Source organism: Gossypium arboreum, chromosome 8 (assembly GCF_025698485.1).
Source record: "Gossypium arboreum isolate Shixiya-1 chromosome 8, ASM2569848v2, whole genome shotgun sequence".
Lineage (NCBI taxonomy): Eukaryota > Viridiplantae > Streptophyta > Magnoliopsida > Malvales > Malvaceae > Gossypium > Gossypium arboreum.
Genome location: NC_069077.1, coordinates 5,065,482 through 5,183,251, shown reverse-complemented (window position 1 = coordinate 5,183,251; position 117,770 = coordinate 5,065,482). Strand labels below are relative to the sequence as shown.

Genomic DNA, 117,770 nt, shown 5'->3' with positions numbered 1-117,770 from the left:
TTTTCATTTATGTAATTTTAATTAATTTGTATTTTATAATTTTTTATAATAGTTTGTAGATCGGGTGTTACAATGTTATATTCGTAACATGTCTGGTCCGCTATCACTATTGATAGAAAATTACTTGAGGGAAGCGGGTTTTTGGCACGCGGCCACTATAGGCTGGGGGTGCAAGTTGGACCCGAAACTCATCAGCGCGTTAATAGAGAGGTGGAGACCGGAGACGCACACATTCCATCTTCCATGCGAAGAGTGTACTATCACTTTGGAGGACGTCCAATTACAATTAGGATTGCCGGTGGATGGGGCCGCACTCACCGAGTCTGTTCAATTTGCTGATTGGGGAGCCATATGCTACGATCTTTTAGGTGTCATTCCGAATAATATTTACGGAGGTCGGATCGAGATGGGCTGGTTACGAGACACATTCCCAGAGCCGAGGAATGATTCGACTGGATTAGAAAGAATACAATATGCTCGGACATACATCCTTGAGATGATTAGAGGTTATTTGATGCCAGACTTGTAACGAAACCTCGTACATCTGATGTGGCTGCTGAAACTCGTTGATTTTAGAGCAGTTGGCGAACTTAGTTGGGGGTCTGCTATGTTGGAAACATTGTACCGGGAGATATGCAGGACGACGCCTCCAAATAAAGCAAAAATTAGAGGTTGCCTATCCTATTACAATTATGGGCTCGATTTTTTTTTCTATTTTTACGTCCTCGAGTGAACCACCCATATACATTCTCACTCATAACAAGGTAAAATTTTTATTTGATTTTACAATTATTCTATAGATTTAAAATAAAATTGTATGCTTAAAATTTATATAATTAGGTGGAACCATCCGATGAGTTATGTTGGAATATCTACCGCTCTTGAAGATATATGGCTTCTATTAGACCAACAATTGGAAGCGCAAGTAAGTATTGAATAATATATATACATAAAATAGTCGTTTCATATTTAATATTTAGTATTTAGTATTATGTATATAACTAATATTTTTATCTTGTTCATATAGTTTCAATGGACACCATAAGAGGATCCGGCAATACGGGCAGTGATTCCGGAAGAATTCTTTCAAAATTTGAACATTTGGATGTTAAGGTCCCATTGGTAAATTATTCTATTGTCGATATGCACCAGACAGATAGAATGTTGCGACAATTTGGATTTCGACAACCAATTCCTGAGGAACCTGAGGTGCTCGATGAGTAGCACAAAATAGACTTACGGCTAACGAATACAAATTGGTCGTTATTCTGGTCGGAATATATCGAAATTTGGAAAAATTGGTACTATCATATACCTGATCGCAAACCGATCATCGTCCCAGAGTTAGCGTGCACCCCAAATTACATGCCATAATTTAGGATCCATGGTAAGCCATATTTGCTTGCGGAAGAGCAAAGACGTCGGCAAATCCGTGTGGAAAAGGAACGACAGGGTCCTTTAAATCCAAGGAGAATAAATGACGACATGGGCCCATCAACAGTACCTACACAATCATCTGGCTCATCAACAGTACCCACCAATCATCGGGCCCAATGCGTCAACCTACAACACCAACATCACAGCCCCTTTAGATTTTGTTAAGTGCGTATCCTAGCCCTTATATGTATCCTAATCTATTTTCTTTTTTTCAGTCCTAAGCCAAGTTAGAATACATGGCCCGATGTATCTTCTTTCCTGATGACTCTGACTTAACCAATGATATATAGACCATCATCACCAGAGAGGTCGCACGAGGCACCGTCGGGGAACTCATCTCATTACCATTCCCCATCGCCTTATTGGATTCAAACATCTCTGTCATGGGTGATCCAAACACCTCGACATTCTTTATTCTACCAAGGTGGGTCATCCTCTCAACACCCACAATCGGAGCAACTACAACTCCCGCCTTAGCAATTACAACCTCTATCAGAACAACTACAACCCCCGCCGAAGTAACCAAGGAGGAATCCAGCGCGTAATCATCGTCCACCCTTATGTGACACTGATTCCGACTGGCATATACATTGATTTGTTTTTAATATATTTGTAAAAGTTTTTTCTATATTGTTTCATTTAATAAAAAAGTTGTTTTTTTATATTTTAATAGTAAATTATTTTTTTATTTTATAATTTTAATAAAATATAAGTTCTTTTGAATACGCGGAATAGAAATAATGCAACATCGTTTCATTACAACAATTATCAACATTTCGGTTTGGACATGATCGAATTGTATGACCTGGGTTTCTACACCATCTACACCATCTACACAACTTCTGTTGGTTCGTTCTTTCCCGAATATCTATATTATTATGTATTCTACTCGAGCAAGGTTGACATTTTAGTTTGCGACACAATTCTCTATCCGGTAAAAACTTAAACGGAGCAAGTGATACAGACGGCCACTTACATTCATCTAGGACCAGTGGGAATACGTGTCTCCACATATTTTACATGTTTTCTATTTTGTACACTTCGTCGACATATCTCATTGGATCCAAACAGAGATTCTGACAAGCTGTAATTGCATGAGCGCATGAAGAACGAAGTGCGTCAAACGTCCCACAGTTGCAAGTACTATTTATCATGTGTACACGATATTACCAGCTAGTAATACATTAGCTCGATCTGTCAAACTCCGTCACACAAAACCATAGGTTGTCGCGATCGTGACACACAATATGCATCGTGTTGCCTCACGTCTTGGCCTTGTTAATTTCTTGCAATACCTTCTGTAACCATACATGGCCTCCCTGCATTTGGCCTTTATAACTTGCTGCTCGCTTTGGGAATAGTGCCGCCAAATGAAAATATGCCTCTCACACAATTGAGGTTATCAACAAATGATGCGTTTCTTTTAGAGCAAAATTTATGCATTAAGCTAGTTTTGTGGTCATATGACCATATCGTAAGCCGCCGTCGTATGCTTATGTCCACTGTTCGAAGGGTATGTTAAAAAGGTAGTCCGCTATTTGATCATGAACTGAACGCAAAATCCCCAACATCTCATAAAAACAGTCCTTATTGATCTCGTACCTTGCCAATATAAGTTGATAGTAAAAATTACATACCAAGATTCCATTCAGAATAAATTAAATATTACAACCGATAGTATATTAATAGAGATTAAATACCCATGTTAGTCACTTACTTTCGTTCAGTCGTAGAGCGATATTACCCGTAGTAGTTGGACACAACGTGCCTTTGACAATATCAATAGTGTGTGCGATCCCATAGGCTTCTATGTCGCTCAATTGTAGCTAGTATTCTAATGCCCCGATCTGATATAACGCAGATATCAGGTTGGGGGCATACATGCCTCCTTGTCCTAGAAAGAAAGAAATCTCAGTCATCAAGTGACTCCCCCAATGTTATTGCAAATGCAATTGGAAGAATTCTCCCACCGTCTCTCTGTGCCACAGCTAGCAATAACAGATGGGTATATCTACCAGACATAAATGTACCGTCAATTTGTACCAATGGCTTGTAGTACACAAATGCGTTCCGACATTGTTTAAAGCTCCAAAAAAGACGTTTGAACACTTGGCATCCACGGAGCAATCGGTTATTGTAGTACGGAGGGACCATTTAAAGGTCTGTTATGCAACCTGGGACGTACCTCTTCAGCACCTGACACCACTGTCAAACCTCATTATATAAAGCATCCCACCCACTATACATCTTTTCCTACGTTTTTTCTTTGCTATCCAAACATTGCGGTAAGAGGGCGTGTACCTCTTTTGGCTACGAATATTGGCAATTATGCATGACATAGAAGTTCCGAGATCTGCCTTCAAAATCAGTAGTATTAAGCTAGCTATCATGCCTAAATCCATCTTGGGATGATCTTATGAAACACCTTTTAGTGAAGTACGTTAAACAATGCAACATTAAGTAATAACATTATGATTCAAAACTCTAAACACTCAGTGATACTATACCAGCAACACAGATATGTGGACCTTTGTACTCTTTTATCTCTCACAAGTCTGTATTTTTCCTTAAAGAATCTATTATTTTCCATGAACATGTACCGTCTTGCACTGTACACTTGGCCTCGAACTTCTCGGGTTTGGATTTAACCACGTTGTAGTTAACCTCGTGATTGATGCTATGTTGTTTCAAAGTACCAAAAAAACTATCATTATTGGAAAACTCCTTACCGACTTCCAAATCACCCGAATCCAATGTCGAACTTGTATGGTCACGCGTTCTGTGTGGTAGATCTGGAAACTCCAACACATTATCTGTTGCTATATCGACATTATGCATGTGGGCTGGAGGTGAGTACGACCTGAATTGTGGATCTCCTTTTTCTTCATCTGAACCCCCTTCAACGTCTTCAGGTTCGGATAGAACAGACTCCGGTTCAGAAAATAATGCAACTTCTGCACCATTGGGACCGGGCTCTCGAAGTGGATCCACATCGAACTCATCATCCAACCCACCATCATCTGCAACATATGAGGTCCTCTCGCCGATGGACGTCGTAGGGAGTACATCATCCTTTCTTGTAGATGTTTCATAACATCCCCAATCATATATGGAAAACCAACCACTAAAAGTTGATGTCGTTCCTCAATATGTATTTTCAACATTGAATATCGACTTACCGATCTGCACGTCCCATCCACTAATCGAGTGTCACGCAGGAGTTATGTTTTTCATACTGCCACCAAACATGGGCACTTCCGTGTTCTGCCTCTCACTAACAGAGTGTCGGCTAGGGGTCGTGTATTCCTCTCGAACAGCAGTTGATATTGAAGTCGCAAATGTTTCATTTGGCGATGAAAATTGAACATATAACTCAAGATAGGGTGATCTACTAGTGATATGAGTCTGTACAATCGCCTCAAAGCTATGAACACTTTTGATATCAAATGAGTCATATGTCACGAGATCAATCGAAGCACAAAATCGATACTTAATAGAAGAAACTCTATTTGGCGTCATTCCGAAGAATTTGCGCGTAATTCTTTTACAAAATTCTGTAAATCTATACTCTGGTTAAAAGCCATTTGCGTTGTGTTCTCTGATAAAAAAACAACGTCGTTCTCGGTGTCATAGACCTCACCATCATAGTAAATAATAGCACTAGTACGTTCACTCATCTTCAATTTATATTCTGCTTAGCCTCTCTAATTTTTCTTACCGAAACTTATGCAACCTAAGAATGATATTTGCCTCGTTTATAGTAGAAAAAGAGCATTCACGTGGGAGCTTTTTTCATAAATTTTGTTGACATTGCATCCTGCTTGAAGCGTTTTTGACACTATTTGTTCAGAAATGTCTTCTCAAAATTATTTTTTCAAGAACTACTGTAGAAAAAGAACGTCCACATGGGAGCTTTTTTCATAAATTTTGCTGACATTGTATCCTGTTTGAAGCGTTTTTGACACTATTTATTCAGAAACGTCTTCTCAAAATTATTTTTTCAGAAACTATTGTAGCAAAAGAGCGTCCACGTGGGAGCTTTTTTCTGTATTTTTGCTGACATTGCATCCTGCTTGAAGCATTTTTGACACTATTTGTTCAGAAACGCTTCTTAAAATTATTTTTTCACGGTAAAAATAGTCAATTTTCTCAAAAAAACACAATGTTATTTTTTAAAAAACTAAACCCTAATTGAATTACTCTATTTAAAAAACATAAACCCTAATTTAATAAACCTTAAACCCTAATTTAGTTTATTTTAAATCTTAACTTAATTTATTTAAAACCCTAGAACCCTAATTTACTTAATCTATTTAAAAACATAAGCCCTAATTCCTAAACCCAAATCTTTAATTTAATTTATTTAAAACCGAACTTAATTTATTTAAAACCCTAGAACCCTAATTTACTTAATCTATTTAAAAACATAAACCCTAATTTAATAAACCCTAAACCTTAATTTAATTTATTTTAAACACTAAATTTATTTAAAATCCTAGAACCCTAATTTACTTAATCTATTTAAAACCTAAGCCCTAATTTATTTAAAACCCTAACTTAATTTATTTAAAAATAATTAACCCTAATTTAAATAATTTTTATAAAATAACACTAAATCTGATTTATTTTTAAAAGCTACTAAAACTCTAAAACCGTAATTTGTTTTAACAAAACCTAAATACTAAACCCTAACTTGTTTTACCAAAACCCTAACCTTAAAAACCCTAAAAAACCATAGGGACTAAACATGCAAATATCCTTAACATAAAAACAAGGAGCAAACCGCTCCCTTGAGGAAGCGTTTTTCGCCATGTCAGCAAAACGCTTCCACGTAAGCGCGTTTTTGGATGATGTGGCGAAAAACGGTTCCTCAAGGAGCAATTTCCTGGCTTTTCCCCTTAAAACGCGGTCACATAGGCGCGTTTTGTAAAAATCAGCCATTTCCGGTAAATAATGGTGTAATTGGCCCATTTCCTTAAATATGCATGAAAAATGGCCTTTTTAGGTAATTTAGTCTTAATTTTCATTAAGGGTTTGTTTGGATAGCACAAACTAATTGAATGAAAGTGTTGCAATTTTCTAGATGTGTTTGGCTGATATAGTGTAATTACATCGTAATTATGTCATGTGTGGTAGTACAAATTGTAATTATATAGTTACATTATTCATATTTTTATAAATACATTAATTACTATAAAATTATTAGTATGATCAAAATCATTTCTAAACAAGTAGCAATAATTAAAATTGAATCATCTTATGCTTTATGTTAATCTAAAAAGTAGCTAATAACATGATTAATAGTAAAATAGCTAGAAAAATAAGCCTCATTTACAATTTTATCTAATTGTTCATTGCATATTTATTGGTTATTTCCTCTTTAATATTTAACATATACTCTTTATAATCATTTGTTGATCTTTGACTGAGTTCATCATCACCATACGAATTTGAATATGCATAATTAAGATTATCAAAATCTCCTTCTTAATGTACTCTATAGAGTATGGATAATCTCTATTCCACCTATGATTAAAGTGTTGAAATATGTAACATGCTAGTAAGATCCAACATTGTTTTGTTATGCTTTACTAAGGTGGTAGTGTTAACATGAGAAATATATTTTGGAACAACATATGTTTTTCCAACCATATTTCGAAGCCTTGAATGTCTCAAATTAAAAAATTCGTAAACTATCTATTGTGCTTGTATTTGGTATCATTCTCTCAAATGGTATCATATCCCACAAAATAGTGCAAGAAAACTTTTTATATTTGCATGCATCAACTTTATAATATTTGAGTTCACAATCCAAATAGTTTGTAGCTTTAACCATATAAACTTAATTGAAAAATAAGTAAAAAAAATATAAAACCTATATAAAAAATTGTATATATTGCCCAAAACTTTCATAACACTTTTTATAAATAATATATTTTTTGTCAAAATTATTTTTATAAATAAGTTATAATAAAAAACCTATACCATTTTTTATAAATAAGTAAATTATTTTTATTATATATAGGCATTGACACATAAATAATTTATATCCATATTTGGCCATTTGGCCATAACTTTTATAAATAGATGTATTATAACATTTTATAGCAGGTAAATTGTTTTTATAATAATTTTTTTTCATTATTTTAGAACTTTTTTAAGATTTAAATAATATAATTTTTAATATTTATAATATTTTTTTTGCTGTAATCATCTTAAGCACTCGTGACGCATTCATGTTTATAATATAACTTTTATAAAATAATTTTTAAAATTAGATTTGGGTGTAATTACCTATGTAATTATTTCAATTTTCACATTCTTCCTAAAAATTGAGTGTAAGTGGGTGCTCCAAATTTAGGGCTGTAAATAAACTGAACTTGAATGAACAAATCTCCGTTCATGTTCGTTTATTTATTTTTAAGCTTGTTTGTGTTCAATTTGTATTAGTTAAGAATTTCAAATTTTTGTTCATGTTCGTTTATTTAAAATTATGTGTTTTCATGTTCGTTTGTTTAATGTTCACGACCATCTTCATTTAATTTAATCGAACATGTTCACAAACAATGTTAATAAATAATAAACAAACAAATAATAAATAAATACATACACACATATATTGTTTAGATATAAAACAGTCAAATATAAATATTAATAATCATATTATAAATGAAAAAATACAAATCAAGATAATTTTATTAATATATTCTAATAGAATTTTTATAAGAAAATATTATTAATAAATAAATGAATCATATACGAGTTAATAAACGAGCTTGTTTATTTATTAAACGAACATAAAATTTTGTTCATACTTGTTTATTTAGCTTAATAAACGAACATAAACAAATATTATACGAACGGTTCATCAAATGTTCTGTTCATTTACATTCCTAGCTCCATTTACACCCAATTTAATGAAACTCACCAATTATAATGATTACCTAAATAGGTCATCATTTTTTAATTATAAACAATTAGATCCAAATTCAATTTAAGTTCAGAATTTTTTTTATTTTTCTCTTCGTTTTTATTTTTTATTTTTATTTTTTTGAAATTTTTTCTCTTCGATTTTAATCACTGGTAACAGCCAACATAGCTCTAATAACAAGGTAACGTGTGAGTAATAAATTACTATGATCCAAGATCCTCCAACAATCCTAAATAGCTTATACAACCACATGTCCAAAGTTTAATAAATTCAAACCTCTCTTTTTAGGTATATTGATTGATTTAGTTTTCAACGTTTTTATTTTATATTTATTTTAATTAAATTTATTATTAATATTTTAAAAAATCAAATTACTTTTCTTTAACAAAATATTAATTAAAATATTTATTTTTTTAATATTACTAGCGTGACAACCTAGATGACAATTCATATAAACTTTATGTTTGCATGACACTATTTATCTTATATGTCACATTAATAAATAATTTAAAATTATAAAAAATAATTATAAATTTAAAAATCATAAACGTTAATATCTTTATATTAAATCCGAATATCTATTCTTTATAATAGTCATCTAATCCACTAAGTTAAATATTTATGAGATTTTAAAATAAATAATTTTTTAATAATATATTTACTATTGTAAAAATTACAACTTAATTTCTGCCTCTCCTACTTTTTTTTTTTTTTGGCTTCATCCCTAAATTGAAGCACTTGACGTGTGAAGCTTTTCGCATTTCCCCAAACATTGCTTCGATGATAGAGGTAGCCCCATTCCAAATTCGAACTGGGGTTCCTTCTAACTAATTTGCATCAATTGATTGTTGAAAAATATACTAATAATTGTCACAGGTTCGTCATAGTGATGATTAGATGAAGAAGAAGATAAGAGTAGTGAAGTGCAGGAGATATGGAAATAATTGGCTTCCGTAGTTGGGATGAAGCAGAAGCTGAAGTTGTTGCTTATTTGCTTAAAAATACAGCTATGCTGAAACCGATTCGTATAGATACTAGTCGTATAGTTTTAGCAAGAGGGACCTGGAGGGAGTCTACGAATAGAATGGCCAGTTGTATCTTAAACTTATGGTGTCAATAATCATGGTTCTCCATCAGAGTTTTGGTCAGCATCCACTTTTTCGACTGTGCCGAACATAGCTACACAAGTTGCGGCAACTTGCATCCATTGTTACAAAGTCAGCTGCACTCGACGCCTCACTAGCAATCAAGAAGGCTCTGAGGTTCAAGGTGGATGCTGGTGGTTGTTCATCAATGTTTTCATATAGCTATGGAACTTTCGTAGTGAATAGGTTGTATGAATATAAACTGATACATTTAAACCGTATAGTAGAAGTTGCCAATGTTCCTTCTAAAACATGATAATATTGTCAAGAATAGGATGTTTTGAATCATCAAGTATCAAAAGCATTAAGAAGATTACATATAAATACATTTATACACTAAAATTCCTTCAGGAACCCACAATGGCTTATGGAAAAACTATGGTTTCCATAACAAACCTACAGTTACTATACAGAAATTCAGGCACAAGTTATTTGACTTCGCTTCACAACCTCCAGATTCTCCGATACTGCTGCGGTTAAATTAGGATCTTCAAATCCAAGCTCAGCACCCAATCTGCAACAGGGGCAGGGATTAGAAAGAATGGATTCAGCAGAAGAGAAAAGCAACTTCAAAGGGAAAATGAAAAAGTAATGGGTCGGAGAAGCAGTTTTACAGAGGGTAAGCTCTAGAATGGCCTATACTTTCGCAAGACCAAATTCCTAACTGAACATGCAATTGCATCTAAATTATCAAAATGAACAAAATGAAATGTTTACATAAAGACCAAGATAAGTTAAAATTTTACTTACTTTGGATCCAGCACCAATTTCTGGACCTCTTTAATGGCCGAACTAGCTGCATATAACGAGATCTTCCCAACCTGATTGAACATGATGGTAAAGTTGGTAAACTCACTGGGACAAAAAGGTCTAACATACATAACTCATGATTTAAAAAGAGTCTAGGAACTTGACAAACACGTGATAAAGAAAGCACTGAACACTTTTCGGGATAATTTTATTAGCCTGACCTCCAAAATTTGAAGTTTTCCATCATGGTCATTTGGAAGACAGCGGATATCTTCAGCCAATCTTACAGCCTCCCCCACACTTTCTGGAAATAAGAAGTCAAGTCCTAACTGAACATTGGACTGAAAGTTCAACAAGAAGGAAATAAGTTATTAATTTCCATGCTGACGAACATCATTTATTGAACAAGGTAAAAGATTATCATATCGGACATACTCAATGACATCAAAGATCACCTTCTCAGCAGGATTTGCAACAAATATCGAAACATGGAAGGTTATTTATCAGAGAGACCTACCTGGAGATTCCTCACTTGGAAAGGGCAACCAGCAGGGAGAAAGACAGCTTGCCCCAAATTCTGTTCGAATGACCATGGCACCACTCCTGTAAACGAAATGAACGACAATCAACACTTGATCATCTACTATATTAATTATTCTATTATAGCAATAAAAGGAAAATATTGAACTTTTTACTGGATTAAAAATTAGAATAAGATTTTCCAGGAGAATTTGTTTTGAACCAAAATCCAATTTCATCTACTATAAAATCGGTTTGTAAACTTTTTATAGACAGGTTGTTTATCTTATCTTACCAAATTCTTGCCTTAATTTTCTCTTATGATGCTCATTCAAGTACACCACTTCGTCATACAGAGGACGCATCACCTAATAATGAAAATAGAAAATCATCAACATGCACTTTTACGCAATGTGTTAAAAAGTATATTCTACAACTAAGAGCATAAACTTACAGAATCACTTACCGCACTTTCAGGCTTCCTGAAATCCCTCCAATGCTTTTGCAAATACTCAGTTAACTTCGGAACATCCTGTCGACGAAAGACATCCCAACACGCTCCTGCTTTAGGATTTCCTATCACGTCCCTGCTATCCCCATTTAACTGTTCAAAATCTGCAGATTTCTCTGCAATCATGGTAGTTTCAGTTTCTTGATCCTCATGTACATCAGATGTGCTCTCAGATTCGTCATCAATATCAGGTCCATCAATAGATAAATCAGGCAATCTTTTCTCATCTGACCTTGTTTCAGAATCCCTCAAGGACTCATTTACCTCAGATTTCCCATTGGATTTGAGTATGTCCTTTTTTGTCCTCTGACCATTTACCTTTACTTCACATGTATGCACCAACAGATACACCTGGAAAACAACTCAGCTTTCAATTCATACGCTTCACCACAAAGATTCATATTTACTTTTAATTATTACAAGAAAGCCTTGACGGTTATACAGATTTTGTTAGTGACTTAATTCAGTGTCCCTTTTATATTAAAAGGTTTGAGCTAGTATAAGACAAAACAAGGCCTTGACCTCACATGTATAATAGACTAAAAATTGCAAAACAAGATGCACTGAATGAAAGCCTAAATCTTATTCAAGCATTAGATTCCAGTATAAGATACAGAGATCAAGTCATAAAAGTAATATAAACATAGAAGACTTCAGTTTCATAGTGTCCTTGTAATAATTAATCAAAAATGAATTTCCTTGATTAGTCAAGGAGAGGGGAAATGCAACTTACCATATCTCGCATTTTGAAATGGAGATTGGTTACCGAATTCCCTCTATCAAGTTCTTCATAGGTCCCATAAGATAAATAAATCTTAGGTCCAGCATCATTTTGCAAAGAATAATGGGGCAATTTTGCAGCGACATTTAGGAGACCCAACCTGGAATGAATGTACTCAAGTAAGGGAAGTTTACTGATGAACTCAGGTCTCTGGAACATCAAAAACTCTTCCGAAGCACCGGGAGAAGGCCAATCTTTCAACTTCAACATTGCTGGCGGTCCATTTTCATGTGTCCGCCCCTCTGTGTATCCTTTAATGAATTGATCAAGTTCAATATCAACCTGACATCATATCAAACCCAACATGCATCTATAAGAGAGTGACACATAATATCGATTAAATTACAGAGATATGAAGATCACGCACATATAAGCAGGAGCATAGAGCCTACCTCTGACCAGTCTAAGCAATCTAGGGCCTTCACCATTCTGGTCTCATCTTTTATTTTCTCATCAGCCGTCTCCTGAATTCCTCTCCAAATAGCCAGGGGATCCCAACTTGAAATGGATGAGCTATCAAATACCTCTTTAACAATCACAGGTTCACCCTTGCTCCAATGCCTTCTAAAATCAGCAATCCCTTCTGCTTTAATATCATGAGATGAAGGGCAGTACAAAAGACTATCATCACTACCTTCTCTGTCAGCAAACTGACAAAGTCTGGGATCATTCAATTCAATCTTTTCCGAACTTTCAACATCATAAACCTTACAGCCACTAACCATTTCCTCTACATTCTTAACCAGCTTTGCAACCCAATTCATCTTAAAAATACGATTTAGGTTTAATGAGTGATGACCGCAACCACCATACTCCTTTGGAGGACATGGTATACTGCCATCACTGTTGGCTTTCCAGCCAGAGAACTTATCCAAGAAATTCAGTTTCAATTTGGATACTTGTCCCATAGAAGTTTCTTTGTCTGGAGTTCTCTCACCAGTCTCATTTCCTATATCTTCAACACCGACAGAAGATGCACCCCGAAGATCTTGACAGCAACGGAGACACAGATCATATGAGCAATTTGGACAATGCCGATGATAATCAACAATTGGTATCCTACAAAAGTTGCTGCAAAAAGACATGAACTATATGTCCTTAGCACAATAAATATGAGAATGTGTTAACCATACTTTTGTAAATCTAATTAATAAACCTCACCAAATGGACAGAAAATTAACCTATTAAACTAACCACACTAAGCGAGATGATTTTAAAATAGCTAGTAAATGTTATTAGGTACCAGCACATCTGCTCATCTGCATTCACCTTTGCCCTAAAAAGGTCTATTTCAGTTCCTGAAAAACATATTTATTAATGGTTAGATAAGGACATTAAACTCAGTAGGAACCTGAGCTCAAACCATTTAATCAACAAGCATCTTACTACGAAGTTTTCTTTCCAATTCCACTTCAGAACACTGTTCCTGATGGATCTTCTTAATAACAGGAAGCACTGAAGATAAAAGACAGTAGTGATACTGTAGCTTGTCCAGGACAGGTATTTCCCGTATCCTTACCTGCACTCGGTGAAAAGTAAATTATTCCTCAAGAAATTATACAATTAAACTGTCAAAAAATCTATTAATTAGACATGCAAACCCTTTGAAAGGGAGGGAAATACCTTTATCATGTTATCACCTCGTAAGCATGCCTTGCAATTACAGGAACCACGACATGCAGGACAAGCCTTCTCAATTTCTTCCAATGGGGTGTTCGAGTACCTAATAAGAAAAGCATAAATAATTGCTAGAAAACGGAAATGTGGGCATTTTTAACTAAACGTTCAACTTACCATGAAGAGATACAGCTATCACAATATCCTCTCTTTTCACATTTGAGGCATGAAGTAACTCTCTCTCTATCATTCCGCCGGCATTGATGGCAAGTTTGCCCGACAAAAACTTCTTCGGAGTCATCCTCGGAGTCATCCTGAAAACCACCACATTAATATCTGTATCAGCAACATAAAATAGTAAAAAGAAAAAAGAGAAATAATCATCATAGAGCATGAAAGGAACCCTGCAAATCAGCAATATCTTGGAGAAAACAATCATAAAAAAATCTGATTATAAATTAACTATAAACTTTCAACTCATTTTACCCATTCATTTGCTATGAAACCTAATAAGATGGTAACCTATTCTCTCCATTTTTTTCTAATTGATACTATTATCACGATCAACAATAGGACCGCCACAATGTCTTATATGGGCAAGATTCCTCCTCATGAAGAATCACCCTTACTAAAAGTCGAGAGTATTCAATACATGTTATATTCTTTAAGATCAAACAATACTAATGCTACCAGAACCACCATGTTGTAAGTTAACTCACCGCCGCCATAGCAACATCATCATTGCTTCTCTGTGATCTGTTCCTGGATGAATCTGCAGCAGAAAAAGACGGTGTCTTGTATGACCTCCAACTCTCTTCAAAAGGAGAGCCATCTCTTTGATAATCATCTTCCACCTTTGCAGAATTTCGTGCCGAGAGATTCCTCATAGGAGGTGTCTCGGGTGAATACTGAATTTGATTCTTAGAAACCTTCTCTTTATGTTTCTTCCCAGAAACTGGAGGAGGATAGTCCTCCACTTTCCTACTAACAGGCGGCACATCAAAGTCATCACTCTTAGTGTCTCCCCCATACATCTCAGTATCACCACCCAACTTCCTCTTTTTCTTAAGGCTAGCTCTTAACGCAGAATTGGCAGCCCTCCTTTTAGCCTGGATATAATGTTTTTCACAAACAGTTTTATCTGGCATAGACATGGCAGTACACCTCCATTGCTTCCCATCTGACCTTTTGCATCGCAAATCATCAGGTATCCCAACATTATCCTCACCATTCCCAGAACCTGATCTTGGATGCTCCATTCCACTTCTTTGCAATTCAAATCCACTAGCAGTAAAGCATCCCCAAATTCAACCTAAAAAACAGTAAAAAAAAAAGTTCCTAAATTCACCTACTAAACCAGTAAAAAGAATATCACCAAAAACAATCAACCAAAAAAAAATCCAAAAAAATAACTACAAACCCTTTATTGGAAATTCAAAAAATTGAACCAAAATCATAAACATAAACAAGATTGGCAAGACAGAAGAACAAAACCCAGATCATTAAACAAAGAATCAATCACTTAATTTTCAAAGAGAACCCCAGACTCTTAAACCCAGAAGTAACTTTTAAAAAAAAAAGCAATGTAAAAACAAAACCAAAACCCCCAATAAATTGAGGGGGGGGAAAGAAAGAAAGAAGAAGAATGAAAGAACCTGAAGGTAGGGCTTTGATAGAGAGTATGAGACGGAGAAAAAAGGATATATATGGGGCGACCCAGAGTTTTGTAAAGCCAAATAAACAGTGGTTGGATCGAACTGTTACTTGACTTCACGGTTTTTCGCTTCGACTGTGGGTTCCTTTTTTCTTTTTTTTGTTCTTTTTTTGGTTGCTGGTTATTTCAGACATGTCTTTGTGAAAGTTCGTAATAACTAAAGTACTGAACAGCTGTTAACTTCTGCCGTACCATAAAATCCCCAACATCATCAGCCCAAAACAGGAAACTCAAAATTTTGAATTTGCATAAATCGTCCCACACATTTTACATTTATTTATTCCTCTAATTTAATTAACTTTGGATTTACATTTTAAATTTAGATATGTTTAATTCTCGATTTAATTTTTACATAACGAAAGTGTTTTTAAGGTTTAATGATATAATGATGACATGATTCATTAATACCTCTATCATTTTAGGCTTCAAAATTAATGTGGATAAATTTTATTATTAGTTATTTATTTATGAGTAAGTTTTATTTTAATCATCTAATTAAAAAATTACGATTTGATCATTAATATATTCGAATAGAACTTTTTAATCATTATAATAATAATTTTATTCTTCAAATTTTACATTCTTTTTTTTTAATTTTTATGTTCTTTTTAGAACTTTTAGAATTTTCTAACTTTTTAAAAAGAATTTCAATTTTTTTTATTTTATTTGGAATTAGGGTTAAAGTGACATAAAGTATAAAAGTTTAGAATTAAAATTGTTATTATACCGATTAAAAAATGGCATCATTAGTCACTTCACCGTAGGATCATAAGAAAAATATTTTGAAAACATTACAAATTAAATTGTAATTTTTTAGTTAAATAGTCAAAATGAAAACTTACCTATAACTTGACTGATTAATAAATCTAACTAAACCCCAAAGCTAATAAATCAAATTCATCAATTCTTTAATATGTTTTTCAACTAATTTTTTTGTTTATTTTGAAAAATTCTTATTCTTTACAAGAATTTTTATTTATATTTCTAATTTCAAATTTAAATTTATATAAATTATTCTTTATTTTATGTTTAATTATTTTAATACATATATAATAAATAAGCTTTTTTATAATGTTATAACACTAGTAACCAACTGACGCATTAGTCTGTTATATTACATTTGCATATTACATTCTATATGCATTAACAAATTTACCATTTTTTTATCATTTTGATCAATTTTCTTTTAACCGTATACATATAGTGTTTTAATAATAATAATAATTCTATTTTTCTTCTTTCTTTCTTCAATCACTTTGATTAAAAAAAAAAAGTCTTAACTACTTATATCACCTATGCAATTTCAGTTTATTTATTCGAGAAAGGAGATGAAATTAATTTACTACAGAAATACATAAAATAAAATATTATAAGTTTCAAACTTTGTGTAGTAAAATAAATTAATAAAATGTGTTTTAGATAATCCTAAATTTTGTTAATAGAAAAAAAATGAAAGGTAGCGTAACATATTAATAACTTCAAATAATTTTACATTCTATTGTAATCTTATTATCAAAAATAATCATTCAATTAACTAAATACTTCTAATAAAATATTAGAAATAATAAGTGTAACTTTTATGTGTATTTTCAAATTTTATCAATTTAATTATAGAATTTTTATATCTCAAAATTAAATATCAATAAAACATTGATTGGCAAATAACTTTATTAAAAATCATATAAATAGGTCTATTTTTTTTTGGTAAATAAAAACAAAATTTAGAGAATTAAACTACATTGATTAGTTCGAACAAGCCTTTAGCCTTATCATTATTAAGGTCTTCGGTTAAATTAAAAGGAGTTTCTACTAATATGTTGATACCTTCTAAATCACTTTGTACCATCTTGACAATCCGATCTTCAATGTAATTAATCTCCCTAACAACATTTATAGGTATGAAGGTCTATTGTATCAAGCTCTATTGTTTAAGTACTTTATTATTCATCTAATCATTGTTAATATCTCTTAATATATGTATGAAATTTATATTTAAAATTTTGACACGTTTAATAATCAATGTTAGATTTACATCGTACAATTAATTTTAGAATAATTAATACACATGCATACTTTTGCGAATTAAGTTCTCTTTTATTTCCTTTTGAGCCAAAATGATTTTCACTAGAGTTATTTATGGACTAGATCGGGTCAAGTAAAAATTTTAGGTATAGGCTTAATCCAGCTCGAAAAATAGGCTTAAATTTTTGTTGAAGTCCGGCCCTAATAAAAATGATAAACTCGAGTCTAGACCGTCCGTATTAATTTTTTTATATTATTTTTATATAAAAATAAATTTAAAAATATAATATATCAAATACACTAAAACATTAAAATAACATTAAAATAGTGCAACTTCTAATATCTAAAGTCCATCCACAATAAAAGTTAAGCACAAAAGTGAAGAATGAAATCACGGCAATACGATATGAACAAATTGATTTACATTCACAAATGTTAGTCTTTACACTATCTGTGAAACATTTCAGGTCAAGATTGATTTATTAGATCGTAAGATAAGATCTAGAAATAAGGTGGAAGTTGATATATTTGCAAAAAAAGCCCTTACTCACCATTTTTGTAAGAAGTTGGGTTGCCTTCGAGGTATTGCTGTTTTGAAGAAATCCCTGGATCATTATATTATAACAGAAGCTATCAGGTAAACAATCATTGTCTCTCATGCTCCTAAACAACTGGTATACTTCATCAAGGAATCCCTCTCTACAGAACCCATTAATCAATATAGAGTATGTATAAACATCTGAGAGCTCATGAAATAATTCCTTTCCAGTTTCAGTATTCTTAGCTTTGCACAAGCCATCAATTAAGATATTATAAAGGACAATATTAGGTTCAAACCTACTGACCGCATTGCTCGAAAAAGTTTCAATGCCTCTTCAAGCTTACCACTTTTGCATAAACCATCCAACAAAATCCAACATGTCACTAGATTTGAAACTTGTCCAGAAGCACACATCTTGACCAGAAGTTCGAATGCAGTAGAAACTCTCCCTAATTGACACATACTTTGCATAAGAGTGTTGTATGTCACTATATCACGAATTGGCCCGTTTTGAGTTATTTCATCAAAGAGTTCCATTGCTTTATCCAACCTCTTAGCTTTGCAATATCCGTTGATAATGATGTTGTGACTACGTCTATCAAGTGCACAACCTTTTTCAACTGAAACTCTTTTAGCTTTACCCATTTGGTTTTGCAAGCAATGCCCATCTATTAACGCACCATAGGTAACAATATCAGGCTCAATGTCTTGCATTATCATTGTGTCAACAATATATTTAGCTTGAGAAAGCATCCCTTCTTTGAAAGCAATTTCTACAGCTTTACCCATTTGGTTTTGCAAGCAATGCCCGTCTATTAACGCACTATAGGTAACAACATCAGGCTCAATGCCACTATAGGTAACAACATCAGGCTCAATGCCATGCTTTCTCCTTGTGTCAACAATTTCTACAGCTTCCGAAATCATACCCTCCTTGCAATGTGCATCACTCAATGTATTATACGTGACGATATTAAGTGAAATATTGTTATCCATCATCTCATTCAAAAGCCTTGTTGTCTCCTTCTGCTGGACTGAATTACTCATAGCGTGAATTAAGCAAGTGTAAGTAAAGATATCTGGTCTAATGCCCTTCACCTTCACTTCGGAGAAGAGATTGAGAGCCTCATTTAGTAACCCGTTTTTACAAAGACAGTCAATGACACTATTATATGCTATAATATCGGGTTCAAAACCCCTTTCTTCCATCTTGCACAGCCCATTTAGTATTGTACTGTAAACAATTGAATTAGGTCGATACCCATGTCCAATCATTTTATCAAACAAACTCACAGGCTTACAGATCTTACTTTGATTACAAAATCCATTAATCAAAGTGGATAAAGTTACAACATCGGGTCCAACACCTAACTTCAGCATTTTCCCCAAAACAGAAAATCGCACGATCAATTTGACCCGAGTGGCAGAAACAATTAATCAAGATGTTCAGAGTACAAACATCAGGGGAAACTCCGAAGAATTCCATCTGCTTACACATAGAAACAGCAACGGCATAACGTTTCATTCGAACAATGGCTCATAATAATTTGGTAAATTCCACGACAGAAGGCATTGGGTACTTGTGAATCATCTTATTAAACAAAAACAAAGCATCATCAACATTATCCAAACTATCATACTTTTTTGGCTTTCCACTTGCAGGCATGGAATTCTTACTTAAAGCATTGATATGGGTAGCAATAGAGTTAGAAGAAGAAGAGTGGGAATTAGAAAGATTACTTCCACCATTAACAATTGAACGGAAAATTAAAGAAGAATAAAGCTTACCCATATCTGGCAATGAAGCAAAATGGAAAAGCAGGAACTGAACTAGAAATGAAAGCAGAAATGGCGACGGCACTACCAGTACCAGAACAGGTTACTATGTCCTCAGTGTTCGAAAAGTGATACTCCTTATGGGCCTAATAACTGTGGTTGGTGATTGCCACTAGAAGATCACACCGAAGGAAACCAACTTTTTTTTTCCCTTCAGTTTGGACTTTGATTTTCAAAACTATTGGCTTTATGAGGTTTAAGAATACAAGAATCTGTAAGATAAATTTTTATGATTATTTCATCGATCACACTTATTTTTAATAATATAAATAGATAAATTTTTAATAAAATGATTAAATTATATTTTAATATGATGTACGATGAATAATTTATTTATTTTAAATAAAAAACAAAAAAAATTAACTCTTTATACAACATCTATGGTACTTTTATTTTTTAAAACCGTAAAATTTAACCATCTATTGCTAACAAAAATTGCTCTTAGATTTCAAATTCTATTAACAGTGAATATTTTAGATTTTATTTTAATTTAGATTTAAATATATTTTTAATTTTCACTCTCTTGTATTTTATGATGAATTTGTACTCCAAAACTCCCAAAATATTTACTTTGCTGTTTTCACTTATGATTGTAGAAATGACATAAGTTGGAAAAGAAATAATCATAAAATTTGATGATTAATTATAGGGAATCCAGTGTTGAGAGCATATTATGAGAGTCTCTTCTTTTCCTCCAACCAGCAGACCAGAATTACTTAAACACTTATATAAGGCAAGAGAGGGGCCAACACCCATTTTAATCATAATTATTTTTTTACATTATGCTTCATGATAGCCCACACCATTTCCTTCAAGTTTTGTCAACTAAATGTTTTATATACATGGTTTAATATTTAATTTAGGATTCAATTTGATTTATATTTTTTAATATAATTTTTTTAATACGATATTCAAATTTGACAAATAATTTTTGATATTTAAAGTTAATGTTATTATTTGTGATCACATGTCAATATTTAAAAAATGAATGATACAGTGATACATAACATATCTATTGCATGCAATAAATAATTGTATGAAACGAAGCGCCATATTATTACATATCTTTTACCATATTATTTAATGTTATTTCAACATATTTTTTCATGACACATTATTTTGGTATTTTTTAACTTGAACTAAAACCTTAAACCCTATACCCTAGACTCTAAACATTTGATTTTGTACCTTGAAACCCTAAACCTAGACCATGGACCCAGGGTTCATGTTAAAAAATTACCAAAATAATATGTCAATAACATGAAAAAAGATGTTGAAATGACATTAAATAATTGGTAAAAGATATTGGATGATGTAGTGCTTTTGTTTCATACAATTCTTTCCTTATTTCATTAATAGTTAATTTGTTAACGCCATGTCAGTGTACATTTAAAATTATATAAAAATAAAAAAGGATTAATAAAGTCTGTTACACTAACACGCATCTGTCTGCTCTCTTTGGCATGCTTTTATTTTTTTTTTTAGTCTCTTATTTATTTGACGGCTGCTTTTATCAGGCTTTCTTTAATTCTTTTAGAAAATTGATACCCACGGTTGAGGTTTTGCTTGTAATCATGGAATCAAAATTCGCTGGATTAAAGGTTGATGAGGAGGAAGAAACAATTTTACGAGTACAATTCGAGTCGAATAAGGAAATAAATGTGGGGGCTTTTCGATTAGTGGGTTGCTTCCTAATAGCTAGTATTATTCACTTTCTAGCAATGAAAAGTACTATGGCAAACTTATGGCATCCGGTTTGGGGTGTTCAGATTCGGGATATGGGGGAGAAAAGGTTCTTGTTTCAATTTTTTCATATTATGGACATGGAGAGGGTCTTAAAGGGATCACCGTGGACTTTTAATAATCACTTGTTGGTGCTATACAAGTTGCAATGGAGGGAGGATCCACTAAAATTCCCTTTAATTTTTACACCTTTTGGGGTACATATTTATTATGTTCCTGTTGGTTTTTTCTCTGAAAATCTGGCAACGCAATTGGGTAATTTCATAGGGAACTTTAGAGAATATGATGGTTCAAATCTGGGAAAAGAAAATCGAAATTTTATAAAAATAAGAGTCCAAATTAGTATACGGCGTCCTTTGAAGAGAAAGAAGTAGATATTTTTTTACGAAAAATGCTCATATGTCAGATTTAAGTATGAAAGATTGTCACTTTTCTGTTTTTATTGTGGTCGTTTGGGCCATAGTGATTCTTTTTGTGAAGCAAAAATGGCATTATGAGTGGAAATTGCTGAAATGGGTTAGGACTTATTGATGCGAGCACAATCTCAAAGAGCTTTAACAATGAATATTACCTGGTTACGTGAGGAAGGAGAGGGAGAATTAGGTGGAAATAGATAGGGAAGTCAAGTATTGGGAAGCAATTCGTGGGGCATAGGAAAAAATACGAAAAATAGAAAGAATATTAATCCAGTATTGGGATTTAATTTGAAAGGGATGATGTCTACTTTGCGTCAAAGGGAAGAAAATCCATTTGTTGGACAGCTTCATACTGCAATGGAACATGATCTAGAAGATGGTGTATTAATTGGAGAGAAGGGTAAAAAGAGAGCTAAGGGGTGATTAAAGTTTTGACAGCCAAGGAAGAGATAAACACTTTGGCCATAAGAAATGGAATAATGGTGGAAATTAATCATTTGCCATCAGCGACTGCCAAGAGGCAAACTGACCGGGCACAATAAAAATTTTAAGTTGGAATGTCCGTGGTTTGGCGAGCCCACGAACAGTTCGAAGACTTCGGTATTTGCTGAAGTTATATAATCCCCAAATAGTCTTCTTAATGGAGACAAAAATTAATAGGAGTCAGATGGAAAGAGTTCAAAGAAGTTGTGGTTTTCCTAACGGAATTGATGTTGAATCGATTGGATCTAGAGGTAGATTATGTTTGGCATGGTGTGGGGATACTAATATTATGCTCCAAAGTTTTTCAAAATGACGTATTGATGTGGTAATAGAAGATGCTGATGAAGATAACAAATAGAGATTTATTGGTTTTTATGGATCTCCTTATACGCAGGATAGAGATGAATTGTGGAATCTTTTGAGACATTTGCGCAATGCTGTGGAGCTTCCATGGATGGTATGTATGGACTTCAATAAAATTTTGTATGGATTCAAAAAAAAAAAAAAAAAGGAGACTTACCTTGAGATGAGGGACGAATAGAAGTGTTTCGTAAGGTGTTGGGGGATTGTAATTTGATGGATGTGGGCTATTCTGGTAATTGGTTTACTTGGGAGAGAGAAAATTTGCCAAAAATAAACATTCAAGAATGCTTAGATAGGGGAGTGGCTACTGATGAATGGATTTCTTTATTTTTTGAGTCTCAAATTCAACATCTTCCTCATTCCTTTTTAGACTATTGCCCACTGTTCATTATTACAAAACGTGAAGACAATTGGAAAATTAATAGGAGTTTCAAATTTGAAGCTTAGTGGGTTTTGGAGGAATCATTTATTGAAGAGGTTCAAAATATTTGGAAAAATTTCACAGGAGATCTACTGAGTTAAAAAGTGTTAAGAGAGGTTTGGAGAGATGGGCTAATCAAATTCCATACAACATGAAAGAGAAGAAGGAGGTGTTATATTTTAAATTGGTAAACTTGCTGGAAGCTGAAAGGAATGATGAAAATTTGGCAGAACTCATTGACACAAAGATTCAACTTAATTTTGAGATCGAAAAGGATGAGCATTATTGGGAACAGAGGGCGCGAGTTAATTGGCTAAAATTCGGGGATATAAATACTACATTTTTTCATAAACAGGTGACATAGAGACAAAAGAGGGATTTTATTCGTAAAATGTAATTTGATGATGGCAGGGAAACGGTTGAAATTTGAGAAACAAAAGTAATTGCCAGATCGTATTTTCAGTTGTTTTCTGCTAGGACAAGGGGAAATTATGATCATATTTTGTCAGGAATTGATCGTTGCATTTCAGATGAAGACAATTCTAAGCTAAAGGCGAGTTACATTAAGAAGGATATCCGAGAGACATTAGCAAAATTGGGTCCTATAAAAGCACCAGGAGAGGATGGATTCCCGGTGTTATTCTATTAGAAGTGTTGGGCAATTATCGGAGAAGATATTACATCATTGTGCTTTAATCTACTGAATAGAGGTATGGATATTAGTTCGATCAATAAAACAAATATTGTCCTAATTCGAAAAATTTCAGATCCTTCAAATATTACTCAATTTAGACCAATTAGTTTATGTAATGCGCTCTACAAATTGATGGCTAAAACCATTGCTAATCATCTCCGGCTTGTGATTGATAAATGTATTGATTTAGCACAAAGTACTTTTTATGCCTGAGAGATTGATTTTTGATAATGTTTTACTAGCCTATGAAATTCTGCACACCTTAAGCACAAGAAGGTAGAGAAAAAAAGACTCATGGTGGTGAAATTGGATATGAGTAAAGTGTACGACAGGGTTAAATAAAACTTTATGGAAGAAATAATGAAGAAAATGGGATTTGATTCAGAATGGGTTGACTCCCTAATGAACTGCGTAACTACAGTTTCATATTCAATGGTCTTCAATGGTCATATTGGAGAAACTTTTATCCGTTTTAGATGACTAAGACAGGGTGATCCTTTGAGCCCGTTTTATTTTTATTTTGTGGATAAGGTCTCTCTAGTTTTATGAGGCTAGCAATGACAGGAAGAAAAATTAGAGGAGTTAAGGCAAGTAAAAGTCATCCGTATGTTTCACATCTTCTATTTGCGGACGATTGTATTCTATTTGTATTCTATTTAAGGACGCTACTAAAAGAGGGGTTCATTCATTGAAGCAGATTCTACATGAATATGTGATCTGTTCTGGTTAAAGTATCAACTCTACTTAGTCTAGCACAAATACGCAGGAGGGGGAAAGAAGAACAACAATCAGTGTGCTTGAGGTACATAGCTCAAATGATCCATCTTGGATTACCCAATATAGTGGGAATAAGAAAGAAATCATTTTTTCAATTTCTAAAAGATATATTAAAGAAACGACTTGATAACTGGAGTATAAAACACCTTTCTCAAGGAGGGAATGAGGTATTCATAAAGGCTGTTCTCCAATCCATTCTAACCTATTCTATGACTTGTTTCTTACTTCCTAAGTCTTTATGTGCTGAATTGGAGGGAATAATTACAAAATTCTAGTGGCAGAAAAGTCGAGGTAGAAAGGGAATTCATTGGTGTGCCTGGAAGGACATTTGCTCTTTAAAAGAATATGGGGGTCTTGGTTTATGAAATCTCGACAAATTCAATATTGCATTATTAGCTAAACAATGTTGGTGTCTTATTAACTTTCCAAATTTTTTGTTAGTCTGAGTTTTGAAAGCTAAATATTATCCGAATTCAAATTTTTTAAATGCTCAATTAGGAAACCTACCTTCGCTTACCTGGAAGAGCGTCTGGCCAGCAAAAAGACTTTTAGAGAAAGGTTTATGCAGGAGGGTTGGTACAGGGGATCGAATTTCTGTTTGGAATGATCTTTGGATTTAGGGTGATGAAGCAGACAAGTTATAGAATCAAAACAGCAACGAGAATATCCAGTTAATGTCGGACTTGATTGAGGGAGCAAATAGAACTTGGAAAACATGTTTACTTGTTAATACCTTTACTGCGAATATTGCTCGGAAAATTATGCAGATCCCTTTGGCGAGGATAGTACACGATGATCTTCAAGTATGGAGAGGAGAATCGCCCGGCAATTTCTCAGTTAAAAGTGCCTATAAACTATTACAAGAGGCTACTTTGGATCCTAGTAATAACATTATACATGTTGAAACTAAAGTTTTTTACAGAAAACAATGGAATTTATACATCCCTTCGAAAGTTAAAATTACAGTTTGAAAAATCTCATGGAATTATATTCTTACTTTTACTAATCTTAAGCATAAAAGAATGGTTGTTGAAGCTCGGTATCCCAGGTGCCGTTAATACGAGGAAGATAGTAACCGTGTATTCGGCAGTGTCCTGCAACGGTGGAAGTATGGAGGTACTTAAATTTTTCCTGGACACTTGGTAATGGCGTTTAACGTATATGGGAGTGGCTTACCTGGGTTTTTAATCAAGGGGCTAGTGAATAGTGTTGCCTCTTTTGCTGCAGGCTTTGGTTAATCTAGGCAAATAGAAATAGGTTAATATATAAAAGCAAAAATACGGCGAGTAGAGACATCTCGAAACAAATCTCCAATTACATTTCCGAGTTGAAAGGAATAAATGAGAAGACACTCATCTTAAAAGAAGACAGAGGTCCTAAACACGGTGATAGGAGAACGAGGGTGGCTATTTACTTTGATGCAGTTTTTGATCAACAAGCCTTCAGATTTGCTTCGGGACTGGTAGTACAAGATGTGAGGGGCGAAATCTTGGCGTCTAAGTCGGTTATCCACTCCGATGTTGCATCTCCATTTGTGGCGGAGGCACATGCAGAGTTACAAGCCACATGATTAGGGATTTCTGTGGGATTTAATGTTTTGGAAATAGTGGGTGATTCAAGAACTGTAATAAAGAAATGCCAAAATACAGACTGTGACAGATTGATTATCGGGGCACTTATCAAGGATATCCAAAGCACAAAGATTCATTTTCAAGAGATTAGGTTTCATTTTATTTCAAAGTCAGAGAGCACATATTATTGCAAAAGAGGCATTAAAAAAAGGAGGAGGCCATTACCTGTTGGATGGTATTCCAAGCTATGTCCGTCGTGCAATGGAGAAGAAAAGGCCAAGATTTCCAGATTGAAAAAAGGGAAAAGGCTCTTTTGGAAAAGGTAGCAGAAGGCTAAAAGATTTTGTTGAGATATGCTATCATCAATAGCGGTGACGGTGATGTGAAAAGACGCTGCTTTATGGAGTCTAGTTGTTGCTGTCAACTGGAAATGATAGGAGTAGGTTTTCTTTTTCTGTTTTGTTTTATTTCATTTATTTTAAAACTTTATGGGCGAATTTGTTGTGCAACAAGGCCTATTTCTTTATCATTTTTTTATTAGGCCTGCTTTGTTGGACTCGAGTCCAATTATGCAGAAAGTTTTATTTCTTTAGATTTTATGAATTTAATAAAAATCCAGTCGATTTATTAAAAAATATTATATAAAAATATTTATATATTTAAATTTTCTAAAAATATTAGAAATTAAAAATTATTTATTTTATCTAAGTTAGGATTAGGGTTATGGTTAAAAGTATACATCTTATAAAAAAATAAAATATATAGAAAATTGAAACCTATAAAACACTACAAAAAGGGAATATACACTGTTGATTAGAGGTGATCATGGGTCGTATTAAGTCTAAACAAAATTTAGGTTTGTTTGTTAGGCCCAGACTCAACTCAAAAATGCTAAAATTTGGGCCCAATTTGGCCAACTCATATTAAAATTTTTTATTATATTATTTTTTACATACTTTTTAAATATATATACATAATACATCAAAATACTAAAAATATTAAAATAAATATTTTGAACAATTTAATAATAAATTTTAAAAATATGTATACTTAAATAATATTAAAATAAATACAACTTAACAATAAAATGTCTCTAAAATAATAACAAAATTAACAATAAAACAAGTGTTATATAATATCTAAACAATAACAACAAAACAATGGCAAGATAATAATGGAATTGTAGCAAAATATGGAAAAAACAACAAGGCTCAGGCTAAAAATGTATTACACAAGGCCTGACCCGTTTTTAAAACGAATATTATTTTTTGTCCAAGCCCATTTTTTCAGCCAACATTTTTTGTCTAAACCCTTTCACTTTTTAGGCGGACCTTCGAGTAGAGTCGAATGACTCGGCCTACGAACAAGTCTACTGTAGATATACCCATCTTTATTTATTTACTTTTGGTTGGGTAAGAAAAAAAAGGGAGCAGGAGAGAAATTAAAGAATTTTTTAAAATATTTATATGAATTTTTGTGTTAAGATTTTCATATATGTATATTATGTTTGTGTAATTTTTATTTTATTCCATCTTTATTTATTTTCTCTTATCTCATTTCGGCACATATTTTTGTATTGTTTGTTATTTTAATTTAATTTTATAAATTCATTCACTTTAAATATTAAAATTCTTATTATTTAATATAATACACTTTAATTTTATAATTAAATAAATAAAAATCAATACCCCAGCATTAGGGGTTGATGAATGCTTGTATATATAAATTCAAAACAAAATTATTTTATGGACCCTTGTATATATAAATTCAAAACAAAATTATTTTATGGACCCTTCTCATTACATCATCCACTATTATTTTTCAATTATTTAATATTTTTAATAAATTTTCATGTTATTGATACATAATTTTAGTAAATATTTTACTCTGAATCCTGAATTCGAAACTTTAAATGTTGAACCTTGAACCTTGAATCTAGAATCTTGAACCATAAACTCGAACCCTAATAGTTCACGTTTAGATTCGAGATTTAGAGTTTGGGGTTTAAAGTTTTAAATTTTGAATTCAGGGTTCATAATTTATGATTTAGATTTAGGGTTTAAGGTTATTGGTTCGAGATTTAGAGTATATGGTAAAAAAAATTACTAAAATTATATATTAATGATATGGAATGTCATCAAATAATTAAAAAGGGACAGTGAATGATATAGTAGGAAGTGTCAATAAAATAATTTCTCAATATTTCGATATTGATGGCGTTAACTACTGGTAAATTCTAATACACAATTAATATTGGTCAACTTAGGTTAATTTTTGTTTTCTAAATTTTAAATTTTTTAGAAATTTTGAAAAAATTGTTTTCTTTTAATTTTAAGTTATTTTTAGTTTTTAATGATTTTTGGATTTTTAATTTTTTTAAAAAGGTACAATTGGTTAGATTTTAATCAAGCCAAATTAGAATTAAGAAAAGTATATATATATAATTAATAGGAAATATTGCAAGCCATGATTTGATTTGATTACATAACTAAATAATTAGTTGTGATTAAGACCTGTTTAATTAAAAATAATTATTGAAGGGGGAAAACTACAGTTTTGGACTTGGGAATTTTATGAAGTTCTACAGCGTCATCTCTCTTCCCATGGTGGAGGAGCTGCCCATTGATTGTAGCCCCACACCTATTATTATTCGGCTCCACTTTTCGATTTGACATTTCTTTTCATTTTTTTATGCCTTTTACTTATAATTAAGATATTATATATACCGTCAATAATTTATATTATACAAAATTTAATCTCATATAATATTATTATATTTATTAACAAAAATCATTTTAGAATGGTGTGTTGGTATGATAATTAAGGTGTTCACTGTCCTAAGTGTAATTTGGGTTTAATAGTTGTGTTGTTATTAGAGCTTTGCACTCTTTGTAATTCACAAAAAGAAAAAAATTATCTATTAGCCATTAAATTTATATTATTTGTCAAATCATCAAAAATTGATAGAAAATTCAACTTTGCTGATGTGGTATACACGTAGATATCATGGTAGCAATTAAATAATTTTTTAAATATAAAAATTTAAAATATACAAATTATTAAAAATTATAAAAAATATTTATTTGCTAAGGTAGCATAGATATGGACTTTCACGTGCATGTCATATCAACAAAGTTAATAAAGGGTATTTTTTGATCATATTGGGGTGTTTTGACAAACAATATAAATTTAAGGACTAAAAGTACATTAAAGGTCAAATTTTGCTATTAATCCATGTACCTTTTCTAAATTGTGCATTTAGTATTTCTACTTTAATTTGAAATTTTAATCTGGACTCAATAGTAGCAATTAAATATGTTTGGTTAAATTATGTTTTTACTCTTGTATTATCTGAAAAGTTGTAGATTTAGACCATGTTTCTAAATTGGGTCATTCTTAGTAGCTATATATATATATTAATTTCAAAATTTTAGTCTTAATGCAAACAACCATTATTAAATCTATTAATTAAAATTTTGTGTGAATAATACGTAAAAATAACAAAACAAATATAGTATTACACATGCGATAATATATTTGACACATCAAATTTAAAACTTATAAAAAGTAAATTAATGAATTTAATAATTATTATTTGATTAGAACTAAAATTTTAAATTCTAAAAATATAATAATTAAAAATAATAAAATTAAAATATAAATATTAAATCTATAACTTACACAAAATATAACGTGTAACTTAAAATCCTAAACCCCAAATTCGACGAATATTAAAAAGTATTAATTCTTTAAAGAATATAATTTTCTTTGAGGATTACATTCCCTCAAATCCGGGAAAGTGATTTATCTGGGTAATGTTGGGAGGCATTTGGTATTCCACGCCATATTGACTTTTCCTGAAAATGTAATTTTCAATTAACAAATACTTTTCTTTAAATATGGTTTTTACAGTAATATGATTTTTATATATTATTAGAAAGTGGAGACAAAGTTCACTTTTTTCTTATTTATTTATATTCATTATTTTATGGAATGTCTTTTTAGGGATAGATTTTAAAATTACATAAATTTTAATTTAATTTAATGTGTAAATTGTTATAGGAATTTTAATTTAACGTAATTATATATATATAATTTTAATTATAGTTTAAATATATATATAGAAATTTTATTTTCGATTCAATTGCACGCATTTAAAAAAATACGTTAATTTATTTATATATTAGATAAATATAATTATTTGTGTGTGCGATATGCAAATATAAAATAACTATATGTTGATGATTATGTTAGCGATTTTTGAAAATTAGATCAAATGAAAATTCTGCATACAAAATCAAAATTATGTATAATATTACACATTTGATCAAAATTTATAAATAATTTTAACAGTCAATTCTTAAAAATATTTAATATTGATTATATAATAATTTTGAAATAAATGTATTTTTATTTCAAATAAAAAAATCAATATTATTATAAAAGGTTCAAGTTAAATTGCACATTTATTAATAAATGGAGTTTTTTGTTTTCTTCTTTTTATTATTTTTGAATTCATTATTACGTTTTAAAATAAGAGAATAAACACATTTCATCGTGCTCGAACTCATGAGTTCTTACACTAATAATAATGATAATGCCAAGTAAGTTAAGATTCAATTAACTTCATTATTACATTTTAATAAAGTATTTAGCGCATCAAACATATAAATCAAAATTTCTTCTAAATGTTTTTAAGAATCATATTCTTTTAGAATATTGAGATGAAAGCATTTTCAAACATAATTTTAATTAATCATACATTAAGTTTGAGGAAAATTTATTAAATTATTTAATTTTAAATAAAATGAAAAAGAAAACTTTTAAACATTTATGCATCATCCTTTTTTTTGGTTATGAATAAAAGACTTTTATTTCTCTTTTTGTTATTTTGTTGGCCAATTATCTTTTGTTATTCTTTCAAAACTTAAATAGTTTAATTTATTTTTTAAAATAAAATTATAATATTTTTAACAATTTTATTATAAATTTTAATAATATTTATTATTTTAACACAATATTTAAAATTACTCACAGCCTTACATAACCCACGCATTTTAATTTTCAATGAATATTTCCATAGCTAAATACATAATCAGCAAATAATTAAAAGAAGGAAAATAGTAAATAGAAGTTTCTATGGGTAAGCTTTAAGTCTAAAAAGTAAAAATTTTCTGCATCAAAGTTTTCTACTGCAGTTGTAATCGTAATTGTTACTAATATTATATTTTTTAAGTTGTTTATTATTTACTATGCGTATGTATGGATATATATATAAATTTGTTCCATTTTCCCCATTTTCTTTATTCATCATCAGATTCTTCACTGATAGGTCACAAAAACCTGTAGAAGATCCAATCAATGCTAACTTCTTTGTAAACTTTCTCTATCAAAGTTAGGGTTTTTCTCATATTTCAAGCTCTCCTTTTTAACCCTTCAATTTCCTTCCGAAATTGCTTACTAAAAGTCCCACTCTTTTATCTTCTCAAAGGTTTCAGTTTGTTAGGGTTTATTGGGTTCGAGCCAGGGTTAAGTTCTTGCTTTTGAGGTCAGATCAGGGCTCAAATTTGTTTTTTTATGTTCCTCTTTTCTTTTCTTTTTTCGGGTAGGATTTTGGAGTCTGTTGGTAGCTGTTTGATTTATTGACTTTCGGGATTGAATTTGTTGATTTAAGGTGGCTTAGATTGGGTTTTGGTGTGCCACATGTAGGATTATTGAAACTAGGTTAAATTTTAGAGGGTTCCCATTTTAAGAATTCGGGGGTTTTATGTCATAATAGAGAAAAAAAAGTGAACTTATTTTTCTGGGTATGGTTTTGATTTGGTGGCTTTTAATGTATAACCGTTAAGGGGTCCTCTGCTTTTCGTTGTAGAGGATCCCTATTTGAAAATTTCATGTATTTTAAGTTATCAATCTCGGAAAGGTCAGGTGCAACTTAGCAAGTACTTCCAATTGCTTGAATTTAGTGCTTCTGTGGTGAGAAAAGGAGGGAAAAAAATCAAGTGGGAAAATTGTTGTATTTGTATTTATCATCTCTGAAAAATTGTGGAGGAGATGTTCGGTTCTGGTCCAGATACCGGCCATGGCAATAGTGGAGTTTCAGGGCCACTTTTGATTCCAATGCGGTTCGTTTGGCCTTATGGGGGAAGAAGGGTGTTTCTTAGTGGCTCCTTTACTAGGTGAGAGGCTGATTTTTGTTTTCTCCATCACTTCCTAGACTTAATTGTTAGATTTATTTTATTTTAAGGTTTCCATTAATTTAGGTTGGGCATTGCAATTGATTGTTTCATGTTGTGCACAGGTGGTTAGAGCATATACCTATGTCTCCAATGGAGGGTTGCCCTACTGTATTCCAAGTTATTTGTAGCTTAAGTCCTGGATATCATCAGGTTATTTGTGTTTTTATGATTATTATCTGTACTTTATTTGTGTTTTGATGGGGAAGTGTTAGTGAACAATTTGATTACCATTTTAGCTGCATGCCAAGTCACCAGTAGCCAAAGTGCTATAAGTATGGATGGCATTCTCCCAACACTTATATGATATTCTTTTGTCCTTTTGTCCAGCCTATTTTATATGGAAGGATTGTGCTTGTCGCTTAAATAGCTCTTGTGCTTCTTTATAATATGCGTTGAGATTTTGTTATCAAATGTAACCATTCCGTAATGATTTATCTTTGAAATATTTTGAGCAATGAATCCAAGAGTAGAGAATGCATGTCCATATCTGGTATCACGTGGATGTATGTATAGTCCTGACTCTGAAATGCAAACATATTCCTAAATTGGACACTTATATTAAGGTTTTATTTCCTTTTACTGGCAGTTTAAGTTCTTTGTTGATGGTGAATGGCGGCACGACGAGCACCAGCCCTTTGTAAACGATAATTATGGTATAGTTAACACCATCTTTATAGCTAGGGAACCAAATTTGGTTGCTCCTAGTTTTAGTACTGAGACCCCGGGCAGATCCAACATGGATGTTGATGATGCTTTTGTTAGTTCGGTATGCTTCTTTTTGAACACTTGAATCTTATTCTCCAATGATTTTTACCTGAGTCCTTTATTCACTTGTGTTTTAGCAGTCCTTTTTAAGGTGCTCTTTGCAAAGGGATCAAGCCTTTGCTAGAGTTTAAGTGGATAAGCACTTATGTTCATTTTTGGGGTGACTTGTAGGAACCAGTTACAACAGTATCGGATGCTGATTTAGAGGTCTCTCGTAATCGTGTATCTGCTTTCTTGTCTAGACACACTGCATATGAGTTGCTTGCGGAGTCAGGCAAGGTTTGAATATGGATTACCATTCTCTGCGAGCTGTTTATGTGTCAACTTATTCTGGTGCCTTGAGGCTGGTTCTATCTGACTCTGGCCGCTGTTGCAGGTTATTGCCTTGGATGTTAATATAGCTGTGAAGCAAGCATTCCATATTCTGTATGAACAGGTGAATCTCATTTCTAAACTCAGGAACATGCAGAAAGGCAAGATATGCACAATCACTCCTCATAAAAGCCCCACTTCATGTATTTCCTGATTTTTGGCATCTGTCATCTAGAGAGAAGATAACCTTGTATTGCATTTGTTTTATTTTTTGTTTTTCCCTTTTACTGCCTCCTCTTTTTATGTTTTAACTTTATGCATCCTATTTGAAGTAATTCTTCCGTCTGTAGTTTCTTCTTCTTCTTCTTCTTCCTCTTTATTTTTTTATATATCAATTTCTTTTTGTTTAGACTTTTTCCTTGCTACAAGCATGTGCAATTTATCTAGGCTTTAATCTTCACCTTGCTGATTTTGAGTTCAAATATCATCTTTGTTGATTTATACAACTTTCAGGGAATTCCTGTGGCTCCTCTCTGGGATTCTTGCAAGGGCCAATTTGTTGGAGTTCTTAGTGCATTGGACTTCATTCTTATCTTAAGAGAGGTGAGCTTGGAAGAAAAATTATGGTTTTGTTCAAATTCTATCTAAGCTGTGATAAGTTTATGTTTAAGGAAATATTTATCTGTGTTTGGAATAAAAAGTTGCAACTTCAGTAAAGCCGAGGCCCTTTTAGAGACCCAAAAATTTGTGAATTAGGGAAGTGAACTTTCATGGAATAAATTGTGGCTGTTACTTTAATGGGACTTTTGGCCTGGAAACTAACCATGCTTCTTTTATGCTGACTTAGAGGTTCATGGTTGTCAAGAGAGAGAAAGAGAAAGAGATGATTAGGAAAGGAACACTGGAGTATGCCTAACAATGGGTAGCCTTCTGGTACTTGTACTAAGAGGTTAAACATAAATAATACAGTTAGTGTATGCCTGCTTACTTAATACACCCTATAAGAGTGATGGCTAAGAGCTTGTATGTATCTGTCTGATAGATGATAGTTTGAAAAACAATTTGAAGTTGTTCTTCATTTTAAAAATATTGGTTAACTTTTAAATATTTAGCTATTTAATAATGATTACAAGTTCTGTGAGTAAACAACTCTTTTGGTTCTCTGTGGCTAACTGTATGTCTCAAAACTGTAAAACAATAGTTAACATAACATATTTGTATAGTTGTATTAATGAGGCGTTCTTAAATTTTCTCATACATGATACAAGTTGAGATGTGGAAATGTATGTTAATTTTTCCTTATATGCAACAATGTTCCTTGAGTATGTTTAACATATTTAATCCTTTGAAGGACAGCTTGGAAATCATGGTTCAAATTTGACTGAGGAAGAACTAGAGACACACACAATATCAGCTTGGAAGGAGGGAAAGGTGTATCTTGGCAGACAGATTGATGGCAATGCTAGGTCATATCCTAGATGTCTTGTTCAAGTAAGTGCTTCAATTTCTGGGATTATCTAGCATCTCTATTTCATCAGTCATGTCTCAGCCTCTGATTTGACTCACTACTGACTTCATGCTCTGTGTGTTAAACGAAACTGTTAAAGTTCATCTAATGTTTTTGACTAGAATGATGAGTTGTAACTATTGAGATTATAAGGATGAGTTGTTTTGACCATATGATCTTGAACCTAGAGTTTTTACTAGAGTTGTTAAAGTTCATCTAATGATGAGTTGTTACTAGAGTTTTCTTGAACCTATCATGAAATAGAGAATGATTTCTTAGTCTTCATTGCTATTCTAGATTTTGGAAGGATGATTATTTGGAATCTCTCAATACTGAGGTTATTCAATCTTGATGCCTCTCCCAAATTTAGAATAGAATAAATACCTTTCCTTTTAAGCTCTCAGAGTCTTTCTTTCATGGCCCATGCTTATAAACAATCTTCATAGTACTTTCATAGCCCATGCAATCATGCCTTCAGTCAAACTTGCTTGTTTAAGTTAGGTAATATATACTTCTTTTGCTAATATTTGATCAGTGTCGGACTTCACTGAAGTTGAAGCTACCTTTCATAAGGTTTGGCCTACCTTTGCATCAGTTCTGTAACATTTATGACCATTGTTTGTAGGCTGGGCCATATGATTCTTTGAAGGATGTTGCTCTGAAGATTTTGAAAAGTAAGGTAGCTACTGTTCCTATCATGCATTCTACATCACGGGATGGTTCATTTCAACAGCTGCTACATCTTGGCACCTTGTCTGAAATACTAAAATGTAAGCTTTTCCGTCTGTCGTTGAAGATACTTGATTTCTTTCTCGTTTGATGAGGGCACATGAGGTCTCACTAACCAGAACCTTATTTTCAGGTATTTGCAGACATTTTAAGCATTCTGCTAGCTCCTTGCCTATCCTTCAACAACCAATTTGTTCAATTCCGTTGGGAACTTGGGTACCGAACATTGGGGAACCAAATGGTCGGCCATTGGCAATGCTGCGACCAAATGCCACTCTTGGTGCTGCCTTATCATTGTTAATTCAAGGTAACACTTAGCTTTTGTGCCACTCTTTGCATAAGCTGTACTGTTCTTTCACCATTGTCTATTTGCCTTTCCCACCTTTCTTCTTGTTAATCATCTCATGATTTTACACCTTATTTTGCAGCTGAGGTAAGTTCGATACCAATAGTGGATGAGAATGACTCGTTGCTTGACATATATTCACGAAGGTAATGCCTTTTCTTATCATCAAATGAAAATTGACAGAAGAGGTTGTAGGATGCCAGATTTAATTATTTTTATTCCGTAACTAAAGTTCTTTTCTGTTTGTTTGCTTGACAGTGATATAACTGCTTTGGCTAAGGATAAAGCTTATGCACAAATTCATCTTGATGAAATGAGTGTTCATCAGGTAATTGTGAAATTTCGTTTATTTGCATCTATTATGTTAAATGCAAGTAGCAAAAAGGCTTTTCTTACTAGCCAAAATTTCCATGCCCTTAAAACAAAAATAGTGATGCTCGACTCTTGCAGGCCTTGCAACTGGGTCAAGATGCAAATTTTTTCAATGGACAAAGATGTCAGATGTGTCTAGGATCGGATACTTTGCACAAAGTGATGGAGCGGCTGGCAAATCCAGGTATCATTTTTAGTATCATTTATATATTTATATTTTCATATAATGCAGCTAGTTCTCTTATGGTTATTTCGACAATGTGATTTACTCTATTGCTTTGTTGCCTGTGTGGTCTGGCAGGGGTTAGGAGACTCGTGATTGTGGAAGCCGGCACCAAGCGTGTAGAAGGAATAGTTTCGTTGAGTGATGTCTTTAGGTTCTTGCTTGGTGTTTAGCTCAAAAAACCCTAGGGTCACTACATTGGACATCGTGGAATATCCATTAATGCCATCTACTTTGGTTTTCCTCATCCATCCATCCATCTTTCCTATGGTGTCTTCTTATCTGTTACTCTTTACAGTCTTTTGATTGGCAGGGCTTCTTCACTCTGAGCCCAATCCTTTTTTTTCTTTCTTCTTTAGGATAGAAAGTTTCAAAAAGCAAGAAGTGAATTTGTAAATTGTGAGAAGTCAAAAATTTTCCCTTTCATTTTAACTCAACCATGCTGCCAAAACCGCAGCTTTCATGTCTATGCTAACAGAAAAGATTGAAACCCCAAAGTGAGGGAAAGAAAAAAAATAGTGAAAGGGGGGGGGGGGAGGAACTGAATGGTGGTGGTACCCTGTGTTGTTGTTGAGATGTAGCTAAAAAGTGGGGAGTTGCTTTTAGCTTTCTGATCTCCTTTGCATCTATACAGTCTTCCCTGAAAACATTCAACATCTAAGGTAATGGTTGCATTTTCATGTTTATGTTGGTTCAGGGCCATTTCTGTTCTTGATAATTTTGGATAAATACAATTACAAAATAGTTAAAAATGATGCAAAACGTTAAACCTGAATAAATTTAAGTAAATTGTCAACTTATCCATTTCATCAAATATATATCAATTATATAAAACCTTGTAACAAGATGAAAAAAGTAAAAGTAGAACAATGTCCAGATATATCGATTATCAGGTGAAATAAGCATGTGAAATTTCATTCCTTTAAAGTTTGGCTGAATCATCAGTCTTGCATTTTATCCAAATTGCTAGCTTAAGATCATTTAGAAGATACGTAATTAATCTTATCCCTAAATGCCTACTCTTAATATTTCGTCTTCTAAGCTAAGAATCATCTTTCCTATTGATAAAAGAAAAATAAGCAATATATTAAACGGTAAAATACACTATAGTCACCCAATTATTAGTAATTATTTTTAGTTATCCAATTATAAAACATTATAAAATTATCATTTAATTATTTGGTTTTAATTTTTGTTTGGTAAACAGAGTTTTAGGTCTTTTTAACTGATGGGTCCAATGTATAAAATTGTTGAGCTAAAACATTCAAAATAAAAAATTGGTCACAACTAAAAGTATGTGAAATGACATATTTAATCATGTTTGTTTAAAATTACTTAATAAATATATACTATTTGAAATATGTTACTTAGCAAATTTATTCAGAGTGTAATATAATTATCATTAATTTATAAACATCACATCATCAGTTTTGACCCTTTTTTTACCGTTATTACCACTGTTCATCATCTTATTCCTCTCCACACCACTCCTGCTTCCACCATTCGTCTTCTTCCTTTGCGCCCTACTTCTAGCCATCGCACTGGACTCAGCTCCGAGGGGAGGGATGAACTAAGTGGAAGGTTTAGTGACTCAAATCCAGGGGCTATCAAGCACTGCTTCTGATGTTTTAATGCTGCTTTTGACGAACTCAGTGGAAGGTTTAGTGACTCGCTTCATGTCGAGTCGACTCGCTTGTTACCTTTTCTTGACCAACTTGCCCATTACAAGCACTCTCTCGATTAACTCTATTTCTTGTGAATTATTTTTAATTTGTCTCTTCACAAAAATAAATAAATAAATAAAGACTAGGTTATTCTACGTGAAATTTTGTTTTTCTTTTGTGATCTCTTGGTCTTTTTTAGAATTTGCCATTTGGTTGCTGAGAAATAAAAAATAAAAAAAAATTATTTTAATGTTTAGGATGAAAAATAATTGTTAAGAATTTCATTAATGGTTGAACATTAAAGCATGCACTGCTGGTCTGGTTACAAAAGAGCAAGCTAGTTCATATGTGCTAATTATTGCTTAGATCATGGATTTTCGAGCATATTCGACTGGCTTCTCATAAGTGTATATAACTCTTTCTTTGAATCAAATTATATGTTAAGATTATTGAATCCCCTGCTTGTTTCATATTGGTACTGTTGATGTTGATCTCAACATGACTGCTAGATATATATGTTTGTAAGAGTTCAAGGACCAAATTTTATGGTTAAGGGTTCATTGAGTTTGATTAGGTTTTGAAGATCATATAGTGTTGTTAGAATCATATCGAATAATCAATTAAGGATGAGATTTAAGTCAATTTCGAATATAACCCACATAAATAAGCTTTTTAACCTTCTTTTTTTAAGTTCATACATGTGTATATCTATGAAAAATTACACTCTCATATCCATGTCTAAAGAAGATGTATTACACAAGAAAATGAAGAATCAAAATACAACAGAGATTAAAACCTTCTGCACTGAGGACAAACATAAGTAATAACCATTATTATGGTGGTGCTTCATTTTAATTTTTGCAGATGCAACAAATGTAATGAGATGATATAGCTACCATAATGAAATCAAGCAAGAAGTCAGTCTTGGGAAAGCTCTAGTTCACCAAAACTTTTTAACTTTTGATTTCATGGCATATACAATCAAATTACTTCACCTTTCCTACCTTGCATTTTTCATTACTCACAAATGCTTCAACTTCTAATATCTAAAGTCCATCAAACAAAGTGAAGAATGAAGTCATGGCAGTATAATATGAATAAATTTATTCACATTCACAAGTGTCAATCTTTACACTATCTCTGAAACATTTCAGATCAAGATTGACTCGTTAGATCGTAAGATAAGATCCAGAAATAAGGTGGAAGTTGATATATCTGCAGAAAAGCCCTTACTCACCATTTCTGTAAGAAGTTCAGTTGCCTTCGAGGTATAGCTGTTTCGAAGAAATCCCCGGATCGTTGCATTATAACAGCAGCTATTAGGTAAACAATCATTGTCTCTCATGCTCCTAAACAACTGGTATGCTTCATCAGGCAATCCCTCTCTACAGAACCCGTTAATCAATATAGAGTATGTATAAACATTGGGTTTTAAACCATTGACTAACAGTTCATGAAATAACTCCTTTCCAGCTTCAATATTCCCAGCTTTGCACAAGGCATCAATTAAGATACTATAAGAGATGATATCAACTTCCAATCTACTCTTCTGCATTGCTCGAAAAAGTTTCAATGCCTCTTCAAGTTTACCCCTTTTGCATAAACCATCCAACAAAATCGAACATGTTGCTAGATCTGGAACTGGCCCAGAAGCAAGCAACGTCCTCAAAAGTTTACATGCAGTAGAAACTCTCCCTAATTGACACATACCTTGCATAAGAGTGTTGTATGTCACTATATCAGGGATTTGTCCATTTTGAGTTATTTCATCAAAGAGTTCCATTGCTTCATCCAACCTCTTAGCTTTGCAATATCCGTTGATCATAATGTTGTAACTACGTATGTTAGGTGCACAACCCTTCTCAATCATCAACTGAAATACTCTTTTAGCTTTATCCATTTGCTTTTGCAAGCAAAGGCCGTCTATTATTGAACTATAGGTAACAACATCAGGCTCAATGCCTTGCTTTATCATTGTGTCAACAATATCTTTAGCTTTAGAAAGCATCCCTTCTTTGTAACATGCATCGATGCATATATTGTACGTGATAACATTAGGCTCAATGCCATGCTTTCTCATTGTGTCAACGATTTCTACAGCTTCTGAAATCATCCCCTCCTTGCAACGTGCATCGATCAATATATTATATGTGTAGATATCAAGTGAAATATTGTTATCCACCATCTCATTCAAAAGCCTTGTTGTCTTCTTATGCTCACCCAAATTACTCATAGCGTGAATTAAGCAATTGTAAGTAAAGATATCTGGTCTAATGCCCTTAACCTTCACTTCGGAGAAGAGATTGAGAGCCTCATTTAGTAACTCGTTTTTACAAAGACAGTCAATGACTGTGCTATATGCTACAACATTGGGTTCAAAACCTCTTTCTTCCATCATCCTTAGAAACCAAATAGCTTGATCGGTATTCCCGGTCTTACACAATCCATTAAGTATGGTAGTGTAAATAATTAAATCAGGCTCATACCCTTTTTCGATAATTTCATCAAACAAAGTGACAGCCTGAGAAATCTTACTTTGATTACAAAGTCCATTAATCAAAGTGGAAAAAGTTACAACATCGGGTCCAACACCTAACTTGAGCATTTTCCCCAAAACAGAAAACCCACAATCAATTTGACCTAATCGACAAAAGCAATTGATCAAGATGCTCAAAGTATACACATCAGGGGAAACTCTGAAGAATTCCATCTGCTTACACATAGACACAGCAACGGCATAACGTTTCATTCGAACAATGGCTCCTAATAATTTGTTGAATTCCACAACAGAAGGCATTGGGTACTTGTGAATCATCTTATTAAACAAAAACAAAGCATCATCAACATTATCCAAACTATCATACTTTTTTGGCTTTCCCCTCGCAGGCATGAAATTCTTACTTAAAGCATTGATGTGGGTAGCAACAGTTTTAAAAGAACAAGAAGAGTGGAAATTAGAAGGATTCCTTCCACCATTAACAATTGAACGGGAAATTAAGGAAGAACAAAGCTTACCCATATCTTGAATCGAAGCAAAATGGAAAAGCAAGTGCTACGAGCTTCAGACGAAACCACGAATGGCAAGCTTATGTCCTCAGTATTGGAGAAGTGATGTTTTGGGCCGAAAACTTTTGAAATGAGAAGCTACTAGAAAGATTCTCTTAATATGAGAAAATGTTAGTTTCCTCTGAGTTGGGCTGATGAATTCAAACTGAGTTCACCATGTTCAGCGCTTCGGCCTAAAACTTGATTCTTGCAGGCAGAGCAAAGCTCGTCTTAGCTAAAACTTATAAAATCGACAAAAGATTTTCACTTCATTTATATATTACAACTGGTTTTCTTAATATATTTTTATTTAAGTGTTATTAAAAAAATTAACACTCGTAATTATAATAAAACAAATTATATTTAAAATTTAAAATATCATTACAAACATGCTTCAATTAGGAACAAAATCCAAAATTTATGGAGAAAACTTGAATTCACGACACAGTAAAACTTTAACGTCGCGGATTCCTTCCATCTTGACATAAGACTTGAAATTTTTTTTAACGAAAGTGAAATTTTCTATTTCTCATATTATTACCCCAAAGATTACGGAAGATGCAGTTTTGAATATCACTTAAAAAGTAAATCTCATACAATCGCATACTTCTTGTCTTATAATTGAAAACAATAGCATCTCGTCCATATCATTTTTTGCATTTTCTTATTAAGAGTACCGATCTGTTGCATGATGTTATAATTATTTAAATGCATCCCATAATTTAATAATTTATCTAACTAAAAATTCACTCCTGTTTCATATTTTACAATTGACATAATAATAATTTTAATCTTTAAATATTTACAAATTATGTTAATTTCATCTTGATTCTAAAAGTATAATCTTTAACATTTACATATTTTTTCTTTTGCAGTTTTTTTTGTGATATTGAAGGTTTATTTTAAAAGAACGAGAAAAAATGAAAACTGTTATCTTAGATTTTTCAATTTTTTTTTTTTATATTTTCAATCAAATTTAGTTGATAAATTTATTTTTTTACCTTTTTAGGTGAAAGAAAGTCGCAAAGAAAAATAAAAGTGAAAAAAAGACCAAATTACAAAATATGTAAATGTTGAGGGTCAAATTTTTTAGAATCAAGACTAAATTGACACAATATATAATTGTTGAGAGTTAAAAGCTGCTACTGTCAGCTAACTGGTGACAAAAAAAAGATAAAATTGAATAATTAAATAATCATTTTATAAATTTTCATAGATAACTGAAAAAAACAAAAAAAAAAACCACTACTAATATAGTTGATATATAGAAAGAAGAAAATGAAAACAGTGGCCTGCTTTCTTTCTGGAATTATATTTACTTGGGCTAGAAAATGGAAAAGAAAAACAAAAACAAATCTCATCTATCTACAGAATTGCCGAAACCCAATTTTCTAAATGAAGTCTGAAACATAAAGAGATCCAAATTCATTTTGGGCTTTACTGGGTTTGGTTACGTCTCTGACTCGACCTAGGGTAATGACTGTTCTCCTTCCTTGAGCTATAAAAACCTCAAGTTGGCATGTCTTTCTTCCTTTTCAGCTCTGCCGCCTCCCACAAGCTTTGAGGTTTTTTTAGGTTGCTCTTGGAACATTTAGCAGCCAACCAAAAATGGTCTGTTCAAGATCTTTTTGTTTTTGTTCTTTTCTTGTTTTGCTATGTTTTTCTTTTAATAATAATGTTTGATTTAAACTTGGCATTATTATTAGGTTCTCCAAAACGATATCGATTTGTTGAATCCTCCAGCAGAGCTTGAGAAGAAGAAGCACAAACTCAAACGTCTTGTCCAGTCTCCAAATTCTTTCTTCATGGTAATTCATTAAACCCCCTTTTGATCTATATTTGATCTTTTCATATAAATTTCTTGGGGATTCACACTGTTTATTTACTCTTTTTGGTTTCATATGGTAAAAAAAAGGATGTCAAATGCCAAGGCTGTTTCAACATGTAAGTTAACATATTATCTGAATTTACCATTGAATCTTAAAAAGAAAAAACGGTTCATACTCATTGAATCATGCATGAAAAACTCATTTTCATCATTGCAAATTCTTGTGTTTGGCAGAACAACAGTGTTTAGCCACTCTCAAACAGTGGTGGTATGTGGTAATTGTCAGACTGTTCTTTGTCAACCAACAGGAGGAAGAGCTAGACTCACCGAGGGATGCTCTTTCAGGAAGAAGGGTGATTGATCTCATATTTTGCTATTTTATGATTCACAAAAACAAAAGAAAGTAATCTTTGGATCAAATATGGGAATCATATGAGTAATCTTTTTCATGTGTTTCAGTTATGACATGTTTGAAGTTTATTTTTGTAGTAAGTTGGTACTTGATGATGGTATTAATCAATTATGGATTGTCTTTGTAGTGGACAAAGTTTATTTTTTTTTATGCTATGAGTATTTGGAGTAATTTCTGATGGTTCATTTGCCATTGTTGGAGATATATATATGCATTTTTGTTGGAGATATTTTATCTCAAATCATATGGTATTTTGTGTAATATGTGTAATATATGTTGCTTAGTAGCATCCAAATTTTGGAATATAGAAATTTGGTATAATTTTGAATTTCATCCTTAATACTTTAGGGGAACTAAGATGATAGTCTTCTTAACTGAACTTGTTAGAATATGCTTGTATTTTTCATAAACTGAGAAGATGGTTTTGAGGGTAAATTTTAACAGTTGATTTTTGTTAACTTATTGTGTATATATATTTTAATTATTGATTGTTGTTTTTTACATGTAAAATGTGGTTTACTAATATTATTCAATTGGATTATTTTTCAATCTTTTAAGATAAAAGAATAAATTCTTGACAAATTAAAGAGATAAATTTTTAAATGGAGGGTTCTCTTAATTCGATGTAAAGTAAAGTGGTTTTACTTCTATATTTTTTATATAATTAATATTTTAATAATTCAATAATTATATTTTATGTTCAAGTATGTTTTATATATAAAAAATTTAGCAATATAAACTATTTTTAAATTTAATATAATAAAAATATTAGAAAATTATGAGAAGATGTGAAATCATTGTAGTTTTATACTAGTAAAATAAATTTCTCTTAATTTAATATTTTAAACAAATACAAAAATAGTATGTTAAAACTGATGTTTAAAACATGACAGATATATTTATTTAAGATTTTAAGGTATTTATTAATTTTATTTCAATATACTGAAGTTCTAGCTGTCCTCCTTTTCCCATGCATTGAATTACATAATTTCATTGTTTTTTTTTTACTTCCACAATTTCATTGTTTTTTTAATTCTATAGGGATGATAAATTTGTCACTTGTAAATTTAATACAATGATTTACATTTCAACGAATCTAGATTATGTTTGAAATAGTAGTTTACCCAAACTCAAAGAAAAAAGCTATTTTTCTGAAGTAAACCAACCTGTTTGAAAGAACAATATTTAATATGCCATTTCAGAAGTATGGGATGGGAAAAGAATTAAATGTAATATGCCATTGAAGAAGTACAGGGAAAAATATCAAAAATGGTGTTAACAATACAAGTAATTTATCTTTGAATAACACGCCTACTATTTCTAAATTCAGAAGGATCATGATCCACCTCCTTACCATATTCACGAGACTTTCCCCAGGGCCTGTTTCCAAATCCTCCAGGTTTCCTACCACCTCCCTTCTGCCTACTATAGTCATCTTCTCCAACCCTCCTATGATCACCTCTAGACCCTCGATGTGATCTGTTGAAGTTGTTGTTTGAATTGTTTTTTCTGCCATCTGTCTTGGCATTCGATCTAGAATGTGAATCTTTTCTGAATTTGTAATCATTGCTGCCAGAGCCACGAACACTGTTTCCTCGGCTGCCTGATCCTGTTTTACTCCCTCTCGACACATTTCTCCTGGAATGACGACCATTGTTTTCATAGTCTGAACCGGAGAAGGAACCACCTTTAAAACTAGAACTTTCTCTGTTCTGAGATTTGCCTCTACCATAACTCCCTTTGTCCTCTTTCCACCGTTTGGACCCGAAATTGTCAAAACCATCATCACCATCGGAATCCAAATCATGGTCTTCTGAGTCAAAACTCAAGTCCTTTGACGCAATTCCACCTCTATGCTTCGAATCAGCTACATGACTCGATTTCCAGTTAGGATGAGCTGAAAGTTCTTCATCTGAATCAAAATCTAAGTCATCCTCGGAGCCGGATAAAGCTATATTTTTACGAACGAACTTAGAGCCCCGACTTCTCTCTGGTTCAGAAAACACCTCCTTGTCAACATAAACATTCGAGGAAGCTTTCTGCCTTGGATTATTTTGCTGAGAGTCTACCTCGTAACTATCGATATCATCCTCATCATCAAAGTCATCAAACCCTTGTCCATGCTTGCTACTATTAAAATCTGAATACATTCTTTCCTGGACCCTCGATGCTCGGCCAACCATATCAGATTCATCTTCAAGCTCCCTAAAGTCCCCTCCACTCTTTACTGAAGTATCTGCATACTCAAAGGCAGCAACATCTGCCCCATCTGATTCATCATCATCAAAGTCAAAATTCCAGGCATTAGAGACCTCAGGTCGATTGGCAACTTTCTCCAACCTTGTTCTTGCACCAGGTTGCATTTCTTGTATTTTACTCCCCATAAATGCATCAGGTGGACGCTTGCAATCACAATGAAAACATGCCATGTTTCTTCTATAATTTAAGAAATTGCACCTGCCAAGAACAAAAACAGTTCAACATATCAAACTAATATAGAGGAACAAATGCAATTCCAGAGTTTATGCTCGATAAGTCGGAGTCATCTTCGTCGTTTAGAAGATCACCGAGAAGCAACAACATGAATATTTCAAGACTATCGATTTTATATTCATAACTCTTAACCAACACCCCCAACCCCGGCAAAATATATGCTGAATCGACTTGTAAAAAGTTAAACCTACAGTTTTAGATCGTAAACTTACTCGGGGCATTCCCATTCCCCAGGAAGCAGCTGTCGCTTAGGTCGCTTAGCGTCACACTGTAGACAGACTGTATTCTTTGCGAAATTCATGAAATCACACCTGAGACCAATGTTAAATGCATCCAGAGATTAAAGTACGTTTGAATTTCTAATAAAACTAACACGAAGCATCACAAAAAAGGGTTCGAAACATTTTTTTTTTCTTTTAAATAACTATCCACTTGAAACTTATTTATCACATACTTGGGACAAAGCCAATCGCCCTTTTTCATCTCAATGTCATCACGCCCAACTCGCTTCTTTGGAGGAGGAGGAGGTTGTTTCACTTTTGGTGGTGGCTTCTTTACCACAGGTGGGGGAAGATTTGGATCTATAGGAACAGCACTCAACTTTACAACCTCATAAAGCAACTTACGGGCGACAGCTTTTACAGACTTCTTCTTCAGAACAGATTCATTTACCACTGAACCATTCACGTAATCAAAACCATAGGCCAATAGCACACGCATAACATCAATAGTTCGCGCCTCATCCTCTTTGTTCGTCAGAAGGTATCCTCTCTCGCAAGAATTCCTCAAACTGCAGGAACTACAAACCTGATTCACAAAACAATTTATCACTATCGGAAAACAGAAAGAAAGAATGGCAATCTTCTGCATAAAAAAGCTGCAAAATTGAAATATGAAGAACACCAAAAAGAAAGCAACATTATATACGAGTAAACAACAAAGGAGTAAAAGAATCAATACTTACATCTCCTTCATCAAGGTGGACACGTTTCCTCAAGAGTTTTGCAGAGAAAACCACCTTCTTGTCGGCATTCGGGCATCCAAAACCAACCAAAATTTGAATATCCTGTCTCGATAATGACCTGAAATCAACTTTCTATTTCAGAGCCAAGCAAACTAACACTAATCAAAACAAGTGGTTCAAAATAAGTCCTTCCATAAACAATTTTTTCATAAATTGAACATATTAATTCAGCCAAAGAAGCAGAAGACTGCTAAAGAGGGACCAACATTAAATTGTAACAAGTATATATTTATGCCAACAATCTTCCAAACCAAACTCGAATTCAAGTAAATCCATCTCTATGCAACATAGCACTACAATAACTAAACAGAATTATTTCATTATACATACAATGCCAATCATTATAAACCAAATAACATAGCTGACATACAAACCTCAATATATCAAATCGGTCCTTTCCAAAATTGATACAAGCAGTTTGCACAGTCTTGTAGTCCTTAAAATCAATTCCAGCATCATCCTTGACTTCCTCAACAACATTAGTCATATCAAATCCCAAGTCTTCCACCATCTTCTCATCATCTCTTCTTTTATGATCAAAGTAATTTTGCTGCACTAATCTCTCCATCAATTCTATCCACTCAGGCCATGGGTGTACCACCTCCACCTCCACCTTCTTCTGCGTTTCTGACTCGCCCAACTTAGTCACTGAATCAGTACTCAAAACACCAACTTCAGCCTCACTTTTAGCATCCTCAGCACTTTCGTTATTCTCCCCATACTTGAATTCCCTCCAAGCATGAATCCTCTGGAAAGCACCTCCGTTGGGTAAGTCGGTTAACTCGGGTGAATCAGACAAAGCGGCATCGTTTTTGGCACTACCAGAATCAGAATCTGGGTTTTGTTCTTTGGATTGAAATCGCTTCTGGGTTGCTTGAAATTCCTTCTTGGATTGACGCCAAGCTCTTATACGCTGCAGGGTGTCGTCGTTTTCGAGCGACTGTTGTTGCTTCTGTTTTTCTATTTTATCAATTTGTTCAAAAACAAAGCTCATACGAGCCGAGAGAGAATTCGGTTTCGGTGGATCTTCAGTGGCGGCACCCGCCGGCTGTGGAGAAGTAGAAGAGAAGGGCCTTATAAAAAAGGTGGTAAAACCTGGAGGAGAAGATAAATGATGAGGCTTTAGACGGGATTTATAAGAGAGGGATAGGCATTTTAGGAGAATGAGAGTGAACGGAGATTGCGCCATTTTTTGGTAAGTTAATAATAAACAAAGTCATAAACCCTCCGCCATGGATGAACAAGAAATCAGGAGGAGGAAGTGAGGAAGCTTAAACCCTTGCAGGGAAAGGGAAGAGGAAATGAAAATTCAAGCCCAAAAGAGAGGAAAATCTCATTTAGGGTGTTTTCAGGCCATATGAGAGGCCCATTATTCAAAAGGAATTTCATTTAGAAATAGGCATATACATTAGTCGGCCCAAAATTCGTATTGGACCATTATTATTTACTTCTTATTAAGATTTCCCATCAAGGCATCAACTAACCAAAATTTATTTATATATGCATGGTTGCACGAGTTAGTGGAATATTGATTCAGATAAAATAATAAAAATTATATTTAAAATGTAAGAAATATTATTATTATTATTATTATGAAAATATTTTTATTTTTAAATAAAATTGACAACTAAACTTAAAATATCAAAATTTTAGAAGTATCGATTTTGCCATCCCAACTAAACACTTTTTTAAGCAACTAATCAAAACTTCAATTTTTTCAGTTTAACATTTTATGAATATAATTTTACATAAAATTTTCACTAACATTATCTATGTATCAATAAAATTTATAAAATATGATATTCTAAATGTTTCGATAAGTATATAAAATATGAAAAAATTTAAAATAAATTGTTAGTTTTTACAATGTTGTTTAAATTGAACTGGTTAAACCAAGATTTGGTTAGAATACTGCTTTGGAGGAGGGTTAGATTGGCTAATCTATAAATCGCATGGAATAGTGCTAAGAAATTGGTTAAACATTATTTTTCTCTATTTTTTAATTTTTTTATCAATTTTAATAATTTATTTAATTAAATCAATTAAACCAAAAGAACCAATTGAATCAATTGTCTATTTGGTTCAAACATCAATCCAGATTTAAAAACATTGGTTTTCTAATCCCAGAAGTTAAACTAGAATACAAGAAAAAACAGAAACGAAAGGGAGTAACACGAATAACTAATAGGCTAAATTTGTTAGCAATATAATTCATGGTACAGGGTAAGAAGAATGTTGCAGAACATATAATAGCAAGACAAACTCTTTTGAGATTAAAGACGACCTTAAGTTCAATAAAAACCAGTAAACAAACAAACTAAACCAAGTTTTGGATCAAGTACACACATTTTAACCGAAGTTGCACTAGACGTGCAAGTTCCCTGTAGCTCTGCTTTGCTTTTGTTGCAGACAGCAACTCATCATCTTCCTTAACCTTAATTCCTCCAAGATATTTCTCGTTTCAAATGAGACTGTTAGACATGATGAAACCAGGTGGAAGACGATGCTGAAACACTTTTTCCTCTTGAAAATATGGTAAAAGATTGGGATGAGTTGTAAGATTGTGGGAGAAGATACCTTTGGTTTGAATCTATAACATAGCATTCCCTTAAGAAATTCTTCCTCAACACTGAAATGTCTTTCGGGATGGTTTGTGATTCTCCCTTCTACAGTTTGTCTCTTAAACCCTCTCTATCATGACTGGCTCATGGCAGGTTTCCCGTAATCATTTGAACCACGATGAAACTTAAAAGACCATACATCCATGCACCGGTAACTTCTCCCACAATTGATTCAGTGGATATGTAATATCTTATACCTCTACAACCAAACTTTGTATCTTTTGTCCTATATTGTTTAACTAACCCGAAATCGGCAATTTTTAGGGTAATTAAACCAATATCATGCTGAAAAGAAAAAACAGAATATTTCCTATGAATGAACCATTTTCGATGAATGTACAAAAACCTTTCAAGTATCATCCGGGGCATATTAGCATCTATTTATAGTATTTTACTACTAATCTTGTTCATCAAGTCTACTAAACTACCTCCTGTAGCTATTCAAGAAACATGTTGTAAACATTTTTTTGTTCTCGTTCAACGCTCATAAAATCATCGCAGCACTAGATAATATTAGGACAATCATCAAATGCACCACACCATAAGTACCTTCATCCTAGCTATTTTTAGAAACTATAGTCTTCACCAAATGCACCACACCATAAGTACCTTCATCCTAGCTATTTTTAGAAACTATAGTCTTCGCCAAATGCACCACACCATAAGAACCTTCATCCTAGCTATTTTTATCTCCAACCTTTTTTTTCCTTAACATGAAATATCGATTAGAATATTAAGAATACCGTAGCTCCTATATATATATAAGAATGGCGTAGAGTTAAAATAGGTTTCCCGTTTCCTGATTCTATTTGGAAAAGGAGTAGAGTTACTTTGACGATAAAGTAAGGATAAAAGATGAATTACCTTTGGAAACCAAGGCCATTTAAAATTCTTTTATTATACTATATCATTACTTAGAAAAATATTGTTTTGGTGTCTCTCAAAATTTAAAATTTAATATAAAAATATAATTTAAGTCTTTTGTAATATTAAATAAATATATTTTATAATTAAAATTAAAAGGAAATCAAGTGACATGTGGCACATGTTCGGAGCTTCATTGCAAAATGTTGGTTCGATTAATGTTACTCGAGCTTTATGAGATGAATAATCAATGCTACACATATAGAGACACTAAAGCAATAACTTCCAGGCTGAGGAACTTTTCTTTTCCCTATCATTATCATTTTTACATCATTCATGAGGAAATAAACAACAAAACCAACCAGGCAGAGTGCTACTGAATGTTAAATTTTACTTTACAATTTTACATCAGAAAATATACAATAATTACAAATTTACTATCGTGTGTAAATGTAAAAGAGTCAGCTATATGAAACCTGAGAACGTGTTAGAGAGAACCGTGACCTTATTGAGTTCATGTGAGAAGAACTGAGTTTAAAACCACTCCACCATACACTTGGGATAGAAACCTTTATCAGTGGCAACGGCAGACAGACCTTGAAGTTCCTTCTGAACTTTACGCCTCTCATAGAAAACCGAGCACGCTAGTGAATTGCACTTTACCCCACTCTCCACAAGCCAGTCCCCTCCTCCACAGTGTCGGCATATCTGCCCAAGAATCAATAACCATGGTAAAGCAATGCAATTGCAAGCATCAATATTATGACATTCAATATGGGAAGTTTAAACAAACAGAAAATCGGGTAAATGATATGAGATTAGAAAGGGAAACATGTTACTCACAGCAACAAGGTGCTGCATTTCTCTCTCTAGTTTCGATGTCCTCCCAGTTATAGCAGCTACAACTGCAGTTTTGTTTTCAGAACATTTACTACACAGATGGGTTGATGCTTGAACCAATTCACCGCAGAGTATACAATGTTTTGAAAGATAATAGTAATCAATTCTTGTTCGCTGTGGATTTAGAGCATGTACACCACATTTACCAAAAGCTTCCCTGGCAGGGCGGGGCATTTCTGAGAACCATCGGTTCAAGTCACCACCAACAAGCCCAAAAACTCTCTGCAATGCTGGGATTATCTGTTTGTTGATGTAATACAAATCATTTAATCTGTATGGGGAGTTAACAGCCAAAATTTCCAATGGATCAACCACCATGTCAACCAGGCGAGCCCCAGGCTCCCCGTGGATAACAACATAGGGTACTCGCTCTGCATATCGTGGTTCTGCTCTGGGATCTGCTCTCATTGCTTTAGCTGCCACAATTGCTGCTGGTGGTAGAGAACTTACTTTTGTACTATAGGTTCCCAAGCGAACTTCTTTTGCAAAAACAAAATCCTGAAGCGAAACCCTACCAGACAAAATCCTTGTCCATTGACGATGCAAATATGCTCTAACCTACAAAACAGCAAAATGTAAATTTCATTATCTATGATAAAAGAATTTTCCATCTCTTAGGGCAAACTATCATATGGAATTCACAGTGATGAGGCATAGCTTCATGGTAATTTCGAAATTGGGGGGCTTACTTTCCATTAATTACAATTTATCAGGTATATCAAAAGGCTCTGGCTCCACAATAACCAGACTGGCACTTAAAGCCTGGTTGCTAGCTTGATAGTTGTTCATTAAACCAATTTATTAAATAATTAAGGCCAATCATTTTCATGTGGATTATCAGCTTAGAAGTAAAACATAATATATAAATAATAAAACTTAGATACCTTTGATATATCTTGATGCTCAAAAAAGAGTTTCAATGACTGTTCCAATGTCTTCGCAACAGCACCACAAGTATCTCTGCGAACTGTCTCAATGCCTTTAGCATCAAAAATAGGTTTGACTTGGCCGGGGCTCTCATAACTATAGCCAACATAGCGCTTCTTAGTAAGGAGAAAACATGGGTGATAGACTTTCTCCATTTTCAGTGTAACTGGATATGGGTTCATTGCAGTTATTGCAGTTGCAATCTCATGCCCTATTTTGAATGATTCCTCGACAGTGCGCCCCTTAAGGAGGACAAACATGCTGCAATAGATTAAGTTCTTTAGTCTAACCTTTCCCTAAATGCATGATGGAATAAAAAATCTAGTATTATATTTACCATGCACAATAAAAGATATTAAAAAGATTATGAACCTGCTCAAATCATTTATTGTAAATAACTTGTAAAATAACATGCATCACAAAACCTTTTTGACTTGCATTTCAACCCACTGCAAAAACAAGGTTTGACTACATACCTGTCAGTGTCACCATATATGACATTAGCCTTCCATTTCTCATGTGCATGTACGTAGGAAATAGCTTTTTCAAGTGTGCCACGACCACATTGAACAATACTGTCTGCAAGCTCCGCACAAGGCATGCGACCACTAAATCCAGCAGCAGTATAACCATATGTTACATTTGCTATCAGCTTCAAAGCAAGCTGTCTTGCATTGAATATCTGGAAAGAACGTAAAGGAAAGCAACCTATCATATTTATAAATGGGCCTAGATAAAGCATCAAAATAAGAACAAAGCACGTCAAATGTTAATTTATCCAAACAAACTAGGTTATTTCACATTAGTTCAAGTATATACACAAAAAATCAAAAAAGTTATAAAATGGTGTACATGGTTAAATAACCAAACAAACAAAATAAAATACATATCAAGAACTGTTTCTATTGGATTAACTCGGAAAAAAGTTATTGAACTTCTAGGAGGGTCAAGAATATTTGGTGGAGAGAAGAGAAGGTGAAAAAGGTTAAGGAATGATCTGAGCTAAGCAAGACACTGCATCAGATAATTGGCAGCTTGAACTTCCACAATATGAGTAATGTAATTATTCTGATTCTATTTTAAAGAAAAATATGAAGAAACAAAATTATTAGGAACAAAAATACCCTCTGAAGAACTTTCTGTGAAGGAGTCAAATTCTTCATTGCTTGTTTCACCATTATTCTGGTTGATAATATTTCCTCCAGTAAGCGAGGAAGAACTCCTTTGCGTACCTATAGAACAACAAAAGTGGGCATAACTGGATATGCAGCATCCTCTTTATTTTCAGAAAATAAAAGGAATTTATACTGTAGAAATGATAATTACCTTTGAAGGCACATACATAACACCATTTGATGTAAGCAGCAGTTGGTCTTTTAAATCCCGCAAAACATTTGGATCTGGTGCATATGAGCTAACCCCAAGAGTATTTACTTCAGAACTTGCAATTTTTCCAAGGCATGTACAAAAGCAAAGATTGTAAGCAATTATCATCGATGGATAAAGAGACTGAAAGTCCAACACAACAACTGGATCTGCATAGAAGCCAGATTCAGGTTCCATCACAAGAGGCAAACACTCCATCGCAGGTTGACAAGCAACCTGTATAAGAGAAAAACTGAATCAATATTCGATCTCAACCTTTGCTAGTACAAAATGCACAGTACAAGATGATTACAAAGAGAAAGATGAAGAAGCACAAGCAGTGTATATCATGGTCTAAAAGTCACCCAAGATGAAGCGAGGATGAAAATCATTAGCAACTGGAAAGGAGGAAGGAAAAATGATAAGCAATAACCTGCTGATTTCCAGGAGAAACAGCAAGATAATTCTGCGTATGTGCCAACCTCAGAAACATGGATTCAACACGAAACTGAGAACCTCGAGAGAGAACAGAAAAGAAATCGATGCCAAAAACACGAGCAAGTTCTGATGTTCGATTTATCTGTAAATGCCAATATGATCACAATGTAAAACAGGATGAACTGTAAAACCCGGGAGAATGACTTATCTCCATAGATTCACTGTAGACAACATGCACAGCAGGCCAATAAGGACAAATGAGAGCAATCAAAAGAATAAGTCATTTTTGGACAAAGAAAATGCTAATAGTCCAAGGAGACAAAAAATTTGTCCCAACTGGCATTCTGCATGTAGAATTGAAGAAAAGTGTTCATCATCATACCATATCAAGTTGATTCATCATCTCTAAATTCAACTTTGCCCTTTCAACAACATATTCAACACATCTGTACCTTGCCTGTGCAGGACCACTTGAAAACCATTTTGTCAATACTTTATAAGAAATCGATGGAATTTTTCGCCCCAAAACAGATTCGGCTACAGCTTCAACTGTATACATATTAAGTTTAACTTCACTACGCATTAACCGCCAGACATTGAGGACAATTCTGCCACCAACATGGACACCACTTGCATGAGTTCGGCCCCATTCATCCTCTATTATTGCATCTTCAGTCACAATATTATCAGCAACCAATGGCTTAAGCAACAATTCATCTTCTAAACCCTCTTCAGATATGTTAGTTTCTTCAGCTTTTATCTTGGTTTCAGATGGTGTCCTAGATATTTCATTAAGCAATCCTATGCCGAGATATGAAGCTCTTTCAGCTAGAAAACCAAGAGAACTACCTTGTACATCCCAACCCATTAAAAAATCAGGATCAAGAGAACATAAAACCTTCATAAACTGACCAAATAAGTGCTTCTCCTCATCAAAAACAAACACTTTAAACCCAGATATTCCATCAAGACTCCTGCAATAATATCAAGATGAATTATGAAAAGTTAAAACGGATGTACACTTGTTACATGAACAAAATAGCATGAGAAGTTTTTGGTGAAATTGATGTTGCCATCAATAGAAGGTAGAAATTAAATAAACCTAAACGATGAGAATGACATGCAGAAACAAACTATGGAACACCAAAGGATGCAGAAGAAACGAATCAAAGAACATCACAAGCTAGCACACCTCTGACAGAATCCAGTGTTACTATACAAAAGCACATAAACTTCAGTCACATAATCATTGTCATTCTGAATTGCAAGAGCTATGACATTAATGGCATCAAATCGAGGATCAGGTCGTAGATCTCCTCTGGATTCTGTGTGAACCTGCCAGAAAGCATTGCAGTCGTACAGAGATCAACCTCAGAACTTTTTCAAACCAAGAAATCATAATCAGTTATTTTATTTCAGTAAGGATAGTGATTTTCAAGCAACAACAAAAATTTTCATGACTGATACCTCCAAGCTTAACACTGTAAGCTGCTGCCCAGCACCGACACTTGCAGGATCTCGAAATCCAATTTTGCTTAGCGGAGTGGGCATGGATTTTCCATCTGGACCTGAAATCTGAGACAGATCTTGTGAGCCATTGCTGCATGAATTAACTTTCGTAACTTTTCCCTCACTTAGACATGTTGATTCATCACAGCAAGGCTTCACTTCTGAACCAAGGACCACATTCTTCTCTGGATGCCCTTGTTCCCAGATTGGTCCCGTGTGATATTTAGAAGTGGTTTCAATCAAATCCTCATTATAGTTAACAGGCAAAGAGTTTTCTAGGGCAATCAGACACTCAGAAGAGCCTGCAAAATGTTCTAACTTATTAATATGGTTTATCCGATTTTTCTTTCTACAGAAGAAAAGTCATTTACTCTTACCTGTTAAAGGTGGAGACTCTGCTGATAGTGCATTTCTCTGTTTAGAAGCTCCTAGAAATAAAGAAAAAAAATTATGGATAAGAAATTGAAAAAAGTGTAGGAAATAAAGAGGCAGCACTATAAACAAATCTGGCCAATACCTTTGTCAACACATGACAGCCATCCATACACAGAATCTGCAGAAGGGGGTGAAAACACAGGTGTTAACAGGTACAAGAAAGACCCATCATTTTGATAGTGAGTAGGGACGCCCAAGGCAGCTTCTTGAAATTTAGAGTTCTTATTTTCAATGAAGTTGTTTTGACTTTCCGTCTCTTCTCTGTCCCCTGAAAAAAAAGGGAGAATCTCATCCAAAGCTCTCCCTTTTGAAAAGAATAAAATACACAAATTGGTCAACAATAAATGCAAGCAATCATCATAACTATAGCTTTTCCTAAGGGCCTTAGATATAATTCTTTTAAAAGAATGCACAGATGAAAGCAAATTGCCAAGAGTATTATACACTTTACTCTGACCAATACAAGCTGCCCAGTCAGTGACATATTGACAAATTTTTAACTATAAACCATAACCACATGACAAAAGAAACCTGTTTTTCAATTTCTTTACAGAAAAAACACACTTCCCTTTCTTTTCTTTCTGTTTTTTAGATGGGGGAGGAATATTCTTGATACATGGTATCAAGATACATAATTGCTTATGTTAAGGAGAAGTGGTTTTAACCAAAGATAAAATGACATGAAATAGTACAAGATTTTAGAGAAATACAAAATTCACCTGATGCTACTTGATAATTCTCCTCAATAAAAACTGGAGGCCAATATCTGGTAGTTTGTGTATGTGAAACATTTTCAGTAGTTCCTTCATTCCAATCTGCTGCTGGGGGTCTCCTGCAGAAGCTCATGCCAACTAACTCCACAGGTTTTTCCTCATTGTCAACAGCCAAACCAGTATGGGGGCCATGTTGTCCACCAGGACCACCACCACAATCTTCATTCTGCAAATCTTTTTTGTCAGTCATTGCATCCATGAGCATAAGTTTGTCAGTAGATAAGGAAGTTCCACTCGCGTTGTAATCTTTGAGAATGTAACCATCCATTCCAAGCACTTCATGCTTACATGAAGACACTGACAAACACCAAGAGCCACTAGTCCCTATTTGCTGCATTCTCTCATCAGGAGAAACTATCTCCTTATGGGATTGTAAAGTGTCTGCATCAGGAGTTACGGGTTCTACAGAAGCTGCTAGAAGGTCAAACTTTTTACTGTTACAAGTTTCACAAGGGCTAATAGAAATTGCTGAGTCATGTTTCTCCGGGTAAAGCTTCACTGTTGATGTCTTACCCATTTGTTCACGATTGCCTGTGTTAGCCTGTGGTGGATTATAAACGCCAGAAATCTGGGGTAGAATACAATCTGTTGGATCAGAATGGGTAGGTTTGAAGCCAACGGCCTCCTGAAGTTCTTCTTGTACATTGGTAATTGATGGCCTATGGTTGAGAGAACCAGGGGCCTTCTTGTCAAGCTTATCATGTAACTCATGAAAATCTAATTGTTTTGGGCAAAAGAAATTAGGTGTTTCCTTTTCCCCCTTCAGATGAACACTTTCACTCCTAACAAATCCACAATCAGCAGACTCAATGTGGCGGCTTCGCTTTTTTCTCATCAAATCCCGTACAGAGCATTCAACTAATGTGCTTGCTTCTGTTTTATTGCAATCGTTGGCATCTATATTTACATTTAAACGATTTGAAGTTTTCCCCAAATTATTTTCAGCTGGGAAACTTTTGCCTAAATATTCTTTAATTTCATCTGCACATGCTTCAGTAATGTTGAAACCAACACTATTCAAGTTATCCTTCCCCTTTTCTGTCACGGAAAGAGGTAAAGAGCCCCATAAAGATATTTTCCTTTTGCGTTTGATACTTAATGTTTTATCACTATCCTGTGAAGACTTCTTATAATCAGTTTTTATGTCTCTTTTTGATGAATTTGTAACTGATCCTGCAGAGGGTGATAAAGGTAGATCATCACTGGAACCATATAGTTGGGGAATAGTTTTGCCTGATGAGACTTGGGTTTGATCAAAAGAATTGTAAGTTCTATCCTTCAGACCCTCAAATTCGATTAAATCCTCAACCGAATCAAGAATATCCTGACATTCCTTCTGTGATTCACTCTCATAATCTATACTGGCTTTCTCTAGCACTTTATCAATGGTTGTTGCAGGTAACAAAGGAGTCAGAATAGACTCACGAACAAGCTCATCATCTGAGTTTATATCTTCAGCAGCATGAGAAGTGGCAAGCCACCTCAAAAGCCCCAAAGCTTCTGTATCTGTAGCCTGTAAATGATAGGACAAGTAGAAGAAAGTGAAGCCCAAGCAAGCAGTTTCAAATAACTTCAATAGCTCATAAGGCTAACCATAATGCACTATGAATCTACTAAAATTATTCATCCACAATTCACAACTATGAATCCAAAAATGAGAACCAGACAAAGAATATTAAACTTACTGGCATTAAAATGTTAGTAGAACTAACCCCAGTATGAAAAAGATGCTTGCATAGTAAATACCTGGCTATAGTATTCCGTTGCAGATTATACGGTGACTTAAAAACCTAAAAGGAATTTACTTGGGAAGAAATTTATAAATGCCTCATCTAAGAGTTAGTAGGAGTGTTCCATTAAGCTATTCAATCGAAGGAAAGATGAAAAATGAATTCAAAAGCACCATGCAACACCTTTCCAGATAAGGTATAAAATTCTACCAACCACTAAAAATTATCATGCATTGAACTTTAACTGTTCGAAAAATAAAATTTATATCACCAAAAGACCCAAAACATGTACCTGATGCCTCTATGGAGAGACAAGGAGAAATTAGGAGGGCCACCGAAGCAGTCAAATCGCTGCTTCTATTACCCAAAAGAAATTCAGAAGCTAATGGCCCAAATATACATCTCCAATACTTATAAATGCATGCAAATATAAATGGTCAAGAAATGAGAGCCAATGAAGAGTAAAGAAACACTAGCATTCAGGAAGACAAACACAAATTGTACAAAAACTACCTTTGAGTTAGAGGGCAGTAGCGTTTCCGATGAATGAATTTCACCAACAGACAGTAGTACAGGAGATACATCTTTGTCTTCAGATAATGCAGTATTCATCTCCTTTTCACATGGCTTACAGTGTTGAGGGAGAGATCCTAGCTGGTTTTGTTCTTTCGAACAACTCCGAGCTTGTGGAACATTATGCTCTGAATTGATATGTGTATGTCCAACCAAATTTCCATCATCAGCTGAAGGCAGGACTGAGTGTTCAAATCCCAAGTCACTGCAAGGCAAATTTTCAGCTTTGCTGCACAATTCCATTAGTTTGTTGTCAAATCCAAGACCAAGTGAGAGAGCTTTTAGAACATCTTCTGGAAGTGGCTTGTCAGGGTCAGATAGTAGAACTCTCTCATGCATCCCTGTCCTTTTATACTCCTCCTATAAGACCAATTGTAAAGTTTAACGAAGGAACAGAATATTCACATGTAGAACAGCTTACAGGTGGGAAGAGTTCAAACCTCCCAAATCGGAATAAGTGACTGAACCATTTTCACATCGGTAGAGGTCTGTGATAGAGATGTATATATTTTGAATTGGTGGTTAAGAATGTCTGAAAAGTAACAGTAGTGAAAAATTTTAGATAGGAAATGAAGACTATCTGTTGCAAGCATTGCAAAGAAAAGGCATACAAACCATCTATAGTAGTATCTCCCTCAAGTTCACATAAACTTTGACGTTTAACATTGCAAATGTCCTGGACTGAAGATTCATCAAGTTCATTTGGAACATGCCACATCCATTCACTTGGAATTGTGGAAGATATCCAAATTGGAGAACTTAAGCACACATCAGAACTTGAATCTGCCTAATTGCAATTCATATCATAAAAGCGAATAAGATTTTACACAGGAAAGGAAATTCAAGGCTTTATGAAGCATCAGGCAACAAGGAGGAAGGAAAGACAGAAGTGACCTGGAAACCACCAGAACCTGATGTCAAGTGATCCACCTTCTGCTCATGTTGACCATAGCAATTAAATTTTCTTGGATGGAAAAGATCAGGTATGGGATTACGAAACTTCATCCCTGATAAATGAAGATGACCCATCCCATACAAGTTGTAATCCACCTAAAAGGAAGAGCAGAGATGAGATATTGAAAATGCCATAAAAAAGAAGAGAAGGATTGAGAAAGTAGTATGATTGAATATTCCAAGGAGAATGGTTTGCATGAAGCATTTAAAGAAATAATAAGATTACTTTCAAGATGAATAGAAGTGCCACCATAAAATTTTCAGAACCATTCAGCTCAATGGCTGCATTCTGAGTAGCCAATGACGAGAATTAGAAAACCATATTTAAGTTACCGGCTATTAAAAAAATTGCATTAACCATTTGACAATAGAAAATACAACACAGGCCCACAATTAAGCATGTGGTGAAGTACGGTAGACAGATATAGTCAATTTGCAAATGAAAAATAAAATAGAAAGTAAACACCTACAGCCTCCCAATATAACAATTCTAATACATATTTCTGCTGCAACATGTGCATGCCTAAATCTGTGAAGCAATAGTGTAAAACCATTTACCCATTGCTGGTATTTTAACAAATCCACTATTACAAAGAACTGTTTGTGACTCAAATTTGTGAAATATTAGTGTCACACAAACAAAAGGAAAGTTCACAACACACACACACAGAGACCAATAGTAATTAGTGATTAAATGCAATACTAAGATTCACATAAAAGAAAACTATATGCACTTACAAGAAACTGGAGAATAAATGGAATGTGCGATTCATGAGGCTGTAAGATTTTATCCAGCACGGCACCTGCCTGAAAAAGCATAAGCAATAACCTATGAGTTCGTTACGTAAAATTCTAGATCAAAACTGAATCTGAGTCTACAATGTAATAGCATAAGCAGAAAGTGACAATCAAATGTCAAATATGTATTTCTAATTGCCATGCAACTCAGGGAACAATTTGAAATTATACTTTTAGAATATCTAAACAAAGAAAAAAATGAATAATTGAAATAAAGAAACATCAATTGGCATGCAGGATGTTCTAAATAATTGGTATGCTAAACATAATATATCACTTCTTATGACTAAGATTATCTACAAGTCAGTGCCGATGTGAGATCAGAAGGTAAAAACTGGCATAGCACATAATCAAGAGTGCAAATGAAAACAAGATGGTTACAATGAGAATGGAAAAAGTCCAACACATGAAACAATGAATGAAAGCAAATATCAAAATTGATGAATGATAGTGATAGCAAAATGTTGAATGGCATTAACAAGTCCCTACCAAAAGAAGATTGGCAGCACGAGAGACATCATGTGGATAGTAGCTTGGATCATGTCAAGGTCCTCAATATCTTAATCTAATTTATGAATGCAAAAAGTTCTTTGTTTCAAATGAAACAAGGAAAAGAGAAAACAACTATCAGATAATATAATATATGGATACAGATGAATCTTCACAAATAGCTCCTCAGATGAATGATAACCATAAAATTTCTTTGCTCGTACAAGGCTGCAGCCATGGACATGCTGCCGTTTCGAACCAGCACCACCTTTAAGCTGCAAGTTCAGTTCAAAACAAATTCACACCATAACTGCTGCATCAGTGACAAGGAAAAAGAGACCAAATGCACAAATCAACAATAATAAATCCATGAATTTAACCAAACATACCTTCAAGGCTTTTTCTAAGGCAAGAGCTAAGCCATGTGTGCATTCATCACCTGCTATAAAATAGACAAGGAGTGCAATTTATTTCAAACACTATCCATATAGAGAAAGGCAAAGAGTACCCAACATGCTCAGTACCTTCTTGGAGTATACGAGTGCTCTGAGGTAACATATCTGCCAATGGAACATATAAATAGGGCAAAGCCTAGGAGAAAGAAATGCAACAATCAAGCCCTCGTAAACAAGAAAGTAATTATAGTTGTCAAGTTTACAAATAGTATAAGTCATTCTTTCCATTCGTACTTAAGAGGCTTAGTTGATAATACTATGCAAACACATCGGTGTAAGCTAATAAGCTCCACTTGCTTAACAATCTCGAAATCCAAAACACATAACAGCTCGAGTGCTGGACCATTCATAAACTACGGCAACTTTCTAAACTAACTAAAAATCCAAGCCAATAATCAAGAAAGAAAAGACAGTAGGAATCTTACTCTATGAACATGCAAACAAGTCTTCTGACCAGCCGGTGTCGAACCATAAATTCGAATAACTGGAACTTCATTAACTTTTTCACCTTCAAATTTTCAACAATTGAATTTAAAATAAACTCGAAGATTCAAAAACATTTTAGCTTCATCACAAACAACAGTAGCTAAACAAACGTTCTAGATATAGTCGACAATTAAAAAAAATGTAAAGGAAATCGTACCTCGAAAGCTACTGTAGCAAACATCGAAGCCAGGGATTGGCGGTGCCATGTAATGATCGATGGACACGATTCGAACGCTGAAAACGCTCGAATCTGACTGCGAATTCAACATTTCGATTTTTCCTTTTTTATGAGAAAAAAGGGAATTCAGAGGGAATGAGGGGTTTTGATTGTTTCGTTTTAGCGCTTTAAAGCACGCAACTACAGTAATAAAGAAAACAAACGAGATAAGTAATTAATCAAATAAAGGTTAAAATCTGCTATTAGTCTCTGTACTTCTACAAAATTTAAGATTTAGTCCTTGTACTTAAAAAGTTAAAATTAAGGCCTCCAACTTTCTAATTTAAAAAATCTCAGTCCAATCATTAACATTGTTGGTATTTTTGGTCAAATTTTGTCAACTTGACATAATAATTAAGTTGCCCTCATATAATGCTGTATCTTGTATATAATAGAAATTACCAACAACTGAGTGATCATGGTAAGGCGACCTGCCTACCAAGGCCCGCCCAAAAAATAGGAGGGTTTGGGTAAAAATATAGGCCCAAAAAATAGGCTTGGGTAAAAAAACGAGGCCCATTTAGAAAACGGGCCGAGCCTCGGGTAAGAGTTTTTTGGCCCGGGCCCGGCCCAGCTCGAATTATATATTAATATATTTTTATTTTATTTTTAATCATTTTAAAATATTAATATAACCATTTTTTATTATATTGTCAATTTGTGTATTGTTTTAATAATTGTTTTAGTATCATTTTATTTGTTTTAATATTTGTTTTTATGTTTTTAAATATATTTGATTTATTATATTTTAAAATTTTTTTATTTAATGAAATAAGAAAAAAAATTAATATGGGTCGGCCCGGGCCGGGCCGGGCTCAGACTTAGCAATTTTATTTCGGGCCGAGATTGGACAATTTTTTAGGCCTATATTTTAGGCCGGGCCACGCCCCGGCCTAGTAGAATGGCTTAAAATTTTGTCTGGACCCGGCCCAGCCCATGATCACCTCTACCAACAACAATAATAACTAGACTAGGATTTTCAAACTTAAAAAGTAAGATGATTGAATTTTTAACTTTAGACTAAATCTCAATTTTTTTAGAAGTATAAAGACTAACAACATATTTTAACCTCAACTAAAATATTAATGCCTCCATTTCTAGGATAGTAGATTAATTTACACATAATATCAAATTTAGCCATTAACATTTATATATTTTGTCAATCTGGCTCTTATTCATTTTTTTAGTTAAATTTGACCATTAACCTTTCAATAAGAGTCAAATATTTTTCTTAATTATATTAGTGTGGTAACCCGCATGATACTCTACATGCATTTCATGCTGGCATGACATTATTTGTCTTGTATGTCACCTCAAAAGATAATTTTTTTTAAAAATAAAATATTCAAAAAAATTTTAAAATAAAAATAAAATAAAAAGTCAAAGAATTAGTATGAAGTACATGTGAATCGCCATGCAAGCTGCCATGTTTAAATTTTTAATATTTTTGTCCTTATCATTGTTAAAAAATAACAATGACTTTTTCTTTTTTGAAGGATTGAAGGTTAAATTTGACCTTTTAAAAGATTGGGTCAAATTTAGTTAAAAAAGGATTAAATTGATAAAAATATATAATATTGAGGGCTAAATTTGATATTATTATCTTTTAAGAAAAAGTTCTTTATCATAATATAGAAAATAATTAGTATAAATTTAAAATAAAATTAAAAAAATACTAAAATAGGCTTCTTTAAAATAAGTAAAGTAACTTTGATGCTTTTGATAAAAACAAATCGTGGCTAAAAAATATAAGATTAACTCATATATCCTTATAGTAACTCTATATATAATTATAATAGTAAATTTTCAGTTTTGGTCCCTCTATTATAATAATATTTAAAATTTAATTTTATATTTAATTTAATATGATTTTAATTATTTTAAATAATTAACATCCTTAGTTATTTTAATTATTTTTTATATTGATTTTTTTAAAAATACTACTCTAATTAAAAAATTGTTTTAACATTCACGTCCTCTATAAAAAAATCAAGGAGGCTAAATATTTGAACTAACTAATGACACAACTCCTTCTTGGTCATTATAATATAAGGGTAAAATTATAGTTTCGATCTCTCTACTATGTTCACATTTGAGATTTAGTTATTATATTTTAATTTGACTTAATCTGGTCATCTACTTTTATAATAGTATTAATTAGTCTAAATAATTAGATTCCTTAACTATATCGGTTGTAGTGACGTAAAAAAAAATTTAGTTTCGCTTGGTCGCTAATTGTGGCGATTTATTAAACATTTGAAAACCAACTTTCGATTTTATTAACAAAGGGAGTCGCCACCGATCCTTTTTTATAGGTGTGATCGGACACCTAATAAAATTATTTTAAAACAAAAAAAAAGGCCGAATTTAGGTCTCGTGAAAGTCCAGAGAAAAATTGGGGTTCGAAGTCGATTCTGCGAGGAAGGTATTAGCACCCTCGCGACGCCCAAAATTGGTATCTCATAAACATGTGTTGACTTGATTTTCAAAAATACGAGTTCAATATAATATTTAATCGTGATCCGATTGAAAAATGAGAATTTTTAGTTCTCGATTTTTTTAGAAAGGGTGTCCCGTTTTTTAACACAAGCCGACGAATTTCACCCAACATAGCGATGAAATCGATGGCTTAATATTAAATTGGTACATTGCCTTATTTTTGAAATTAATTAAAATATGAGAAAAAATATTTCTAAAGTGAGAAATTAAAAATAGATAAAGGACGCAAAAAAATGATATCATTAATGAAAAATATTAACATGGAATACTAGAATATTAGAATAACAATAATAATGATATTTACAAAATAAAAACAAATCATGTACTAATAATAAAATAGGAAAAATGATATATTTGGTAATAATAATATAAAATAATAATATGTACATAAAAATACATATATATATATATATGCATATAATAAAAGTATGTAATAATAATAATAATAATATCTACAATAAAAGAAAATATTAGGAAACGTACATAAAAAATATATACATAAAAATTTACAACAATAATATAAAATAATGACATGTGCAAATATATATATATATATATATATATATATATATATATATGTACATAAAATATACACTAATATAATAATAGTTATAATAATACTAGCAATAGTAATAATTTGTAATAATAATATATACACAATATGGTATTTAAAATATATATATATATATATATATATATATATATATATATATAATAGTATTTAAGAATATATACATAAGAAATATATAACTAATGGCATTAAAAAATATATACATAATATATATAAAATACCTAAAAAAAAGAAGGGGGAAAGAAGAGAGAAGGGAGGGGGGAAAGGAAATCCGGCCAAGGGGGCGGTCACCGTCGATCTTGATCATTGCCCCTCATGCCACCCCACGGTGGCCGGAAAAGATAAAAAAAAATTTTAACAATATATGTATATATAAAGAAAGAAAAAAAAAACAACACAAAAAAAAGAAAAAAAAGATTCGAAAGAAGAGGAAAAAAGAAAAAGATGCAACCTTTTTATTGATATTTCTTTTGTGTTCAAAATTTGAAGGGATTTTTGTGTTTGTCTCCTTTTTCAATCTTTGTAAAAAATTCCTCCTCCTTCTTACATGATTTTTGAATGACTTTTTATAGCCATCTTTTACATGATTTTCTATTATTTCTTTTTCTATTTTGTAGGTGGTGGTGGTAGACAATGGATATCAAAAATGGGAGGAAAAATGGGGCAAGTGGGAAAGTGGCTAGGTGGCTAGGGTTTCTTGGTTTTTTTGGGGGGGGTAGGTTTTTCTTTCTTTTTTTTTGGTTAGGTTTTTTTTTGGGGGGCTTAATGGGCTTTTGAATTGGGTTTAATATTTGGGTTTTGTAATGGGTTTGGGTAGATGTAAATGGGTCATGGGTTAAGGGTTTTAGTGGGTTTAGAGGTTTGGTTAGGTTTTGATATAATCGGGCCCGGGCAATTTGGGCTTCTACAGCTGCCCCTCTTTGCTCATTATCGTGCAACGATAATAGAGCAAAGACTTTCAAGGAAGACCAAACTTGCCCGGTCTTGCTAGGTCTTGACTTGCTTTGGAACTCTTCTTGTTTAGTTAATCCCTTTTCAGTCCACCGCATCTTGTAGCTTTGGTTCAATCCACTGCAAATTCGGAGATATGCCTTGTAGCTTCAATCTGTTCCAATGTAACTTCAAGGATATGAGATTTGTGGCTTCGATCCGCTTCACTGTAACCCGAAAGATAAGATCTACAACTTCAATATGCTCTTCTATCGCTTCAGTGAGATAAGGTTTTGGTCTTCTCTTTGCCACTTTAGAAAGGCAAGATCGATATCCTTGATCACTCCACTGCAATTTCAATTAGCTTCATTTGTAACTTCGTGGATATAAAATCGTGTCTTCGATTAATTCCAATCTTCATTCTTTACTCGGCATGTGATCCCGAGCTTAACTCATTTCTCGCAATATGAATTGACTCTTTAAAACTAGACATTAAAAAGAAATTGAAAATAGCTCAAGACGTGAGCCAAGGCTCAACTCACTTCTCAAATATGAGTTGATTTTTAAAACAAAATTTGTAAAATGATTTTGAAAATACCTCGATATGTGACCCGAAGCTCAACTCACCTCTCGTAATATGAGTTGATTTTTGCAAAGCATAAAAAAAAATCAATTGAAAATACCTCGGCGTGTGACCTGAGACTCAACTCACCTCTCGCAATATGAGTTGGTTTTTTTTACAAACATAAATTGAAAAAAAAGAAATTGAAAATACCTCAGCGTGTCCTGAGGCTGAACTCACCTCTCGCAATATGAGTTGATTTTTTGGAAAAACAAAATTTTGAAAAACAGAATTTGAAAATACCTCAGCGTGTGAGTCAAGGCTCAACTCACCACTCGCAATATGAGCTGATTTTTTTGAAACACAGAAATTGAAGAACAGAAATGGAAAGCACCTCAGCGTCTTGAGGTTCAACTCACCTCTCATAATATGACCTGATTTTTTGAAAGATGAAATTGAAAATACCTCAATGTGTCTTGAGGCTCAACTCACCTCTCGCAATATGAGTTGATTTTTGAAACTTAACTTGAAAAGCAGATTTTGAAAATACCTCGATATGTGACTCAAGGCTCAACTCACCTCTCGCAATATGAGTTGATTTTTGAAAAATATAAATTGAAGTAAAAAAAATACCTCAGTGTGTGATCTCAAGCTCAACTCACCTCTCTTAATATGAGTTGATTTTTTGAAAGATGAAATTGAAAATACCTCAAGATGTGAACCGAGGCTCAACTCACCTCTCGCAATATAAGTTGATTTTTTGAAAACAAAAATTGAAAATACCTCAACGTGTCTTGAGGCTCAACTCATTTCTCGCAATATGAGTTGAATTTTGAAAACAGAAATTGAAATTACCTCAACGTGTCTTGAGGTTCAACTCATTTCTCGCAATATGAGTTGAATTTTGAAAACAGATTGAAATTACCTCAGTGTGTCCCGAGGCTCAACTCACCTCTCGCAATATGAGTTGATTTTTGAAAACAGAAATTAAAATTAGCTCAGCACGTGAGCCAAGGCTCAACTCACCTCTCGCAATATGAGTCGATTTTTTTGAAAGGCAGAAATTGAAAAACGGAAATTGAAAATACCTCGGCGTGTGACCTGAGGCTCAACTCGCCTCTCATAATCTGAGTTGGTTTTTGACAATGAAATTGAAATTAGCTCAGCGCGTGAGCCAAGGCTCAACTCACCTCTCGCAATATGAGTTGATTTTTGAAACTTAACTTGAAAAGTTGATTTTGAAAATACCTCGATATGTGACTCAAGGCTCAACTCACCTCTCGCAATATGAGTTGATTTTTAAAACAAAATTGAAAAAATACTTCAGTGTATGATCTGAAGCTCAACTCACCTCTCGCAATATGAGTTGATTTTTTTGAAAGACGGAAATTGAAAATAGCTCAATAGCGTGAGCCAAGGCTCAACTCACCTCTCGCAATATGAGTTGATTTTTTTTTTGAAAGGCGAAATTGAAAACGGAATTGAAAATACCTCGGCGTGTGACCTGAGGCTCAACTCGCCTCTCACAATACGAGTTGATTTTTTGACAACAGAAATTGAAATTACCTCAGCGTGTCCTGAGGCTCAACTCACCTCTCGCAGTATGAGTTGATTTTTTAAAAGACAAAAATTGAAAATACCTCAACGTGTCTTGAGGCTCAACTCATTTCTCGCAATATGAGTTGAATTTTGAAAACAGAAATTGAAATTACCTCAACGTGTCTTGAGGCTCAACTCATCTCTCATAATATGAGTTGATTTCCTTGAAAAGCATGAATTAAAACATCAAAATACTAAAACCGTCCTTTGGTAGAACTCGGTGTCTTTTCCTTTGATTCAATCGACTCTCATTCAAGATTTCTTGCTCTGTGGAGTACCAGATATCCCATGTATGATGTTATCATGATATGCACATGTTTGTCTTAAATGCTTTTATGCCTACATGATTATGCAGTGCTCCTTAAGCATGTTTGTCGGATGTCCATTTAGCCACGATTGTTGAGGATCCGTGTTCATTGCTTTGATTCTCAACTTTCTCTTGAGCCTTATACTGCCTTCAAGCTTCACGAGTAATCGACGTTTCTCGATATCACTCTTACCGCCTCGATTGAACTTTGTTCTTACTTTGAGACTCTTGTGCTTATCAAATTTTCATCCGTAATGCTTAACATTTCTTTTGTTTAGAGTATGTAATTTCACCATTTATCATGTAAATAAACACATAATGAGATGCATGAAAAGGTCGATAGAGACAAAATGATATTTCATATTCATCTATTTCAAATGTGGCAAACAAAGCAAGTTAACCAATGAGAGTAAAAATGTCAAAAGAAAGAAAGGATCGTATTCAACGGATACAAATGCTCTAGATATTCAACACATGAACTCTTCCTCGTTTCTCAATCAAAAATCTTTTCGAGCGGCTTCTTGCGTAGAAGATTTGAGCTTTCAAAATGTTTGAATCATCAGAGCCTCACCGCTTGACCTATCGTTCGACCGCCAGTTTGTTTCATTAGGACGCCTCTCGGTTTTCATCCTAATCTTTTGTACTAATCAAGACGCCTTTTCGGTTTTCGCCTTGATCCTTTTTTTTTTAAGATGCCTTTTTCGGGTTTTCATCTTAAGCATAATATTTCTTCACAGCATCTGAGTTCACTGGATTCGACAACTCTTTCCCATCCATCTCGGTAAGGATCAAAGCTCCTCCTGAGAATGCCTTATTTACGACATATGGTCCTTCCCAATTTGGTGCCCATTTTCCTCGCAGGTCTTTTTGTATTGGAAGGATTTTCCTCAGCACGAGTTTTCCTTCATGGAATTCTCTTGGCCGTACCTTCTTGTCATGGGCTGTGATCATTCTTTTCTGGTACATTTGTCCATAACAAATTGCCCTGAGACGCTTTTCTTCAATGAGGTTCAGCTGATCTTATCGAGCTTGTACCCATTCTGCTTCTTCTAACTTTGATTCCATTAAGACTCGCAGAGAGGGGATCTCAACCTCAATAGGTAGCACAGCTTCCATTCCATAAACCAGAGAGAAAGGAGTTGCTCCTGTAGATGTTCGCACAGATGTGCGATATGCATACAAAGCAAATGGTAGTTTCTCGTGCCAATCTTTATATGTCTCAGTCATTTTCCCAATGATCTGCCTAATATTTTTGTTGGCTGCTTCCACAGCCCCATTCATCTTTGGGGAATAGGGCGAGAAGTTATGATGCTTTATTTGGAATTGCTCGCACACTTCTTCCATCATCTTATTGTTCAGATTCATGGCATTATCTGAAATGATTCTTTCAGGCAAACTATATCGGCAAATGATTTCCTTTTTCAAAACTGCAGTCTTCGTCACATTGGCAAACGAAGCGGCTTCAATCCATTTTGTGAAGTAATCGATAACCACAAAAATGAATCGATGTCCATTTGAAGCTTTTGGAGAAATTGGCTGTATGACATCCATGCCCCACATAGAAAAAGGCCACGGAGAAGTCATGACATGAAGGGGTGAAGGGGCTACATGAATTTTATCGCCGTAGATTTGACATTTGTGGCATTTTCTGGCAAAATTGATGTAGTCACTTTCCATTGTCAGCCAATAATAACCGAGTCTCATGATCTTTCTGGCTATATTGAAACCATTGGCATGCGTTAAAATTCCTCATGAACCTTTCCAAGTATTTTTCCGCTTCAACATCATCCACACATCTCAAAAGCATCCGATCATTTCCTCTTTATACAGGACATCCCCATCAAGAACAAATCCACGCCATTCTTCTAATTGTTCTTTTATCGTTCTCATTCGCTTGTTCGGGATACCATTGATTCTTGATATATTCTAAGATATCATGGAACCAAGGCCGTCCGTCTACTTCTTTCTCAATACTACAACAAAGTGCAAGGACCTAGTATATGCTCATTTTGAGGGGCATTATTTCTGCTTCTCTACTTGCTTTGAACATTAAAGCCAAAGTGGCTAGGGCATCAGCCAGTTGGTTCTCTTCTCGTGGGAAGTAATGAAAAGTTATTTCTTTGAATTCCTTGATCAATCCAGCCACTAAATCACTGTACTTAATCAATTTTGAGTCCCTCACTTTCCGCTCTCCACGGATTTGGTAAATCACTAGGGCTGAGTCCCCGTACACCTCCAAGATCTCGATGTTTCGTTCGATAGCTGCACGAAGCCCCATGATACAGGCCTCATATTCTGCGATATTATTGGTACAGAAGAAGTTCAGTCTTGCAGTGAACGGATAATGATTCTCGTCTGGTGATACCAGGATTGCTCCAATTCCATGCCCTAAAGCATTTAACGCACCATCAAAGCACATCTTCCATGACTTCTCTTTTGATGACTCGGATTCTATTTCTGTGATGCACATTAAGTCTTCGTCTGGGAAATCTAATCTTAAAGGTTCATATTCCTCTGTCGTTCGAGTTGCTAAGAAATCAGCTATTGCGCTCCCTTTTATCGACTTCTGACTTACATAGGCAATGTCATATTCCAAAAAGAGGATCTGCCATCATGCCATTATTCCTGATAGTGTCGGCGATTCCATCTTGTATTTTATTGGGTCGAGCTTTGAAATTAGCCATGTCGTGTGATACAACATATATTGTCTGAGTCTCCGAGCTACCCAAACCAGAGCGCAACAGTATTTTTCAATGGACGAATACTTTGCCTCATATTCAGTGAACTTTTTACTGAGGTAGTAGATCACCTTTTCTTTCTTTCCTGACTCGTCGTATTGCCCCAGTACGCAACCCATTGAATTTTCAAACACGCTTAAATACAATATCAATGGTCTTCCGGAGTTGGTGGTACTAGCACGGAGGACTAGACAAATATTGTTTTATTTTATCAATGGCCATCCGCATTCTTCATTCCATTATCCAGGTTATGTTTTCAAGAAGTCGAAAAATTGGGTCGAATTGGTTGGTAAGTGAGCGATGAATCAGGCGATGTAATTTAATCTCCTAAAATCCTCTAACTTCCTTTTGCGTGCGCGGAGATGGTAACTCTTGAATGGCTTTTATTTTATCTAGATCAACCTCGATACCTCTTTCACGACAATGAAGCCTAGCAACTTCCCGAGGTAGCCCCAAACGTACATTTGGTGGATTGAGCTTTAACGAACTTTCTCACTGTCAAACAACTTCTTGAGATTCACTACATGCTCTTCTTCCCTCGAGATTTAGCAATCATATAGTCGACGTAGACCTCTATTTCTTTATGCATCATGTCATGGAATAACGTCACCATAGCCCTCGATATGTTGCCCCAAAGATTCTTTAACCCGAATGGCATCACCTTGTAGCGAACGTTCCCCACATTGTTATGAAGGTAGTTTCTCCATATCCTCGGGGCCATCTTGATCTGATTATACCCCGAGAATCCATCCATGAAAGAAAATAATGAATGTTTTGCTGTGTTGTCCACCAACGTATCAATATGTGGCAAGGGAAAATTATCTTTTGGGCTTGCTCGATTCAGGTCACGGTAATCCATGCACATTCATACTTTGCCATCTTTCTTTGGTACCGGGACTATGTTAGCCACCCATTATGGATATTTGGAGGCTTGTAGGAAGCCAGCATCAAATTGCTTCTTGACTTCCTCTTTATTTTCAACAACATTTTGGGTCTCATCCGTCTTAATTTTTCTTTGGATAGGCTTGCATTCGCTTTAATGGGAGCTTGTGGACCACTAAATCTTCATCTAGCCCTGGCATATCCTGGTATGACCATGCGAAAACATCTTTGTACTCGCGGAGTAAAGCGATCAAATTATACCTAGTGCTCTCTGAAATAGAAGTCCCAATCTTCACTTCTTGTTTCCTTTCTTCAGTTCTCAAGTTTATTATTTCCATAGATTCTTCATGAGGCAAAATTTGTTTATCCTCTTGTTCCACCATTCTTAACAATTCAGGAGACGAGACATAGTCTTCAACATTTTCTTCGGCTTCGAATTCTCCTAAACAAACAGCCTTCTCAAAATCGATTTCAGGACTCAGAATCGGGTTTGTTCATGCCATTGATATCTGAGCACCTGAAAGTTGAATGGAAAAGGAAACTATAGAAGGGCATCCAAGTATTGGAACCAACAAACGAAATGTTATGGCATGGTATGAGGCAAATGTACAGATAGGCTATGAAATGAGGAGATGATTATGAAATTAGTGATAATGCGAAAAATCGTGATAAAATGCATCTTCATTGATATTCATTTAAATGATAAAGAGTGAATGCAAGCTCTTACAAAAGAATTCTATTATATCTAAAGACACAATAGAATGTTAATGTTTAAGCATTACTCTGAAGACTTATAAACTACAAGAAGATCCTCGGTAGTCCAATTGTTCTAGATGAAACCAGGAGGACAAGGGCGTATCCTCGAGACGTCTTTACTCACATCAGCCCCTTTGTCAATAATATTTATATTGACATTTTGAAGACCCTTTTCAATTAACCATAGTGTGTTTCGTGGACCATCTTGTCCAAGGTACATCATTCCCGCAGATGTAAATGTTTTTGACAAATGAGGGTACTCTATTGGTTCCCATTCTGGTTCTCGGCCCAAAGTTCTTGCAATCCTTCTTTCCTGATCTTTTTTCCACTGTCTTCTTCTTTGACGCATGTCAGGCTGGAACCCCAAACCGTATCGGGCCCTGTGGTGCACTGGCTTTAAAGCCCTGACTATTCCTTGCAGATATCTCCCTAAACCTCTTCTCGCTCGAGCTCCCATTCCTACGATCAATTTAACACCCATTCTAGTATTTCTCGACAGTTTTGGCACCGGAATTCTGTTTCTCTCAACAACAAAAGTGGCATTGACGAATTCAAGGGATCGAAAGGAACATTCCAATGCGTCTTTGTCCACTTCCAAGTACGGTGCATCGGCAGAGACAGATGCGACAATGTCTTCTTCTCCTCGACAAAGGACCAAACAACCGTCCATGATAAATTTCATCTTTTGATGGAGGGATGATAGGATCGCTCCAAGCAGAATGGATCCGTGGTCTTCCCAAAAGGCGCTTATAAGAGGGTGTAATGTCTATAACTTGGAACTCAACATCATAAATATAAGGGCCCACTTCAAAGGATTTCGATCTTTCCCATGACTTCGCTACTCGTTCAGTGAATGCCCTTACCGTGGAATGACAGGGCCTTAAGTAGGACAAATCCATCGGATTCTAAAAGCGTGGCCAATGCCATAGCATTTAGCGCTGACCCATTATCGATGAGTACGTTCGGTATTATGTAGCCCTTACAGCGAGTCATGATATGTAGCGCTTTCACCGAGCCTCTACCATTTAGCGGTATCTCATCATCACTAAAAGAGATGAAATTGTCAGCATTTAGATTATTTACACACCTATCAAGCTTCTCAACGGATATGTTGTTGGCCACATAAGCTTGATTTAACACATTCAATAAAGTATTCCGGTGTGGCTCTGAATTTAATAGTAGAGATAAAACTGAGATTCATGCTGGCTGCTTACTCAATTGTTTCACCACACTATACTCGCTGTGCTTGATAAATTTCAAGAATTCCTGAGCTTCTTCCTCATTCACAGGTTTTTTGGTTTCTTACACGGGTGGAATTTCTTGCTCGACTTTGACTTCGTGCATCACTGCCTTCCCTTTTTGCTTCCAATCACTATTCATTTTTACTGGTTTGACTTCTTTCGAATAACAACGCCCACTGTGGGTAAAATGCCCTACCTATCCCACATCTTCAGTTATGGCTTTGGAATTTCCAACTTCCGGTGTGACAATATTAACATCGTATCTCCACGGTACTGTTTTATTGTTCTTATAAAGGAAAGGAGATGGTACTTCGATTATCATTTTTGGCTTCACCGGCTCTTTCTTCGCGTCATAATAAATTATTAACGGTCGGTCGGCGCTATATGGGAAACCTGATGATTGATTGTCAGAAGCGCATATTTCTCCTCTATCGGCCTATAAAAGATCCCAATCTCCTTGTTATCCATCATATTTTGCAGTAAATTTCTGAATTCCTCGCAGGACTGAATGTCGTGCCCTTCAATGCCATGGAACTCACAAAAACTGTGACCTTTTGCATCTTTTCCTTCAAATATTCCGTTAAAACGACAGAGTAACCCTTTTTCAACTAGTACCTCCCAGATTCTCTGCAGAGGTGTTTTTATTTCAGTAACCCATCTTCTACTTTGTCGTTTGTCTTCCTCTCCTACTGCGCTCACATTCCCTTCGGTGTGGTTTGGGAATGGATTCCCAGCCGTACCGCCAGTACCATCAAATCGCAAAATGCCTGCATCAATGAGCCCTTGAACTCTCCTCTTGAAAGCAAGACAATTCTCGAGAGAATGCCCTGGTTCCCGCATGGTATGCACAACTAGCGTTTGGATCGTACCATTTCGGTATGGAGGTTTAAGGGTGCCATGTAATGGGGAGAAATCAGTTGTTTCTCCAAAAGTTTTGGGTACATTCTCCATACGACACAAGGATGGGAGTAAACTGCAGTCTCTCGGGATTAGGCCTTACTAGTATTTGTTCATTTCTGGTTTGGCTTTGAGCGGGTACCATGTTTTGTGGGAATGAGGTGATGTGTGTTTGATTGTTCGTGGCGTAAATGGGATAGAAATGAGGTAGTGCTTGGTAATAAGGGGTTTGAGGAGGATAATAAAAATTTGGAGGTGGATAATTTCGAGGTCGGGGTTGATTTGGATATGGATTAGAGGCAAAACGGTTTCTCATTCCCACTATATGGGCTTCTGGTTCTTTCTTCTTCATAGGCGCTGCCCTTTTTGAACCTTCTGAACCTTCCATTCTACCGCTCTTGATGGCATTCTCTATGAGCTCACCAGATATTACAATATCCGCAAACTCCTTCGTGGCACTTCCCACTAGTTTGTCATAAACGCAGCGCCTTTAAGGTATTGATAAAGAGAACGGTTATCTCTATTTTTGTTAGTGGGGTTCCACTTGGGCGAGACGCTCTCCATCTCTCAAGATACCGTCAAGGTCTCGATGGCTTTTTCTCCATCATTTGCAAGGTCATCCGGCCCGGCACCATGTCGATACATGCTTGTATTGCTTCGCAGAATCGCAGACGCCAAGTCCTTCCAGGATCGAATCTTTTCTCTACTAAGTTGGTTGTACCACCAAGAGTGACCTGTTAGACTATCTTGAAAGCAATGTATGAGTAGCTTATCCTCGTTCACATAACCGGTCATTTTTCAAGAAAACATGACAAGATGCACCTTGGACATCTCGTGCCATCGTATTTTTCAAATCAAGCACCTTGAACTTGGAGGCGAGCTAGATCTGCACCAAATCGAGCTCTTTGGCACTTAGTGCAGAGAAGGCTTCAGACTTCTATTGCTTTGAGTCTTTCCTCTAAGCTCCTATACTTCTCTTGAGCCTCATGATCGTCCGTTCTCAACCTGGCTATTTCCGTTGGATCGTCCAAATCTGGAACAATTGGATTGGCAGGATTAGCCATAGAATTTGATATGAATATTCCTTGCCCTAAATGAGTATGTGGCACCGGCCGTTGCTCTGGGACTGTGGGTTCTCCTTAGGTGTACCCTTTTTATGCTACGCGGGAGTGTGGTGGAGTGAATCCGGGGGGATAGAGCGGGTCTTGATTGTGATTAACTCTTGATCGAGATTCCTTAATGTCAGGGCTTTGCATGGGTCCCTTTCCTTTAACTAAAGCTGACATCATCTCCATCATCTTGGCCATTTGATCCTTCTATTCGAGCGATTCTTCTCGTGATCTTACCATTAAGTCTCTCGTCTCTTGCTGTGACCTAGCCAACTGCTCTTGTAATTCCTTTTGAATTCTCTCCATCCTTTCAATCCTTTCATTGAATTCAGCCTCCATTACTCTAGTTTGTCGGCGCATTCTATACGAATGACGTGGTTCCAGTCTTATGGTATTGCAACTGCGAATTGTACGTTTTAACCTCAGCGAACGAGTATGGGATATGCAATGAATGAATGGATGCATGAATGAATGCATGAATGTCAGTCATGAATGAATATGCAAAAATTTGGTGTTAATTTCAAGATAGCCCCTATTTAGGCATTTCCTTAATCAAATGAGTCTATTACACAACGTTTCGCTCACTCGTATAATTGACTCCTCCATTAGAAATCCATTTTTGGCGACCAATCTCTAATCAACACCTTCCTAACAAGATGCCTTCGATGCATGATGAAAAATAGAAATACAGACAAACGACCTTGGTTAGCGCAACACATATAAACAAAGAAAAACTGTGGATACTTGGTCTAGTGGACTCGATTCCCTTGCTTAGAAAGCACAAATGTAAAAGAAATAGAATGTAAGATGTGCTTTTCCCGTGTACTTATTTCGGTGACTACTAAACGAGCGGAGGTTCGGCATGGCTCTAGTTGGATGGCTCGTATGGTTCACTATATGCGGTTTTGGTTCTAGATGGGTACTCGAATTGTCTCGTGACCGTCATCTACTAAGATTAGTACTGAGCCTCGGTCATGGCCCATCATAGGCTTACAAGATCAATTCGAGGATTACATTTACTTATGCCTATGCGGAGGGACAAGTTAACTCACGAAAGCATAAGTCATATGTAACCCGAAAGTATTCACTAGCACGGAGGAACGAGTTAACTCACGAAGGCGTGGCGTTTACTTTCACTTAACAGGACGGAGCCGGGTATAGAGCTCATGTTATGCAACAAAATGCACGTGCACGGTGTGTGGGGAGAAACTTGCAAACCTTTACGTTTTATTTAAAAACTAAACCAAAACTAAAATCACAAAAATTTAAAGTGAAAAACAACCGGATAAAACAAGTTAGAATATATACAACACGATGCAAATGCATGATTTTTTGAAAACAAAAATTTGAGGATCACGACTAAATGTTAATTTGAACAAGGAACTTTGAAAATTTTGACAACGCGAGTTTAATTCGACTCGACTCTCAAAAAGCGTCCCCAGTGGAGTCGCCAACTGTAGCGACGTAAAAAAAAATTTAGTTTCGCTTGGTCGCTAATTGTGGCGATTTATTAAACATTTGAAAACCAACTTTCGATTTTATTAACAAAGGGAGTCGCCACCGATCTTTTTTATAGGTGTGATCGGACACCTAATAAAATTATTTTAAAACAAAAAGAAGGCCGAATTTAGGTCTACGTGAAAGTCCAGAGAAAAATTGGGGTTCGAGTCGATTCTGCGAGGAAGGTATTAGCACCTCGCGACGCCCAAAATTGGTATCTCATAAACATGTGTTGACTTGATTTTCAAAAATACGAGTTCAATATAATATTTAATCGTGATCCGATTGAAAAATGAGAATTTTAGTTTTCGATTTTTTAGAAAGGGTGTCCTGCTTTTTAACACAAGCCGATTTAATTTCACCCAACATAGCGATGAAATCGATGGCTTAATATTAAATCGATACATTGCCTTATTTTTGAAATTAATTAAAACATGAGAAAAATATTCCTAAAGTGAGAAATTAAAATAGATAAAGGACGAAAAAAATGATATCATTAATGAAAAATATTAACATGGAATACTAGAATATTAGAATAACAATAATAATAATATTTACAAAATAAAAACAAATCATGTACTAATAATAAAATAGGAAAAATGATATATTTGGTAATAATAATATAAAATAATAATATGTACATAAAATACATACATATATATATATGCATATAATAAAAGTATGTAATAATAATAATAATAATATATACAATAAAAGAAAATATTAGGAATCGTACATAAAAATATATACATAAAAATTTACAACAATAATATAAAATAATGATATGTGCAAATATATATATATATATATATATATACATATGTACATAAAATATACACTAATATAATAATAGTTATAATAATACTAGTAATAGTAATAATTTGTAATAATAATATATACACAATATGGTATTTAAAATATATATATATATGTATATATAATAGTATTTAAGAATATATACATAAGAATTATATAACTAATTGCATTAAAAAATATATACATAATATATATAAAATACCTAAAAAAAAAGAAGGGGAAAGAAGAGAGAAGGAGGGGGAAAGGAAATCCGACCAAGGGGGGCCGGTCACCGGTCGATCTTCGACCATTGTCATGCCACCACCGCCCACGGTGGCGAAAAAGATAAAATTTTTTTTAACAATATATGTATATATAAAGAAAGAAAAAAAAACAACACAAAAAAAAGAAAAAAAAGATTCGAAAGAAGAGGAAAAAAGAAAAATATGCAACCTTTTTATTGATGTTTCTTTTGTGTTCAAAATTTGAAGGGATTTTTGTGTTTGTCTCCTTTTTCAATCTTTGTAAAAAATTCCTCCTCCTTCTTGCATGATTTTTGAATGGCCTTTTATAGCCATCTTTTACATGATTTTCTATTATTTCTTTTTCTATTTTGTAGGTGATGGTGGTAGACAATGGATATCAAAAATGGGAGGAAAAATGGGGCAAGTGGAAAAGTGGCTAGGTGGCTAGGGTTTCTTGGTTTTTTTGGGGGGGTTAGGTTTTTTTTTTTTTTTTGGGTTAGGTTTTTTTTGGGGGGGTTTAATGGGCTTTTGAATTGGGTTTAATATTTGGGTTTTGTAATGGGTTTGGGTAGATGTAAATGGGTCATGGGTTAAGGGTTTTAGTGGGTTTAGAGGTTTGGTTGGGTTTTGATATAATCGGGCCCGGGAAATTTGGGCTTCTACATCGGTTAAATTTATTATGTCAATTTCTCTTAAAAACACATTTTGAACACAATATATATTGCATGAAATTGGAATGAATATTTTTAATAAAAAATCAAACTCAACATTTTGACCAAAATAATTAAGGGTATCTACTATTTCATCTATCTGATGACATTATGTAGAGGAACCAAATTATATCAAATTCAAGTATAGATACAAAATTCTAAATTTAAACATAGCAGAGAGACCATAACCATTATTTGATCTAAAACAATTTATGTCTAACATAATCATTTACCATTTAATTTAATAAAAGAAGTTTGATATTTTTATAAAAAATAGTCCTTAATTTAATTTAATTATAATAAATTATTATATGTTTACCAATAATAAATTGGGGATAATAAATTACTAATAAAAATTATATATGTATGTGCATAAGAAATGATAAAAAGAATTATGTTGGAATGAAAATTGTTAATGTTTTATTATTATTATTAATTACTTTTGGTACATATCGTAATTATTTATAAAATTTTAAGAGAGAAAATTAAAAATGATTTTCCCGACGATGCTGGAGAAAATATACTAGTATTGTAAGAAAAGATATCAGAGTAACATACCATGAAATTTGGGTTTTATGCTGGAATTTTACATTTTTGGACTGCGACCAAAATCCAATAGTAAAATTATATACTATTTACTGAAAAGAAAAAGTGTGGCTGTGGGTGTGGGTGTGGGTGTGGGTGGCATCGACTTTAGTAATCTATTCATTTGAGTTTTGATTTTTTTTTTAAATATATGAATACATGTTAAACAAGAATCACAATCAACTTCGCTCTTTATCCTATCCTATAAACCACTTTTAAACTCATATCCATCATTTATATCGGAAAAGTTGTAAATTTGTCGAGGAACTTTTGAAAATTATGAAATTAATGCTTTATGAAAAAATGATTAGGAGTTGTTTGTATCTCTAACATCTTATGTCTTAATTTGTTAGTGCCTTTTTTTAGAAATTTTTTTGAGATTTTAGTCATTTTTGAGTGATATTGAAAATGAAGGTGGAGAGGTTTCTAAACCGACGAAGGTTGATCAAATTTATTTATTTATTTATTTATTTCCTTTAGGCTAAGGTTTTAACAATGAATAAAAAACTAAGCAATTAAAATATTTTTTATTATATAAAAATTTGGGCTCAATTAAGATATTAAATCAGAAAAAAAAACCCTATAAATCAAGATGGTACATTTGTCGGGCTCAATTTTAAAAATTCAAAAATATAAATCAACAGTTTAAAATTTAAAAAATAAAATCAATTTTGTTCTTTGAATTATTATGGTATGAAGATAGAAATTTTAATAAAAAGAGGCAAAGTTTGTAAGGTAACAAAAATTGAAACGAAAGGAATAACGAAAGAGAGAAAATGTTTACTTAAAGTAGGCTCCGATGAAGGGGAGGAGTACTAGTGAAGGTGAAGAAAACAAACTCTACTTAAATAGGTAAAAAAAAAAAAGGCAGAAAAAATTTTAGGGTAAAAAAATTGGCAAAGATGAAAATGAAAGGAACAACATAAGAGAGAAAATGTTTACCCGAAGGAGGTTGCGATGAAGGGGAGGAGTGCTATGGCCGGAGTTGAAGGAAGCAAGGGAGTAGCTGTCGGGCTAAGTGAGAGTGTTTTTTAAGTGATAAAGTGGGGGAGTAAAATGAATTTCTTAAGCACCGAATCAAACATTCAGTAGAGATGAGATAAAATAAAAATAAGTAAATTTCCCTACATAAGCTCTTAATGGAATACACCCGTAATAGGGCATTCCACTTAACCAAATTAATAACTATTTGTGGTGGGCCCTCAAAATAGAGTTATAATAGCATAGCATTACATTGAACCAAACATGTAACACGAGTTCAAACAAATATACACCACACAATACACATTGTATTATTGAAGTACTCAAGCAAATTACAAAGAGAAGCAGAGTGCATCCATATCTCAAAGAAACGTGCAAAACACACCCAGGAAGCATAAAGAACATGACACTGACTAACACAAATTTGGGCAGCAATACGATGATATGTCGTAATGCCAGCAACATTTATTTAGTATAATGATGCATGCCACTTAGCTCAGTCTATTTAGATTGATATGCTATTCGGAATTCCCTTGCCAGGAAGTCCAACTTCACCGGATGGAAACAACAAAGTGTACGGCACCTTGACCGGACCGACACGATTCTTCCACTTTCCGTCCTCGTTCATGCTTGTGATTTCATCTTCAATTTCAGCAAGTCTATCGTGAAATGCCTTGAAAAACGACAATGGTTCTTTATCTATCGTCCAATTATCTTCTCGTGTTCCAAGATACACCTCTTCTGATGATTGTTGTGATAGAGTTTCTACCACGGTCATCACTTGGAGGCATATTAGCTGTGGAGTAATTGTTTTGAGGAAAGCCTTCTCTGGGTTGTTCGCAAGCTCAGTATATTCAGGGGTGCCTTTCTCAGGCATGAACCGACGGCTCCCTGTTGGACGGTTCGGAGAGTAGCCTCCGTAGGCGTATTGTCCGAAGTTGACAGCTGCATGGAAAGCAGAGGCTAACCATATGATAATAGTGCAAGATTCTATCAGCTCTTCACGTGTTTGCATTTTAGGCCACCAGGGTTCATCTTTCTTGTCACCATGACCTACTTCTCGAAGTTCTTTCCACCATGTTTGAAGTTCAGGGTCTTCTTGGACCATTCCATCTGTCTTGTAATAGAAGGAACAGTAGTCACTGACCCACTTTTTAATTGCAAATCATATCTTCAACCCATCCACAGCATATGGATAATCTTCTATTACTAGATTGTCAAGGTCTTTGAGGGAGTTTATACCACCATCTGCAATTCCTCTGAATATAGAAAACAAAATACGACTTGAATGAATATATGATCATCCATAGTATTGTAATTGAGATTATTTTAAGGGTGAATTATAGGTAAGTTTTCGTTTTGATAATTTAATTAAAAAATTATAATTTAATCATTAAACTATTCAAAAAATTTCATTATTGTAGTCAAAAGTTTTTTTTTTTCCTATTATACTATAGTTCAAATATTTTCATAAAATAGCTTTGGATGTCACAAATTTGTGAACCAAAATTCAAATAACTTTTTTTTTCCGATCTTTGACACTGGACTGTTAAATCGACATAGATTTAAGGTATGTTCTTCTACTCGTCGATGTGTGCTAATCCACCGTACCAATCATCAAATCATTGTGTGGAGCTTGCTACCAGAATTTAAAAAAAAAAAATTAATAGTCCAGTGATTTAATAAAAACTTTCAAATAGTTTAGTGAGCAAATTATAACTTTTTAAATTAAGTGATTAAAACGAAAACTTATTCATAATTTAGTAATTAATAGTATAATTTGCCTTTATTTTAATTACCTTTTCTTGAGATCATTAGGAAGTGATTGCTCCATGAAATTCCAACTCCTATAAATTATCGATGACATCTCCATGGAATATTGCCCCGTGTAAAATGTTGTCTCTATCACTCCATCTGCATTCACTAGAACTTCCCTGGCTAACGCATTAATAGCCATCGTGTCACGATAGTGTGGGTGCAGTAGTTTATAAATTGGATGAACCACACTCAGTTGCCTGTTTATTAATGAATGGCTTTATAGTTGCATGAGTGTTCAACCTGAGACCCCCAAAACACACCTTGTACAAGCCCAATTTACGGGCCCAAATTAATACTCAACTAAGCCCAAAAGAACCCTAGCCCAATACATTAAAGAGAAAAAAGGGAAACCTAAAAACCCTAGCCGTTCAGCCACCTGCTCTCTGTCCCATCACCACTTGCACTGCCATGCTAGCCACCTGCTCTCTGTCCCATCACCACTTGCACTGCCATGCTAGCCTTCTGACACCGCCATGCTCCACCGTCAGAGTCACTTGCTCTGCCATCGTTCTTGCACCTGCAAGAATTTAAAGAAGAAGAGACAGCAACCAATAAAATAATCATGAAAAAGTGGCTATATAAAGCCTTTTAATCTTTGTATTTTAGAGAGGATGGAATACAAAAAAAGGGGATAGATTCAAATAACATAACAAGCTGATCAAAAACCAATTCATCATATAAAGGTCCTTTTTTAGTTTATTTTCTTTCTTCCTTCGCATTTATATACATATTTCTTTTGTTTTTTTTTTCTAAAAACACACATACATATAACATAGATATAGATAAAAATATAAAAAATAAAATAAAAAAATATACCCTTTTTTTTGGAATTTCGGCCACCGTGCACTGACCAGAGGGGAAGGAGAGAGGGCCAAAGGATGCTCTCAGGTTTTTTCAAGAAAAGAGAAGGAAAATGAAGTTTTTTGCAAAAACTTGGCCTTTTATAATACTACCAAAACGACGCCGTTTCATTTAGCTGCAAAACACCCCAAAACGACGTCGTTTTGAGGTGACCCGACCCGATCCGATCCGACCCGCTCCACTCAGGATCCGACATTTTTGTTTAAAAAGGGTTATTTATCCTTTTGATCCCTCCGCATTTTGAATTGCTTTAATCTAGCCTTTTTGTCTTCTTAAATTCACCCCGTGTTTTTTAATTGTGTTTCATTTTGGTCCATTGCAAAAATTGAGCACATAGGGACCAGGGATATTTACCCAATTAGTCCCCATTATTTTCAGAGCATGATATTATGGTCCTTATCAGCCTATTTCCTTTTATTGCTTGCAATTTATACCTTTTTAATTCACTTTAATTTCAATTAAATCTTTTATTCATTTAGTTTCAGCCTTTTAATTAGTTTTATCATTATTATTATCATATTATTAGACAAATTAATTGTATATTATTATTATTACATCATATATTTTCTTTTCAGTATCTACTCACATTATTATTATTATTATTATTATTATTATTATTATTATTATTATTATTATTATTATTATTATATTTTCTTTTTACTTATGTGGTATTGTTATTATTGTATTAACCAATTTAATATTATTATTGCCACTATTATTTTCTTTTTATTTACTTACTGGTTATTATTATAAGACTAATCGATGTATTATTACTACATTCCTACTTATATTTATTTTCTTATTCTAAAACTACTATTATCTAATCTTTTTTATCTATTCCTATTGTTGTTATATTTCCATTTATTATATTATTTTCATTATTTTTCTTTATATAATCGTATTTTATTTTTACTCTCGTTATTATTTTATTTATTTATATACTTTTATATAGTTTTTAAACTTTAGAATTTTTATTATCAACATCATTTTTATTTTTATTACTATTATCATTTTTTAAATTATTGTTACTATTATATTATTTGTTATTTAATATATTATTATTATTATTATTATATTTTACTACTACTACGACTATTATTATTATTATCTTATTTTATCATTTTTGTAATTACTATTACTATTGTATTATGAGTATTATATTTTCATCTATGTTTATTTTCCTATTACTCATCTATTTATATTTCTTATGTATTTATATTTTCATTATTATTATATTTTAGATATTATATCTATATTTATATTTAGGTGTTAATATCATTATTTTACTATTGTTATATTTTTCATACTATTATTATTATCACTATTATTACTATTAGCACTATTTTTATTGCTATTATTTAATATATTATTTTTATTACTATCATTGCTATTTTTATATTGCTATTATTACTATTATATTATTGTATTATCCTTACCTATTACTCTTCAAATTATCTCATTTTATTTTTATTCCTCGTTCATTGCATATCATTTATTTTTATTTTTTTATATCTTTTTACATCATTTCAAATTTAAAGATTTTATTCCTTGCATTATAACCATTAATATTATTATCATTACTATCATTCCTTAAATAGTTCTGCATAATATTTATTCGTTTACTACTAGTTCTTTCTTAATTTCAATTTTTTTTTTAGCTTATTTACTATTTCATTTTCTTATTATTCGTTTGACGCATTTATTTTTTCTTTGTTTTTATCGTTGTCGTTCACCTTTGTGTTTATGTTTATCTTGTTATGATTATCGATTTTTATTTGTTATGCATTTTTTTCTCGTTCCATCACGAATTTAGGTTTTATCCAACCCAATAAAAATTCTTTCGTAAAAGTAAATATTCCGTATTTGGTAATTCGAGACAATCATGCTCTAACTTATTGGGTTTCGACTTTTCTCATTTAACCTAAATACGAAATACTCTTTTAAATCGCAATACGAGTTTTGAAAAATACCTATCCTCGGGGATACGAGGTGTCGTGCACTAACTTACCGGGTATGACATTTTGTTAGCTCGAAATAAGATTTTCACAAGTAAAGGCAATATTCGGTGTTTGGAAATTCGAGGAAACGTGCCCTAACTTACTGGGTTTCGATTTTCCTCGTTTACCCTAACTAACCGAATATCCTTTTAAAAGGGTTAAAATATAAGAATTTTTTTAAAATAAAGGCAAGCTCGTTCTCAAAGTTCGATATGTCGTGTCCTAACTTACTGGACATGGTATTTATTACTTCGAGACGAGAAGGTCTTTAACATTTGAGCCTTTTTTACAAAGAGGGATCGTATTTTAAATTCTTTCAAGTTTTCAAATTTTCGACACTAAGACATTAATTAATCAACTAGATACCAATTTTGGGCGTATCGAGGGTGCTAATCCTTCCTCGTGCGTAACTGACTCCCGAACTCGTTTTCTGATTTTTCGTAGACCAAAAATTATCGTTTTAGTAAATCTTGACTTTTATTAAAATGATTAATTTAAGGTGATCCGATCACACCTCATCAAAAGATTGGTGGCGACTCCTCTATTCATTTTCATTTTCAAAATCTAAGTCGATTCCCGTTTTTTAAAAAAATGGTTACGACACACCTGATTAACATATATATATATATATATATGTTTTTACTTTGAATTTAATGGAATATCCTTAATTAATTACCAGTGGCTTATTAGTTGATGATGACCAGTATCAACCACAGCTACATAGGCTTTAGCTAACTGCCAAATATGACCCTCAACTCCATCTTGTGTTGGAGTGTACACCTTACTAACAGCACCAAACTTATCCCCTTTTCCATTCGGCAAGCCCAACTCGATCGCCACCGGTTTCAACGCGTTGTCGTCTCTCAAGAAGAGGAGTGTCCGTGATACGTAAGTCTTTGTTTTAGTTTCCTTGTTTATCTTCCGAATATACGGCATCACCGAATCATGATGATCCAATATAAACAATCTCTTGTTCTTCAGTGCCTGTGCAACCAAATATTCCCAACTTATAAATATCCATAATAACAACTCTAGGTTAAGGATAATTAAGATATAGTATCATTACCTGTTCAACACTAAGTCCATCCAAGTTAGACTGGATATCCTGTTTTGTAATACAACTGTGTTGATTACCATAAAATTCAGGATCTAGCTTGCTAAGTGGAGGGAATTCATGTTCCTGTAGTTAATTTACTGGTTATGAGATCACATGCATGTAAAGATTTAATATACGTAAAAGAATTTGACTTACTTTGAGAAGACGAATGAGAAGAGGGTTCAAACCGGCAATCATTTCTCTAGCAAATTCTTCATCCCTACCCCATGCACCACGGTCCTCTGCTCCCATAATTTTTTTTATATATTAATGTTAATTAAGTCAAAGATTTTTAGCTCTAAATTTAGAGATCATATATATAAATAATATACCTTTAATGACTTGAGGCAATCGAAATTTTCCTTTGCGAGAAATAGCCCTGAAAAAGCCACTGGTAAAAGAATCAAGAACATTAGATGTTCCATCGTCGTACACGTTATTTATTTCTTGAAAAGATTCGAACTCGTCCCGAGATATGAAATTAAGGTAAGCTTCAATTCCAGGAGACACTGCTTGAATCAAGCTTTTCCAATTATTATCTCGGAATTTCGATTTCTTGTGTGGGCTGAATTGTTCATATCTGAGGACGTAAATATTAAACATATCGTATTTAAATTTTCTGCTCTTCTCTTTTCCTTAGGATCTACGTAATTAAACATAACAAGAATTAATATATTATAAATATAAAAAATCCGATAAAAGTATCATGAAATTCCCTATAGTAAGAATCAGATTGTATTTTGTCCTTTCTACTAAAAAAAAGAGATAAATTAGTCCATTTACATTAGACCAAAGAGCAAATTAGTCATTTTATTAAAAATTCCATCTATTTCTATTGTTAAAAACTTGTCTCCGTATGGCAGCATGACATACACGTGACGTGTTTGGCTATTCTATCCGGCACGCAAAATTTTAACGGTACAAACAGAATAAAATTTTAACAGAAATGATTAATTTGCTTATTAATCTAATGTATAGGGACTAATTTGTTATTTTTTAGTAAAATGAACAAATTGCAATTTAACTCTTAACACAGGACCACTATGGTAATTTTACCATAAAAAATCTAAATTACTTAATATATAAATACAATAATTTGCTTAACCTAATATCGGCCGACCGGTTCTTCCTCTCCTAGGATAAGGATACTCGTGTGAACCTCCGAGAACAGGGAGCCTTCCCAAATCGTTGTACACAGCATTATCATAAACTCGATCCCATTCCTCAAGCTTTCCTTCCCCATTTCCTCTCAACATTCTCAACTCTTCTTCTCTACACTTACGAAGTGCTTCTGGGGTATCACGTAGAAGATATGCCTACCCAAATATATTAACTTAAACATATATAAATACATATATAATGATTGAGATAGTTGGCTAGCTGGAGTTACCTTGTTAGAGAAGAAAATACGGCTCCCTTGGTTTTGGTAAACCCAAGAATTACAAAGGAAATGGATGGGACCTCGACCAGGAACATCTTGAAGAGTGATGGTTTTGAGGTAGAATTCACTTTCATATGGATTATGAACCAAGACAGCTCCTGGTGTTCCAAAATCTTTGTCCCACTCAAAGTAAACATGGATTGTTCTGTCTTCCAAGTAAGCGCTTCTGTTATTCCATCCTTCTAAGTGAATCTCTGATCCTACCTTTCCTCCATATTTATTTTCTACAAACAAAGACAACTCCAAAATGACTACACCTATGTTGATTATTTATAACTATTATCATTAATTCTTCATTCGTGTGAATCTGTTTAATTTAATAAAAATAGGATTAATTCAAATAAATAAATTTGTGTCATCTCTAGTTATTGCTTAATAAAAAATATTGGTATAATGATAAATTTAGTTTTTAAAGTTTACATTATTTGTCATTTTGGACTTTAAGCTTCAAAAAAGTCAAATTTAATTGTCAACCTTTCAAATAAAATTTAAATTATTTTTTTTTAAACATGACAACCCACGTGACAATCCATGTGTGCTTTATGCTAATATTTTATGAACTTTTTATAATTTTAAAATTATTTGTTAACATGACATATAAGACAAATATTGTCATGTCAGCATGCAGTACACCAATATTGCTAAAAAAAATAATGTTTTAGTTAATATTTCTCCTAAAAAAAGTGATTTGACTCTTTTTGAAAATGTTAATAGCCAAATTTAACTCAAGAAAAGAATAAATGTCAAATTGACAAAAAAAATACAAACATTAGAGATTAAATTTATCATTATGCCAAAAAAAATTGTGAGTCCTCTACCAAGGTGTATAGGCCTGTATGCATACTTAATATTCTGCATGATACTGACATCTTTCCCGTGAGCTTGCAAATTACATCTTCACCAACTAAGACACTCACTAAATTCTATGGACCCCTCTGGACTTTCCTTAGAGTATGGGAGGCAAAAACCCACCATGAGGAGAATACCTTCGTTCAAGGGTCTGATCGATTATGCAGCAAACCATACTTTAAAAATTTTTAGAGAACCAACCCCTCATGTTTTTAAGCACTGGCCAAGGAGTTGGGCTTTAAATTCCTTAATTTTTAACTGATAGGAAAAGAAAAGAGAGAGAGATGGAAGAAGTTTACTGGGGTTGGAATCGATGATATCAGCACTAATGAGCTTCAAGGAAACCATTTTCTGAAGCAACATATTTCCGAAATTGTGCAAGCCTGACCATTTGTCATCAGGGTCGTTGAAGTCCTGTTCGGTCTTCCTCATTAATACTACGGTGCTGGGAATCTTCATGGCTACAAATATAAAGAGGATCTGTTTATGTATGTTTTGGTCGTTGGCTTTGTAAAATGTGGGAACATTGGTGTGGTATTTATAGACAAAGATTGGCTGGTCTGGCTATAACTACAAGCCAAACTCTACTTCTTTTTATTTAATAATAATAATATATAATTGGTTAAATTTTACTATTAGTATCTGTATTATATGTAATTTGTAGATTTAGTCTTTATACTTTAATTTCATCATTTTTTGTCCTATACTTTTAGAATTTTAAAATTTTAGTATTGACTAAATGGTAGGGTTAAGGAGGAATTAGTTCCTCCAAGAGAAATCTTTAAAGTGTCATCCTCTAAGTAGTCAACTCAGATCTCTCAACAATCAAAAGTATTGTCCCTGTGTCGGGGGGTTTTTCCCCAACCTCAATGGAGAGCCGTGTACGGTTCATAGAAGGGGAGCGCCTCAATTAGTGGAAGTAAGTACTTACAAGACTTGGGATAGGTGTTAGTATTAGATGTGTGAATAATAATGGAGGTATTTGGGTGTGTCGTAGCTTGAAGCACCTATCCCTAGTTCAATGGCTAAAATAGACCTAGTTATCAAATTCAAGTGTCAAGTGGACAAAAAAAATATAAATACAAACGTGAACCTAGTTAGTAAATTCAAAAGCCAAAAATTATATTATCCCTAAAAACAATATATATATATATATATATATATATATATCAAATTACTACTTTATGTGCAAGATGAGATAATTGTATTGCTAATTAAAATTATTAAAATACTAATCACATGAAAAATTAATTTAATTTACAATAATTTAAGCCATTCCTTTCTCGTATTCTATCCATCCTTCCATTTATATACGTTTAGATCTCCTCCTCTTAACTCATATCAACCCTTATTAAAAATTAAGCCAAAAAATCTAACTTAATTAACCTCGGGGCGAGATTAAAACTAGTAAAAGAATATAAAAGAATATTTGTTTTAATTTAAATGCAGGTGTAGTAGTAAGTTAAAATTAGTGAAAAGAAAAATTGTTAATCTAACATTATAAATTTGTGCCCATATGACATTAATAGTTAATTTGTGGTGATACGTGATAACTTTTTAGTATGTCATGTAGCAGTATAAATTTAAAAATTTTAAAAATTCTTTAAAAATTAATAAAAAGAGTATAAATTTTTTCAAGGTTAATTTTTATGCAAAACAAAATTATATATTTTAAAAGTTTTTAAATTTTATATATGCCACATAGCATATTAAGAAGTTGTCATCTGTCACAATGGATTGGTTATCAGTGCCACATCAATATAAATTAACGATATCAGTGCAGAGGCACCAACCTAAATGATAGAATATAAATTCAGGTGTCAACTATGTCCAAAAAATGTTCAAGTACCAACTAAATACTTTTGAATAAGTTTAAAGGACAAACTACATATTACCCAAATGTCAAGTAATGACAGTTTAATTTATTATTTATATAATTTTGTTATAAACTTTTTTTTCACATTTTAAGTGTAACATTATTTAGTATAAATAAAATATTTTTATTAATATTTAATTTTTTCTAATTCAAACGGAAAGAGGAAGAGATTGCACTGAAAGATTGAATCTCAGACAAAATTTAAACCCACAAAAGTTAGTCGCAAGACTTGTAATCTTTTATTTTTTAATTATTTAATTATTCCTCCTTCAAAATAAAGTTGTTATTTTTTTACTTGTGATGATTTTTTTCAATTTTAATATTTTATTATTTAATGTTTTTTATTTTAATATTTTAATAATTCAATCGTTGAATTTTCTATTTCATTCATATAGATCATGCATATCAAATTTGACATGCATTAAAAAATATTAATTATTTATTTTATGTAAAAATTTCAACCATTCAATAAATATTAATATATACAATATTTTAAATTAAAATAATAAAAACATTAAATTAATTTAAAATTTTACATATATAATAAATATAATTATATTAACAGATTCAATGATTAAATTGTTAAAATATTAATACTATAAATATAAAAATATCTTTTACATTAGTATTAGTAAATTTCTCTATTTATTCAGGCCTATATTTATTCAGGCCCATTTTTGGAACCGGCAGATCATCATCGCCGACGTTTATAACAGAGACAAAAAAGAAAAAATCAGTGGTAGGCGCTTACTTTGAGATGTGGATGAGAATGATGTTCCAAACCAGACAGTCAGACAACTACGTGTGACTCAATAAATAGAAAAAAGGGATTAATATTCATTTGGTACTTGTTTTTGCTTCTACTTTCAATTTGGTACTTGAGTATTTTTGTCCCAATTTAGTATTTGAGTTTGGCTTCAATGCTTAATTTAGTAGCCAGACAAAATTAAATCATATGACTAATGAACATTTGACACGTGTGCTCTAATAAAAAATATAGATATTTAATTGAGACAAGTATGAAATTAAATATTAGAATCAAACTTAAATACTTAAATGGGAAAAACTCAATTTAGTGCTTTTATAAAATAGTTAATGCTTTTATATTTGGTGCTTGAATTGAGTTGAGTGAGTCTCTAGTTGTTTTTAATAAAATTTAATAAATAAAATATGAGTTGAGGGTAATTTTTTATTATACAAATACTTTTTAAAATTTGATATGAGTCCTATTTTTCAAATATTTCTTTTTTAAATATTTTACTATATATTTACAAGATACTTGTCAACTCTTTAACATTGTTTGTGGAGTCTAAAAACTCCATTAATAGTGTATAAAATATTTATCCATAAAATATTCGAAAAACAATAAAACATTCTTATTATAAATAGGATAAACTACAGAGATAATCACTCAACTATAAAAAATTTTCATTTTAGGCACCCAAAAAAAAGTTTGCAATTTAAGCACACATGGTACATAGTTTGGTCATTTTGGTCACTCCTATTAAAATCATAAATGACAAGCTGACGTGATAGTTAAAAAATTCGTATAATAACAAATCCAGCCCTCAAATTTTACATATTATATCAATTAAACCTCAAAATTTATAAATGTTCTCAATTTGATCCTAATTCTAAAAATTTAAAGAAATATAAAAATACATAAATATTTTCAAAAAATATAATAATAAATAGATAATTGATAACATTTGTAAATTTTGAGTGTCATTTTTAAAATTATAACTAAATCAATATATAATATGTAAAATTTGAAAGGTAAATTTGTTATTATCTTGGTTTTTTAACTACCACGTTAGCTTGTTGTTTATGATTTTAACAAGAGTAACCAAAATGACCAAACTATTTAACGAGGTGCTTAAAATACAAACTTATTATTTTGAGTGCCTAAAATAAATTTTTTTATAGTTAAATAACTATTTACTCTAGTCACATGCTAGTTGGTACAATCTTAAACACATATTTATAATAATAAACTCATTGTAGTCTTTAACCAAATAAATTATTATCTACCCACTTAAGATTACGAATTCAAAGGAAATTAAAGCTTCAAAAAATACAATTTTGTTCTTTGTTGAATAGCTGAATGACAATTTTAATGGAACAATAAATAAGTTTTAAATGATTTATTAAACATGTTTTATACAAACATGAACGAATTTGTTCATGAATATAAATGAATTACACAAACTTTGCTTGTGTTTGGTTCGTTTAATAAACGAGCCTCAAAATCTTGTTCATATTTATTTATTTAGCTTAATAAATGAACAAAAACCAAACTATTCAGTGAATACTTTGTTCATTTACGACCCAAGTTGTTGCATATAATAACTCCTCATCTCTTTTTTGAGTTTTCCCGGTATTACTTATGGATCGAATTGACTTATAACCATTAAAGGAAATATATCCAATTGATTGAAGACTTATCTTGTGGTATTCTAAAGATATTATGTGTGTTGTTTATCTTATTTGAAGGGATAATTTGTTATTAACTAGACATGATCATGAGTTGGGTCACTCACTCAAACCCGAAGGTCTACTGGAAAACTGGGAGTTTGGGAAAAAATATAGACCTAAAAAATGAGTTTGGACAAAAAAATAAGATCCGTTTTCTAAATGGCTCGGGCCTCAGGCAGAATTTTTTTGCTCAGACTTGGTTCGGTCTAAATCACATGCATATACTTTTTTTTTTTGTATTTTCAATTTGTAAGAAGCATTTATTTTAGTATTTTTAGTGTATTTATTGTATTATGTTTTTATATAAAAAATCTAAAAAAGAATTAATACAATTTGGGCTAAGTCAAGTTTGGGTTTAGTATTTTTAATATGGGTTGAGTTTTGTCAAATTTTAAGCCTAATTTTCAAGTTGTGTCAGGCCTGTACCTAAAAAACAGATTTAATATTTTATATTAACTCGACTCATGATCAAACCTAATTATAATAAATTTAGTATTTTAGCAAGCCTCGTTCACTTATATAGGGTGAGAACTTGTATAAATATTATATTGATAGAATAGTTTGAGGGTGTTTATATATATATATATATATATTAGCCTTTTAACAATTAACAAAGGCTTTCAAATTTCATTGGTTATTAAAATTTTCAATTTTATTATAATTAAATTGTTTCTTGATGAATTGGGTAATCTATATAAAAAAAAGCAAGAAAATTATGGAGAGAGAAGGCATGATGATTTTCAACCAACCCCATCATGATAATTTTGAATTTATTCATAATAAATAACATTGCACAATTACATCAAACTTGGAATAACACTATCATTCGAGAAAATTACACAAAAGTATGGACAACAATACTTTTGATGTGCTGCACCAACATTTATTTCATGCAAATTATTCCTTATTCATCTTTTACTTAAATTATATTGAGATGCTATTTGGAATTCCCTTACCAGAAATTCCAATTTCACCGGTGGGATGGAGCAAATTATAAGGAACATTAACGGGACCGATCCGGTTCTTCAGTTTCTTGTCGATGTTCATCTTTAAGATTTCCCCTTCGATTTCAGCAAGTCTCCTATTGAAAGCATCCGAAGCTTGTAGCGGAACTGCATCAGTGGTCCAGTTGGGTGTTCGCTGTCCAAGATACACTTCATCCGATGCGTGGTTTGACAGCGTTTCGACCACCGTAATGACAGTCAGGGACTGTAGCTGCGAAGACATGGTTCTAAAGAAAACCTTCTCAGGGTTCTTTTCAAGCTCTGCATACTCAGGGGTGCCTTTCTCAGGCATGAACCTTCGGCTTAGTGTTGGGCGGTTGGGGAAGTAGCCTCCGAAGGCGTATTGTCCGTAGTTGACAGCTGCATGGAGTGCAGAAGCGATCCATATGATAATGGTGCAAGATTGTATCAGGTCTTCAAGGTTTTGCATTTTAGGCCACCATGGCTCGTCTTTCTTGTCACCATGACCTACCTCTCGGAGTTCCTTCCACCAGGCTTGAAGTTCAGGGTCCCGTTGAACCATTTCATCGGTCTTGTAGTAGAATGAGCAGTAATCTCTGACCCAATTTTCAATAGCAAACCAGATCTTCAACCCATCAACAGCATATGGGTAGTCTTTTATCAGTAACCGGTCAAGGTCGTCCAGAGATTTTATATCACCATCTGCGATCCCTCTGATAAAACAAAAGGCCATACCATGGTTAATAAAGGGTTTGGTTCATTAATTTATAAGATAATATACTGTTGTTATTATAATACCTTTTCTTGAGATCATTGGGAAGAGCCTGGTCCATGAAATTCCAACTCTTGTAAATCACAGAGGACATCTCTAGAGAGTATTTTCCAGGGCAAAATGTCCTCTCTATAATTCCATTAGCATTAATGAGCAACTCTCTAGCCAATGCATTAATAGTCATGGTGTCACGGAAGTGAGGATGGAGAAGCTTATAAATTGGATGAACCACACTCAGCTGTCTGTTTGTTGCAATCACGAAAGGCTCTAACACTGCATGAGTGTTCAACCTAACACCAAACCAAAAAACACACCCGAAGTTTAGCTTCAAATCATCACTACCTAATTAACACTGCATATATATGTCCTTACCAGTGGCTCACTAGCTGATGGTGACCAGAATCATTCACATTTACAAAAGCTTTAGCAAGCATCCAAATCCAACCCTCAACTCCATGTTCAGCTGGAGTGTATACTTTGTTAACACATCCTATTTTATCTTCTTCCATTTTTGGCAAGCTCAACTCAATGGCCACAGGCTTCAATGTACCATCCCCTCTCAAGAACAGAATGGTCCTAGATGCATATGTCTTTGCTTCTGTATACTCGTTTATCGTCTGAAGGTAAGGCATAATTGTATCGTGATGATCCAATATAAATAGCCTTTTGCTACTGAGTGCCTGCGCCACGTCCATGTTCGTTAGTGATGAGATACTAAGGTATGAAATATATTAAAAATAAAATAAAAATATATATATATATATTACCTCTTCAACAGTAAGTCCATCTAAGTTATACTCAATGTCTTGTTTGGTTATTGAACTATTTTGATTAACGTACACTCGAGGATCTAAGTTGCTCACTGGAGGGAATTCCTGCAATTGATTCCATAGTGTTATAAGCTAAGATATAAACAAAATAAAGTGATTGGCTGAGTTGTTTTCTATTAAGCTTACTTTGAGGAGCTGAATAAGAAGAGGGTTCAATCCTGCAAGCATTTCTCTGCCAAATTCCTCATCAGTCCTCCATGCAAAGGGATTACTCCGATCTGCTCCAAAGTAATAAACATATTAAAATGATACGTACATACATACATCCAATATTTAACAACGTTAAAATTTGTTCACCTTCAATCAGTTTAGGCACAGGAAATTTTAAGAGTTGCTGGCCATCAGATCGGAAAAACTCCCCCATCATCTCTAAAGGGATGTTGTTAGCAACTTGATTGATAAGATCAGTAGGAAGTGGGAGTCCACTGAAGAAGAGATTGTCCACGTCTTTAAATGAGTCGAACTCATTAGGAGTATAGTTAACAAAAGCTTCCAGTAATGGTATGATTTGATTAACTAAGCCTTTCAGATTATAAGCAATGAAGTCCGACAGCTTCAAGTGAGCAAACTGCTCATCTCGTGGGACGTAAATGTTAAGAATATTTGGTAGGAAAAGCCTGCTCTCTGTCTTTGGATCTATGAAAACATAAAAATGTAACATGATGTTAGATTCAATTCAATATAAAATATAACTGAACCCATCCATGTTATTTGAACTTTTCATATGATCCGAACCTGTTTTGGAAGGTGGTCTGCTGGTTCTACCTCTCCGAGGATAAGGATACTGAGCCGAACCTCCAAGAACCGGACGAGCGAGATCTGCACCGTTATCGGGATCACCCAAATCATTGTACAAAGCATAGTCATAAACACGATCTCCTGTTTTCAACTGTCCAGTCCCATCTCCCCTCAAGACCTGTAACTCTTCTTCTCTGTATTTACGCAACGCTGCTGGTGTCTCATGTGGAAGGTATGTCTACAAATATTTTACAAGAATGCGAAATTCAGGTTTAATTTATTTTGAACTGACGCTATTATTGAAGAAGTGTTTAAATACCTTGTTTGAGAAGAAGATTCGTGGTTTTTTATATCTTCTACCAGGATAAACCCAGGAATTACAAACGAAGTGGATCCGACCTTCGCCAGGAACATTTTCAAGAGTAATTGTTTTTAAGAAAAACTCAGCCGTATGATTATTTCGTAGGATGATAGCTCCAGGGATTCCAAATTCCTCATCCCACTCAAATGAAACCTTGTACAAGGAATCATCACCAGCCAATAACGGAGTATATGTCAGGTTCCAGTATTCCAATGTCGCTAACTTCCCCAGCTTTCCGCCATTGTCATTTGCTACAGAACAAACCAGTAAACATTAACACCATTATTATTTCCATAGTTACGAAAAAAAAAGGGATTTGTTTGGAAACTTGGAATGGAACGAACCAGGGTCGGGATTTTCAGCACTGACGAGCTGGAGACTGACTTGATTGCCGAGCAATTCAAAGAGGCTATCAGCTACAGTTGAATGCACGGCGGTGAAGTCCAAAACATTCTTCTTAACTATAACAACACTGCCTGTGATTGTATTCTTGCTGGGTTTATTCAGGCCGGTAATGTCGCCAACAACATTGCCGACTGAAGTCGCCAGATTTCCAAGAATCATTCTCTTGCTGGTCTTGTTAGCTACTACAAGTATATGAAGCTGATATTTTTGAAGTTGATGTCCCAAAATGAGAGAAATGTTTCGATATTTATAAGGAAAGATTTAGCTATTACATAAATTAATTAATTAATTAATTACTTGAGACAGCTTTAGCAGGATATCATAAGCCTTACTGTATAGTATGAAACCCCTTTTTTTTTTTTCGGTGAACGATGAACTCTTGTCCGAAAATACGTAACTCATAACGTTGTTGTTAGTTTGAATTACCGGTGACTAAATTAAGTTTCGTTTAAATCAATAAATTGTTAAAATTAGTCAATTTGACTTAGATTTAATATATAATTTTTTACTCGTTGATAGGTATCGGTTCATCATAACGATCGTCAAATTTATTAATACATTTAATTAACAATAAAAATAATTTTGATAAAATATCACAAAACTCATTTATGTCAGTCTTTTAACAACAAATTTAACCCATTTATATTGTATAAAATATAATAATAAATTTAATCCTCAACATTTATACAACTATTTAATTTAATCTCTACACAATTATTGCAAGTAAAATAAAAAAATAAAACTAATAAAGCTAAAAAGGTTAAAAAACCTTAATAATAAATTAAAAATCAATTAAGCCAAATAAATTTCAATGAGGCGTTTAATTTGTATATAAATTTTACTCTGATATGTGTTAATATATTTTTAATGTTTATTTTATTTATATTATATTGATGTTACAAGTCAATCAAATACTAACTTAATTAAGGAAATTACAAGAATATTCACCCATAATCAAAATAAGTAATATTATTATAAGGCACTTTAGTCTTTTATTTGAAAAAATTAATAAAAATATACATGTGATGAGATTTCAGCCCATGCCAATTAAGGAAATTAACTCAACACCAACTTTGTATGTATAATTGTATTAATTTAGTAATCGTAATCTAATGTATTCATATGTTTAAATTTCATTTTATTTATAATTTAATTTTTTATTTTTAATATTATATATATTTTATGTTATTATTAATTAATTTTAAATCATATATTTTATTATTTATTATATGTTATTTTTAAGCACAAGATTTTAAATACATGATTTTCATATATTTATACGTGAAATGATGGTTGAGAAAAAAATAATGTGAATCATTTATATATTCCTTATATATTAAAACTATCTTAAATGGATGAGGGATCGACATCTGTCTAGCCACTATATAGGTGAAAAAGGACAAACAAAAGAGTAAAAAGCGCATGAAAATAGAACCAAAGCAACCGAAACGTGGCTGCCATGCTGCTCTTTTGGTATTTGCAAAGACACTTATTTAGCATGCATTTTCTTTCTTGTTCTATTTGGATATTAAATTTTGTCACGTTTCAAATTATTGAATTCTTTTGATTTTTAAATTTTATAATTTATAATTGATAATATTAATTACAATTAGAATTTTTATAATATCATAATTAAATTAATCACTTAAATAAAAGTAACATTATTTCAGTAAATTGCTTAAATATAAATATTAGATGTCAGCTGAATTTTAATTTAATTAATATTAATATTATTATTAATATAAAAATAAGCTTATTATCTTATTTAAAATTAAAAAAAAAAAGAGATTATTTGATTAGTGACGTTTATATTATTAGTGTTTCTCTTTCGGTAAAATCTATATAGGACTTCCAATATAGACACTTATCCCAATCTTTTTCTTTTTCATTATAATGCCTATATCTATAAATTATATATATAATCTCAATTTTAATTTCTTTATTTTTATATGATATAATATGTAAAACTCAATTTTTGCTCGGTCCAAATACCCAATTATAGCCCATACACACATAAAAGCAAAAATAATTAAAACCAAAAAGAAACTAATCCTAAAATTAAACAAGCCCAAATTGTAGTGCCCCAACTCCTTAGCTAGCCCAAATGGCCTAAGCCAATAACATAAAATTCCAGCAACACTAAGAGTTCTGAAAGCAGTTGGCGCTGTAGCCCCCATGATCAGCTTCCCACACACGTCGGCACGCCCACACACGACCTCTATCTTGCGCATCCATGCCCCACGATCGTGCGCTCCTCTACGACATCACAACATCTGCAATTAGAGCAAAGAAATAGGAAGAAAATGTATGGTTTTTGACTATATATGCCTTCAATTTTTCATTGTAAAGGGGGTTCCCTTTCTACGAATACAATAGTGGAAATATATATAAAATCAAATATAAGCAGAGACCAAAAGCAATAATATTTGTTAAAGGTGATTTTTTAGTTTCTTTCCCTTTCTAATTTTATTATTATTCTTTCATTTTCTTATTGCGTGAGAGAAACATTAGGAGAGAGAGGGAGACTCACCGGAGTCACGTCGTGCTCGCGTCGACGAAGGGAGACTCACCGGAGTCACGGCGGCAGTTGGGTGAACCATTGGTGGCCTTTTCGGCTAGAAGACAAAAGGAATAGTAAGAGAGACCAAGGAATTTCATAAAACATTTTTGGGTTTCTTTTTTTAAAAAATAAAGGTTAAAACGACAAAAAAAAAAGAAAAGGTTTTAATGGTTAATAAAAGGAAATGGCATTGGGGGAAGGAACAGACAGCTTTTTTGACTTGGTTCATGCGCATGATTTCTCTAAATGGATAATTTGAGCGTTTAGTCCCTCTCCCTTGCACTACTGTCTAATTAAGCCATGTTTGGTTTTTTTATTTCTTTTAAATTATCCCTGGGATTTGCACATATTTTCATTTTAATCCGTGCTGAAATGACACGTTTGGGGGTCTAGTTTATTTTCAGTTTTAGTCCCAAGCATTTATACGCGTTTTGTTTTGGTCCACGATTCTATTTCAATGGTTTACTTTATTTATAAAATATCCCTTTTATTTTAATTTTATTTTAATTGAGTTTTCCATAATTCACTTTTTCTTAAAAAGGTTCATTTAACATTTTTTATTTTCTTTATTTATTTGTATATATGTATTTTAAATAATTTTGACAATTCCACTTCTTCTTTTGAAAAACATTATTGTTTTATTTTTTTTTTGTATGTTATTACATTGAAATGTTCTCATATCTATGTTATTAGGCATATAATTTATGTTTAACTCTATTCTATGTACATTGTTGCTTTCATATTATTTTATGTAAATATTTTTAAATTTATTGTATATATTTTCTTTAAAATTATTCAGTATATAGCTTGGCTTTCTTTTGAGGATCTTGTTTTTATTGCATATTTTATTTATGTTAATTACTTTGGTCTTTGTATATACGTTATTTTCATTTATTATTTTCATATAAATATATCATTTGTTTAGTCAATTTGTTTCATTTGAAATTATGTTACATATTATTCGTTTCAATTTTTTTTAAAATAATCACTAATATATTATCCGTTTTTTATACATATAAACTATTTTGAATTCTAATATATGTTATTCCTTTGTATATTGTTCGTATGGTTTTAAATTGTTTTGTGTTATATTGGTTTCATGTAGTTCATGTATCACGTGTTATTTCTTTCGTTTTCAATTCGAATCCACTTATTATCGTTTCATGCTTAGAATTATGATTTAGTTTCTTATTATTGCATCATGTTTTTTACAAAATCTGCATTTTCGCTCAACATCGATTGTTTTATTACCCTTAAAGTAAACCAACCGAATATATTTTGAGCCGGTTTCATAATTACTTATTCAAAAACTCTTCAAAATAAGACAATGTTTCGTGTTTGGAAATTCGAGAAATCGTGCCCTAACGTGTTGGGTTTCATTTTTCCGTTTTTCCAAATAACGGAGTACCCTTTTAAGAGTTCGTTGCGTGTTTTGGAAATTATGAGGTGATCTTAGTCTTTGTAGGCTTAAAGTATCGTGTCCTAATGTACTGGATGTGGTATTTTATTTCTTTGGAGCAAGTGAACCTTAAAATCCAATTCGAATTGTTCATACATTTTTAAAGGAATCGTATTTTAAATTTTTTCTAAATTTTCAACGATAGGACATTCAATAATCAATTGGTACCAATTTTGGGCGTTACGGGGGTGTTAACCCTTCCTCGCGTGTAACCGACTCCCGAACCCTTTTTCTCAATTTTCGTAGACCTAAATTTATTATTTTAATAAATCAAATATTTTATTAAAATGATCAACCTCAAGGTGATCCGATTACACCTCAAAAAAGTAGGTGGCGACTCCCAACTTTTCGTTTTCAAAAGTCGATCCCCATTTTCTAAAATAAACATGGTTTCGACATAATAATAATTAATTTTCAATTTTAATATCTTTAGCCTTTCATGACATATGTCTAAGTCTTTTTTCAAGACATATATCTAAGTTTATGTATAAGATAATCATTAAATTTCAATTTTAATCCCTATACATTTTAAGTTTATATAAAATGGACAAAATTAAGTTGTGGTTCCTATATTAAATTTAAAATTGAAATTTAATTTTTATACTTTAATTTTATATGATTTAAAACTTCAAATTTTACAATAATATTAATTAGTTTAAATATTTTATTCCATTAAAATTTAAGAATTATTAGCATTATTAAATTTTTTTATTAAATTTAGTTCCATTACATTTTTTCTTGGCATAAGTGATTTTTTTTGTTTTTAAAATTTCACATTAACATTAGCAAATTTTAATAAAAATTTTAGTCTCAAAACTAGATTTGAATTTTAAATTCAAAAATTAAAAAATTAAAATCTTAAAATAAATGTGGATTAAATTTTAATTATATAAAAATAAAAATTATATTTATAATTTTTAAAATTTTATATTATAGTTTAACCCAACAAATTAACTTAACATAAAGCTTGAGTGAAACCACACTAATATATAATATATATTAAAACAAAGCTAAGCTAATATGTGATACGATTAATATCATATATAAAGGTAAAATTATAATCATTACGTTAAATTATGCCCTTATCTTTGTATTTTGTGAAAGTTGTGGCTTTGATTTATGTACTTTAATTAGATTAAATGTAAATTTTTTCTTTTATCATTTTTATGATTAATTTTAGTCTTTATTCTTTTAAATTTTAAAATTTTAATCCTAACCCAAATAGTAGCATTTAAATATGTTCTATTAAATTCATTTACTAGAATTGTACTATACATACAACTGTAAATTTAGTCCATGTCTTAAATTGGATCATTCTAAATCTCTATACTTTTCAAATTTTAAAATTTCAGTCTAAGCAAATGTCAGTTATTAATCTATTAACTGAATTTTTAACGAGTAATATATGGACATAACAAGTTAACATATAATTACACATATGATAATATGTTTGACATATCAAATTTTGGAAACGATAGAGCTTAACTAAATGAATTTAACAATTATAGTTTCATGAGGACTAAAATTTTAAATTTTAAAAAGTAAAGGAACTAAAATAACCAAATTAAAATATAAGAGTTAAATCCACGACTTTCACAAAATATAAAGACTAATAATATAATTTAAACTAGCATTATATTTGTTTCTTGAAGAAATTACCATAGTCAAGTTAACGATGAGGATATATTTAGATGGAAACTCATTTATAATATCAAAATATATTTTTTTAATAAAAGATAGATTTTAAGAAAAAATCTCATAAATAACAAGATTTTAATGTAATATTTTAGAAGGCTTAATGATAAATTTAACTCTTAATTTTTATTTATTTGTCGATTAATTTGTACTTTTTAGTTAAATTTAATTATCAATATTTTTGTGATATATAAAAAACCTTAAAAAATTACAAAAACAGCTATTAGGTGAATATAACACTCATATGTTTGTCCCTATCAATAAGACAACGAGTCTTCACTGGAGGAACATCAAACACTTGCATGTTAGCTTTTTCTATTAAAGCTTGCTTAGCTAAACAATCCGCAACTTGATTTTGTTCCATCAGAATGTATCGTAAAGTCCACTGATTTTCCTGAGATAAAATATTGTGAATGCGTCGAATTAGAGCAGAATTAGAATTTGTAGAAAAACTTCCAATAATGGCTTTAACTACTTCCAAGCAATCAGAAAGATGACAACTTGGTCATATCCTCTTCGTTGAACAAGTTTGAGTCCATCCAGAATGGCCTAAAGTTCCGCATTAAAAATTGAACATTTACCGAGAAATCTATGAAAACCAACAATCCAGTTTCCTACCTTATTATTAACAATCCCCCCAGCTGCAGCAAGTCTAGAATCCAGATAAACTACTCCGTCAGTGTTGAGGGAAACTCGTTCCTTAGTGGAGTGAGCTTTAGAGAAGTGATCAATATAGATGGAAGCATCAACTTGAGGTAAGGAGAAAAGTTGAAGCGCCCAACTAAAAGATCCTTGGACAATTTCTTTTGAGCTTCAAGGCTTGCCGTGAAAAATGTGTAAGTTACGATTTTTCCAGATACACCAACTCAATAATCCAAAAAGACAGGCCCAAGTAGCTCCCCTCGTGAATCAACCCATTCACCTATAAAGTTAGAAGAATCCAATCTTGAGAAGGAATAGAGAAAAAATTAGAGAGGTACCAATTAAAATGAATGGGATCACACTTTTTAATGAAAATGATAATTAAAACATTAAATTTTTTATGATATCGAGGTGGCAACCCATATTACTTCATGTTAATATAACAATATTTGTCACATATGTCAGTTAATAAATAATTTAAAGTTTATAAAAATATTTAAAAAGTCAAAATTTTAAAAGAATTATAAAGTAATCATAAAAATTCAAAATATTAGCAATCCTTATCATCATTATTACATTTAAAAGCCGAACCTCATGTTTAACATTAAAGAACAGAAAATTTTAAAAATCGTGTATAACACATGCTCAATTATTTGCAGCCGAGGATAAACTAATCGCTGGTGGAGATTCGGTTTTCATATTTCTTTTCATGTTAAAGTTTTAATTTCGCATCAATTCAGTCATTTAAAAATAATAAAATAAAAAATTTTAATTTATATTTTTATAATTAAATTTAAATTTAAAAATATTTTGTTATTATTTAATTTAAATCAGGGTCGACCTAATTTAAAGTACAAAAATCTTTATCTAAACTCAACCTAACCGAATAGAATGGACTACCCAATCTTAAATAAATCTAGATGAGTGATGTGTTAATTTATATGTTGAAATCAAATTAAACTTAAGTTGCATTGAAAATAAATTTAAACTTTAAAAAGGATATTATTATAAAAATAATCACCAGCACAATGTTTACGTGGAGCCCTCAGTATCCTAAAGCCTTGCAGCATGTTTGGTTCACATAAATAGCTTAGCAATTCCGGGTGTATTCACCCCACCACAGTAAAGCAGATGTTTGGTTGGCTGAATGACCATTCAGCCGAATGGCCATTCCTGGGCTAAGAGGCAAAGTCCCGTAATCTCCATTACGCACTCTCACCTCTGAATGGTTATTAGGCGATTCTTGAAATAGGTTTTTTTTCTTTTTTTTACCCAATTTACCCATGCAGAAAATCATCTAAAACTCCAAAATTAAACAAAAAAATCGATAAAAAAACAACAACACTTTAATCTAAACATTGCAGCAAGTAAATCATGACAGAAAAAAAATAACAAAATTTTATAACAACAACCCATCTACAGGAACACCTAAAGGAACCAAATCTGCTTAAATTATTAAGTAAATAGATTGCATGTTTCTTCATCTTTGTTATTGTTTGGTCTTTAAGGCAGAAAAGAAAGTCATGGCTGATTGCTCTTTGGAATTTTGAGATCCAAAATTTCTAAGCATAACAAGTCGATAAGAATGGAAAGATAAATATTTTATCATTTTAGATAAAATAATAATGTTGGAATGGTGTTGCCTATCTGTTTGTTGTTGAAGGATTAAAATGAGGGATACATCAATGCTTGCGAGACGGAGTTCCTGATTTTGCCAGAGAATACGTGGAAAGGGATCGAAAGGGGAAGGCTCTCTGAACATATGTTTTCTGATTCAAGGGAGGGGAGTCTTGGGTGGATGTAGAATCTGGAAAGGGCATTTTTGCAGGAAACGAAAGGTTGAAGAAGCTTGGGAAGGGAACTATTTAGGTAACCGAAGGAATTAATTGCTGAAGGTTGCTTTTTAGGAGAGTTTACTGCTTTTGTTTCATTTTGCTAAAGTATCAGTAGCTTCTAGAGCTTTCTCCTGAATTGGGTTGCTGGGCTTTAGTTTGTTCTTGTTGATGAAAAATTTAGGTGAAAGGGAAAAAAATAATGGGGGAAGAAAGTGACGATGGCTATTGCAGTTTGGAATTTTGGTAGGTGGGCTTGGTTATTTGGTGGGATTTTATGGTTAAATTACACTCGAGTTATTAAATTATTGATAATTTTATATTTTGGTCATTTAATTTTAAAAATTATAAAATGATCATTAAATTTAATTAAAGGATATATTTTGGTTTTTAATATTTTTACAAAAATAAAAACATAATTATATTAAAATGTTATTAAATTATACATTATTAAAGTATATATAATAATTATATTAAAATATGATTAAATTATTTATTATTATTTTTATTAAAATTTAATAACAATAGCAATAATTATTTATTTAAAAAAATTATGCTAAGGGTGTTTTGGTCATTTTAGCTTTTTTCCTATGCTATTACAACATTTATTCCATTCAACCAAACACAAGAATTCTATTACAGCTCTATTCCATTCCATTCAACCAAACAATTGAATTATTGATTACAGCTCTATTCCATCACAACTCTATTCCATTACAGCTCTATTCAATTACAGCTCTATTCCATTACAGTGAACCAAACGTACCCTTGATTTTAAGCAACAGTGCTAAGACAGGTAGGACGTGTTCCTATTTGAATCTTCACTCGTGTTGGTTTATTATCATAGACGTCATCCTAAAAGAAATAAAAATACATAAAATAAATTTATATATATAATATTATTTAAATATAGTCAACTTGACATTAATTTAGTCAAAAATTATTAAAATAACCTTAAAATATTTAAAATAAGTTGTATTATTATGAGAGTTTTTTTTTGTTTTTCTTTAATAAGAAAACCAATAAAAATTATAAATATTGATATTTGAATCATTGCCATCAATATCTACAAATTTTTTACCACTTTAATTAAAACTTTATTTTAATTTTTTATACATATAAACTTTTTACACAAAATTTTTACCCATATTGTTTGTATATCTATACCAAAGAAACGAGTTAATTTCCAAATTTTTATTATCTGGCTTTTTATTTTATTTTCTAATATATGTATTTTAAAAAGATATATATCTTATTTATATATATAGACAGAGATTTGGAAATCGACATTCATTTAAATTATTGTCTGGTGGCTAATCATTATGTTGATATATAATATAAAATAAAATGCGCTTGGACCGTCAATATCACAAAACACGTAGTGATACTGACATTCATTACAAAACTTTTGTCTGGTTGTAAATTATTATATTTAGTCAGGGAAAAAAGCTTATCCTGTCTAATAAATTCGGAAGATAATGCTAGGTACCAAAGTGTCATTGACGTTTAAAAATAAAGTACTATATTAATTATAATTTCAACTTCATCATTGTATCATGTCACTGATGAATTTGTCATGCATTAATATTCAGATTGATTAATTATTTTTATCGTTATTAATTTTAAATATCAAAATAGAAAATAGTGTAAAATTTAAGTATAATTCAAGAGTTAAATTATAAATAAGTAATCTTTCATTTAATGGCTTTGATTAATAATTATTTTCTATCAAACAACCGTATAAATAAGCAGGCCAGTATCGCATGCTGGAGGATCATATAATAAAATAATTAATAACTAGGTAGATGGGCAATAAATTTGTTGTAACATATGAAATATGTGACCATAAGTTAAGAAAAATATTTTAGAAAGTGATTAAATTATATATTTTTATGGTAGTAAAATATAAATTTTTTATTTTAATAATTTATATTTTTATAAATTTTAAAAGATTGAATTAAATTTTTATTGTTTTAGAGGAATTAAAGTATAAATTTATAATTATTAATTTATAAATTATAAATTATAAAAAAATATAAATAAAAGATTTCTATTTTAAAGAAGACCGACAAACTACCAAACCTTTCACTTTCACCGTAAACATTATGTGAAAACGATTTTATCATGCTTACCAGCCCTTGGGAAAGACACTTATCCTTTACATATGTAAAACGACTTTATCATGCTGACCGACCATTTTGTTTCGAACAGACACTTATCCTTCACATTTTTCCAATGTCCCAAAATAGTTGTAACTACCGAGTTATTTATCTTTTTTTTTTTACAATAAGACAAGTTATTTTCCATAAATTTCAAATAATAATTTTTTTCAAAAAACGATAAAGTATTGTCGTAGAAATAATTTTCTTTTTGGTGAATTACAAGAAAAAGGTAAAGATGAATAATTAGTGTGATTAGAATCTATGCTACATATGGTGTAGTGAACAACTTAATCATCAGACCAACACAAGAGGTTTAAACACGAAAATAAATTTACCTCCAAATTAGAGGCGAATCTAGGGGGTTGGCATGGGTCCCGACCCCTAAAATAGATAATTGCTATTTAAGCATTTAATTTTTTAATTTTAAATTAATAAATATAAAATTACACTTTAGCTCCTCTAAAATTATAAAATTTGATTATAATTTTTAAAAATTATAAAGATATAAACTATAAAAAATTAAAAACTTATTCATCCCTAAAAATTATTCTGTCTTCACCTCTACTCTAAATCTATCAACACTATATATTGAAGATCCTTTAATGATTAATTGCTAGTATTTGTTATTGTTTTGTTCCGCTAAATATATGTAAAGGAAACATGAAATATGAATACCGCTAGAGTCATAAAGATATATCTATATTACTAATATAAAATTTTAAAATTTATTACAATTTAAAAAATATTTTTAGTTTAAAGTTTTAGATTCTACTTGGATAATATGGATTAAATAATATAAGATTTTAAATAATTTTAAAAATTACATTTATTTTACTTTAAATTTATATTATAAAAATATTTTGTTAGGACTTGTTTAAAGTAATGGTCAAAATACGCATCCGACACTTAAATAACACCGATTTGAATTCTATTTTATATTATAATAATAAAAGTTATATTCATCATTTTATATTTCTATTATTTACACAATTTATTCTTATTTGAATTCCAATTTTTGTCAGATTTCATACTGTTTAATATAATTTTAAATTATAAAGATTTGGCACTATTAGTCTATTATTCAATGATAAATATTCAACTAATAATATTTTTAAATATAAAAATATTTTAAAAATGATTGAAGGATTGATAAGCACCGGACTGATCTTTTTGCATGCATGGATGATATCCTCATTTTGTCATTATAGAATAATTCTTAATTTTTTTTTATATAATTTGTAGGCACCTTATTTTAATCATTATACAATAATTGATTATTTAAATTAATAATTTTATCATTATGGAGTAATTCTTTAATTTTTTATATAATTTGTAGACACCTTTTTTAACCATTAATTTGATTTTAATTGCTGGAATTAAAAAGTTTAATTTTGATTTTTTAAATAAAATAAGTGTCAGCTGGCCTCCGAGAGAAGAAAACATAACAACCCATATCCGATCTCAATGGTCAGAGAAAGATCAGATACAATTAATTTTCCTTGAAAACTCAAACTAATAAAGAAAAACAATAAGCACTTGGAATTTCTAGAAATCATATTTGATAAATAAAATTTGGAATTTTTAGTTGATTTAGGTACAAATGAATAATTAAGTAATTAAACTTTTTAATTGTAATATTTGGTGAATAGATGTCTGTAAAAGTTTGTTGAGTTAAAACTTTAAAAATAAAAAATATTGGGATAAGTAATTTTTTATTACAACTGGTTGGGAATGAGATATGTGGATGACATATCTAACTATGCTTGTTTAAAAATTACTTTTTTTATCACATACTTTCAAATTTAATAAGGGTACCAAAATATCGATAACCTGTATTCTTCTATTTTCATTTTCACCTCCAAAATACAAAATAAATCTCAAAAAAAAAAAAAACCTCTACTAAATACATTTTCACTCAAGAAGTTGAGCGTATGAGTACTAGTGAAATAACAAAAGTTCGTAATGAGTAATGACATCACTACTAGTTTGATGGCAGCTAGACAACAACGTCGTGTTTCTTAAATATTTATTTTTACCTGTTTGGATATGTATCTATTTCTTGAGTATTTATGTATTCTTGATTTATTTTCAATTTACTTATTTAAAATATTTCTTATACAATTGTATATTAATTGGAATATGCTACTTGACAAATTTATTCAAAATGTGACATAATTATCACTAATTTGTGACATAATTATCGCTAAAAATATAATTTACAATTCATACCATATTAATTTTTTATCAATTTCCATAAAATTAATATTTGTAAATAAGAAATATAAAAATTTGTTTATTTAAATATAATGTTTACTTTTTAATAAACGTTCTAATAAAAAATTAGACATGTGAAAATAATTAAGTGAAACAGGAGATACACGATTTTACTTTGTCTTCCGAATGGGAGTTTAAAGAAAACGTACAAAGCAGGAATTTGAGAAAAAATAACTACATTTTTAAAGCAATATATATATATATATATATATATATATATATATATAAAAGACAAAACATGTGTAATTAAGTGTTGCTGAAATCGACATTTAAAATACGTGGAGAATTAATTACCACTTATTTTGCTGAAATTATATAAAATTGTAGTTCACAGTTGCTCCACTCAATGTAAACAAATTTTAACATAATGGACTTTTGCCTTGACTTTTAATCTCAATAAGATGTACACGTGTGGTTAATTAAGTTGTCATTTGGCATACATATAACTATGCCAAGTAAGGTTGCTTTCTTTATTTATAACTTTATAATACTAATATATATATAATTTAACACAAATTTTATAAAAAATAGTATTAGTGTTAGAATCATAAAATTAAAATTTGATATAAAACTTTATTAATTAGTATCTATCATGTTAAATCATTAAAAATAAAATTAAATGCTAAAATTTACCTACACTCATTGGTTTCTTAAAATCTTGATTTTGTAGTTTTGATATTCTAAATTAATAAACAAGTAATTCAGAGGATATGACTTTTTTTTCTAAATATGAGATATTAGAAAAATTTCTGACTAGTCCATCATTAATTAAAATTTAATTACTAAAATATCTACACATATTTAACCTATTTTTTAATAACTAAAACTTAATAAACTTTAACTAAATTAACTCTTTTAATTTGAATTAATTTTTATAAAATAAATAATAACATATAATTATTATTATATACATCATGTCCACACTTTTCGAAACATTTAAGATGAAAATTAATTTACAAGTTTTGACGTGATATAAAATTTAAGCTAAAATGGAGGATGTCTTAAAATAGTATGCTAATATGTGTTTTGATGTGAGTGATAATGACAAAGTTGAGTGTAGGTCATGAATCTTAAAAGGAGCACAGAAATTGTAAGCATCACAGATGACATTGAAACCACATGTTTATCTGAAACATAATTTTTGGGAAAAGGGGCGGTCTAACATAGACGAGTCACGTTAATCGAAGACGCTTTTTAATATTTATTTATGGGTAAATTCACCACACCTCACTCAATTATAGTTAATTATCTTTTTTAGTCATTCAATTATTTAAAGTTTCAAATTCATCATCCAATTAATTGGGTTTGTTAATTGTCTAATGGAACATGTGACTTTATTGTCACTCCATTGTTTTTCCTTTTTTTAATTAAAATATATTAAAATATAAATATTCTGTATCTGTTAGAAATTTTGATATTTAGTTACAAATTTTAGTATCTATAAAAATTTTTGGTGTTTGATTAAGAATTTTGATATTATATTAGAAATATTGGTACAAACTATTGGTTTCAGTGGAAAAAGAAAAATTTTGATATACCAAAATATATAAAAGCTTTCATTAAAAATTGTAATATTCATTAAAATTTTAATATTTGATTAGAGGTTTGATATCCATAAAAACAATTTTGATATTTAATTATAAATTTTAATAACTATTATTAAAAATATTTTATCACATCAAAATATCAATAAAACCTTGCATACAATATAACTTCCGTCTCACCCAAGTTTCCTTCAATTGACTTTTTTTGAGAGGAAGGCAAGATTTTCTAAATGTGTGACTAAAATGGTAAAATTTTAATTTAAATCTTTTATAATCTATAAATTTTTCATTAATAATAGTGAAATTGTATTTTGATCTTCTTAGAAATGATAAAAATTTTATTTAACTATTTAAAAATTATAAAGATATAAATTATTAAAATGATAAAATTACATTTTACAATTGTAAAATATACAATTTAATTCTAACCCTTCAAACAAATTTCTGGCTCTGCCATCGTATATTTTGATAGGTATGTTGTGTTTGGTTTTATTTATTTATTTATTTATGAAAACAATTTATTTCTTGAAAATTTTGGGTTTAGTGTGTTTTTTCATAAAAAAATTAATATTTATTATCAAAGTTTTTTTTAAAAATGGTTTATATATTTATTGTTTGAGGGAATGTTAATTAATTGTGTAGCGATGTAAAAAAAAATTTTGTTTCGCTTGGTCGCTAATTGTGGCGATTTATTAAATATTTGAAAACCAACTTTCGATTTTATTAACAAAGGGAGTCGCCACCGATCCTTTTTTATAGATGTGATCGGACACCTAATAAAATTATTTTAAAACAAAAAGAAGGCCAAATTTAGGTCTACGTGAAAGTCCGAGAGAAAAATTGGGGTTCGGAGTCGATTCTGTGAGGAAGGTATTAGCACCCTCGCGACGCCCAAAATTGGTATCTCATAAACATGTGTTGACTTGATTTTCAAAATACGAGTTCAATATAATATTTAATCGTGATTCGATTGAAAATGAGAATTTTAGTTTTCGATTTTTTTTTAGAAAGGGTGTCCCGTTTTTTAACACAAGCCGATGAATTTCACCCAACATAACAATGAAATCGATGGCTTCATATTAAATCGGTACATTGCCTTATTTTTGAAATTAATTAAAACATGAGAAAAATATTCCTAAACCGAGAAATTAAAAATAGATAAAGAACGCAAAAAAAATGATATCATTAATGAAAAATATTAACATGGAATACGAGAATATTAGAATAATAATAATGATATTTACAAAATAAAAACAAATCATGTACTAATAATAAAATAAGAAAAATGATATATTTGGTAATAATAATATAAAATAATAATATGTACATAAAAATACATATATATATATGCATATAATAAAAGTATGTAATAATAATAATAATATCTACAATAAAAGAAAATATTAAGAAACGTACATAAAAATTTACAACAATAATATAAAATAATGATATGTACAAAATATATATATATATACATATGTACATAAAATATACACTAATATAATAATAGTTATAATAATACTAGCAATAGTAATAATTTGTAATAATAATATATACACAATATGGTATTTAAAATATATATATATATATATATATATATGTATATATAATAGTATTTAAGAATATATACATAAGAAATATATAACTAATGGCATTAAAAATATATACATAATATATATAAAATACCTAAAAAGAAAGAAGGGGAAAGAAGAGAGAGGAGGGGAAAGGAAATCCGCCAAGGGGGGTCACCGATCGATCGTCGACCGCCATGATCTTATGACCACACCCACGGTGGCGGAAAAGATAAATTTTTTAACAATATATATATATATAAAGAAAGAAAAAAAACAACACAAAAAAAGAAAGAAAAAAGATTGAAGAAGAGAAAAAAGAAAAGATGCAACCTTTTTATTGATGTTTCTTTTGTGTTCAAAATTTGAAGGATTTTGTGTTTGTCTCCTTTTTCAATCTTTGTAAAAATCCCCTTACATGATTTTTGAATGGCTTTTATAGCCATCTTTACATGATTTTCTATTATTTCTTTTTCTATTTTGTAGGTGGTGGTGGTAGACAATGGATATCAAAATGGGAGGAAAAATGGGGCAAGTGGGAAAGTGGTTAGGTGGCTAGGGTTTCTTGGTTTTTTTTTGGGGGGTTAGGTTTTTTTTTTTTTGGTTAGGTTTTTTTTTTGGGAGGGCTTAATGGGCTTTTGAATTGGGTTTAATATTTGGGTTTAATATTTGGGTTTTGTAATGGGTTTGGGTAGATGTAAATGGGTCATGGGTTAAGGGTTTTAGTGGGTTTAGAGGTTTGGTTGGGTTTTGATATAATCGGGCCCGGGCAATTTGGGCTTCTACAGCTGCCCTGCTTTGCTCTTTGTCGTGCAACGATAATAGAGCAAAGACTTTCAAGGAAGACCAAACTTGCCCGGTCTTGCTAGGTCTTGACTTGCTTTGGAACTCTTCTTGTTTAGTTAGTCCCTTTTCAGTCCATCGCATCTTGTAGCTTTGGTTCAATCCACTGCAAATTCGGAAATATGCCTTGTAGCTTCAATCTGTTCCAATGTAACTTCAAGGATATGAAATTTGTGGCTTCGATCCGCTTCACTGTAACTTCAGAAAGATAAGATCTACAACTTCAATATGCTCTTCTATCGCTTCAGTGAGATAAGGTTTTGGTCTTCTCTTCTGCGACTCCAGAAAGGCAAGATCTGATGCCCTCGATCAACTCCACTGCAACTTTAAGGAGACAGAATCTGACGTCTTCAATCAGCTTCAATCTTTATTCTCTACTCGGCATGTGATCCTGAGCTCAACTCATTTTTCGCAATATAAATTGACTCTCTAAATACAGACATTAAAAACAGAAATTGAAAATAGCTCAGTACAGAAGCCAAGGCTCAACTCACCTCTCGCAATATGAGTTGATTTTTTGAAACTTAACTTGAAAAGCAGATTTTGAAAATACCTCGATATGTGACTGGAGGTTTAACTCACCTTTCACAATATGAGTTGATTTTTGAAAAACAGAAATTAAAAGACTCAACTCAACTCTCGCAGAAATTAAAAAGCTCAACTCACCTCTCGCAATATGAGTTGAATTTTTTGGAAAAAAAATAGAAATTGAAAATAGCTCAGCACGTGAACCAAGGCTCAACTCACTTCTCGCAATATGAGTTGATTTTTGAAAACAGAATCTGAAAAACAGATTTTGAAAATACCTCGATATGTGACCCGAGGCTCAACTCACATCTCGCAATGTGAGTTGATTTTTTTGAAAAATATAAATTGAAAAATACCTCAGTGTGTGATCTGAAGCTCAACTCACCTCTCGCAATATGAGTTGATTTTTTTGAAAGACAGAAATTGAAAATAGCTGAGCGCGTGAGCCAAGGCTCAACTCACCTCTCGCAATATGAGTTGATTTTTTTTGAAAGGTAGAAATTGAAAAACGGAAATTGAAAATACCTTGGCGTGTGACTTGAGGCTCAACTCGCCTCTCACAATACGAGTTAATTTTTTTGACAACAGAAATTGAAATTACCTCAGCGTGTCCTGAGGCTCAACTCACCTCTTGCAATATGAGTTGATTTTTTTGAAAAACAGAAATTGAAAATACCTCAGCATGTCTTGAGGCTCAACTCATTTCTCACAATATGAGTTGATTTTTTTTTTTGAAAAACAAAAATTGAAAATACCTCAGCATGTCTTGAGGCTCAACTAATTTCTCGCAATATGAGTTGAATTTTGAAAACAGAAATTGAAATTACCTCAGCGTGTCTTGAGGCTCAACTCATTTTGAATAGAAATTGAAATTACCTCAACGTGTCTTGAGGCTCAACTCATTTCTAACAATATGAGTTGAATTTTGAAAACAGAAATTGAAATTACCTCAACGTGTCTTGAGGCTCAACTCATTTCTCGCAATATGAGTTGAATTTTTTTTTTGAAAGACAGAAATTGAAAATACCTCAGCATGTGAACCGAGGCTCAACTCACCTCTCGCAATATGAGCTGATTTTGAAAAAGTAGAAATTAAAAGGTTCAACCCACCTCTCACAATATGAGTTGATTCTTGAACAACATAAATTGAAAACAGAAATTGAAAATACCTTAGCGTGACCTGAGGCTCAACTCACCTCTCGCAATATGAGCTGATTTTGAAAAAGTAGAAATTAAAAGGTTCAACCCACCTCTCGCAATATGAGTTGATTCTTGAACAACGTAAATTGAAAACAGAAATTGAAAATACCTCAGTGTGACCTGAGGCTCAACTCACCTATCGCAATATGAGTTGAAATTAAAACACAAAAATTGAAAATACCTCAGCGTGCCCCGAGGCTCAACTCACCTCTAGCAATATGAGTTGATTTTGAAAAACAAAAATTAAAAGGCTTAACTCACCTCTAGCAATATGAGTCAATTTAAAACATAAACTAAAAATACCTCAGCGTGCCCCGAGGCTCAACTCACTTCTCGCAATATGAGTTGATTTTGAAAACAAAAATTAAAAATACCTCAACGTGTCTTGAGGCTCAACTCATCTCTCGCAATATGAGTTGATTTCCCTTGAAAAGCATGAATTAAAAACATCAAAATACCAAAACCTGTCCTTTGGTAGAACTCGGGTGTCTTTTCCTTTGATTCAGTGCGACTCTCATTCAAGATTTCTTGCTCTGCTGGAGTACCTGTATATGCCATGTATGATGTTATCATGATATGCACATGTTTGTCTTAAATGCTTTTATGCCTACATGATTATGCAGTGCTCCTTAAGCATGTTTGTCGGATGTCCATTTAGCCACGATTGTTGAGGATCTGTGTTAATTGCTTTGATTCTCGACTTTCTCTTTGGGCCTTATACCTGTCTTCAAGCTTTACGAGTAATCGACGTTTCTCAAATATCACTCTTCTGCCCCGATTGAACTTTGTTCTTACTTTGAGACTCTTGTGCTTATCAAATTTTCATCCAGGTAATGTTTAACATTTCTTTTGTTTAGAGTATGTCATTTCACCATTTATCATGTAAATAAACACATAATGAGATGCATGAAAAAGGTCAGATAGGGACAAAAATGATATTTCATATTCATTTATTTCAAATGTGGCAAACAAAGCAAGTTAAACAATGAGAGTAAAAAATGTCAAAAAGAAAGAAAGGATCGTATTCAATGGATACAAATGCTCTAGATATTCAACACATGAACTCTTCCTCGTTCCTCAATCAAAAATCTTTTCGAACGCGGCTTCTTGCGTAGAAGATTTCGAGCTTTCAGAAATCCTTCAAATCGTAGCCTCACCGCTTGACCTATCGTTCGACCGCCAGTTTGTTTCATTAGGACGCCTCTCGGGTTTTCATCCTAATCTTTTGTACTAATCAAGACGCCTTTTCGGGTTTTCGCCTTGATCCTTTTTTTTTTTAAGATGCCCTTTTCGGGTTTTCATCT

At 32.5% G+C, this 117,770-nt stretch overlaps 9 protein-coding genes, 1 long non-coding RNA gene and 1 pseudogene across 14 annotated transcripts; 2 read left to right on the top strand and 9 right to left on the bottom strand.

Annotated features, from left to right (window-relative positions):
• Nucleotides 1-9,752: 9,752 nt before the first annotated feature.
• LOC108470050 (E3 ubiquitin-protein ligase JMJ24) lies at nucleotides 9,753-15,623 on the bottom strand. Its single transcript, XM_017771231.2, has 14 exons — nucleotides 15,347-15,623; nucleotides 14,411-15,003; nucleotides 13,869-14,005; nucleotides 13,698-13,797; nucleotides 13,461-13,593; nucleotides 13,318-13,372; nucleotides 12,467-13,145; nucleotides 12,027-12,356; nucleotides 11,249-11,644; nucleotides 11,078-11,150; nucleotides 10,781-10,866; nucleotides 10,485-10,604; nucleotides 10,264-10,334; nucleotides 9,753-10,027 (listed from the first exon to the last, which is right to left on the bottom strand). The coding sequence occupies exons 2-14, from the start codon at nucleotides 14,948-14,950 to the stop codon at nucleotides 9,931-9,933; spliced, it is 2,817 nt and encodes a 938-aa protein (XP_017626720.1). The 5' UTR covers nucleotides 14,951-15,003; nucleotides 15,347-15,623; the 3' UTR covers nucleotides 9,753-9,930.
• Nucleotides 15,624-17,869: 2,246 nt separating this feature from the next.
• LOC128296486 (pentatricopeptide repeat-containing protein At3g22470, mitochondrial-like) lies at nucleotides 17,870-19,348 on the bottom strand. Its single transcript, XM_053031736.1, has 3 exons — nucleotides 18,273-19,348; nucleotides 17,979-18,126; nucleotides 17,870-17,878 (listed from the first exon to the last, which is right to left on the bottom strand). The coding sequence occupies exons 1-3, from the start codon at nucleotides 19,346-19,348 to the stop codon at nucleotides 17,870-17,872; spliced, it is 1,233 nt and encodes a 410-aa protein (XP_052887696.1).
• Nucleotides 19,349-25,195: 5,847 nt separating this feature from the next.
• LOC108469790 (uncharacterized) lies at nucleotides 25,196-26,743 on the bottom strand. Of its 2 annotated transcripts, none has more exons than XR_001869198.2 (4): nucleotides 26,498-26,743; nucleotides 25,878-26,281; nucleotides 25,435-25,795; nucleotides 25,196-25,309 (listed from the first exon to the last, which is right to left on the bottom strand). It is a non-coding gene; the product is annotated as an uncharacterized LOC108469790 (long non-coding RNA). The 2 variants fall into 2 exon arrangements; XR_008286897.1 differs by having other exon boundaries at nucleotides 25,196-25,295.
• A 4,762-nt stretch (nucleotides 26,744-31,505) lies between these two features.
• LOC108469789 (sucrose nonfermenting 4-like protein) lies at nucleotides 31,506-37,527 on the top strand. The gene is made up of 13 exons (XM_017770833.2): nucleotides 31,506-32,451; nucleotides 32,574-32,661; nucleotides 33,098-33,277; nucleotides 33,448-33,555; nucleotides 33,653-33,712; nucleotides 34,102-34,191; nucleotides 34,945-35,079; nucleotides 35,721-35,865; nucleotides 35,958-36,131; nucleotides 36,253-36,316; nucleotides 36,429-36,498; nucleotides 36,621-36,726; nucleotides 36,844-37,527. Exons 1-13 carry the CDS (start codon nucleotides 32,327-32,329, stop codon nucleotides 36,936-36,938), a joined length of 1,440 nt encoding a protein of 479 aa, XP_017626322.1. The 5' UTR covers nucleotides 31,506-32,326; the 3' UTR covers nucleotides 36,939-37,527.
• A 1,841-nt stretch (nucleotides 37,528-39,368) lies between these two features.
• LOC108469788 (pentatricopeptide repeat-containing protein At1g12300, mitochondrial-like) lies at nucleotides 39,369-41,849 on the bottom strand. The gene has a single exon (XM_017770831.2). It carries the CDS (start codon nucleotides 41,446-41,448, stop codon nucleotides 39,580-39,582), a length of 1,869 nt encoding a protein of 622 aa, XP_017626320.1. The 5' UTR covers nucleotides 41,449-41,849; the 3' UTR covers nucleotides 39,369-39,579.
• Nucleotides 41,850-42,935: 1,086 nt separating this feature from the next.
• Nucleotides 42,936-43,885, top strand: LOC108468046 (40S ribosomal protein S27-2). The gene is made up of 4 exons (XM_017768897.2): nucleotides 42,936-43,085; nucleotides 43,181-43,282; nucleotides 43,390-43,418; nucleotides 43,537-43,885. Exons 1-4 carry the CDS (start codon nucleotides 43,083-43,085, stop codon nucleotides 43,661-43,663), a joined length of 261 nt encoding a protein of 86 aa, XP_017624386.1. The 5' UTR covers nucleotides 42,936-43,082; the 3' UTR covers nucleotides 43,664-43,885.
• Nucleotides 43,886-44,883: 998 nt separating this feature from the next.
• Nucleotides 44,884-48,567, bottom strand: LOC108469699 (uncharacterized). Its single transcript, XM_017770697.2, has 5 exons — nucleotides 47,606-48,567; nucleotides 47,172-47,289; nucleotides 46,662-47,014; nucleotides 46,420-46,518; nucleotides 44,884-46,171 (listed from the first exon to the last, which is right to left on the bottom strand). The coding sequence occupies exons 1-5, from the start codon at nucleotides 48,418-48,420 to the stop codon at nucleotides 45,007-45,009; spliced, it is 2,550 nt and encodes an 849-aa protein (XP_017626186.1). The 5' UTR covers nucleotides 48,421-48,567; the 3' UTR covers nucleotides 44,884-45,006.
• Nucleotides 48,568-51,007: 2,440 nt separating this feature from the next.
• LOC108469698 (DNA polymerase zeta catalytic subunit) lies at nucleotides 51,008-62,907 on the bottom strand. 4 transcript variants are annotated; one of them, XM_053031832.1, is made up of 25 exons: nucleotides 62,706-62,907; nucleotides 62,488-62,570; nucleotides 62,132-62,198; nucleotides 61,997-62,049; nucleotides 61,770-61,882; nucleotides 61,608-61,650; nucleotides 61,059-61,127; nucleotides 60,261-60,416; nucleotides 59,982-60,153; nucleotides 59,807-59,898; nucleotides 59,307-59,726; nucleotides 57,010-58,576; nucleotides 56,373-56,594; nucleotides 56,233-56,283; nucleotides 55,814-56,157; nucleotides 55,539-55,681; nucleotides 54,729-55,320; nucleotides 54,342-54,488; nucleotides 53,870-54,145; nucleotides 53,668-53,775; nucleotides 53,020-53,225; nucleotides 52,501-52,804; nucleotides 51,763-52,174; nucleotides 51,560-51,621; nucleotides 51,008-51,424 (listed from the first exon to the last, which is right to left on the bottom strand). In XM_053031832.1, the coding sequence occupies exons 1-25, from the start codon at nucleotides 62,815-62,817 to the stop codon at nucleotides 51,251-51,253; spliced, it is 5,988 nt and encodes a 1,995-aa protein (XP_052887792.1). In that variant the 5' UTR covers nucleotides 62,818-62,907; the 3' UTR covers nucleotides 51,008-51,250. The 4 variants fall into 4 exon arrangements, with proteins under 4 accessions (XP_052887792.1, XP_017626181.1, XP_017626182.1 ...); XM_017770692.2 differs by having other exon boundaries at nucleotides 51,560-52,174; XM_017770693.2 differs by having other exon boundaries at nucleotides 51,560-52,174; nucleotides 61,997-62,046.
• An 18,997-nt stretch (nucleotides 62,908-81,904) lies between these two features.
• On the bottom strand, nucleotides 81,905-88,063 carry LOC108468633 (probable linoleate 9S-lipoxygenase 5; annotated as a pseudogene).
• A 316-nt stretch (nucleotides 88,064-88,379) lies between these two features.
• LOC128279289 (linoleate 9S-lipoxygenase 1-like) lies at nucleotides 88,380-90,193 on the bottom strand. Its single transcript, XM_053031734.1, has 3 exons — nucleotides 90,034-90,193; nucleotides 88,835-89,142; nucleotides 88,380-88,760 (listed from the first exon to the last, which is right to left on the bottom strand). The coding sequence occupies exons 1-3, from the start codon at nucleotides 90,191-90,193 to the stop codon at nucleotides 88,545-88,547; spliced, it is 684 nt and encodes a 227-aa protein (XP_052887694.1). The 3' UTR covers nucleotides 88,380-88,544.
• Nucleotides 90,194-94,822: 4,629 nt separating this feature from the next.
• LOC108470002 (probable linoleate 9S-lipoxygenase 5) lies at nucleotides 94,823-98,395 on the bottom strand. The gene is made up of 9 exons (XM_017771175.2): nucleotides 98,096-98,395; nucleotides 97,710-98,002; nucleotides 97,388-97,628; nucleotides 96,950-97,288; nucleotides 96,779-96,870; nucleotides 96,590-96,697; nucleotides 96,195-96,502; nucleotides 95,849-96,112; nucleotides 94,823-95,763 (listed from the first exon to the last, which is right to left on the bottom strand). Exons 1-9 carry the CDS (start codon nucleotides 98,313-98,315, stop codon nucleotides 95,010-95,012), a joined length of 2,619 nt encoding a protein of 872 aa, XP_017626664.1. The 5' UTR covers nucleotides 98,316-98,395; the 3' UTR covers nucleotides 94,823-95,009.
• Nucleotides 98,396-117,770: the final 19,375 nt, after the last annotated feature.

Excerpts from the sequence above, each read along its gene's own strand:
- LOC108469788 (XM_017770831.2), bottom strand. The coding sequence starts at position 41,448 with ATGGGTAAGCTTTGTTCTTCCTTAATTTCCCGTTCAATTGTTAATGGT.
- LOC108469789 (XM_017770833.2), top strand. The coding sequence starts at position 32,327 with ATGTTCGGTTCTGGTCCAGATACCGGCCATGGCAATAGTGGAGTTTCA. Across the intron at positions 33,556-33,652 it reads TGCTTGCGGAGTCAGGCAAG|GTTATTGCCTTGGATGTTAA; the intron begins GTTTGAATATGG and ends CCGCTGTTGCAG. Across the intron at positions 36,317-36,428 it reads CTTGACATATATTCACGAAG|TGATATAACTGCTTTGGCTA; the intron begins GTAATGCCTTTT and ends TTTGCTTGACAG.
- LOC128296486 (XM_053031736.1), bottom strand. The coding sequence starts at position 19,348 with ATGCTGAAGTTAGGTGTTGGACCCGATGTTGTAACTTTATCCACTTTG. Across the intron at positions 18,127-18,272 it reads AAACTTTTTCGAGCAATGCG|AGAGGGATTCCTTGATGAAG; the intron begins GTCAGTAGGTTT and ends TGGGTTCTGTAG.
- LOC108470002 (XM_017771175.2), bottom strand. The coding sequence starts at position 98,315 with ATGATTCTTGGAAATCTGGCGACTTCAGTCGGCAATGTTGTTGGCGAC. Across the intron at positions 98,003-98,095 it reads TGCTGAAAATCCCGACCCTG|CAAATGACAATGGCGGAAAG; the intron begins GTTCGTTCCATT and ends TTTGTTCTGTAG. Across the intron at positions 96,503-96,589 it reads ATGGACTTACTGTTGAAGAG|GCACTCAGTAGCAAAAGGCT; the intron begins GTAATATATATA and ends GACGTGGCGCAG.
- LOC108469699 (XM_017770697.2), bottom strand. The coding sequence starts at position 48,420 with ATGGCGCAATCTCCGTTCACTCTCATTCTCCTAAAATGCCTATCCCTC. Across the intron at positions 47,015-47,171 it reads TCCACCTTGATGAAGGAGAT|GTTTGTAGTTCCTGCAGTTT; the intron begins GTAAGTATTGAT and ends TTTGTGAATCAG. Across the intron at positions 46,519-46,661 it reads GGCGATTGGCTTTGTCCCAA|GTGTGATTTCATGAATTTCG; the intron begins GTATGTGATAAA and ends CATTGGTCTCAG.
- LOC108470050 (XM_017771231.2), bottom strand. The coding sequence starts at position 14,950 with ATGGAGCATCCAAGATCAGGTTCTGGGAATGGTGAGGATAATGTTGGG. Across the intron at positions 13,594-13,697 it reads GAGGTGATAACATGATAAAG|GTAAGGATACGGGAAATACC; the intron begins GTATTTCCCTCC and ends CACCGAGTGCAG. Across the intron at positions 10,028-10,263 it reads AAATTGGTGCTGGATCCAAA|ATTGGGTGCTGAGCTTGGAT; the intron begins GTAAGTAAAATT and ends CCCCTGTTGCAG.
- LOC108468046 (XM_017768897.2), top strand. Across the intron at positions 43,283-43,389 it reads CTCCAAATTCTTTCTTCATG|GATGTCAAATGCCAAGGCTG; the intron begins GTAATTCATTAA and ends GGTAAAAAAAAG. Across the intron at positions 43,419-43,536 it reads TGCCAAGGCTGTTTCAACAT|AACAACAGTGTTTAGCCACT; the intron begins GTAAGTTAACAT and ends TGTGTTTGGCAG.
- LOC128279289 (XM_053031734.1), bottom strand. The coding sequence starts at position 90,193 with ATGAAGATTCCCAGCACCGTAGTATTAATGAGGAAGACCGAACAGGAC. Across the intron at positions 89,143-90,033 it reads TATCATCGATTCCAACCCCA|GTGTAGTCATTTTGGAGTTG; the intron begins GTAAACTTCTTC and ends TAATCAACATAG. Across the intron at positions 88,761-88,834 it reads GTATTTTCTTCTCTAACAAG|GCATATCTTCTACGTGATAC; the intron begins GTAACTCCAGCT and ends ATATTTGGGTAG.
- LOC108469698 (XM_017770692.2), bottom strand. The coding sequence starts at position 62,817 with ATGTTGAATTCGCAGTCAGATTCGAGCGTTTTCAGCGTTCGAATCGTG. Across the intron at positions 61,128-61,607 it reads GTGCTGCCAATCTTCTTTTG|GCAGGTGCCGTGCTGGATAA; the intron begins GTAGGGACTTGT and ends ATGCTTTTTCAG. Across the intron at positions 52,805-53,019 it reads ATATATGGTGACACTGACAG|CATGTTTGTCCTCCTTAAGG; the intron begins GTATGTAGTCAA and ends AATCTATTGCAG.